The 113,392-nt window shown below is 39.7% G+C and overlaps 3 protein-coding genes and 1 long non-coding RNA gene across 9 annotated transcripts; 2 read left to right on the forward strand and 2 right to left on the reverse strand.

Annotated features, from left to right (window-relative positions):
* Positions 1–2,889: 2,889 nt before the first annotated feature.
* On the reverse strand, positions 2,890–22,409 carry EBAG9 (estrogen receptor binding site associated antigen 9). 2 transcript variants are annotated; one of them, XM_054190002.1, is made up of 8 exons: positions 22,268–22,409; positions 15,227–15,402; positions 14,387–14,484; positions 10,925–11,003; positions 10,561–10,719; positions 9,230–9,337; positions 8,422–8,513; positions 2,890–3,223 (listed from the first exon to the last, which is right to left on the reverse strand). In XM_054190002.1, the coding sequence occupies exons 3-8, from the start codon at positions 14,467–14,469 to the stop codon at positions 3,103–3,105; spliced, it is 642 nt and encodes a 213-aa protein (XP_054045977.1). In that variant the 5' UTR covers positions 14,470–14,484; positions 15,227–15,402; positions 22,268–22,409; the 3' UTR covers positions 2,890–3,102. The 2 variants fall into 2 exon arrangements, with proteins under 2 accessions (XP_054045977.1, XP_054045978.1); XM_054190003.1 differs by lacking the exon at positions 15,227–15,402.
* On the forward strand, positions 22,357–32,483 carry LOC128904934 (uncharacterized). The gene is made up of 4 exons (XR_008464680.1): positions 22,357–22,773; positions 24,420–24,538; positions 28,552–28,627; positions 30,102–32,483. It is a non-coding gene; the product is annotated as an uncharacterized LOC128904934 (long non-coding RNA).
* Positions 32,484–32,545: 62 nt separating this feature from the next.
* ENY2 (ENY2 transcription and export complex 2 subunit) lies at positions 32,546–38,213 on the reverse strand. Of its 2 annotated transcripts, none has more exons than XM_054190004.1 (5): positions 38,059–38,213; positions 37,564–37,657; positions 35,657–35,727; positions 33,722–33,796; positions 32,546–32,807 (listed from the first exon to the last, which is right to left on the reverse strand). In XM_054190004.1, exons 2-5 carry the CDS (start codon positions 37,629–37,631, stop codon positions 32,731–32,733), a joined length of 291 nt encoding a protein of 96 aa, XP_054045979.1. In that variant the 5' UTR covers positions 37,632–37,657; positions 38,059–38,213; the 3' UTR covers positions 32,546–32,730. The 2 variants fall into 2 exon arrangements, with proteins under 2 accessions (XP_054045979.1, XP_054045981.1); XM_054190006.1 differs by having other exon boundaries at positions 37,979–38,124.
* Positions 38,214–38,259: 46 nt separating this feature from the next.
* Positions 38,260–92,965, forward strand: NUDCD1 (NudC domain containing 1). 4 transcript variants are annotated; one of them, XM_054189998.1, is made up of 10 exons: positions 38,260–38,474; positions 48,975–49,129; positions 63,036–63,221; positions 65,741–65,924; positions 68,951–69,139; positions 71,162–71,369; positions 79,126–79,270; positions 81,480–81,605; positions 86,360–86,519; positions 89,917–92,965. In XM_054189998.1, the coding sequence occupies exons 1-10, from the start codon at positions 38,357–38,359 to the stop codon at positions 90,207–90,209; spliced, it is 1,764 nt and encodes a 587-aa protein (XP_054045973.1). In that variant the 5' UTR covers positions 38,260–38,356; the 3' UTR covers positions 90,210–92,965. The 4 variants fall into 4 exon arrangements, with proteins under 4 accessions (XP_054045973.1, XP_054045974.1, XP_054045975.1 ...); XM_054189999.1 differs by lacking the exon at positions 38,260–38,474 and adding an exon at positions 38,625–38,808; XM_054190000.1 differs by lacking the exon at positions 38,260–38,474 and adding an exon at positions 44,002–44,089.
* Positions 92,966–113,392: the final 20,427 nt, after the last annotated feature.

Genomic DNA, 113,392 nt, shown 5'->3' on the forward strand with positions numbered 1-113,392 from the left:
CCCCTTCCATGGTCTCCTGCCTTCTTGCAAGCCATCAGGTTTAATGTATGTTTTACACAACCATGGAATTTCATCACTCCTAGATATCTCCTCTTGGGACTGGAAGACATGACAGAAGAAAATGCTTTATTCCTACTTTGAAGTATGTCTGTTAAAGGCCTAGAAAGGAATTATTTTATACCAAATGTTACCAACTTCATTACAATTTTGGATTTCACTTTTACAGCCACTATTGTTTAAGTGATCTTCACATCCGTGGTGGTGAAATGGAGCACAGTTTAGAGGAAAAAGTCATCTTCAGTTCTAGGAGAGACATTCACCTGCAGCTACATGAGTTTCTTTTTCAGCAAGAGGCAACAAAGCAGCACAACCCTACTCTTATGTTTAAAATTTCCATTTAGCAGCAGTGTTTTTAAACGTGCTCCTTTAAGATACAAGGTGCTAACACCAGAATAATGTGAAAGTTGCTTTCTGCCCTTAAAAAAATCTTGTGGTCTGCTCAACTCTCACAAGGCATTTAACTATGTTCAGCAAGAGGTGACAGAATTCCCATCGCATTCCTGATAAAAGTCCTTGCTCTGATCTCTACCCAAAATTCAGCTCACTTCCAAGCCTCCGCCTTTCCTCCTCCACACTGCAAGGACATACACAGCTCAAGGTACACTTTGTAAGAAAAGGCCTGAAGTACCATGATAAATGCTTCAGTCCCAGACTTTAGGGGACTGGCCTTTTTTCCCTGATCCACAGAGGATACACCAGCTGTTGCTACAAACGTACCACCTTAATTTTTTTTCCCCTCTAATATTTTCCTTCAGCTTTAGCCATGTCTCACCTGGATCCTGCTGGTGCTGTATGGAGCAGCTACAGGAGGACCATCAGCCTCCAAACAGTTCAATAAAAACCCCTATCCTTTTTTTCCGAGTTCAGAAGATGCTCATGCCCGCACCCATAGCGCACAGGAAAGTCTTGTCTCAAAGCGTGCAGGCGGGGAGGACAAGCAGCTCATAGGCTAAGGGTAAAATAGCTGAACAAATGCTTGTTAGTAATCCCATTAGACATTTTTCTTTCTAACCCAGAAACAAAAAATATTGATATATTTAATACCTTAAGAGGTGCCTGACATGCCCCTAAGCTGCGGAGAAGGCTGAGGCACTGCTCACCTCCCCACCCGATTCACCCGCACCCTTCCTTATGTCCACCCTCCCACAAGGCTGTTCTTAACTTCTAACAACTTACTCATTTCTCCTTCCTTTCCCCCCAAATCAACCATCTCTCCTAAATCCCAACCTCTAGAAACATACTAAAAAATGAAAGTGCTGTTTTATACATGTCCTGCATGAGAAGGACGAGTGAGCGTTTTGCTCCAAAACCCTTCAGACAAATGAACACAGGACATTGCAAACGTGAACAACGACAGCACAGTTAAGGAAAGGATGGTTTTTCAGTCATACTGGCAGGTCAATCCTCCATAGTCCTGTGAAATCCTCCAGAAAATATGCACAAAAGCACCTATTGTTGCCTTCTAAAAAGTATTTTAAAATTTAACATTTCTCAAGGACTTCTTTCATTATCTGAAAATTGCTGTCAAATCAGTTGCCTTGTGCAAGATTTTAGGCAACATGACAAGCATACTAGACATTTTTAAAACCTTTTCTTCATGACTAGGGCCATTAAAGGTAATTCTTACCGTCTTGTTTTCTCAACAACTTATCTTTTAAGCAAAACTTGTGTCAGAACCTACTAGAACTTAGTTTAAAAATCTATTTTTCCAGGCAGGCATGACCTAGTCAGATAGTCCCTTCACCCCTTCCCATTCTTTTACAACTTCACTGTATGCACAGGGAACAAGTCCCAGGCACAAACTTTGCTGTCTTCGCTTACCTGTCACAAGATAAGAAATCCATACAGTCCATGAATTCAGGGATAACAGCATCCCCACAACAGAAGATGGAGAAGGCATTCACTGAAGCTCTGAGCTAGACGCAAGAACCTGATAAACTCCCTCCTCCTGTACACCTTTCCTTCCAGCAGACATTAAACTTTTCTTCCTTAAAGCACCGTTGGCTTCTACTCCATATTTACCATGCAAAGTTTACCAAAGGAATTACAATGTAAGTAAATACATAACTGTACCAAAAAAATTGACTTTGAGAAGTGCTGTTAGCTAAACTGAGAATTTTCACACTAGCTTTATTAACAGGACACAACTTTTTTTTCCAATTATACTACCTGTGCAACGAGTATAAGGTGTGAGGATTTTTTTTTCCCCCCTAACTGTAGGAAGTAAAAGAACTTCTGCTAGAAATACAGATTTACCAATACAAGTAAGTGATTAAATTGCTCCCCTACGTTCACAACATCAGCCTTTGTAAGAAAGGAGCAGCATGCACCACTGCTGGTAACCATTGCAGTGTCCTACGTAAACGGACACGATAGCACAGGAAGCTGCAAGGGACAAAGTGACAAGAAATCCACTTCAGTGTTCAGCTGTAACTTCTGCTCTACCATAGCATACTCTACCAGGAATACATTTAGGGTTGCAGGCCATCCATGAGAAGTTAATTTCTTCTGCACAGGTGAATGTGATCTCCCATAGAGAACTCTGAAGTTTTTATAAACGCTTTTATAAAAAGGCAAAAGCAAACATTCTATATCAGGCAGGAAGCAAAAGGTTCTTTAAAACTGTTTAATTACATGTTTCAGGTAAGCACAGACAATACAGTAGATTTCTCACCGCTGAATATTTACATTCTTTTCTCTAGGCTTGAGCTGTTCATTAAGAGTGTCTTTCAATCAACATCCTTGCTCAATCACTTTTGCTGCAAAGAAGGTGCTGGAATAGAACTATTGCAGGAAACATCATTCCATCAAGGCATGATTTTCTGGTGGTTTGTTTTTTTTTTTTTTCCTTCTCCTTTAAGAACCACGTACTAGTAGTTCAAGATATTTTGGGAGAATCCTGGCTTCCAAGATGACCTGAAGAATGCATTGAAACCAAGCAGTGTGTTGAAGTCCTAGAAATACTTAAATCAATACCAATATGCATGTTGTAGAGAAGAAATTCTCTTTTTCACTGGCACCACCACTGATGCCTGGTTTCTGTTAGGACAGTTTTACACCAATTTTGTTTTGTTCCTTTTTCATTAGCCTTTGGGCCTCTTTCTCCATTTTCTTCCGTTGTTGTTCTGCTGCTCTTTTTTCCCTTTCTGCTATCTTCTGTTGTCTACAATTAAAGAAAACATAAATTGCTAAATAAAAGGAATCCATTTTCAGCATGGTCATACCTTAAATTCCTGTCAATAAATAGGTTATCATAGCTAATAACAACAGAGCTTCAGTCTACTGTAGTTAGGCTCAGAACAGTTACTCTTTTGTTGTGCTAAGTCCTTTTTCCAGATTAATCTAGTCTTAGGCAGTATTATTTTTTTCAATTATTTTACAATCTAAAAGCCACTCAATTCTCAAAGATCTAAAGTAAATCAGTGAGAGTGTGTGACAGTTATAAGGCCTAGAGCTATTTAGGAAAAAAAACCAAAAAACAAAAAAACCTCTATCTAGTGGTCTGAGTCACAAGTTTACCTGTCTTTTCAAATTCAGACCAAAACAGTTCTACTTGCCTAGAACACTGACTTGTGTCCCCATTTTCACATCATCAGCAGTTATTCTCTTTGTAATGCAAGTACCACAGACATTTTTCCTTGTGATCAGATGAGATAACTTTTAATACTCCCTTTCACATATTCAGGATCTGTGCTGTACCCTACTGTTCAGTAAAAATATAAACAATAGCTTATAAAGAAATAAAAAAGTAATTTAAAAGTCTTCAGTTATGTATCCTTTTACCATTATTTCTTATCACTGCTATAAAACCCCAGACATCACTATCCGCTAGCTCAAAGAATCTGTCAACAGAAAGAGGTTTCCAATTTCAACAAATACATAGCTGACTAGAGCACAGGAAATAAACCGACACAAAACCCCACTCATTTTATTCCCCCAGTTCAGCTAGAACACATCACCACATGGCACAGGGGCAACAACTGGATCCATACTCCAAGTGGCACATTGCAGCTTTCCTGTATCACATCAGTAGTAATAGAATGGTATGAGGTGGTGACTCCTGCTTTGAATTCAGTGTATTAGATATGAAAAGTTTGCTAAGTTGCTTGCAAGAGGACTTCAAAAATAAAAATGAAGCTTCATTAACTTGAAAAGGTGAAATTTAACATGGATTCAGTAAGAATAAAAAATTGCTTATTAACTTTCAACGTATCTAAGTTATCTGTGCACATCCACTAAAGTGTGTGAAACATACAGAATTAAAAACTATCACCACCTGAAGCAACATTCTCTGGTAGATTCCAGCTGTGGGCAAACTGCACACACAAAACTTAGAAATACTGGAGATACAAAGACTACATATTATCTTTGTATTGGACAGAAGGACCGCACTTATTTAATACCTTCATTGTTTCCCCTGATTTATTATTAATGGCTAGAAGTTTTCTGATACTCTATTAAGCTGCTCTGCTGTCTGTCACGGAAGAATGAAATTAGTCATTCACATCAGGATCTACCTCCCAAATTAATAGAAGCCCAAACTTTTTTTTTTTTTTTTTTTTTTTTTTTGAGATCATGACCTGCTATTCTACATTCCAACAGAAAGCCGTATAGTTGACAGTGCTGTCAGTCTAGCATATGGAGTGTAATAATATTTACCACTTTACAGTAGCAGATTTTCTTATATTCCCCACACCTCTGACACAGAAGGGAGAAGCTATATGTACAGCAGACAACATGTAGAGCCAACGGAGTTCCAAAAAGCCACATGAGGTATTAAACAATGCTGCTATTCATTTGCAATTCTAAAGTGAGAAGTCACAGCAGATCATGTTTCTTTTCCCCCTGTAAACTGCACCACACAGAACTCCTCTGCAGAGAGAAGTGGTTTCCATGCCCTCTACCGGCTGAGTAATTTTACTGGACTTCAGTTATGCGAAGGTCTTCTCACTGGAGTATAACCTGATAGAGGAACTGAAGACACCAAAAAAATATAACCAAGTAGCTTACCACAAAGTGATACCTTTCCACTGCTATTTTATTTGATCATTATTCAAAACATTGTTCTCTATTCCAAACTTCCTCCATGTGTTCAACACAAAGTTACTACCTTTCAGGCTCAGAAAGGTTTCATTTCTCAATAAAGGAAAAGCCTATGATGAACTGCAGCCATATCTGACTCACTTTTTCTGGGTTCCAAAACAAGGAGTTCAGCCAAGTTTGGATAGAATGGTATCAGTTGTTTAAACCAGGAAAGTATTAATTCCTGATGTCAACCTTGCTTTGCAATCCTAACACAAGCTATGTCCAGAGAAACCAAAACTTCTCTCATTGGTTAACAGAACACAAATTATAGTCAGAACACTGCTGGCAGACATTCTTATTCCAGTGTGTTTTTATTTACTACATACCTTCTGAATAACTGTAATAAGAAAGATTTCATACCATTTGGTCTTTTACTTCAACACAGCTAAAATTGCACCAGCACTTAGCTTAACCGTTCCTACTGGTAAAAAAGCTTCATTCGTATTAGAAGTCTAAAGGTGCAGATAGGTATCTACAATGCACAGAAGAAACCAAGTTCTAACTAACTTCAATTAACTGAAAATCCAGTTCACTATCCACTACACCGGATCCATCACTGACTGGAAAATTTCAGCGCCTCCCAGCCCAGGACCTGCTGGGGAGCGGGGGGGGGGGGGAAACAAAAGACAAAACAAAAAACAGACTACAGAACTCCTCAGGCACTAGTAGCCTACCCCTCAGCAGCGTTTTTCAGCATGCTTTGATCCCAGGAAGCAGTTGGCTGCTTATACATGCTTATTTCTACTGTTCTGCATTAAGTCATCAGAGACACCACAGGATAACAGTCTTCTCTGTTGTTTGGCAGGCCACAGCCCATTTTTGCATGTTTGATCAGCACGCCATTACTACACAAAGATTATTCCAGTCTAACATACTTCTGAATACTACCTGAGCACCAACAGGTACCCAGACACAGCTAGCTAAGGGAGAGCCTTACTTTTTCTGCACACTCATTTCATTCTCAATAAACACTGCTGGAATACAGTCAGCATTAACACTCTGAAGGGTTAGGGGGACTTTGTCCCCCATTTCGCTGTCTGAAATCTTCAGATCATTCTGTAGACCAAGATGCAGTCTTCTAGCATTAAGAAGACGCTCCAGATCACCTCCTTATTACAGTCTGTTGAAAACAGACCAGGTCTGTCAAGTACTATACTTATGTTAAATGTCAGATGTTAATTACAATACTGATGTCTACTGTAAACCCAGAAGGTATTTTCTATCAATCTTGCTAAAAATCAGCCAGCACTTTCCAGCATTACAGAAAAACATTGTAATTCGATGCGTCATGAATAAAACAAAGATTTTACTTCACACAGCTGGGATACAGCTTACACAATCATCAGTTGTACTGAGGTGGCCCTTCATAGCTGGCCAAGTGATATTAATACAGTTACAGTTCTGATCATGTTCTTTCTATTTACTTGAAATATTTGGGTACATACACATCCCTTTTAAAACAAGTTTGATACTTTTTAGTGGGGCCAGGGAGGAATTCTATGAAGATTAACCACTTGAGGTAAAGCCTTTCAATAGTAAAGATGTCAGGTTGAAATCAGCTTCAATCAAATAAGATGACACTTCAAAAAACAGAGCTTGTGGGAAAACCACAGTGCTATCGCCACATAAGAGATCAAGCAATCTCTCTTACTAAGTATTCTAGAGCACGAACCTGACAATTGGCAGACAACATACCTTTGACCATCCTGGGAATATCTGCTACACAAATTTTACACTCCAGAAATAAACTGGCATATGCACACACCCGATTATTTTTAGTAGCTAATTTGTATAAAACAAGTCCCCGCTTCAGAAAGTTTAAGTACTTCTTTTCATAGTCCTAAAAACATCCATAATGGAACGTGGCAAGGGTTAAGTAAAGTATGATGCAGCCTCTGCAGTTCACAAAAATAGTCGTTTTGTTTCTCAGTTCAAAAAAAGCAGTGTTTTTCATTGCCTTTCATTTTCTTTGGTGTATCATAAATTAAGTCTCAGGAGACTGCACTTCAGAGATTAAAGATCTCACTGAGCCTATTGATATTCTTTATGGGAAAAGCTACTATCCTTGGAACAAAAACAGCCCAAAGGCATATCATTCGTATCACAAAGGTTGTACTTCTGTGATACATCAGTGAAAGACAAGACCTGAAACAGTTCAGTACTGAACTTAAAAAAAACCCCAAGATATTGACCAGAAGGTGCACATAGAGGTATCTGATTGAATTTACAAAAATATTTGCATTACAACCCTAATTTCACATGTTAAGCCACTACAGAGCAAGACTAACAGAATTAGAATTGGTTGAATTTATAATCTATCATTAATGCATCAAAGGTGTGCTGCTGACTTACCTCTTATCTTATTCCGCTGGTTGAAAAAAGTAAATTTTCCCAAATATTACAAACTGTTCACCAGAATCCTTTTTTTTTTTGCAAAAATACCTTATTTTCCTTTAAAGATTCACGCTTCCAGAATGGTTTTTGAATATATAATGTCCTTATTTCATATTATCACTATTGTCCCACTGAAGCCATGTATTTGTGATTTTGAGTAGAATGAGAGCAGTTTAAGAAGCTGGAGCCACCTGAGGCAGATTATTTGGTGATGTAGCAAGCAATTAAAGTTTGATAAAACCTTGAAGCAGGTTAACATAAGTCACTGCCAATCAAATCATTGCACATGATTAAGTTAAACTCAGTCTGCATCTCTTCACCCTTCATCCTCCTTCCACGTGTTATTAAGAGAGAAAAGTATTCACACTAACTTTTTGCAAGATGCTGATATTAACTAAACTAGCTGATAAGGCTTGAATGTAAGTTAGCTAGAAAAGCATAGCTCCTACAGGGATTCCAAGAACACCTTCTACCCTGAACTATTTTCACTTTACAGCACGCGGTTATGATCATTTTTTTAAGGACATCCTTACTTAAGCATTTTACTTAACCAAGTTGAAACATGTTATTTGTACATAATAAATTGCTGGGGTTGGGGGGGGCATTGTTGGGGTTTTTTTGGGGGTGTGGGAGATTAATGTGTTGTTCCAATGTTCCAGTGATTCTCGTGTTTACCCTAGTATCTCATCTACTAAACTGATTAGATTCAAAACATATTCTGCCAAGTACCAGCTACATACAGATTAGACCTTAAAAATCATTTGTCTTAAGAATTGTTAAACAATTCTTAGCACTTATCAGAAAGGTGTCACAACAAACAAATCTGTATTTGATTCTTTTACATGTAAAAGGTTTACATGGTGTTACATTATTTTCAGTTACCTAAGAACTTCTTCTGCCTGCCAGGCAGCATCTTCCTCTTCTTCCCAGGCATTAGTATTTTCTTGCCAAGTATCCAAGTCTCCCAGTTCAGGCTGAAACAAAAGAAGAGAAGCTCCAAGCACATGGAAAAATTGGATAAAACACATTTATTTTTAACCTTGATGCTTCAGACTTCCAGAAATATTTGAGATATGACAGTACTTCTCAGCTTATTGTCTATGTTTTCCTTTGCTCTAATACTGACTTTTTCCAGCTAATTGTTGGATGTTTTTTTGGATTCTATTGGTGGGTAACAAAGGAGGGAAGGAAGTACTGGAGTGCATTTTCAGGAAGGAGAAGACTGAGCAGATGAAATGAGTAGATAGTGTAAAACATTTCTGGAAGTTGCACGGATAAACCAACATGTACATCCACATCTTTGTGTGTCCAATAACAACAACAAAAAAAACCAAACAAAAACAAACGACAAAAAACAAACCTTCTATTCTTTTGTTAGGAGCTTACTGTGTGGAATCAAAAAAAAAAAAAGCATAGTCCATTGCTTTAGAAGATTTGCAAGTACACAACTATTTGGAAGCTTCTTACCTTTTTATCACTGATCTGTTAAGTTTCTCAGTAGAATAAATTCATTAAAATTAGATTAACTACTTCATTGCTTTGAACCAAATACTCAATTTTAAACAATTCACATTATTTCACAACTATTCCTCTTGCTCCCCACTATGCAGACCTTAGTCAGACTATTCCTTCTCCTACAGAACAGTCATTTAACTGTCAAATACAAGATCAATATTTAGAACATACTTACAGATTGGTGAATAAAAGGAATATCTTGTGTAGCTGCTAATCTGCTAGAGAATCCTGTGTTTCCCTCTGGAATCCCAAAATTTAAAGGCTCTCGTTTTTTAATAACTATCTGAAAATATTCAAAAAAAAGGAACAAGAAGTGGTAAGCCAAAGCAGTGCACAGATTCCTTGGCGATCATACAACTCTATGACTGTGAAGGTACAACTACACACCACCGCACCGTGTATTCAAACAGCACAGACTCTTCTCGAGTTTTGTTCTGAACCTGAAGCCCATTCTATTAGGCAAAATCCGTCATCAAATACAAAGAAATCTACGTCTCCCCAGTCCTCCCTCTGCCCCCTAGATTTTGAAAAATCAAAATCCTTAGAAGAATCTAGTCCAATGAATACTGCAGATCCTGAATGTACAGAAAACCGACCCCAGTATCATCTCCAGTTCATAACATCACAGCAAGATTCAGGTTGGAAGAGGCCTCAGGAGGTCTGTAATCCAATCTCCTCCTCAAAGTACTGTCAGCTCTGAGGCTGATGAAGGTACTTGGGGCTTATCCACTTGGGTCTTGAAAACTTCCAGAGATGGAGCCTGCACAACCTCTGTGGTAACCTGTTCCAGTACTTGACTGCCTTTGTTGTAAAAAGGGTTTTCCAATTGAGTGAAAGCCCTGTAAGTACCCAGCTGGAAGATTTCCACACAGAAGCAAAACTTGCAATTACCAGAAGTCTGAGCAGCATTTATTTATGGTGTTGATGCGCTTGTGGATATGCCCTACTGTCTTGTATCCATAATAAATAATAATAATAATAATGGATATTTGAAGTGCAAGCTATTATTTTAAAATATCAGCTCCCTAATTCCAGCCTCCCCAATGTAACTTAGTGAAACAAGTAACCATTGTTTTCTGAAACAGCAGTGCTGCTACCTCAGACTTCAGAAGATCAGGACAGGGAACGTCTCTGTTCAAATAACGGAAAGGTATGAGCACAAGTATCTTAGTGCAGTGGTTCCATTTTCAGAGTTAAAGTCACTTGAGGGTTCTTACATTATACTTCACGGAGCCTTCAGACTATGAAATTATTCCTAAATTTCCAATAACATTAAGCTTAAAGATGTAAACATGAACTAGCATCACATTCGTTAAGATCTCAAAGAGTCAGTAGTTTTAACTGAACATTTTAGACTACACATCAGCACCTATTTTCACTTCAATAGAACAGCATAATTTTACTATCAGCACCTTCTATTAGTTGCCAATTTACTTACAGCATATTTTAAAGCAAGGAAAATCCTCTGTAAGTATACTGTAAGTATAATGAAAGTGCAATACTTACTTTTTGAGTCTTTCTTATAGTTGGTGTCATATCTTTGAAATAATCAGGTTCCATTTGTTCCAGAGGATTTTGCTGAGCAGCCACATTGCCATTGCCACCTTCAATTTTCACACTGGTAGGTGCATCTTCATCCCATGAAGACCAGTCTTCTACTTCAGGCTGAAGAGAAGTATACGGCCCAAGTTAATACTATGTGCAAGAAGAACTCGTCTTTTTATATCTTGCTAAGATATATACTTAATATTATATAGCATATATGATAATATTATATCTTTCTAAAATATATACTAATCCTGTTGTAGCTCTGATATAATTACTCTCTTAAGTGATTATCTGTTAAGTCACCTACCACTTAATCAATTACCTGTTTAGGAACAGATGAATAATCCACTGTGGTTGGCAAAGTTATTTGGTCTCCACTTAATTTTCGCCCTCTTCCAGACCTGAAAGAAAAATGTAGGATTCCTCCAAGCTCTGAAAACATGAGCACTAAGTTTAAAAAAAACAAAAAGGAAGTCTGAGAACGGCACTACTGAAAATAGTCATGGATAAAACATTCAGGCCTTAACCTATCTTAGTATTAACTACCGTCACTAAAGGTCTCCTAAACAAAGGAATTTCATCATTAATTTAAAGCAGTGTTCATAAGAATTTCAAAGTGCAATTTACTTTTCAAACTGCAGGGGAAATAGAGGAGAAGCAATTCTAAGAAATATGAAAATGGACAAATTAACTCAGTTATTTGCATATAGTCAGAATTTTACATTGTCAGTGCTTATGAGGCAAACGCTGTCGATCTGCATTTGTTCAGCATTTCTACTGTAAACTGTGAAATCCTTCTACTTGACTTAGGTGTTAAGCTGTGTCTAACTAATTGCTTTCTGAGCTGCTTGATTTGAAAGCCACTCTAAAGCACTTTTTCCCCTCAAAGTCTAAACAGAGGTAGTATAAGACTTTGCAAGTCAACAGCTTCTGTTCAATACATGCTTCTACTTACTTCAGGAATGCTGTTTCAATGAAAGCATTTCAGCAACCACATCAAATAATTTTAACTGAAAGCAAGCGCTAATGCATTGCAAGTAAACCACCTAGATAGTTACTTAATGACAGCGTTCAAAGATCACAATAATAATTAAAATATTTTTAGCTGAAATTTACTATATTTTAACACTTTTCAACACAAGAGAATGAAATTCAGGCTCACATGCATGTTTTTCCCAAGGAGCGTAAGCTCCTACAGCAAGACAGTCATGTAATTGACCTTATGCAGCTTGGAAAAGTTAAGTTTCATTTATTACTACCGATGAGAATAAGAGCTGGGAAACTACAATTTGGAGTTTGTATCCCTTAGTTTTACTATTATAGAACATTCTACCATCAACTCAGAATAGGTCAATTGCTTGTAATACCACCTCTGCTGCATACTGGTGAGTGATTAGATATATTTTTCGTACTTTAAGCCCTATAGATTCTTCCTTAGGAATGATCAGGTGCTATCATCAAATTTTCAACCTTTATATAATTAACTCTAGCCCCTTTAGAAACTATTCCTTTAAGCTGAAAAGCAACATAGTTTAGGGGTAAAGTGAAAACACGGTTCCCTCAAACACATTAGACGCTTCTGATTCTTGGCTGACTGGATTTAGTTGATGTCTCTAAAGGAAACCCAAGCTTGGAAACATCCTCCTTCAGACCTGTACAACATACATATCTTTAATACTATTCTAAGCCATCACTTCTGCAATTAGATATATTTCCCTATTTATATGATCTAGAAGACTCCAGCAAGTTGCTTACAACAAACATTCATCTAGCCAAAATGGTTACGCTAACGAGGGGAAATGTGAAACAGCTTCTATCATACAACATGGGAAAGAATATGCTACACAGGGCAGCACTGAGGAAGGCTACATATCTGTGCTTCTTCTTCTACAAAGGGAACAAGATGCTTATAGGAATGATTGCTTCACAACCATCATTAGACAGATATTAATCACCGCTCTGAATGCCAAATGCCTCAAGAATTCTTGGGTTTGTTTCTCCTTAATAATTAGCAGCATCCAAATTTCTCAGATGGAGAACATAACTAAAGATTTTAAACATAATGAAATTTCATCTCTTTTTATACTTACACCTTATATTTCCTGGAAACAGTGGATTCAAGCAGGCTGTTGTTTATCAAAAAAAGTTTTAACTAAAGAGATGACTAGTATTAAATGCAGGCTTTACACTGACTAGAAAGATGCATGATCTCTACAGGTTGTTGTTTAAATGAAAAATTAATGTAAACTATATAATCCAAATAAGTACTAGCTCATATCTATTGAATTAAAATGCACATTTAATTAAATCACATTTGCTACTTATCAGGCATACTCATATGCAGGGATGCATTACAAAATTTATGCAAAACAAAATTTATCAAGCTATGCTTTGCAGCTGACATTAAACAAGGGAAACATCTGTAGTTAATGGATTGAACTAATTTGATCCACTGACTTGCTTTTGTGAAAGATTAAGTTTTTATTCTTTCAACTAATTGTTACTCACAGAAGAAGAGTTCTCTTACTTTTTGCTCCCAAGCAGTTCCTCAGCTGTTCAAGGATTTAGTTCATTCAAAAGTTGAAAAACGGAGGAAAATACTGTCATTACACCTACTAAACAATTACCTGCTTATAAAAGCTATCTTAACACTTGGAGAGATTAAGGGTCCACATAACATAGAAGCTATCATCAATTCAGTGTTTTGACTTCTTTTAGAACTTGAACAGCAGGTATTCCTAATTTTATTTGGGATTCAAATCACAGAACTGAGGTTGACATCTATATAGTTGTATGCAGCATTAAAATGTATCTTTTTAAAGCTTCCACTAGACGTGCAGTGAATTTACCAACCAGTTGAGAGCTTCCTCTTATTCTTGGAATAAGTAGATGAACGCAAAATAAACAGTTATGTCTACCACATATTCCGCATATGCTTTAACCTCACTGGCAAAGTAGCAGTCATCATACACAAAAGAGGAATATATTTTTCCAGACTGTTATTTGTTTACGTAGAACAACATTCTGCAAGAGTGGCAAGAAGCAACAGTAGTTCACATGACAGCACAGTGCTGAGATCTACCTCAGGTACTCTGCTACTGTACTATTGAACTTGACTGTTATACGGCCCTAACTCTTGAGGGTTTTTTTGAATGCTTCTAGGTACTACACCGCTGCATTCATGGGTCTACAACTCAGAAGAACACTGGCTATGACTTACAAGAGTAAGCAAAAAAAAAAGTCATGTTCATTAAAAAAAAAAAAAGAAAAAGCAGTTCCCTTGAACTTTAATCACTGTTCCCAAAACTTTTGAAAGACTCTTCAATAGGCAGAAGAATCTGAAGTCTCAGACAACTGTTTCTTTGACAAAGCAGGATAAGAGTAACTTACATTTATAATGAAAGCCTACTGAGCGATGACTGGGTGGATGCTGCTGTTAACTTCTTAAAAAACAAAATATCACTTGTCAAGTACTTCTAGAAAATGCGGAGAACAATTTCTCTTAAAGTTTGACACAAGATAGTTTTAAAAGTCAATTTTAAAAGTCTGTCATAGTTGTTTAGAAAACACTCCTTATTAGAGCTATCATATCACAATATACACTCACAACTTTTGAGCTCTGAAGGAATATACAGATCAAAGAATGAATTTGCCTTAGTTTTTATGTCTTGATTGTAAAATCAGAAATGGAAAAAGTGATGGGTGGGTGTTTCGAAAAGGAAAGAAGTGCAAGCATCTGTAATTAAAAAAGAAAAGGTAACCAAATTAAATAAGACATGTTTACCTGCATATTAACTTTTTAATGAAAGAAAGCACTGCTGCCAGGCAAGTACAGATTTTAAAGAGTCGAAACTGTGTTATGGCCATGGTGAGAAACCCTTCCTGCAAAAGAAAAGAGTTAGATGTAGAGGATTATACATCTTTACATAGTTCTTCAAGTCAATTCCTTAGCTGCTGATAAGCAAGGAGCATTCTGTGGAACTATATTAATGCAAGGAAAGAAAGGAGGTACCTGGCGCAAAGACACTACCTGCCTACTATCAGGACATTTCAATGATGTAAATAATACAAGTATCTAATGTATGCAGCCTTTAAAGAAACAGAACATAATCATAGGTACAGTTACTTTTAAAGGGGAAGTGTGGGCAATCAATTGCAGTGACTGTAGAGCTGATCTGGTTTAGACACTAGCAATGGCACTGCACACTAGCAATGCAAGAACAGAATAATCATCAGTAAGAAGCTTGCACTTGCTTGAGCAAGTCTTGCATATACAAATTATAAATTTAGTCATTAAGTCAAAACCCAAAATTGGCCATTTAAATTTAGTTTCCATTTTGATGGAAGCGTATGATGAGAACAAACATTGTTTATTTTAGAACCAATGTCACTGAAAAATCATCAACAAAGAAAGCCTCTGTGTCAACTGATAATCTAGAGAATTTATACTCAGTATACCATGTTATTCCAACAGATCCCCTCAAATAGACTGAGAATAATCCCTTTTCTCTTTTCTACAGGTGAAAATTCCAGAGTAAAGAATAAGAGGTTAGGCTTCACAAATAGGTTTTCATTATCTACATCTACACTTGTAACAACATTTTCTGTTGCAAGTTTAACATACCTCCTGTTGAGAAGAGAAGGCAGCCCTGTGACATTTTCCTCAGGCAATGAGTATTCCATGGAAGGACAGCTTGATTTCAAATATGCTATGGCATTTAAATCACTTTTTATATTCCAGGCTTTAAGTTAGGTAGAGTCAGGAAGGTGGATCATTAGGTAGGTTGCTCCAATACTGCCCTGAGGATTTTATTAAAAAGTACATAATGGGATTTGTGAGCTTCATGGAGCTTAGATTTATTTTTTTTATTGGTGCTCATTTGCTACATAATGTAACTAGTATTAAACACTGTAGTAATATAGTACTGGAAATACTGCTTCACATACAGTCCAGATCAGTAATTTCTGATACTGAGAAATCTTACAGGGTGGCTACTAAGCAAACAAGACCTTTGACTATAAAATGGAAGGGTTAAGTCAGTAAGTAACCCCCAAATTACAGACCACAGTACCAAGCTATAGCTCAGGAAAAAGGCCTCACAGGACACATTTCATCTCTACTTCAACACTAGACTTAATCTCATTTCATGGGTGACTTAAAAATGTAGAGAACCTTCTACAAGACTGGGTATTAAATGGGTTCTTCAACTAATGGGACTAGGAAACAATCAAACTTCCCCACAAAGAAGCAAGAATGGCAGACACCATCCATCACATTTAGCTTTTTGTTTTACAGCTAGAGCTATCCTCTTGTATTGTGCTCAAGCATTTCCTTACCTTCCGGAATAAGCAATTTTGACAATATCTAGGTGACAGGAGAATCCATCAGTCAAGAATTTGAATGATTCAGAAACAGTGGAAATTAGTGAAAAAACAGTGGACAGTAACTAGATACAGTTCTCTATTCTAAAGGTAGAAATTATTGCAAATTAACACTGAATTGGTGGAAGAAAGTGTTACTTTTAAAAGAGGCAGCTAGAAGCCATCTACCTGGGATTTGAGGTATGAAGAGCAGGTGACCTGCTGAAATGAGACTAAAGGTACACCTTTTCTGAAAGGAAGCTTGTATAAAAGCTCACTCCACTCTTCTCTATGAGAATTCACTCTTCTATCGGCTTGGAGGACAGGAGTAGCAAAGTACTCAATGTTAGAAAGAGTAAAGCCATTTTCCCCATTATTTAGCCCACCTAACTGCCACACTGGACAGTCCAGACATATGCTAAATTAAAAAAAACCCAAACTATTGATTGAACAGGTTGTTTTAGGAGGCAACCATTACTCAAAAACGTCTGCAGACTCAGTATTATTTGTGCCTAAGTTCAAAGGACTGGGAAGTTTACTACCTAAGTGCAAAACTAAAACCAAAACAACTTTCAAGTGTGTCAGTTACATATATATATGTGTGTGTGTGTACATATATATAACCTCATTTTTTCAACGCATCTCCATTTTTTTTAATATATCGAATTGTATACCGTATTGACTTCTCAATATAAAGTTAAACAGCTGAAAAAACAGATTCCACAAGAAGTCTGGCTTGCAAGCTTGTGAGGTCCACTGCTGACGAGTTAGCCACCAGAAGTTAATCCATTTTTCCCCAGGTCATTCTTATACATGAGTGACTACACTTCAAATATCACCAGTGTGCCTGGTTGGCAGGTTCAATAACTATCGTCATTCCCTATAACAATCAGATAACTTGTCCCTCTCCATTTTCTGTGTGTCATGCAAAGATTTCACAGTTATGACAACAGAGACACACACACACAATCACGTATTTGTGGTAGAGCTGCATTTCACTTCAACTATGGCAGCGCGAGGCCCTTCAAGACAGTAAGTACTGTTTTGCCTGGCCCTTCTCTGAGCTTTGACTGTAGTCTTCCCAATTAAGTTGAGCTCTGTACACTACAAATTGTCAGAGGCACAACCAGAGTTTTGGCAACAACACGCTATCAGCTAACCATAGTAATATTATCAATCACCCACCTTTAAAAAGTACTTTCATCAGTGTATCTAGTTTTTATACTGCTAATTGGGATATGAAACAGTATATATATGCATTAATTTTAGCAATATGCTAAAAGCTATTTAAAATAGAACCTTGAACCAATTATTGGCTAAAGATTAGGACAAGTCAAGCATTCTCCCTAGTGTCTCAAACAGCACTTGGAGCATTTGCATGGCTGCCCAAAGGACAGCACTATCAAAATGAAAAGTTAAAGGTAAGTTAAAGGTTTTGAGTTTTGTTTGGTGCCCTTTGGGAGAGGGGAGGTTATGTTTGTTTGGTTTTTTTTTCTAAGTTAACTGATTAATTTTCTCAAAGGGAAATAATTTTATATTCTGAAGCAGTTGTATGAATAAAAACGTACACGAAACTTTAATATTTCCTAAGTTCGCTGCAAACTTAATTTGCCTGATACCGTTACACTAAACTTGTTACATGAAACAAAGTGTTCTTTCTTTTCTTGTCCATCTTTCTCAAACACTGGAAAGAAGCCTAGCCATGTATCCTCCTTATCTCATGAACTGGAAAAAATACCGAACAGTGTAATGCTAAATGGCAGGGCCATAACCTTCTTTCTTCCTTTTATTCTCTTAAGCCGTTCCTTGATAATCAATCCCAAAAGCAACTGCAATTATATCAGCAGCCAACTATGATGCAGGACGGCACAGAGGCATAATACAAAGTGGTAGCGCTCCAGCAAGAATCCCAGAACATTTCTTAACGGAGGGAAAGGTGAAACACTGGACTAGAATTCAGAAAATCTGATAAAGTTGTCTGTCAGCCTAATACAGCCTTGTGCATATCACGCCTCATGCCTCAGCTGCCCATTTGTAAAATGGGATGGAGCTTTCCTTCTCCCATTATTGAAATTGCTTCTGATGCATTACATTTATCAGACTTACTGTCAACTGAACCTTTAAGTTACATAACAGATATAAATAAGCAAATAAATCAGGACATGAATCCTAATTAATTTAATTCTAGCAGTTGATACAACGATTTTGTAACAGATGCCAAATTTAGCTGGAGTTTAACTGGCATAGCTCGTACTGCCTTGTATTAGTATAAAGTCACAGCAGCTGCTCACATGGAAGATGAGCACAGAAAGGATTAAAGCACAGCAGCAGCAAGATGTTAAACACATTAGAGACAAGTCAGAAGAATGATGCTACTTATCCCTGAAAACATTTTATGGATCCATAAAGAAATACAGTGAAGGGAGGGAAAAATTGAGAAGTTTATTGAACTGAAACATTTTTACATTGTTTTCAGCTTGCAGCAGTGGTCTCCTTAGAACTCCTGGCATCTCTAACTTCACTGACACTAGCCAGCAAATCATTCACAGCACACACAGTCCAGACGAGTTAGTCAACTATAGTGCGATAAGCGAGACTCCCACTGGCCATCACTGTACAATGAACATGTCATCTGGAGGAGCACTTCCACTTTCATACCTAATCGCACACACAAGCAAAGTCACTTTGTGACTCTAAAAATGCTTTAGAGACTTGGTTTCTTCTGGTGAACTCATCTCCTACTGTCAGTGAAAAAGATGTCAAAACACTTAATATTATAGAGCACCTATCCTGCTCTCCTTTGTTCCTCTACAATACTGACTGATTTGTACTGTGTAGTTTTCTTTAGATGATATCATCTTCAAAATTGATTTTCTGCCTTGAATTACCAGTGCTTTGTGAATTGATTACTTTTTCTTTCACATCAGCTCATCCGTGACTCTGGAATGAATATATGAAGACATCTTGGAAACAGTGACTTTAACTTATACTAAAGACAGACAGCTAAATAGTCAAAGGATGGCATCAAAATCAAGACTATAAATAACTTGCCTGAAACTGAAAGGTTCCCCACCAAATACACATCTACATGAGCAGCCCCAAAAAAAGCCTCACCCAAAGCAAAATGAGGAGTCCATTCCCTAGTACAAAAGACTACCATAGCCTTGAGTGCTTACACGTGTGTGATGGTGTGCTCCTCCTCCCCAGGCACCAACCTGACCTTTATCTCCCATAACTCTGCCCAAGTGATACCCACCTGCAGTGGCCATAATGGGTGCATCTAGTCATGGTGGCACCATCTGGGTCTCAATGTGGCTTCAGGGAGACAGATAACAACACAATAGCCAAGGGGTAACTTGAGCAATTCTGGTACTGCGGTCAATATGCAAATATGACTATAAGTCAATCACCTTACCCCCATAGATAGTGAACTGCCCAAGAGCCCTTCTGCACAGCAGCAGGACACCTACTCAAAGTTACTTCTTGAGATTCAGAGATTCCTTGCCACAACAGATCCTGGTTAATTGACTAATAGCATGCTAAACTTTGAAATCTTAGTTAAGTGATATGAAGGATTGATTGCACATATATAATCCATTAGACAAACTGTTGACCAAGTCTGGGCCTAGGACGGGATCCAGCCGCACCTGGAGTCCTCTCTGTAGAGGAGTTTAGAAAGCAAGGGAGTCCTTTCTGAACCTTCACTCAACGGGACAGTCTCCCAGGCAGTTCTGTCTGAGCCTGTCCTCTATGCAGTAAATAGCCAAGTGTGCCTTGCCATCGAATCTTGTTAAAACACTGTCGGATTTACCATCAAACTTTGTTAAATCCCTGGTTTATATCAATAAATGTATCACTGCTTCTCTCTACAAGTGAAGTGCATCATTCCATCCGTGAAAATGTGTCAGCACCAAATCTCCACAAAAGCACCACCGAACCATTATGGCTTCACTAGAACAGCTGATAAAAACCTAGAAAGTCTATACAGTTAGTGCAAAGTTTCAGTGGCAAGGACAGGATTTTGTTAATTTTGTACAAAATTTTACAAAAGTAGAGTGGCCACATCAATCTGAAGATGCCCAAGTAGGTTTATAGGCAGATGGAATCTTACAAAGATTAGTAGATAGAACTAAAAACCCTGTTTATTTTCAAGCACAGAAACTCTCCTCCAACATTTATACAAGACGTACAAAGACATTCTGGTTTTTTTAAAAAGGCAATATAATGATTTAGCAAGAGCGTTCAGTTAGGTACTGAAAGACACAACCAGCATCTCATGCATTTCAAAGACAGCAACCATGGTTCTGCAGCCTAATGAGAAGGTTCCACTCCCCTCTTCCTGGTTGATTTCTGTGGGCTTTTTCAGTTGGTTGTTTTTTAAAATCACATTATATAGAAACATAATATTGGAAACACTGAGGGAGGAGGAAAAACTTACTGTTTGATAAATGGATAGATTAAATGGCAGCATGACTGAACCTCAAAGCCATGCTACCACAGAATTAGAGAGAGGAGCGGAATCCAAAGACTAGGAGGTATCTCCCCTATCTAACTATAGGCAGGTGGCTGGGGGATATCCATAAGAGGCAATGTAGTGTCACAACACTAACGCTCCAACTTCCAGTGCAAGCACGCTAACTAGGCAGTTGTGAGGTAGCTGGGAGAGAAGACTACTCTGCCTATGATTTATGGGAGTAAGCTAAGTCATACAAGGTGCTCAAATCCAGGAAAAGATTTCAAGAATATCAGGAGCTGCAGAAGACATCAAAATTCAAGAAGGAATATTTGTCTTTCTAACTAAAGGAAGTAAAAATTGGTGCACACTGGTGATTCCTAAGTTATTCCTAGACACCCAACACTCCGTTACACGACACATGGAGTTTCAAGTTTTTTTAAAATGTGCTACTCCTAGAGCCATAAAACTTCTATAGTAATACCACCTCACCTCTTACTCTCCAAGAAACTGAATATAGTTCCAATTTTGTCAATAATGTGAACTCTTGAAACTTTCTGTTCCAAATTAGAATAAGTTCTATTTTTCAAGGCAATGTTACTTAAAAATAGAAAGTGTACAGCCACTGACTAATCAGTCGTTCTTTGACAATTCCTTATCTATATATGCTACTGCCTTCCGAAAACAAGCATACAGAACTTAAAGACTGAAGTCATGCAATCCCACGATACTACACTACCATTTCATTCACATTTGCAAGAAGTCTTTGTCATAATGTATTAATTCATGTAACTGACTTGGCAACACTGGAGAAGTTCTCAAACACAGAACCAGAGTTTAAGAGACCTCAGTTCTGTTCCAGTCCTTATTAGTCATCCTGGACTTAAGTTAAGTTATCTGTACCTGCATGGAAAGCCAGAGACAACAAATTAACACACTCTCACTGTTACTACCACAAAACCATCTTGCAACATCTGCCGTCTCGACAAGCACCAGCTATTTAAAAATCAAGATACACTACAAGACATGCTGTGCAAGATGGCCCAAAGAAATCTCTACAGGGCACATCCGTATTTCTAGAGTATTCAGGACTATAATGCAGGAAGCTGTACTATTTTTCATTAGTTGTGCAGCTGAGGCAGTTATATTGTGAATTCATGACCATGAGACAGGGCCCCACCATCCTACATAACAACCCAGGCTCAAGCATTATTAGAGACAGCACTGAAGCCAGATGGTAGCACTTAAGTTTTCTGTGACTTGTTAAGAGATTCCTAAGTCTTTAAGGGTGTACTAAGCAACTTTAACTTTTATGCAATTTATCAGTCAGCATGAACAAAGAAAAATTTCAGACTAGGTAACCCCATGCAGTGTGGTCCCACAGAGCCCCTAGAAACATCAAAAAAAAGCTTAAACATCCCCCCCAGCTCTGACAGGACGTGCTCCCCCCACCCCTTCTTTTCCACAGGGTGCCAAACCTACCAGTCCCCAAACGCTATCTACTCGTCACTCACTTTGTTTTACCCAGCCCATGAGACTTCCAGCCCCCCACGCCCCCCGCCACAGAACGGGCCCGGACCAGCCGGGCAGGGACACGGGGCGAGGCCTCTCGCTCCCCGGGGACGGTCGTGCAGGCCCGCCGCTGGGCGAGAGCCAGCGGGGCGCAGGTACACAGGCGGCCACACCGCCCCGGGGCGTCTCGAGCACGGAGAGGAAGCAGGGCGGGGGCGTTACCAAGGGAGAGCCGCCAGGGCCTGCCCCGCGGCGGGAAGGCGCCGAGGCCGGGCCCCCTGCCTAGCCGAGGCGGAAGCGGACACCGGGCGGCGAAGGAAGCGGCCCCCCCTCGCTCACCTGCCCCGAGTGGGAGGGCTGTCAGGAGGGCGCCAGGGGCCGAGGCGGCCGCTCCCGCAGCCGCCGCCCGTCGCCGGCCGCCCCTCATTCAAAGCCGGGCGCGCATCGCCGCCGCCGCCACCTCCCGCGCCGCCATCTCGGCCTCCTGTCACCCGGGAGACGGGCCCGCCCCTTCCGGCCGCGCCTCTTCCCCTCGCGCTGCCAACCGCTGCTCCCGACGGCTGGGCCAACGGTCGCTGGGCCAACGGTGACTGAGGCGGCGGCCGGGCGGGACGCGGCGACGTGGCCTCCGTGCGGGGACAGTGCTCGGCAGGCAGCACCGGCTGCCCCGCCACTAGCCTCCGCTCTGGCCCGCCCTCCTTCCCTCCCGCAGCCCACACCCACCCTGGTGAAGGCCGCCTGGCCCGCGGCGGGGCTTTGAGCGAGGTCTTTGTCACTTTGGAGAACTGCGATAAAAAAGCGTTGGTCTTTAAAGCTACCAGGGTGCTGCGTATGTGGTTGTAAAGGTATTCCCGTGTGGTTGGCTAGATGCTGAGCTGTGAATTTGGAAGCTACTAAAAAAAAAAATTCGCTGAAGTAGCTTCTGACGGGGTGTAGCCGCTGCTGGCAGCGGGGCTTGCCAGTGTCTCATTTCGTTCGCACAGATGCTTCAAAAAGTGCTTGTGCATGTTAACTGGCAGGCTTCTGGGTACAGTGTATTCATTCACTGCTGATGTGCAGAATAAGGAAGGAGGAAGATGTTGGGTAGTCTAATGTCAGATTTTCCAGAGCTCTGTGTAGGCCTCCAGTTGCGTTACATTCGGCAGATGAGGTAAAGGGAAGCTTTGTCCCCTTCTCACTGGGAGGCCTAGTCAACTTCTAAGAAGGCATTGATAAAGTCCCTTCAACTCCAAATCATACCATCCAGTTCTTTCTGCTCCCTTGAAATACCTCCCTTTAAAGACTCCCTGCCCCTAGAGCTAACCTGCCAGCTGCTGTGTTCTGTACCGTAGGTTCAGGTAGTGAGGGGCTGGATGCTAGGCGGATGGTTCTTGTGTGGAGGCACTGGTGTCATGTAGTGTTCCTTCATTCCCTCTTCCCATGGCCTGACAGACACTGTAACTGTGTTTCCCCGACCCCTCATCAGAACGCAGGCCCCAAAGGGACAAGGTGCCAAGTATGATATGGCTGGCAGCAGGGCAGGGGCCTCGCCAGCCAGGACCTGAGCAGGGCAGGCTGGGGGCAGCTCAGAGTCCAGACTGTCAGGCGGGTTTCTGGTGATGAGGCAGACCCAAAGACAAGCCAGTGAGCCAGTCTAATGGTGCAGGATCAATACAGTCTGTAGCGAGTCAGGGCACAGCTGTGGCCAAGCTAAAGGGCAGCACTCCTGTGGTGTTGCTTAGGTGGGGACTGACACCCTTATGCCTGCAGAACCTGCATACAGTAGGAGAAACTCACTATATGTAATGGTGGTTTTAATTTTAAGCACCATTTCAAAAACATTTGTGTAGCAAAGTTATATCTTTCAATATAGCTTTCTGTCTAAAGCAGAAACTGGCAAATAATCTTCATTTGTGTTCACACATAAAAGCAAAACTGTGAGCGTGGCACACTGGGAGAGGTCAGGTTATGAAGATAGCCACTGACATTTCCTTTGAGAACACACATTCAGATTTGGCATTACAGTCTATATACTGAAGAGGGAATATGCTTCAGTTGGAATGAAATATTTTAAAATACGCATATAAACACCCACACTTAATATAAAAACTGCCAGAGTGGCTCACCCACACTCTCCCCGTAGATGCACAAGAGACCTTTGTGTGGCTGTTGCATTAATGGGAAAAAAATCCTGGAAACTGGCAGACTGCTAATGAAGAATAACTGTCTTCATAAAAACATAATTATGCAACTTCAAATTTAGGAATAAAATAAACATAATTTCTAAATGAAATGCTTGCAGGCATAAATACTTTTTCGTTCAAAAATGTCACTAACGCCTAGAGCTTAAGTTTTTAACTTGGATTCCTTTGGATCAGTTAGTTTTCCCAAAGAGATCTTAAATTTTAGATATTTCATTGCCACAGCAAATGTAGTAGTGCTACAGTAAACTAATAAAGTTTGTTAGGGAAGTACATTTTTTTTAAAGTAATGCTTTTCTTTTCTTTTACAGATATTAAGGATTAAACATATCAATCACATCACCTGACAATTTTCAAGTTTGCTAGTGTCACTTCTTTACATCTAAAGCAGTTTCCATCACTTCATGGTTGATTGTTCTGCAGCCACTGGGTAGATGCCATCCTGATACATTCATGTTTCTATTTAATAACTTCATTCTGTCTATAAAAGGGATACAGTCTCTCTTTCAATATGAATTCTCCTTTCTACAGTATATGTGATTCATTTACTTGTGTGCTCTCTCACTGTTCAGTCATTTGTTAAAGCTACGAATAGCTGTTTTTATCTAAGGGTACCTTTCCTCAGTTGCAGTCCTGTTGAATTGTGCAGTAACTCAAATTTTACATTTCCAGAAGAGATATTACCCTCGCCAAGTGTTTGATTCTTGTCAAAGTAGAGTTTTTATAGTTTCGACCACAGAAAAATTGCAGGTTTTTACTATAAAATTCAGAAGTAAATTTCTATACTGCTCCTACAAATTCACATTCTGTTCTTTGAAATTTCATTGTTAACTCTCTTGAAACTCTAGATGAAAAGGGCCAGTTCCATCATTAGATACATTTCTATTCCTTTGTAGTATGCCTGAGCACCTATTTTTGATAAAATCTAAATATTGTCCAAAGAGTTTGCCTAAGTTTAGGCAAATGTATATCCTAGCGTGTATGAAAATCTGACCCCTTTCCCAAGTAAGCAGTCAAGTAGCCATGAAAGCCTCTTTTCTCTCTAAAAGTTGAAGCTCCACTCTCCGCTGCCTCTGCCAGCATACCTTAAATTCCTTCCCTCATGCACATTAAGGCTTGATATGCCTTGTAGAGGAAATTTCCAGACTGGTGATCTTGGTGAGAGGCCTTTGGAGGAAAATTCAACAAACTGACTTTTTACAAGCATATAATATATAAAAAATCATATTCGAAACTGTGAAAAAGCACATACCCAAAGAGCAGCAGTGACTGCCCAGGTCTCCCTGAGCTCCGAGCAGACTGCAGAGGTTTGACCTTCTGCTGGACTGGGCAGTTCTCGTTGGTCTCCTGAGAATGATCCAGGGGTTCTGTCTCCTTTAGCATCTCTCTGCAAGGCACTGACCTTCACGCTGGAGCCTGGTCAGCTGAGGGGACCTTCTAGGGGCAGAGTCCCCAGTCAGCCTAGAGGAATACCCACCTCAGGTTCAACGAGGCTGGTTGGTTTGTTCAGTGCTGTAAAGAACTTAGAGGGAATAAAGAATGTGTGACTTCAGCCTGATGCTGAGAAATGTCCTGGGTACTTCTCCCTGTTGATGGCATCAGCTCCTTCTTCCTAGGATGTTTCTGTATTTAATGATGACGGGTTAATATACAGAATCGATGCTGGGAGTAGGTACCGGAACCCAGTTTTCTCTGTCCCTGCCAGGCGAGTGAGCTAACCAAGAGGCTACAGAGCCAGGCTTCCTTTTGCTCTCTCAATTAGTATTTTTTCATGGTAGCGCAAGTGAACAGAAGTATTGGAATTCTGCTGCCCCCCATGACTCATGATAGAAAAGACTGTAGCTTGTTAATAAGGCCATTCTCCCAGGAGGCAGGAGATTTAAAGTGAGGGATTACATTTTGGAAGGTCGGGAAGGAGGTGACCAACCCATATTTTCTCTTTCCCAAAGGTGGGAAAGGTGACAGCTGGATGCCTCTGCATATCTTTAGCTGCAGACAACAGGGCAGCTACAGCATATACAGAGACAAGACTGTGAATAGACTTAACTGTGCATCTACAGTTACAATACTTAAGAACTTCTGTAACTGCCATTTGGTTGCTGTTGAGCAGCTGTTAGACAGCAAATGGGGATATTGGTGCGTAAACTCCACTTAAAATGTATTATAGATGATTATGATCCTTATTGGCTCGCAGTCATTACTGATTTTAATAGATAAAACAGGTGCATAAACTAAACTAGAAAATAGTATTACAATTGCCAGGAAAAAAAATCCCTAGCTTTTTTATATGGGAAGCAAGCTTATGCTCTGTATTCCTTATATTCCTCATGTTCCTCAACTGCAAATTAGGGAGAGTATAATGGGACCTATTCTTTATACAACTAATTAATCACTTTATTACTAAATAGAAAATCTTCCTTTCCATCCTGTAGTATGTAGCCGTTAAGTAATTTTGCTTGACTTACATGTACAGCTTTTCTTGTGTTTCTTATTAAGGAAAAAAGAATTATATGCACTAAGTTCAAGTTATTAGAAGAGGGACCCTAGGCATAGTCTTAGGACTTGGATGCAAATCTTGTAAATACTTGAGTATCTAGAATATTGCTTTATAAAAGTAGTTATCTACATGGATATGCTTTCTGTGTGCATGTCTGCATTTGTATGATTAGCGTATAGGGAAATTGGAGAGAGACCGCATAGCAAGGAAAGAAAGTGTCATGAAGTTTTGTTGGGAAAAGTATTTAGCAAAGCAAAGGATTTTCTTTCTAGGTTTTTTTTTGGCCGGGGGGAGAATCATAAAACTGCTTTTTGTTTCTTTATACTTCGGCATTTGTTAGAAGAATTTCTACCTATTTGTAAAATGTGAGTTTCTTTTCTTTTTTTCATGCCCTTTGCCTGTTCTAATCATCTCATTCCAAGAAGACTTATTATAAAGTTGGGAAAATAATTTAATAGAAAAAAACCCCTTAAATTAATCATGAATCCTCCCTTTTCTCATTTTAAAATAAATCAATTGAAGATAAAAGACTTACGTTAAGGCTCAAAGACTTCAAAACTTAAGTTCTTACCTGAGCACCTGTGTGCTAAGCCCAAGAGGCTGTTGGAAGTGCTGAGCTCCCAAAATCTGACTGAAATCAATGCCTGCTTCAGACAAACTTTACTGTCGCATTAGAATTTGGATTGGAACATCTAGATACCAGTTTTGATAAGGGGAAAAAAACAATATCTGGTTTTGAAATAACTGCGTAACCTCATATATATAGTCTAGAGGATACCGCAACTAAAGGAGAGAAATGCGGAAGTGAAATAAATACATTTTTGCATTCTTTATCAGGTTTTCCTGTTTACCTCATGGTTGAGAGGAAGCATTTTAAGTCATCTTTATCATTGCAGGAGTCAGTAGGGCAGAAACCAGGCATAGATAATACTCTTCCTGATCTTTATTCAGCAGAGGAAGAACAGTCCTCTTCCATCCATTGACTATTTGATGAAACACCTCCTTGCAAAAAGTATGTCAACAGATACTTTGAAATGTAATTTGAACTACTCAAATATTAGCAAACTGATCCAGGATTTGGACAGAAATTTGTCTCATGCACAGAAATACGCCTGAAAAAGTTAGCAAACGGAATAGCTAGACAGCAGTATTTTTCAATACAAGTTATAAAAAAAGATTTTGTAATGCTTAACTGCTATTGCCACTTCCATTGTAGATTCCAAGGGCATTGCATTCCACCCAGTTACATCTGCGCTGGGGCTAACAATTTCTGCTTGTGTTCAACTAAAGCAGCTTTTCTCTTTGTGGAAACTTCATTAAAAGGTTCACCATGGAAAGTGTTAGAAAATAGCAGTTAAGGTGCCACTCAGCTTTTCCAGAACAGAGGAGTTAAAAGGAGGTCATTTATACAAATCAGTGAACTGCTCTGGACCTTACATTTTTGGGGATGCCTCTGTTTCTTTTGCAAGGGAGCAGAAATATAAACACGGAGTATATATTCTGGTTTTCCTTTCTCAGCTAGAAGAAACTGAGCTGCTGCTGCCAGCTCTGGGGAGCACTGGTAGGCGAGTACTGCATTTCCAGAAAGTTTGAGTAACTTTGAACTAAAGCAGCTCTTTCAGAAAGGCATTTTGTACTCAGGAAAGCACTGAAAAAATGGGGGATCCACCATATTTCTTCATGGTTTGTTTCAGTGGTTAAGCAGCTGTACTTTTACAAACGCCATCTTGTTTTAAATTTTAATTTTTCTGATTTCTATTTCCATCTGCTCTTTATGCCTTACTCTGTTAGATTAAAGTGCCTTTTGTTTCCTTTTTTCTCCCTGAGGAGGTTCTGACACATCACAACCATATTTTCTATCAGCTTCCTTTCCAGTAAACTAACTGGGATATTTTTAAAGCTTAACTAGCAGTGCTAGCCCTCAGTAATTCCCTTTTCTCTTTCAGTACTCCGTTTTTTCCTTCCTCCTTTCAAAACTGCGAGTTGTACATTGTGTCAGTCCCACCAATGCAGTATGCAAAGGTAAGATCAGTGTTACGCTCATCTCTGTCCACATGTATTCAAAGTTCCCATGGAAGCAGAGGATGAGTTTTTCACTATGATTTCCAGTGTCATTGCTTTCCAGGGAATTAAGCATTGCTCTTGCCCTCTGCACTAGATGTAAAAACTCAGCGCTCTGCTGACTTTGTACACAGGCAGTTGGTGGGAGCCAGCCAGCAGAAGAGGCCAGGTTGCTCTGCCCTTGTCAGTATTCACCCACAGGCTGCCAGCCACAGATTTTATCAGCAGCAACTTGATACTTTACCTCAGGGTCAATGACTGAAAGAATAGGTAACCTCTTTCCTAGTAACTCCAATAAACAAAAATCAGCGGGGATTTCTTAGAGGGTTATTTTTTATAACATACTACTAAATCACTTCACTAGTTTTAAGGTAAGCATAAAGATAATTTTTAAGAATAACACTGCTCAGATGGAAAGCACCATGGTAAATGTGAAATACGCTAATGCGGGATTAAGCCTTTTCTCATTCCAAGCAGAATGCTGATTAACCTATTCATTACACTGAAGTGGTGAAATATAAATCATTTATGAGGAAAGGAATTTATTTTTCCTCATTTTAGGCCCCAGCCATTACAAATTTGGCTCTGCAGCCACTGATGTTTCTTTTAGAAACTGAATAGCTGAGAAAAACTGTCCAAGTAGAACACAATTCTGATTGCAATTGCAAATATTTAGATATTTAAAGAAAGCCAGCAGGTAAAAGCATTGGATATTATTCATTGTTCCAGTGAAAACTTAATCGCTAAATAAGTTAAAGCCAAACTATCAAGGTGCCACAATCACTACAATTAAACATATTCCATTATGGGAAAGAAAAGATGAGGACATGTGCTCGGTAGTGCAGAGCTGTTACCCCAAAGGACCCTCTGCAGAGAACTGAGAAGCAACAATATTTTTTTATTAGCACTGATGGACTCTTACTGGATTTAAACAGACTTCAGACATACTTGTTCTCCAAGTGATAAAAGTCCGTACTGAAACATTATGGGAGTAAACAAGAATGAAGAAAAACAGCAAAAAAAGAATAGGAAAAAAAAATTGAAAAACCTGTGGTGGCAAAATGATAAGGCAGTATCTAAGATGTGAGTGCAAGTTTGACATCTCAAAATAATTTCTTGGTGATGTTACTATTTTATAACATTTTTTGACTGGACTACATCAACGTGGAGAAGTATTCATGGGGAAATAATTATCAAACAAATTAGAATCTATCCTTCAGTACATCGTGTATTTTAGACCCCTCAGGGCCTAACTAAGGGAGAGGCTAGGCTAACTTTTCTCTATTGGCCTTTCATTGACGGCAGTTAGGACTATTCAATTCACTGTCACATAGAATTTGGATTAGTGTGCATCCAGAGCTCTACCAATTTACTCTAGCTGTTATCCGACCCATTATTTCAATGTCAATTTACAAACTGATTTTATTTTTTACAGGCTTGTCTACAAAAAGACCAAGCTGAACCAGCTACTAGAGTGTGTACAAAGGGCTGCCATCTAAAAGATGTATATACCCACAGCTGAGGGAATACACATCAATCCTAAAATGTCACTTCTTGGCTATCTAGGGCTGGGTGCTGTCTGCCTTTGTAAGGAATGGATGCATTCCACAACATTGAAAATGCTGAAATTTTGAAGAAAAAGCAGTTAATGCATCTATCTCTCTGTATATACCATAGGTATGGAACCTTTAACAGCACAGATCATCTTGTTTTTCAGTGCGCAAAAAAAACCTCAACAGGACAATAATGTTCTGGCTGAATCCTGAATTTTACTGATTGCTTTCAATACTCAACCAAATTAGTAGAAACTGAGATTGTGCAGAGAATAGTTTGCAAAACAAAGCCACCCTGTGCATCTGAGAATAAAACCTGCAGTTAAAAATGGGAGGCCTCTATGGGGACCTATTTATTTCTCAAGAAACCATCTCTTATTGCTGTTATCACCCCAAATGTAACTTCAGTCTTCGAAGATCCATCAAGATACCTCTGATGAGTCCACTCCAGTGTGTTTTGGATCTGCCCATGTTGTCAAATGTGCTTTTTGCCTGGGTACTGATCAGAGGCTGCACTGATGTGATTAACAGAGCTTGGTGCAGGAACACACAGTGTTGGGGCTGTTTCCATCAGAAAGCATGCTCTTGCATTTTAAGCCAGTCTGGCCAGAACTTTACAACTTATTTTTGGAAGCATGCGCAAGAGCTATCTGTCAAACCTTTAACTTCAGATTGGTCAGCACAACTTTCTGAAAATTCATATGGCATTCAGTCTTTATTCTGTGCCAACTACACCGCACTTACAGCAACTGCACTTCAACTGTCATCTTCTAGGTGGAATCTCAAATCAGACAACAAGCCCTCCACAGTTCGGTGTATGAATACCTTAAGTCTGACCCTCTCCCACTGCAGTGAAGGAAATCAAGTGGAGGCTCTGAAGCAAATTATTGTGTGCCCATGACACACTGTAGCCATTCATCAAAGACTTCTAAAGTCACACGCAGAATGTCAAAGAACATCAGGAAAGACCTTTAAGGACAAAAGTGTAAGAATACAGAACTGCCGTATTTTAAACATACACACAGCCAGCATATACTATGCTAGATTGTGTGAAGAAACATTCTGTACGCCATCAGTTACTAGCATTGGGTAAATCAAGTCCAGAATGAAGAGCTCAGAATAAACATGCATATATGCAATTCAAACAGAACATACTAATTGCAAATGAAGTTGCAATCAAACATTGAATTAACATACTCAATGCAAATAAACTTTTTAAACAACAAGATGGAATTTTAAGTGGAAGAAAGAGTTTTCATCTTTCTGACATCCACCATTATTTAACAGTGTAGAGCTAATGACATACAGCAAATACGTTCGAACTGTCATTAAAGTAGATTTAAAGCACAGAAGGAGTATCTGTGTAACACGGCATATCCCTGATCCTGGGGGGGCCTCCGCACGCGTGGGGCGGGGGTGCCCCCGAGCGGCCAGGACGGCAATGACACGAGTCCGGTGGAGCAGGCACGACTTCCCATGCTCCACTCCAAGAGACAGTTTTTAGAGTATTCTTTTAATTAGGAGTACAAAGATTTGTTAGTCAACAGTAGCCGAGCCACAACAGTATCTAATTGCTCATTCAGTTTCTGCTTCTCCTCCACTTCATCATCTATTAGACACCTCAAATTGAAGCTGGCAAAAATGAAACGTTCTCACTTCAAAGCCCCATTCCTGATCCTCCCTATTCATCAACTTTATTTTTGCAACTCTTTATAGACCTGGCTGATGTTAAGAGTTCCAGATACAAGAATTTACAATGGATCATCTTAAGAAACTTCTGTTGGCAAGTTATTGTATCACACTTAAATTTCAAAAGGCCCCAAAGATCCACATAATTCAAAATTACCAGTAATGTGGGCAAAGCTAGAAAACAGTAGTTATCGAGGATCATAATAGTGACTCTCTTCAATTAAATGTGAAAAGAAAAGAGAATTATTAACAAAAGATACTACTGTCTTTTTTTTGTTTGAAGAATTCAACCTCTTCTGAATTGCTGAACGAATATTTACAACAAAAGTCAGAGACTTCAAACCACTCACTCCCTGGCAAAGAAGTACAGAGAGGAATGCCACCAACAGTGTCACGTAGTCTTAACTTCTTCATGCTGTCCAGCTACTTACTCAGGGAAAATTAGAAAGGATAGTAACACGTCATAACCCATTTTCCACAGACTTTTTCCCCCCTTCTACATCACTTGTTAATTATGCTTCTTTTTTGAAAATCTGAGCATTTGCACTACTATATAAAATTATGGATTACTAAAAACCGGTGGAGGTGACACCACATTACAGTGCGCTGATAGACAGAAGAGCCTTAGAACCACAAGTCCACAAAATTTTTTATTAAAATAACACCAAGTTTAAGAAATCAATGCTGTGCAAAGAAACTTCAACTCATCGTACAAAAACAAAAATAATGATTTTCCATTCTTAAGTGTGGAAACTGCATTCCAATCCCAACATGATTGACATAATACAGAAACAAACACTGTATCCCAGGTGAATGGCAAAGTTAAAGACTGGCATGCTGGGCAAGGAAGGTTCTTATTCTTTGCAAGAGTTCTTTCTTTACACTGTCTGGTACCAAAGCTGAAACACAAATAAGAAAGCAAGAAGTAAAAAAGACAAAATGGAAAATATGCTAATACCAACCTTTTACAACCGCTTCCTCTATTCTTTCTTTGTTATTGCAATTCTGTTAATACCTAAGTAACTGAAGCTACTTGATTTTCATATAGCGTGTCTATATTTTTCCCATTTAAAACAGGCTAAAAATGAAGTCTATTGAGAATATTGGTGTTATTGGTAGTTTCTTTGGCTAGCCATAGTCAAGAAAATTGGTAAGTTTGATGGAAAGGATTATTCAACAGCAAACAGGATACAATCACCAGAAACTAGTTTGATTATCCTACTTTTTTTCTTCACAAAGTTAAGACCCAAAAATATCTCAGCCATGACCTCAGAGTAAGGGTCTTCAGAAAGTTATTTTGAAGGCCTATTTTTATTTAAGACTTGATGACGTTTTGCACACTAACACCAAAGCCGATTAGAGAGTCCAAGAAGAACTATATAAAGAAGACTGCAGTATTTCCTTAAGAAATTACATTTTTTTATATCTGTATGCTATGTCCTTTCCTTTTCCCACTACCTATTACACTAGCACTGTTAGTTCAGATTTTCCATCTTAAAAAGAACTGGAATTTTAAAACATCTCTACCTCATACCCGAAGTTTTTTTGAGACCAGTAAGTGAATTACACAGATGAATACAGACTTAGGACTAAATAACATCACCTGCAGAAGTAGCCTACACACACAGCTCATTACACATTTTGAATGGCTGTTACACAACAAAAATTCACAGGTTTTATTTGCAGTTAAGCTATTAACATTTTTCCTTGAATCCAACACAGGCAAGTTCATAATGCTTCTTTCAAAATATTAATGAAATAGAGGTAGGTATGTTTGTTGATATACTACACATCTGTGTTTGCATTTTCTTACCTCTGCCTTTGGGAGTGATTTCTGCCACCAAATCATCAACAGTAACATGCTCTAATCCTTTTTCTTTAATGACATCTAGGGAAGACCAAGACAGGTATTTTAAGTCTTTTAATCCATTCATTAGAAGACAAAACCTGTGCCAATGAAGAAGAGACAAAACCTGCACACACAGGTCATGCGAGAAGATGAGGTAGCTTGTGACCTAGGCGTAGGTTGTTAACTCAGTACTTACACTGCATTGTACAGTGGATTTAGTCTCTCATTCATACCTTAGGCTTAAGGATGGGAACTTGTCGCTACTGATGCATGTTGGTCAGCTTGTATTTTAAAATCAAGTCTTACAAAGTTTAAGCTTATCTGAGCATCACCAGATGTGCATATTACCGGAGTGTTGTAACAGTTCACAAGTTGGTCCGCTTATCTCTTCAAACACATTATTTACGTAATAGCAAAAAAGAGATGCGATTGGAAAAAGACTTTGGAACATACAACAAGGGAGAGCAGCAAGACAGTGAATACTTACTACTCTTCCTAACTGGTTTAAACATCTCTCTATATACTTCAGCAAAGTAAAAAAGCATATCTGAAAGAAAGGTATACATCTACAGCAAAATAAAAGCTATGATTAAGATATGCTGTATGATCAATACATACCGATATTTAAACAAATTGTCTACTTATAGTGCCTTGAAGACTACTGACAAATGCAGAAGTCAATTCTGAGAAGAAACCTGAATTTAGTAGTATAAACCTAAAATACTTTGTCTAAATATTAATTTTTTTTAACTATACATCATTACACAGGATTGGTTGTCCCCAGAACACTACATGTTTTCGGAACTGACATCACATGAAGTATTTGTAAACTGTTTTTCTTGGCTGAACTCCCTGTAGAATCCTGGATTGCTCAATTATTGGCCCTAATCCACAATGGCAAGAGGCTCTAGAACAAGCTACCAAAAAAACCCACCCCACACCAACAAAAACACTCCACCTCCCCCCTGCCAATCCCTCTCTCTGTCCTTGCTATTGGAGGTTACTAGGCCCTTAACAGGGACAACTGAACTTCTATTTGCATTCTCAGCAGTTAAACTTCAAAGTAGTAACGTAAAACAAACAATTTTGAATTAGCAGATTATAAAGTGTATGGTTGAGAAGGCAGAAAAACATCCCTTTGACTATCTGCACTATTGAAATGGGTAATCAGTCTCTGGTGGTGGCATGCAAGCATGAATCATTTCAGCCTTCTCTGCAAATCCACGTATGAAAACTAACACACTCAGCCCTACAAAAACTTTTTCATGTCATGCCAGACACAACAGATCAAATCAGAATTAAAGCAAAAGCTCAAGGGATTTCTTATTTGCTGTAAGGAAATTTCATCATGCAGTAATAATCCTGGATTCTTAAATACCATTTATAACAGTTTCATACAATTTACAAATCTGTAAATTGTAATAATTCTAAATATTTAACTCAAAACTAAAAGATTTGCATATTTAGAGGTTCTAGGTTTGTTTTCTCCCACTTAAGCAGATGATCTTATTTTCAGGAATTGTATTCAGAAGGAGTAAAAATGCACTTCTTTCTCTCGAGTTTCTAAATTGCATACCACCGTATTTGCTCCGTTTTCTTAGTTTTTATTCTCCTGTGGTAAGGACATCTCTCTCAAAACAAAAAGTTGTATCATCACGAATATTTAGGGAACCAATTCCAATACTTAGAAGCTTAATAAGTTTCAGATCACAGAGGTTTTGAGATTTTTTTGACAAGATGGCAAGAGGCTTTCTTGCATGCCAAACCGATTGCCAGGGATACTTTCCTCTTGCACAACTCTTTTAAATTGATTGTTAGGCAGTAAAGCTTTCATCTGGGACTTTTATGGCCAGCACACCAGTAGATTACAAAGGATAATAGTTATTTGATCACCGTTACCTTTGCAGTGTGCCTTCAACTGATCCTTCCAGCCGCATTCAATTAATTTGGCTCTCAGCAACTCTTTAAGGCTGTTAAGACAATATACAAACTTGTTAAAAACGGCAAAAATTCCTCACAGCTTAAATAGGCTTCAATGTGAAAGTTAAGCTTACAATTACCGCTCATAGCAGAACTCCCACAGCAGCAGCAGAAATGGCTGAACAGCATGTGAATCCTAACCTGAATGAGTACCAATTTTTGTTTATCATGTTGGATTATGAGGAGTTGTCCACTCAGGAGCTAATTCACAGTATTTCTTCAAGCAGCATTGATGTTGCAGCCAGAGAAAAGAAGGAGAAGCCCTTGAATCACTTGAACTGCCTGCGTCTACTCTGGTAGCAAACATATGTTAACTTTCCAAGGTAGAATATTTCACCTGAAACCAGGCCTTCAAAAGAAATAAAACCTTCCCCCACTCCTTTCTGAAAGGAGAATTCTGTACTACCATCATCAACTGCAGGTTTCTCTCCCCAGTTACGCTTTACCTCGTGTTGGGTGAAGATGCCTCGTGAAGGGATTGTATATCTTACCTTCCTGAGCACTGTTAGCAATTATAAGTATTCAGGCATTAAAGAAAGAAACAAAACAATCTGCGACAATGATACATCTACTCCATATATCTGAAAGCTAGCTAAAAAAGTGAAAATTAGTACTGAAAAACAGAATGGAAAATGAAAGTAAGATATGATAACATACACTTTAATACCTTCATCCTTTATTCCATCAGCTAGGAAGCCTACTTACCTTGAACCATCCTAAATAACTCTATCAAAATTCTGTGTTTATGAATGAAAGGACTGCAGCAAAAGGCCGAATTATGTAGGTCTAATCCTTTTTGCTCAGTGAATCATATATAGGGCAGATGAACTGATGACAAAAAGGAGAGTAATGATACAGGTGAAATTCACCGCTTCTGGATATTTCTTAATTCAAGAAATCTGAGTGCTCTGTCTCTGATCATAGTACAGCTCTCATAAAGCTTGTTTGTAATACAGCATTGGACACCCAGTCAAAATTCTTCTTACTCTTAAATTAGAGTAAAATAGGTCCCAATACCATTTCAAGAAATTGCGTAGTCTGCTGAAGCTCTGAGCAATCTCCAGGGGGATGGTCACAACCAGGAAAGGAGCAGAGCCCAGACACCATATCAGTCTACAGAAGGTTACGCTAGGTACAGGACTATGTAATGACCTAGGAAGACCTTCTCATACTGGCCTTGAAAAATGAAGGAAATAGAGCTTTTGGTGCATGGTGTTACAAATATAGATGAGGCCGGAAACGTCATAAGCACACATGTAAATACAACACAAACAGAGGAGACAACAAAAGGCCGAAAATTAGCTGCCACGCTACATTGCGTAATTTATTGTTTGCCTTTATTGGGATCTCTACAATGACTTGCACAAGTGCTGTTTCACGTGTTCCACTGTGTATTTCTTTCCCTAATAAGAAAAGAGATAGGAACACAAGAAAAACTTAGAAGCAAAAAGGAAAGTTTTGTCTGATTCTCTTTGTCAGAAAATAAAAAGATTTAACTGAGAAAAATTGCATTTAATGGTGATTTTTATATGAACTGAGAGCTTTCCAACACAAACCAGTAGAATAAGAAAAAAGCCTTAGAGTTCATAAGGCAACCAGCCCATCCTTTATTTTCCCAGCTTCTCAAGAGTAAAACTAAACTAAAACTGTTCAAAAGGCAAAAATAAGTTTGTGGGGTTTTTTTAATATAGCATTATATAATACATATGACACTCACATGCAGACATTTGAAGAATTTAGAGTTAGGTTTACTTAATCTTTACTTCTAGGTCATGTTTGATAGTATTTACTGCCCGTTACTGGCACGGAGCAGGAAGCCTACTTACCGTTCTCGCTCTCCTGTTTCTATTAGCTTTTGGTTAATGGTTGCTCTCATCTGGGCATCTTTATTCATTTTGGAAATCTAGGTTTTTCACAGACCTAGGCAGGGCAGAAGAGAGCTGTGACAACCATCGGCGCCACTTAATACAGCAAAACGAGAGTCGCCCGCATAGAATTACACGCGGCACCGCCTCCATTTGCGCATCCCCGCCCTTGGCGGCCGGAGCGCTGGTACGTGACGGGCTCACGGGCCCAGCACCGAACGGCGCTCGCCCGCCTACCCTGGCGCCGGGCGGGGGGGGTGGGGCCGGTCAGTCACTGGGCCGCTTGCCCACCCTGGCCCGGCGCGGCCTTCGCACAGCCCGGCCCGCCCGCCTGCCACCTCACCCGCCCGGCCCGGCCCGGCCCGGCCCGGCCCACCTAGCGGCTCCCCTGCCGCGGCCGGAGGGAGGAAAAGGGGGCAAGGAAAGGCCCAGAGAAAGGCCCGAGCCCCATCTCACCCCTCCGCGGCACCGCCAGTCCCCAGCGGCAGGAGGCAGATCCACCTCCCGGACGCACAACACACCACCGCCTGCCCCGGGCGCCGCCGGGAAATGTAGTCTGCGCCGTCTCGGCGACTACAGCTCCCGGCGCGCTCCGCGGCAGACGGCGGCGCCGGGCCTGGACTACCGCTCCCAGCGTGCCCCGCTCCCGCCCGGCGCGGCCCTTCCCGTGGTGCCCCGCGGCGGCTCCCGCGCGCCTCCTGAGGGCTGCCGAGCCGCCTCCGCCGCTTCCCGAAGTTTTCCCCGCGGCCGCGGCATGGCGGGCGCCGCCCACTGCTCGCTGCAGGCCAAGCGCCTGCTCTTGGACCCCAAGTTCGAGGGCTACAAGCTGTCCCTGGAGCCGCTGGCCTGCTACCAGCTGGGGCTGGACGCGGGTGAGGAACAGGGCTGGGTCCGGCGGCGTGCGCGGCGCCGGGGAGGTGGGGGGGCGGTGGCCCGGCCGGCCCCTCGGGCAGCAGGGGGGGGCACCGGATCCGTCCGTGTTTCCCTCCGTCCTCTCGCGGTGCTCGGCGGCCCTCCGTGCGAGCGTGGCCTGAGATGGAGAAAGCCCAGCCCGCCACCCCCGGGCGCCTGCGCGCCTCTCCTCAGTCGGGAACGGCGGGTGGTTAAAAGACTCGGCGTTTCGTATCGATTTTTCCTGTTATAATTGTCTGCAATGTTGTCATTGGTCCCCCCCGCCAGCCTCAGGAGGCTTCATGGTGGACCAAGGTCTGTTACTGTTGTCGAATCACTGCCTTACAGCTTGTCCGCCCCTGTGAGTCTGAACCTAGTTTCAGACTGGGTAAGAAAACCTGTGTGACAAATCTGGGCTTGGCTTGTGCGCACTTGGTGGGGCCAGATGACCAGCTGAGGTAGTTCAAAGTGGTAGTGTACATGTGACTGTGGTAGAGTATATATGAAATTGGTATCTTCTACAAACGTCAGTAAATTAACTATTTTCCTTTCTTACTCTGCCCACAGTTCAGAGGTGGCTCTTCAGGCTATGCATTGCATGCTCTGCTTTTTCTGCTAAGCGTTATTAACATTTGAGGTCCTGGTCCATTAATGGGCTAATTCACTGACAAGAACATTGGCACAAAGTCACGTTGGGTATGTGCCTACAACCTTAGCCATGCTCCTTGAAATCTCTCAGCATTCTACCTTTATTGATTTCTGAAATTTAGATCCTTTGGAAGGTGCATGAATTAGTTTCATTTTTTTATAAAGTTGGGACACTAATACACAATTTGGGTGGACTGATCTCTTCCCCTATGTATTTATTGAACAATATACCTGTCTACAGAGTTAGCTGTTATGCGTTACTTTAGTTTTGTGTTGAATGCATTGCATTAGTAGTGAATCAGAAAGGTGCGTTTGCAGTGGTGAATTGACAGCAGTTGGATGGAAGTTGTATATGAATTGTGTATTGAAGGATGAGTGAGTGAGACTGAGGTGATACTGTATATGTATCTATGAGAGGACTGGAGAATTTAATGAGTAACATTTTTGTTATGTATTTTGACGTTTTTACTGTAAGACTGGTTTAGGTGTCACCTATCAGAAGTTAGTCCAAATTTAAGTGTGTGTATGTGTTTTAGAAGTGTACTACAGCTGTGTCAAAGATGGTAACAGATAGTGTAGCGTAAGCAGTCTCTTAGTTTATCCTTTATTTGATGTTCTGCCTATGGTCAAACTAGCTGTGTGGTTCTTGAATAGACACTTGTGCACCTGTCCTAAATAGATGAGGATTACAGATTTTCATTAACATATTTGAATGATGGAGTTGCTAATGGAGAGATGGATCTAGTCATTCTTGTCCGTTCAGATATTTTACGTAATAGTTACAGTAATTTGTGTGATAGAAGATTGATATGTGTGTCTGTGTTCTTTTCTTTCTCCACTTCCCACAGCACAAAGATCCTGGCTCACTGCAGTCTAACTTACTTGGCTGTCCTATTAAACCATTAATACAAAGTCACTTATTCTGTTCTCTGTGTGTGTTTTATGTAGATAGATATAGATATCAGTCCACTGAAGAGTGGAAAACTTTTGTTGTTGTTGCTTTTTAAAATCAGTAACATGAAATATAAAACAAACCAGGCCCTATATCTGTCTTCTAGATGTTTTGTTTGTCCATATTTCAGCCTGCTCTTAGGCCATACAGCTGTCTCTCGCCTTCCTAGTTTTCTCCTGCTTACTTCAAGACAGTTTCCTCACTCTACAGAGATATACCTGAACTTTGTATTTTCTAGTGTCAGTGGTCTACATATGCATTAAACTGAGGGCATCCTTCCATAACTTGAAGTTTATGTTGCGCAGGAATAATAGGTTGAGTTATAGAGACTGTGAGTGCTGTGTAGGCCATAGCTTTTTCAAATTACTGCATAAGAGAAGAAATTAATACTGTGTGAGAAGACCAAGGACTTCTGCTTTCCAGCACATTTGTGAGCAGATTAAAAGTCTCAGGAACTTGGTAGTTTGTGGATTATTGAATTAATATTTGTCACTGAGTGAAGAGTTTGATTTTATTTCCTCAAAGTGGGAGTGAGTAAAATACAACAGCTAAAAGAAAGGTAGAATGATTAGGAACACCATCAGCATGACTAATTTCCGATTTTATTCACAACTATGTGAAAAAATGTGGTAGTAGAATCTGGAAGATTAATGTGAAAAAGGCTGTTGAATCTTTTGTTTGTTTTCCAGGAAACTATTTCAGGAATGCTTGTCTCAAGTGACCTGAGGTTTGGACTTCTGCCTATGTGGCATCCCAGATTTCATGGCAGTAAGGTGAACGTGTGAGGTTTAGAGTACTTGGAATATGTGACAATAAGTGGAAATAGGTACTCATTCTTAAGTAGAACTGAGTTAACTCAGCTGTAGTTGAAGTATTTATGCAGTGTTATTACAAACATGAGTTTGATACATGAGTATTAATCTTTCTAAATTAATCTAAAAACATAGATATTTTCATCTATGTTTTTACATTTATCCATTTTTATTAATTTCACTGCTTGCTATAAAATCAAATTACCAAAAATATTGACACATGGAATTGATGCAGGCCTCTAGTACTGGAGCAAGTGGATGGCAGCACATGGTATTGAGAGGCAACTTATGGTGGCTGTCATGTTCATGTGGACTACAGTGAGCTTCATTTTCTGACCATTGTGTAAAACTTAGCATTCAGTTCTAATTTGCCTTTAACTGTCAAACTGTGCTTGCCAGGAAATTGCTGCAGTCAGATGTGCAGCTGAAGCAGAAAGAAATTTAAGACATTTATTTATTAGATCTGTGGTAGTGGAGAATTTTCTAGTGAATTTCTCAAATACATGGTCACAGTGAAGAAGAAGGGTGAAATTCTGATATCTTATGTTCCCTTTTAATTACTTTGATTGTATGTTCTTCTTTTATTTCTTCCTTACTTCTACCCGTTCTGTCCTAGCTAATCTAAAGTTTCACAGTCATTTTTCTTCTCTCATCCTGGTAACATGTTTTGACTAGTAACGAGTACCACACTATAATACCTTTAATTCTCAGCTCTTCATCCTAAATTTTGTCTGTTTTGCTCCTTATTTTCTTTAGTTTATTTCCGTAACTTATTTTCAAATGCCTCCTTTGCATTGAGCTTTGTAATGCCTTTCTTTTAGATCACTGAACCTTTGGGAGGGATGAAAGAGTGTCTCATTTACTGTCACCTCTTCTGCCCTGATCTGATCTCAGCAGAGCCCAAAGCAGTGGTTGTGGGGCAAATCCTTGTCTCCAACAAGAAGCATGTCTAAGATGCATGACATTTTTAAAGGAATGAGAGCCTTGCTCTTGACTTCCACTAGTCAGATGTAACTTGATTCCTTTTATTTTTTCCCAGAGGCCTGGAATTTATTCAGATGTGGGTGTCCCTCATGCCTTTCTCTCTCCCTTTCCTAGCTGGCAATAATAACCACCAGATATAATAACATCTGAAAGGCATAGTAAACATTCGCTCCAACATGGACCTCCTGTTGCAAGCCAGGAGAATATGCAGACAATGCATTAATTTGATCACACACATTTATGGGTTTTTATCACTTTTTTTGAAATATTGAGTTAATAAATGGCTGCCTTATTTGCAGTCTGTTTAGACTAGAAGGTGCGTGCTTCAGTGAAAAGTAGTTGCCCATTAGTGATGCTACATGGAAAACATGCGTTTATGTCTCTGTGGAGCCAAAGGCACTGATATATTTCAAACATTTATAGATTTTCCATTTCCATTTGAAAAATTAAATATAGAAAAAAAGCCTTTAAAGTAATGTGTGGGAAATACTAAGAAACTGTGAGCCACAGCTTTTTCAGATATTTATACCTGTAGTTCATAAATCTAGATTTATGGACTAGCTCAAGCACGTATGTATCTGTTCTTGTGTTGCGCTTTAATTTCTTGGGAAAGAAAAGGATAATGTAGAGGCAAGTTCTGCCTTGGAACTGTTGTTAAAGAAAATGGTTCTTGCAGCTGGCAGAAGTCAGCTTATAAATCAAGGCATTGCTATAGTGATACTTTCACAAATGCATTGCTAGTTTTTGGATCGTGTTCAATATAGTGCATGATAGATCCTATTTACTTCACACCTGTGTAAGTAATTTGATCAAGCAAAAATACTTCATTACATGGTATCTGTCAGCCTGTGCTTGTTTTCAGCAAGTTATGTGTTCATTAAACAGTAAATTTTTCTGTTTAGTCTATTAATGTACTTATGGCAGTAGAATAAACAAGCCTTGTACTTTTACTCAAAACCAGCAATGAGATGATGCTGCCATTAACAATAAAAACATATTTGTTAATGTTAAAAGAATTAAAGCAGGGTTAGAAGGATCTTTGAATGCTGATACTAGAAAATAAGTTAATGTAATCTCTTCCACTACTAGATAAGTGTATATGAAATACTAAATTGCTTCCACTGGGTGGCGTTGCGAAACAAAGTATGACATACAAGCATATAAACATTCGGTGCCCAAAAATGATACGTCAGTGTAATTATTTTACATATTATCTGGTGTTGTAAAGTTGTTTTGATGTATTCAGTAAAATATCTAAAAATGGGGGGAGTTCTCACCCTTTTTTCTCTACCTTTCCCCCCCCCCTCCAGTTCTTCTTCATACGTCTGATGGCAGATGTAAGACTTCACTATTCATTTAAGTAGAAGTCCCTTGATAGTGGTCTTTATTCAAAGGAGGTTTTTTTGCAGTGCAGTGTAAAAGTTATAATAAGATCCAGTTAGGTTAGGGACATCTTGCTGCTTCTGTTGATTCTTATGAGTTGCTTTGTATTTAGTGCTTTTGGTTTTAAGTAAAGGTGGTGAGAGTGAAAATCTTTGCTTAAATATCTTCGAACTGTTTTGAGTCAATTTACTTTTTTTAAATGCAGTTCTAGAAAAGTGGCATAATTTTCTTCATACTAGTCTGAAATATCTCACCTAACTAGGGTTTTTGAGAAATAATATTGAAAGCCGAGATTTGATTTATACATTCTACATACTTCCTGTCTTTTCTGGTGTGACAGTATTAATCAGTGTTCCTGGGTTTTAGAGGTGCAGATTTATTTATCAGAAACTTGAAGACAATGTATCATTCTGTTGAATAGCTGTCGTTAACTGTTGCTGGTTAATTGAACTCAAAAAGCTGAAAAAACCCCACCAAAACAACACAAAAAACCCCAAAACCAAACAATAACAAAAAATCATCAAAAAATCCTGACCAAACAACCAAAGAACCACAAAGCTATGTGACTGAATAAGGGGGTGATCTGATTGAAGTATTTCTTCGTTTCCCTTTATATTAACTTCTCTTTTTCTGAATTTACTTTATTAAAAGTCTTAATTTCTTGTCACATTTGTCCTTCATTTTTGCACTCAGCTCTCTTGGTCTTCTCCTCATTTTCCCAAGGACTATCAAGAAAACTTGAACCTGGAAGGCTGTAGAAAGGAAGGAATGAACTTCATCCTAGTGTAAAATCTCCTATAAGCTATCTGAGCACATGGTATGTAATAGCAGATGGCATTTGTGCACAGATTTCTCTTGATCACAGAATGGGTTTCAATTAATCAAGGTTGGAATAGTTTCTCTAATTACTTCTTGGCAGAGCTATATATGCAGCATACGTTCTGCAAGCAGTTGATAACCTTATTTGAAGTGTTTCATGACAGTACCCTACACATTTGTTTGATCTTCTGGTTTAAAATCACCTACAAATTGTATAGTTTCTGACTTCTGTTTATGAAGAATTAATTGCCTATGGCAATTATGCAAGGGATTTGGATCTCCTGTTCTGACCCGTTATTATTCAGGGCTTCTCAAGACTACAGCCTGAAAAACTAAAGGACAGAGAATTTATTCATGTTCTTCCAGCTTTTATAAATCTTATCACCTTAGAATCAGCTAATCAATAGTATATTGTTCCAAGAATTTTCTTGAAAGGTTATACGTTTGCTTTAGGAGGCATCTACTTTGGACTATTTTTACACTATTTGTATGTGTTTTAGTTACAATTCTGACAGTAGCAACATGTCTAGAGGTCAGGGAGGGAGAAGTGGAGAAAGGAAGATTTATAAAATAAATCAATTTAGGTTTTCTGTGCTAAAAAGGCTTTACATGCTTCTGCATGTGTATTGTAATTTCAGAAGATCAGTTAATGTAGCTACACAGGAAGTAGATGACATGTACTTGGTTTCACTGAAAATAATTATCTTGGATTATATTTGGTTTTGTCCTTAATTGTTTACAGAATATTCACAGCATCTCTTGTCGTGTTGGGAAAAATATCTCTCTAATAGAGCTTGATTCTACAAAGAGCTTTAAAATGCATTTTCGCAACGCATCCTTCTAATTTCTTTTACAGTGTAATTTACTGTAAAATATTCTAATTAGTTAAAGTAGAAATTGGAATGGGTAGCAGTCTTTCCCATTATGACAGGTGTATTTTCTTCTCACTCTTTTGTTGATACTCTAGCTTTATTTGAAGGGCTGTGGCCTGGGGAACAGTAATTTATTAATTACAGAGGTACAGAAATCCCTCCTGTGTGGTGAATATGAATAATGATTTGAGATGAGTGGCGTTAATACTGTTGATTTGCAAATATCAACAGTGATTATCAACAGATGGATGGTCACACTCAGAGTTGTGGTCAATGTCTTGATGTCCAAATGGCAACCAGTGATGAGTGGGGTCCTGAGGTGTCAGTACTGGGACCAGTGCTATTTAACATCTTTGTTGATGACAGGGACAGTGGGACTGAGTGTGCCCTCAGCAGGTTTACCAACGACACCAAGCTGTGCGGCGCAGGGTCAATGTGCTGGAGGGAACAGATGCCATCTAGAGGGACCTGTACAGGCTTGAGAGGTGGGCCTGTGTGAACCTCATGAAATTCAGCAAGGCCAAGTGCAGGGTCCTGCACATTGGGGCAATCCCAAGCACAAATACAGGCTGGGTGGAGGGTGGATTGAGGGCAACCATGTGGGGAAGGGTTTGGGGGTGTTGGTTGATGAGAAGCTCAACATGAGCCGGCAATGTGCACTTGCAGCCCAAAAAGCCAACTACATCCTAGGCTGCATCAAAAGAAGCGTGGCCACCAGGTCAAGGGAGGTGATTCTGCTCCTCTACTCTGCTCTGGTGAGACACCACATGGAGTACTGTGTCCAGCTCTAGAGTCCTCAGCACAGGAAAGACATGGACCTGTTGGAGTGAGTCCAGAGGAGGGCCATGAAGATGATCAGAGGGCTGGAGCACCTCTCCTTTGAAGACAGGCTGAGAGAGTTGGTGTTGTTCAGCTTGGGGAAGAGAAGGCTCTGGGGAGACCTTATAGCAGCCTTTCAGTACCTAAAGGGGGCCTACAGGAAAGATGGGGGAGGGACCCTTTATCAGGGAACATAGTGATAGGACAAGGGGTGACAATTTTAAACGGAAAAAGGATAGATTTAGATTAGATATTAGGAAGAAATTCTTTACTGTGAGGGTGGTGAGACACTGGAACAGGTTGCCCAGAGAAGCTGTGGATGCCCCATCCCTGGAAGTGTTCAAGGCCAGGCTGGATGGGGCTTTGAGTAACCTGGTTTAGTGGGAGGTGTCCCTGCCCATGACAGGGGAGTTAGAACTAGATGATCTTTAAGGTCCCTTCCAACTCTAACCATTCCATGATTAGGAGACTAATTGCTAATTTTTTAACATCATTTTACAAGTATTTTATATAGTAGGACCAGATTTTTTACTAGTCAGACAGTATAATCTTGCATAGTTTCCTATAGCCACTTGTATGTTAATAGCCAGTATATCTGCTGAGGTCGGTTCTGAGGTGTCTAGTGACTATGGGATTGATGATATTGTGATTGCTCTGCAGTGCCACTGATTGCACTGCCAAATGAAATAGTGTTTCCAGTAATTGGTGTTCTGACAGAGTGGAATAAACTACTGCTTCTTTAGTAGGTTTTAAGTAGATGCTAAAGAACAGTGTAAGAAATCTAAGGTGAGGACTGCTGGATAGAGTTGTGAATGGTCTATGTTACAGGGGTGGATGGAAGTGAAATACTGGTGTCATGGTTTAGGCCCAGCCAGCAACAAAGAACCATGTGGCAGCTTGCTCACTCCGGCCCCAGTGGGATGGGGAATAGAAGGCAAAACTCATGGTCTGGGATAAAGACAGTTTATCAGAACTGCAAAAGAAGAGAAAAACAACATCAGTAAGACTGATAAAAGAATATACAGTTTAATGCACAATTTAACTGCTCACCGACCAGAACCCGAAATGCCTAGCCCGCTCCATGACGTCACATGGTATCGAATACCTCTTTGGCTACCTTGGGTCAGTCATCCTGGCTGTGTCCTGTCCCAGCTTCTTGTGAAAATTAACCCTGTCCCCACTGGGATCAGGACAATTGGAAATAGCTTTGCTCTGTTTTTGAGCAGAAAAGAGAAGAAAGTGGAAGAAAAAGTAGGAACTACAATAACTGTTGCTATGAGAAGGCTTAGCCTTGACGTGCTTTCCCCATACTCTGGGTCTGAAGGCTGACGGAGTTTACTTGTAACTTTTGAAAGGGTTTTGCTTTTTGTGTGAAGTTCGAGATAAACTTCCTGCAGGGAAGCTGAAGTCCTAGGATGACTGTACTGGAGAGTGAACTGGAGTGACAGCCTGTCTGAGACTGTCTGGGGAAAAAGTTGCTGCACCAGAACAACAGCAGTGGAGAGAGAAGTGAGAATATGTGAGAGAAACAACTCTGCAGACACCAAGGTCAGTAAAGAAGGAGGGACATAAGGTGCTCCAGGCACCAGAGAAGAGATTCCCCTGCAGCCTGTGGTGAAGACCATGATGAGGCAGGCTGTCCCTCTGCAGCCCATGGAGGTTAACAGTGGAGCAGATAGCCACCTGCAGCCCATGGAGGACCCCATGCTGTAGTAGGTGGATGCCTGAAGGAGGCTGTGACCCCATGGGAAGCCCATACTGGAGCAGGTTGGCTGGCAGGACTTGTGACCCCGTAGGGGACCCACGCTGGAGCAGTCTGTTCCTGAAGGACTGCACCCCATGGAAAGGACCCGTGCTGGAGCAGTTCATGAAGAACTGTAGCCCATGGGAAGGACTCACATTAGAGAAGTTTGTGGAGGACTGTCTTCTGTGGGAGGGATCCCACGCTGGAGCAGGGGAAGAGTGTGAGGAGTCCTCCTGCTGAGGAGGAAGGAGCAGCAGAGACAACATGGGATAAACTGACTACAACCCCCATTCCCCATCCCCCTGTGCTGCTGTGGGGGAGGAGGCAGAGAAATTGTGACTGAAGGTGAACCCAGCAAGAACGAAGGGGTGGGTAAATGTATTTTAAGATTTGATTTTATTTCTCATTACCCTACTCTGATTTTGATTGTCAAAAAATTAAATTAATTTCCCCGAGTTGAATCTGTTTTGTCCATGATGGTGATTGGTGAATGATCCCTCCCTGTCCTTATTTCGACCCACGAGCCTTTCATTATTTTTTCTCTCCCCTGTCTATCTGAGGAGGGCAGTGATAGGTTGGCTTTGGTGGGTCAGGGCCAACCCACCACTGTAGGCCACCATAAAAGGTAATAGTTATTACATGATTGTCATGGTTTCAGCTGGGATGAAGTTAACTTTCTTGCTAGCAGCTAGTATAGCGCTATGGTTTGGATTTGGGATGAGAAACCGGGATGGTAGTGCACTAATGTTTTTGGTTGTTGCTAGGTAGTCAAGGCCTTTTCTGCTTCTGATGCCGCCCTGCCAATGAGCAGGCTGGAAGGGCACAAGAAGTTGGGAGGGGACACAGCCAGGGCAGCTGACCCCAACTGACCAAAGATATATTCCATACCATGTGACATCATGGTCAGTATGTAAAGCTGGGGGAAGAAGGAGGAAGAGAGGGATGTTCAGAGTCTTTCTTCCCAAGTAACCTTTATGTGTGATGGAGCCCTGCTTTTCTGCACATGGCTGAACACCTGCCTGCCGATGGGAAGTAGTGAATGAATTCCTTGTTTTGTTTTGCTTGCGTGTGCGGCTTTTGCTCTACCTATTAAACTGTCTTTATCTCAGCCCTCGAGTTTTTCCTCACTTACATTCTTCTGATTCTCTCCCCCATCTCAACTGGGGGCAGTGAGCGACTGTCTGCGTGGTTCTAGCTGCTGGCTGGGGTTAAACCATGACGGTGATCACAGTGAATGACTGCAGTGGCCTTCAGTGCGGATGACCAGCTTTCCAAGTTTATGGTGAAATTTTAAACTCTGTATGCATAACGTATTTTTCTTCAAATAAACAAGGCCTATGAACTAAGGATGGAAGAATTATTTTTAAATTTTTAGTTTGAACTTTAAATTATTACATTATAAATAAATAAATGTTAAAATAGTAATCTTTTTTTTTTTTTCTCCACAGCTGTAGCAGAAGTGAAACTTCGTGATGATCAATATACCCTTGACCACATGCGTGCTTTTGGCATGTATAATTATCTCCATCTTGATTCCTGGTACCAGGATAATGTCTACTATGTGGATCAATTTGGAAGGGTTATGAATGTGTCAGTGACTCTGGTAAGAAGAAACCTTTTAAAAAAATTACTGAATTTGAAAAGATGTGGGGTAGATAAGAAAATATCTACATAGAAAATATGGCAAGTAGGATCCAAATGCAAAAACTGGGGGGAGCTACTGCCAGGAAGACAGGTAAATTAACAAAAATGCAGGTCACCAGTAAGGATGCAAACATTTTAAGTGAGGTTTCCAACATATTTTCATTAATAGTATTGCATTAGCATTGCAGTAGTGTTGCATCTGCTTCCATTCTGGGGAAGATACACATGATGACAAGCTGAAGAAAAGAATAGACACTTCTTTTCTAATTGCTGGCTGTTTCTCCTCTACATTACTTGATGTTTGTCTGTTTGCTAATTTGAAAATCCAATCACTGTAGATATGAGGAAAGAAAGAAGCTGTACGCAGTAGAATTAGAAAGCCTTTATGGACTAATAGCTTAATCTAGGCATCACTCATTGGAGGCAAAAAGGTGCTGGTGACCCTGGGCATGAAATAGAGTGTAAGCAAGCTAGGCCGAGTCTGAAAAACATCACAGTTCTCTGCTTTTATACTGATAAGTAGTCAAACTTGCTATTTCTTTTGAGCCATTTTAATGCATGGATGCACTAGTTTCTGTGACAAAGCTATTCTTCATTCTTGGGGGGAAAGGACGCAGCTCTATGGGCACTAGGTTTCTGGTACATGCAATTGTAGCATGTGGTCATTAAGGAATAAAAGACTGTCAAAAGGAAAATAGCCATTGACATGTTACCAAGGAATCTGTCTTGTACTGTGTGGGACAAAAGAAATCAGGGTAATGCATGATTTTTTTGAGAAGCGTCACTTACTCTGTGCAAGGTTCCGGGGGTGGAAATTACTAGGCCAGGGCTAAGCTGAGAAAAATCCTGAAATGGTAGTTTTAGATTTTTCAGAAAATACAGGTATCCAGAGAATGGTACGCTGAGAACTGAAGCTGCAAAATAGTTCCTTTACTTTTCATAGAACATGGAAGCAGTTGGAGCCTTTGGCAGACTCTTGCTGAGACAGAATAATCTTCTGGGACTTCTTCCAAATCTTTTGAGATCATCTAGATTCCCAGTAGGAACGTCTTAAAGAAAGAAGCTTGTCAGGGAAGGCCTTCTGTGAACACTGGCTTGCCACAATCTTATTTTTTTTGTGTTTTTTCCTTGTGCTGGTTAGCCTTGGCTGGCTGACAGACACCTACCCAGACACTCTCTCACTCCCCCTCTTAACATGATGGGGAGAAAAGTAAGGCAGAAAAGCTTGTACATTGAGATAAAAACAGGACAATCACTTACCAATTCCCATCATGCGCAAAACAGACTTGACTTTGGGGAAATTAATTTAATTTATTGCTAATTAAAACTAGAGTAGGATGATGAGAAACAAAGTCACACAAAGCTCCTACCAGGAGCTTGCTCCAGCCTGGGCTTTCCATGGGCTGCAGCGTGGATATCTGCCCCACTGTAGTCCTCCATGGGCTGCAGAGGAACAACCTGCTTCCCCATGATCTGCTCCAGGGGCTGCATGCGAGCCTCTGCTCTGCACCCCGGTCTCGGCTGACAGGCTCAGCCGTGTCCTGTGGCGTGTCAATTGGAGGGGGTTGGAAGCGGCTGTGTGTGGCACGGGGCAGCCCTGGCCTCTCCCAGAGGCCACCGCTGCAGCTCCACTGACAGCACAACACAGACAGCCAGGACATTCCTTTATTAGGAGGGCACTAAAGTGTGTGAATTTATTTCTTAGCAGATAAACTAGACAAAGGATTTTACAACAGGCGGTAATTTGCATTTTTATGTGCAGTAAAATGAAATAAGAAATATTCTTCCCTAGGACTGATGGGTCCATCGGAATCTTCAAGAAAATAGTAGTTGGTTAATATCTTGTCACGAGTTTCAGTTCCACTGGACTGTGAAATAAACAGCCACCGTCTTGTGTCCTAATGCACAATACAGTGCTGTTTTTCAAAGGAAACATGTTTGCATATGTATCAAAAGGAATGTGTATTCAGAAACATCAACAAGGTGTCTCATTACAAATGTGCCTAGCCATATATTAGTCAAATGTATATTACAAATAATATTGTTTTCAGCCAAGTATAGCTTACAAGTTAGCAACGGCCACAATTAAAATTAATGTCAGTCTTCTTTAAAATAGAAGATGGAACAGGTTAACATGCTTATCCTAAATCCAAGGTGAAAGAACACATAGGCTTTTTAACACATAGCTATTTATAGTTCTGCTTCCTATTTCGGTTGCAACTTTGATTCTGATATGGCGGTGTGTTAGTTATCCATAAATCATGAATTATCCCTGCAACTTAGGTGTTTAAAAAGATGTCATCTGTGAAGGCAAAAGGTGTAGGTAATATCTTGCCACTTGCTCAAAATCAAATATAATTGAAAAAGAGGCGTGATCAACACAAGAAATTTCTGTAAGTCAATGGATGAGTATTCAGGTGGGTTTTTTATACCAGGTTGAGAAAGTTGTTACCCTAACTTGGCTGGAAATACTGTATAGAAGTGTTAATATTCTTCTATTACAGCTATGGGACTATAGGACTTCTTTCATTCAATAAGCCAGCATCGATACTTTCTTTTAAAGACCCAATGGGTAGTGTAGGGACAGGATTCCTGACTTGTGTTTCTTTGATTGTTGTGGGATTTTTTGCATCTGACTTGACTTTTTAAATTGCTTGATGTTTGTAATACTGGAATGTAGCTGGAAAATGAATATTGAAAGTTTTCATCTCCAGCAGTTAAATACTTGGACTTCATTTCCCTACTTTCAGCTCTTCTTGCAAAGATGACTTTCTTTCGTTTTCTATTCAAATAATGGAATTGAGGAATTGTGGCAACAGTAACTCTTCTGACACTTAAGGAAAACCCTTAATGGCATCTATATTTTCATATTTCTGAATGCCAGTGAGAATTAGCTGTAGAATGCTGTTTCTGTAACTTTCAGTTAACTTCAGTTCAGAACAACTGTTAGTGGCACCAGAAACAACGTGGTAATTCTGTGAAATGAGTCAGAATAACGAAGCAGTTAAAGTGAAGAACAACATCATCTTTTAGACGTCTGTATCAGCGTTTTAAATACTTGGCTCTTTGTTATTCAGAATGCTGGGTGTGGACGTTTTTTGGTTAGTTAGAGAGATGTGTCAGATGCCCAGGTATTTTGATTTTTCATAAAAACAAAGTTCTGTATTTGTTATGGCTACTTTGTGGAAATTGTCATATAACTTGGTGGTTGTGGTTTTTTTTCCTTTCTCCTTATGTTTTGTCTTTTCTCAGTCCCTGTCTTTTCATTGGAAAATTCATTCTTATTTTAAATCTCTTCTGAAATATTGCTTGTTTGTACAGTATGACAGACTGTGACTTTGGAACGATACAAATTAAAAATTTTAATCTTACAGGCATGCCAAAGAACCTAAGTAAAATTTCACTACTCTGTGTAAGCTAAGACACGCTTACTTAAATAGAGCCTGGCATGGGGCTCAGAACAGTAGAGGGAATTTTTAACCTTGCATTTTACATTATGTTTCTTGTACCTGTGCACTCCTTATCGTGAGCAACTAGAATACACTCTGCCTTGGTCTGTCTGACTTTGCCTGTGGAGGAACCATTTGCTCATAATTTCTATACACATTTGAAACTTGGGCTGCTTAAAAGGCTTAAAATCAGGGTTAGTGTCATAGGCAGGTGAGACGATGGAGCTGCTGAAAGGAAAGGGGTTGTTCTAATAGTGAAGGCACCCAGATGAAACGTGGACTAGATGAACAGAACGACAGGCCAAAAGGAAGCACAGTATGCTGTCAAGAAGCAAAAAAGTGAGCAGCGCTAGAATTAAAGGCCAGTGGAAAAGATAAGAGAGAGATCTGGGAGTGAAAAATAGTTAAACAAAGGAAGAATCTTTGTAGAGAAGTGAAGGGAGATGAAGAACTCAGTCTGACAAGAAACTGCATCTAGTTTTTTCTTAAAGGAACTGTGTCGCTGTCATTTAAACCTAATTACTGTGAATCAACCTGACTTCTGTTAAAATCACTATAGTTGTTTTAGCCAGCTCTTGTTGGTGTAATACATGGCTATGGTATCTCAACATCCCCTCATGCTTCTGAAGTAGGGAGTTACCGTTAACCACTGTTAATCAGCTGGTGAACAGTGAAAAACAGTACGTCTAAAAGCAGATCTGACACAGAAGGAGTTTGAGTGCAGGTTTTGTTTCAGCTTCAAGTAAGTCCATCCTTTTCATTATTGGACTGAAATTAGAGACTGTTCTCATCATAGAATCATAGAATGGTTTGGGTTGGAAGGGACCTTAAAGATCATCTCATTCCAAACCCCCTGCCATGGGCAGGGACACCTCCCACTAGACCAGGCTGCTCAAAGCCCCATCCAGCCTGGCCTTGAACACTTCCAGGGATGGGGCATCCACAGCTTCTCTGGGCAACCTGTTCCAGTGTCTCACCATCCCCACAGTAAAGAATTTCTTCCTAATATCTAATCTAAACCTCCCCTCTTTCAGTTTAAAACCGTTACCCCTCATCTTATCACTACACTCCCTCATAAAGAGTCACTCTCCATCATTCCTGTAGGTCCCCTTTAGGTACTTGAAGGCCGCTATACGGTCTCCCTGGAGCCTTCTCTTCTCCAGGCTGAACAACCCCAACGCTCTCAGCCTGTCTTCAAAGGAGAGGTGCTCCAGCCATCTTCTGATCATTTTTGTGGCCCTCCGCTGGACCCATTCCAGCAGGTCCATGTCCTTCTTGTGCTGAGAACTCCAGATCTGGACACAATACTCCAGGTGGGGTCTCACCGGAGCGGAGTAGAGGAGCAGAATCACCTCCCTGGAACTGCTGGCCATGCATCTTTTGATGCAGCCCAGGATGTGGTTGGCTTTCTGGGCTGCGAGTGCACATTGCCGGCTCATGTTGAGCTTCTCATCCACCAACACCCCCAAGTCCTCTGCCTTAGGGCTGCTCTCAATCCGTTCTCCGCCCAGCCTGCATTTATGCTTGGGATTGCTGTGACCCAGGCGCAGGATTTTGCAGTTGGCGTGGTTAAACTTCATGAGGTTTGCATGGGCCATCTCTCAAGCCTGCACAGGTCCCTCTGGATGGCATGCCTTCCCTCCAGCATGTCGACTGGTCCACATAGCTTGGTGTCGTCGGCAAACTTCCTGAGGGTGCTCTCAATCCCACTGTCTCTGTCATCAACAAAGATGTTAAACAGCACTGGTCCCAGTACAGACCCCTGAGGAACGCCACTTGTCACTGGTTTCCACTTGGACATTGAGTCGTTGACCGCAACCCTTTGAGTGCGGCCATCAAGCCAGTTCCTTATCCACCAAGTGGTCCATCCATCAAATCCATGTCTCTCCAATTTCTAGGCCAGGATGTCATGTGGGACAGTGTCAAACACTTGCATAAATCCAGGTAAATTATGTCTATTGCTCTTCCTTTATCTACCAATGCTGTAACACCATCGTAGAAGGCCACCAGATTTGTCAGGCATGATTTGCCCTTGGTGAAGCCATGTTGGCTGTCACCAATTGCAGTCTTATTTTCCATGTGCCTTAGCAGAGATTCCAGGAGGATCTGCTCCATGATCTTACGGAGCACAGAGGTGAGACTGACCAGCCTGTATTTCCTTGCGTCTTCCTTTTTTCCCTTTTTGAAAATGGGGGTTATATTTCCCCTTTTCCAGTCAGTAGGAACTTCACCAGACTGCCTAATAAATGCCTCAAGTTAAATTAGTGAACAGAAACGTTGCAAGTAAGAGCATTTCCTTTCTTGCCTATTGAGAGAAAGGCTTTGTAATGTATAATGAAGATTATTTTTCACTTTCTTCAGGAGATATATTGAGTCTTGATGTTCTTGCTGATAAATCTGATGTGAGCTTTAGAAGATTAAATGGTTGATAGTTGGTATTTTTTTAATTTTTATTTTTTAAATTACATCCAAAACTATTTGAAGCTTACTGATAATATTCACTTGACAACTGACAAAAGTGTGGTGTTCTGTAATATTACATAGTATAGCCTGGTAAATCACTGTTAACAGGGATGATGCTTCTTCTTTCTGTGATAAGATGCATGGGATTTTAATTATTTTTTTCCTAGGCACAGCAGTCATTGCTAGTTACAATGGAACACTTTTATTGTAGAAAACACTGCCTTTCAGTGAAACCCTACAATAAAGTAAAAGATGAGGAAGCCAAAATTCTTTGTATCTAGTGTTTGTGGGATTTTTGTTTGTTTTGTTTGGGTTTGGGGTTTTTTGGTTGGTTGGTTGTTTTTTAATTCTTTCATTCTCCCCTCCTGAATGTATTGTAAATTAGTGGAATAGTTCAAGGGGGCATAGTGATGCAACGAAATCTACAAAGTGACCCTGAATGCTTCCAATAATTAAAAATCAGATTTGCATCTTTTCCATTGCAGGTTTCATAATAACCCTTGTGCCTTTTTGTAGTACACAGTAAGCTCTCATATGAATTCAAGTAGGCCCAAAAGACAAGCAGGCTATCTGTTTGTCATCTGGTCTTTTTGCTGTTGCTTATTAAAATGGTACTTAACCAAATCCAATTTCTCTTCCTTACCTTCGTTTTAACCTTCTGATTTTAATAACATCTGGAAAATATGAAGGATTTTAAATCCCCCCAAATACAGACTTTTCAGCAAATGAGGCTGCGGCATGCTTTGCATGCACAAGTTTGTTCTTTCTGTATTGCATACATGTGCACAAGTGCAAAGAAATCTTTTAAAGATGGTGCTTTGTATATATATTTTTGATTGCCTTATTTCACAAACCAGAATGAGTGAGTTTCTATTACTAGAACTATATATAAATATCTATATATACACACATATCTATAGATATATATGATTTAACCCCCACCCCAAGGTATCCATTGCTTGGGTGAAAATAGAGGGGCAGGAGATACTTAGAAAATATAATAATGTGGCTGAAATTTCAAGGCCTGTAATGATATGCTGTTTTAATCTGATACTTTTTCACTGCTATTTCTTAATCTCATGCCCACCCTTACTATAGTGAGAGTGTATTTTGGGTGGCACAGAATAGATAAATACTTGTTTCCCCTCCAGGTTTTCAGTACAAAAATATAGAATCATAGAATTGCCTAGGTTGAAGGGACCTTGAAGATCATCTAGTCCAACTGTCAACCTAACTCTGACAAAAACTGTCATTAAACCATGTTGCTAAACACTATGTCTACCCATCTTTTAAATACCTACAGGGATGGTGACTCAACCACTTCCCTGGGCAGCCTGTTCCAATGATTGATAACCCTTTCAGTGTGAAAATTTTTCCTAATATCATAGAATCTTCATGGTTGGAAAGGACCCTTAAGATCATCGAGTCCAACCAAACAACCTGCAATCTCTGCCACTAGAGCATGCCCTGAAGTGTCAAATCTAGATGTTTCTTAAATACCTCTAGGGATGGTGACTCAACCACCTCCCTGGGCAGGCTGTTCCAGTGCCTGACCACTCTTTCAGTAAAGTAATTCTTACGAATATCTAATCTAAACCTCCCCTGCCGCAACTTCAGACCATTTCCTCTGGTCCTGTCATTATTCACTTGGGAGAAGAGGCCAACACCCACCTCTCTACAGCCTCCTTTCAGGTAGTTGTAGAGGGCAATGAGGTCTCCCCTCAGCCTCCTCTTCTCCAAGCTAAACACGCCCAGCTCCCTCAGCCTCTCCTCATGTGACCTGGTCTCCAGACCCCTCACCAGCCTGGTAGCTCTCCTCTGGACACGCTCCAGCACTTCAGTGTCCCTCTTGTACAGAGGGGCCCAGAGCTGAACACAGCACTCGAGGTGAGGCCTCACCAGTGCCGAGTACAGAGGCACGATCACTTCCCTGCTCCTGCTGGCCACGCTATTCCTGATACAAGCCAGAATGCTGTTGGCCTTCTTGGCCACCTGGGCACACTGCTGGCTCATGTTAAGCTGGCCGTCCACCAGCACCCCCAGGTCCTTTTCTGCTGGGCAGCTTTCCAGCCACTCTTCCCCAAGCCTGTAGCGTTGCTTGGGGTTGTTGTGACCAAAATGCAGGACCCGGCACTTGGCCTTATTAAACCTCATACAGTTGGCCTTGGCCCATCGATCCAGCCTGTCCAGGTCGCTCTGTAGAGCCTTCCTACTCTCAAGCAGATCAACACTCCCACCTAGTTTGGTGTCATCTGCAAACTTACTGAGGGTGCACTCAATCCCCTCATCCAGATCATTGATAAAGATATTAAACAGAACTGGCCACAAAACTGAGCCCTGAGGGACACCACTGGTGACCGGCCGCCAAGAGGATTTCACCCCATTAATCATAACTCTCTGGGCATGGCCATCCAGCCAATTTTTAACCCAGCGAAGAGTACACTTGTCTAGGCCGTGATTTGCCAGGTTCTCCAGGAGAATGCTGTGGGGGATGGTGTCAAAGGCCTTACCAAAGTCCAGATAGACAACGTCCACAGCCTTCCCTGCATCTAGAAGGTGGGTCACATAGTCATAGAAAGAGATCAGGTTGGTTAAGCAGGACCTCCCTTTCCTAAACCCATGCTGGCTGGCCCTGATCCCTTGGCTGCCCTGCACTTGCCTTGAGAGCTCACTCAGGATGATCCTCTCCATGATCTTTCCTGGTACCGAGGTCAGGCTGACAGGCCTGTAGTTTTCCGGATCCTCCTTCCGGCCCTTCTTGTAGATGGGCGTCACATTAGCCACCCTCCAGTCATCTGGTACCTCCCCTATTGACCAAGACTGTTGATAAATGATGGAGAGAGGCTTGGTGAGCTCTCCCGCCACCTCCCTGAGTACTCTTGGGTGAATCCTATCCGGTCCCATAGACTTATGTGCGTCCAGGTGCAGAAGCAGATCATTGACTACTTCCTCCTGGATTGTGGGTGGGTTGTTCTGCTCTCCATCCTTATCTTCCAGTTTAGGAGGCTGAGCACCCTGGGGATAGCTGGTCTGACTATCGAAGACGGAGGCAAAGAAGGCATTCAGTATCTCAGCCTTCTCCTCGTCCTTGGTTGCAACTTTCCCCCCAGCATCCAGTAAGGGATGGAGATTCTCCCTCGCTCTCTTTTTGTTGATGTATTTATAAAAACTTTTTTTGTTGTCCTTAATGTTAGTGGCCAAGTTGAGCTCCAGCTGGGCTTTTGCCTTCCTAATTTTCTCTCTGTATAACCTAACGAGATCTCTGTACTCCTCCTGAGTTGCCTGTCCCTTCTTCCAAAGGTGGTAAACCCTCCTTTTATTCCTAAGTCCCATCAGAAGTTCCTTATTCGTCCAGACTGGCCATTTTCCCCGCCCTTTAGACTTGCGACACTTGGGGACAGCCTGCTCCTGGGCCTTTAAGATTTCCTTCTTGAAGAGCGTCCAGCCTTCCTGGACCCCTTTGCCCTTCAGGACTATCTCCCAAGGGACTCTCTCAACCAGTGTCTTGAACAGGCCAAAGTCTGCCCTCCGGAAGTCCAAGGTGGAGGTTTTGCTAACCCCCCTCCTTACATTACTATGTATTGAAAACTTGACCATTTCATGATCACTAAACCCAAGAGGACCTCCGACCACCACATGTCCCACTAGTCCTTCTCTGTTTGTGAACAGTAGGTCTAGCAAGGCACCTCCCCTGGTAGGCTCACCTACCAGTTGTGTCAGGAAGTTATCCTCCATGCACTCGAGGAACCTCCTAGCCTGCCTGCTCTCTGCTGTGTTATATTTCCAGCAGATACCTGGCAGGTTGAAGTCCCCAACCAGAACAAGGTCTGGCAATTGCGAGACTTCAGCTAGCCGCTTATAGAATACTTCATCTGTCTCCTCATCCTGGTTGGGTGGTCTATAGCATACTCCCAGCACAAGATCTCCCTTATTTCCCTTCCCCTTCATCCTTACCCATAAACACTCGACTTTATCATTGGAATCTAGCTCTATACAATCAAAACATTCCCTAATGTACAGAGCCACACCCCCGCCTCTCCTTCCTTGCCTGTCCCTTCTGAAGAGCTTATAGCCATTCATCGCAGCATTCCAGTCGTGACAGTCATCCCACCACGTTTCCGTGGTGGCAACTACATCATAGCTGTCCTGCTGCACAATGGCTTCCAGCTCATCCTGTTTTTTGCCCATGCTACGTGCATTCGTGTAGATGCACTTGAGCTTGGCTACTGATTTCACCCCCATCCTTGGCCCTTTATCCCTAGGCTCATTACTAGTGGGCCTGTTTTATCCCCTTCCCCCTTCGTTTCTAGTTTAAAGCCCTGTCCATGAGCCTTTCTAACTCTTGGCCTAGTACCCTTTTCCCCTTTTGGGATAGGGTTTTCCCATTCTTAGCAGGCAGGCCCGGCGTCCTGTAGATCAAACTATGATCATTGAACCCAAAGCCCTAATGGTAGCACCAGTTTTGGAGCCAGGTGTTGATCTGTCCAATTTTCTTGTTCACCCATTCGTCAGTCCCCAAAACTGGAAGGGCAGAGGAGAACACAATTTGTGCTCCCGAACCCTTGACAAGCCGTCCCAAGGCCCTGAAATCTTTCTTCATTGCCCTCAGACTTCTACTCTCCAGCTCCTCACTGTCTGCCTGTAAGATCAAAAGCGGGTAATAATCTGAGGGCCTGGTTCTGTTTGTGCTTCCTTTTACATATTTGTAAATATCTTCAAAACTGTCTCTGTAATGTTTTTCTTTCAAATTCTGTTTTTCTAATTTAAAAAATATATTTCTACTTAAATATCTTTTCATTTTAGTGACACTAATGCTCATTTTTAGTAACAAGGGAAAAATTTCCTTAGTGTTAAGCAGAGTTTTCTGATTTGTGAAGCTCCCAAAACAATTGTAGATCAACTGACTGGAAATGAGCCTAGTAAAATAAAACTGAAAATAATTTAATTGCCTCTGTGATCATTATTTATGTTTTCAACAGAGTGTATTTGTTGTTGGATTAAGAAGATAGATTTGGTTTAAAAAGGGAAATGTTGATCTGTAAAGGCCAGTCAGGCACCCTTTTTTCCAGAGAGAGAGCTGTTTGTTTATTCAAATATACGTAGGTACACTAGCCTGCAAAATATCTATGAAACCTGTTGTGTCTAATTTTGTTTTATTTGTGATATATATAAAACTGTCTGCGAGATGAGGGGAAAGGACTATAGCTTCATGAGAAATGTTTCTTTAAGATACAGAACAGAAAAAACAGGAATTGTGTTTGTTTGTTATTACTGGAAGACCTTTTTGGAGACCTCGAATCAGATCCTGAAGTCTATAAATCATTATAAGGGGCAAGGTGGTGAATAATTTTTTTTTTTTTATTAATTTATATTGTTAGTGTCCACTGTTTGTTTTAGAATCATAGAACAACCAAGGTTGGAAGGGACCTCAGAAGATCATATGGTCCAACCTTTCATGAGAAGATGAGCCTAGCACCCTGTCCAGTTGCATCTTGAAAACCTCCAGTGATGGGGACTTTGCCATGTCCCTGGGGATGTTGTTCCAGTCATTGGTTGTTCTCACTGTAAAAAAATTCTCTTATGTCAAGATGAAACCTCTCCTGGTGCCTTTTATCTGTTGCCCCTTGTCTTCTCTATGTGACCTCTTGTGAAGAAAGAGCCTCCATCCTCTTTGTAGCGACTCTTCAAGTACTGGAATACTGTGATGAAGTCCCCCCTGGGTCTTCTCCAGGGAGACAAGACCTAATTCCTTCAGTATTCCCCCACTGGGCAGGCTCTCCAGCACTTTGATTGTCTTCATGGGCTTCCTTTGGACCCTTTCCAATCTGTCCATGTCTTTTTTCAGTTGTGGGGACTAGAACTGGACACAGTACTCCAGGTGTGGCCTGACAAGCGCTGAGTAGTGAGATGATCATGTCTCTGTCTCTGCTAGTAGTGCTTCTGCAGATGCAGCCCAAGATCTGATTTGCCTTTGTTGCTGAAGTGTCACACTGCTGATTCATGTTCAGCTTGTTGTCTACCGGGACCCCCAGGTCCCTTTCAGCAAGGCTGCTCCCCAGCCACACAGATCCTAGCCTGTACTGGGCTCTTTGGTTATTCTGTCCCAGGTGGAGGACCTTGCACTTGTCTGTGTTTCTCTTCACAATGTTCTTGCTACCCAGCTCTTCCAGGCTTATCTGGGTCTCTGTGCAAGGTGGCTCTCCCTTATGACGTGTCTACCTCATCACCTAGATTAGTGTCATCAACAAATGTGAGGGTGGTTTCAGTCCCATCATCCAGGTAATTTATGAAGACGTTGAACAGCATGGGGCCTGATACCAATCCCCAGGGGACCCCACTTGTGACAGACTGCCAGCCCATTTTATTTAGCAGCTACTTAGTTCAGTTGAAAAAATTCAAGCAATTAAGTTGCATTTCAGTTACTTGAAAGATTACAGAGATATGACTGTGATGTTGCTGAATCTCCAGTCTACATTTTATAGTCTGTAAGAATATTTTGTTTATGCCTCTTAATACCGCAGCCTGATCTACTTTTTAAGTAGCTGATCAAGCTGTATTGCTGATAAAGCATGCCCAGACTGTTTTTCAAACTATGATGCCAAGTTGTTTTCAAATCATGAAGGTTTGGTCAGGGTTTTTTTGGTGTTTTTTTTCCTAACAAGCATCTTGGATATTCGGAGATTACTTCAACTCACAAAAGGAAGGTAAATAATAGTCCTAAGCAGGCAGCCTTACAGGCATTCTGCAAGCCAAATAATGAGCAGAGAGTTGCAAAGCCTTATTCATCAAAGAAAGGGATGTATGTAAGAGTGAAGGCACAAGATAAAGAATAATCCCTAAAAGATATCCTGGAAGACATGCCTTTGTACTTAATGACAACAGTTGGAAATCCAATTTACAGCACAAAAGCAGTTTCTTCTGTTAGAATTAGCAGGAAATGAAGAAGGCAACACATAACTAAAGCAGGACTTCTGAGAACAATTACAAGAAATATAGATGAAATTGGTAATCTAACATTCATTTTGCACTGTTATTCAATCAGGCTGATTTGTGTAAAGCTTATACAGCAGGAAATACTGGATTTTTCTTTTTTTGTTTTGCTTGGGGCTTTTTTGTAAAATTTAGTGATATGTATCATTGTTTAAAAATCCATGTGCCTTTATTGTTCACTGGAGAATTGTATCATCTGTGCACTTTGTTCACTATAGAGTCTCTGTTTATTCATGCGCAGAAACTCCATGTGTGTAGTTTGGCTTAAAAAATAAGATTGCAGTGTGCCATTGATACAGTATGCTAAATAAATTTATCCTGATTGCATAGTAGAATCATAATGTGATGGAAAAGTTATTTGCAAATATGATATTAATTAGTACAGCTTTTCTTTGCTAGCTAATCACAGCTGTCATTTCTCTAAGTTACTTAATAAGATGACCACTCTAGGAAAGCTGAGAAATCATATATCGGCTTGAATATACTAGTGGTGAAAGAAAATAGGCTAAAATTCTTTTTAATTTAGAAGTGAGTTTTTTTATGAACTAGTTTTGAGTACAATTCTGTGTCTTTAATTTCTTTGAAAGTCTCCACGTTTTTACTGGGACTAGAGTTATTTGAGGTAAGTGATTAATTATACGGAAATACTAGGGGAAAAGAAGTAAAAAGCCTTTTTTAATCGAAAATGTAATTAGTGCTATAAAATGGAAGGAAAAAAATTGAGTGATGAAATAGCAATTATAGAACAGTCATGTTTTCAGAAAACAGAAACCAGCTCAACGATGACATTCTACCACCTTTTCCACATATATGGAATGATGCTTGGTACCACTTTTTTCTAAATATGCTCAACTGCACAAAGAAACTTGAATTGCTGTGGAAATTTGTTATTCTTCATTTGTCTGTAATACTGAAATTGATAAATACTTCATAAAGTCTTAGTGCGTGAGTGTTTGCTTATAGGACACTGCTCTACAAAAACCAAGGGAAGTTTTCAGGCTACCTACAGACTTGACAGCTTATGATAATCGCCTTTGTGCCTCTGTACACTTCTCATCTTCCACATGGGTTACCCTTTCTGATGGTACAGGAAGACTGTTTTTAATTAAATCGGGCAAACGTGGAAACACTGCATCTGAAAAGTGGGAGGTAAGTCTTGCAATAACGTATTTAAGAATTATACATCTACCGAATAATTCTTATTCTTGCATTTCTTATGAGAATTGCATGTATCTAATGTTGTGAAGAATTAAGCTTTAAATCCTAAGTCTGTATCACTGATACAGGGTTGTGTTCGAGTATAAAAATCATTGATTTTTATAATCATGTCATCACTAATGACTAAATTAATGATTTCTTTCTGCACAAAATATCTAAAATTCAAGTGTTTGAAAGGGAAGCCTTTTGACTGAAGAAGAATCTGTCTAGGTAAAAGTGAGTGTTTCTAAGTAGGTAGCTAAGTGTTTGTCTAGCTGAACTTTTTCTAAAAACTATATCCTCTTTCCCTTCCCTATTTATATGTGTCTGTCTAGGATTTTTTTCCCCCATCTTTTATTGTTTGCTATTTCAGCTGGCCTATGGAATAATACGTATTTTTTTGAAAAGTCTGAAATTACTGTGAACCAAGCTAAAAGCTACTTTCATTTTTAAGTTAGAAGATTTTTGGTTTGTGTGCAGATGTAATTGTGCTTGAAATATTCACGATTTAATTTGCCCCATCTTAAAAATACATGCACAGAGACTGGAATAAAACAAAACTGCTGATTAAAAAGGTTTGATAATTAACCCTGAGGGTTACCTGCAGAGCAGGCATAATATTTCCACCTCTCTGGTCAGGAAGATCTTCATATGTTGCACTTAGCTCTGGAAAATTATTGGTGCTTAATATTTTTACTTAAAATTGCTGGTTGTAACTGAAGTATGTTTTCATGTTTCTTGTGATTAAATTGTTTACATAATTAATTCTTTTAAAGAGTCTTGATTGGGGGCATTTTTTATATCAACATCAAAGTGATCTTAACTACACGAATAATGGTATTGGTTATCCTGCTTGGACACAACAAATATATGTGTGTTACGTTTCTACCTGAGCTACTATGAGTCTTGTGGTCTGTGGTTAGTTCCCCTTTATTCACGAAGGGTGAATCTGGTATAAAGCACCCGCATTTTGCATCTGTTTTCTTTATTAGAGGGCATTTTCCTAAGCAGTCAAGAAAGTTTTAGTATTGGCAGGAACTCAGGTGTATGTACTGAAGTGTAAGATTTCAGCATGATAGATTAGCTCCTTCCCCTACATCTTTTGAGAGTTCTGTAGCTAGGAAATTGGTCATCCTGTTCTTTAGGTTGTTGGTAATAAATACCAACTGATTTTTATTCTGGTCTGTGTGAGAGTGCCGATAGATAAATAAGTTGCCTTGGAGTTGTCACTGTAACAGAAACATGAGATTTGTATGTTGACATTCTGTCACCATTTAAATTAACTTTTTGAGTAATTAGAGCACCCAGTAGTTTACAGTGATGTTAACATCCCAACCCCATAAATCCTCAAACCTTACCAGGTTTCAGTAACAACAGCTGAATTGAGCCTGTACTCATTCAGCCACTGCAGCTTGAATTCCTTGTCATTTATTCTTTCGTTTTCATGTGTTAATGTTCTAGCAAATAAAGAATGTTTCATTTCTTCTTCTTCTCTGCTGTTTGGATTAATTTTGTTTTTATCTTGGGGTTTTTGCTGAATGAGTACTTTTTTGACAAAAGCTGAAATACATAGTTTCCAGAATTAAAACTTGAAGCTATAGGTACCAAATGCCAAATGTCTAAAGCTACAAGATGTGCAGTCCTTCTGTATGAAATTATTTCATGTTTACAGTGGTGCTTATTAGCCTTTCAACATGACAATAAAATTTATATATTCTGCCTACCTGGTCCCATCCAAATATTGCATGGACTTTTCCAAACCGTATGCATAAAAATTTAAAACCTTCTAACTGTAGCTCCTCCTAAACATGAATATTGTACTTCTTCATTTATTTCTAGATTGTTGTTTCTTATTCCCGTTCATAAAACTTTATAGAGAAGGAAAATTGAATCTCTCTGTAAAGATAGTAGACAAATAGAGACCCCCACCTCCCCTCAGTACTGACTGATGACTAAACACTGGCAGTCATACACTGGACCTTTTTGTTTTCTTGTTTGCACATGTCAAGGTTTACAAAGATTTTAAGGATGGTGGGCTGTCTAGAGCTGTAGTGAGGGCCGTGGTGAAATGCCTTACATTTTCATCTTGAGCATGAAGACTATTTCCCCCAGTTGATATGCTGTTTATGGATCCTGTTCTGTTCATCGGTTGTTGTACATCTGTTTATTGTAGTAGTAAACAGCCATAACGCAGACAGTTTTGTGGACCTTTGTGCTTTGTCTAGTAGGCCCTTATAATGATTTTGTAATATAAACAGTAATAATTAAAAGCAGTTCAGAACAGTGGCTTGATAGCCAAGGAAGGACAAACCAGAAATGTATGATATTCATGGATTCATATTGTCAGAGAGGTTTGTGGGAAGCAAACTTTAACTGATTTGACATTCACCAAAGCCTTTCACTGCTTTCTGAGAAAGAGCAAGACTTCAGTTTTTAACTGACTGACTTTTTACTACAATTTTGTTTTCTAGATTGTGTTTAATGAAGAACTAGGAAGTCCATTTATTATAGCACACAGTGTTTCATTTGTAAAATCTGATACGCATTCAGTAGCTGTGTTGCTGCTTAGGGTAGAAAAAGACGAATTGGACACAAAAGGAAGTGGATTTCATATTACCTTGGAATGGGTTACAATTGCAGAGATAAGCAAAGAGGGTAAGTGTTTTATGTTTATATTACTGGTGAATAATGTTGTTTTTTTTTTTTAAATAATCATGTTTTTATTCTTTGTCTTAGAAGTTGATTGTTCCTCAGGTTCTGATAATTCCCCAAAATTTCAGCTTGGCTTTGTCATAGGTAATTTTTTCTTAGATTTTGAGATCAAGTTATTGGCTGTAGACCTAAATTCTGACAAACATTTGGAAGCCAGGAAGAAGTAAAGTTTTACGTGTGTATAGTTAAGGTAATTAGAAAACAAAATAGAACTTTACTTTGTGACATTATGAAATGCAGTTCCTCTTTCTTGATCTTGTAAAATCGAGGTTATACAGTACTATTTCTAAACAATGTCTGTTGTAGTTTCAAAATGTTGTACAGCTGAATATGGGTTTTTGTTTGGTTATGTTTCGAGGTTTTTGTTGGTTTTTTTAGCCTTCAGTTAGCAGCGTTGTGGGACAGGGAGCTCTAGAGAGCAATGAGGTCGCCCTTCAGTGTCCTTTTCTCCAAACTAGACAAGCCCAAAGTCCTTAGCCACTCCTCGTAGGACATTGCTTGCAGCCCTTTCACCAGCTTTGATGCCCTGAGTGGCTTTATTCACGTTGTCTGCTGTTGAAACTTTGGGTGATGTGAATATTTCTAAGAGAGCCAGAAAGCCACCTGACATTGCCTTATGCTTTTGTGGTCAGCTCAACAAGAGGAAGAAAGAAGACGACCATTCCTTAAAAGAGCACTAACACAAACTTTTATTGTATTTCATAATACTTTTTTACAGTGTGTTTTTTATAACTTACAACAAATGATCATGGAATGAAACTTTGTCCATAAAAGTGTATTTAAAAATCTTTACAAAAATCTTGCCAGTTCTCCAGTATTTCCAAGGAACAGTCAAAATTTTTGTAATTACAGTCATCAGAGATGTAAATAACAGGATCCAAAGCAAACTTTAATTATGAAGAGAGACATAAGTTTTGATTTCTTTTAAATAACCATCTCGCAAATCAGAGTGATGTATGAAGCAGTCTCAAAGATAAAAGCTGTTTTGAGGAATTACAATACTTTACATACTCCTTCATCAGTAGGCAATTGCTATGCTTAACTTTCCTTGAAACTCTGCCTGTGGATGCAGTTTGTCAAATCAGATTGTGGTAAAAATAAGTAGTTAATCAGCAAGCCATTTCTCAAATCACCAAAATCTATGCTTACATCAAAGCAAAGCTTTACAACATAATTATGTCTCTTGACACCAACAACTGTGAGAGTCTCTGCCATGTCTGGCTGGCTATGCAAAGTGATCACACTTACCACTATTGTATTACCAAAGAACAGAAATGGAAGCATGAAAATAAATCTGTATGGAAGCAGTAGTTAGATCTGTTCCCATCTTGTGTGGTACTTCAGAGGATTGTGACAAAGGTATACTTTCGAAGTTTGTTGTCGTCTTTGGTTAACTAATGTTTTAGGAATCCTCACTGTAAAAGCTTGAAATGAAGAAGCACCATGCTGCTTTATTAGACTCAGAAAATGCTACATGCTTAGCTTTCTTCAGACCTTCTTTACAAGAAAAATCATGTAGTATAAATTTACTGAAAGATCATAAAGGTTTACTTAAAAAATTTAAAAGTGTTGGTGATTGATTCAAAATACTCTACAAAAGGTTTGGTCATGCAATCACAAGTCGTGAGGTTGTAGAGGCTTTTAACAAGTGAGCAAATGCTGTAAGAAAGATGTGCAAACAAATTTGATATGTTTCAGTGCACAGTTAAATTCAGTCAGTTAAATAACAGCTTGTTCAATGAGTGGCTAACTTCCCACTACAATAATGACATGCTCTTTTTGGTCATGTATTTAAGCCAAGGTCTATTGTTAATCTTTTAAAGCAGGTTACCCTGCTGCTTGGAGTCTTTCTGATTGTATAGATCTCTTACTCTGTCTCTAATTAGAATGGTTGAATCTCTTCAATTAATACAGCCCGCCCAGCCCCGACCAAGCTTTTTAGGGAAAAGAGAGGGGCTTTAATTAACACCACTAAGTACCAGAATTATATTATAGTCTGTTTATTACTCTTTACTCTGCTTCTTCCTTAGCAAACAAGATAATAATTTGAGAGGACTTAAATTATACCTGGCTTATCCATTATTATCTATATTCTCCTATGACTTCAATGTTTCACTAAGCTTAACATAGAACTCAAACAGGCACACATTTTAGAGTACTAGAGTGGCATAGATGATTTTTACCATCATGAACTTGTCCACTGTCTCTGATAATGAGTCTATGGATTCTTTCAACTAAAGTTGTAGTTACAGTGATTTCTTTTAATGATGAGATGAAGCATAAATGTGAAAAAACTAAATTCCTGGGGATAATTTTATCACCTGTAAGAATTTTATCAAGTTGTTTATTTTTTGCCATTCATTTGTACAATCCGTTACTGTTCAGAAGTTGATAAATTACTGAGGACTCTGTGGGCAGTAAGATTCTAATGGGAAAAGAACAAACGTTGTGCTAGAACCTGTCACCTTACTGGTGTTTTAAGTCATCAGTACTCATGTGTTTGGGAGCACAGTAGAGAATGGCATAGTCCTTGATGCCAGCAGTTAACATTAGGGACCTCCCCTTTAAAGGGCAGTGTTTTACAGAAGCTGAGGAAGATGGGCATTTTCCATTATGAATAAAGTGTTACCACTAGCTATTTCATTGCTTCTCAAGTTTTTACAGCAGCTCAGCAAGTGTTTCGAAAACTTGTTAGTACAGAGGCTGTGAGTGGTTTCATGAATCGCTGGGCTAGCTGTGATCAACAAAGTAATCATAAGAAAAAACAGCAATGTTAGATTAATTTTAGGGTCCACATATTTAACAAACTCATTGGAAAACAGACGATAAATTTCTTAAACTATGGTACTGTGATTTAACTGGTAGGATTGCATAGTATTTTCAAGTCTAATGAGATTCTTGTATAATAACTTGTCTTCTAGGAAAATATACTACAGGTAAGATTTTAATTTATTTTTTTAATTTTACAGGTGATCGTAGATATGAAATCTTTAAAAGGAGAGTTTTACAAGGAAAATCAGTCCCCCATTATGCAGCAATAGAGCCGAGTGGGGATGGTCTAATGATTGTTTCCTACAAACCATTCAAATTTGTGCAAGATGAAGATAACAAATTAGAAGAAGAAAATGATGATGCAAAAGCAGCAAATGAGAAGAAAGGTAAGATTTATCTGGCAGATTACAATAGGCTGCTCTCTTGGTTTAGAAAATAGCTTGTCAGTTTGGCATCTGTTTGGAACCTCTAGCAATAAATGTTTGTCTTTAAGAACAGATTGGCTTTTTGTTTGTTCGTTTTCACCGTGGGAAGTTATACTGTGCATAAACCTATATGGGAAACTTTTTTGGATAGGAAAACTTAAAGAATTTTGTTGCCCTAAGGAAAAGGATATTTTGCAAGTAGAAATATGCTAAGTATTTGCTAGCAGTTGGATTGCTAAGGTAGCACCTAAATTTAGGTATCTGGTTGAAGTACTCAAATTAAGAAGCCAGTCTTCCTAGATAACACTGTGACACCCATTGACTCCTCCAAATTGTTGTTCATCAGAAAGCTGTCTGATATGTAATTTACTCCTGTGTGCCTAAATTAGAAAAAAAAAACAAACAAAAAACCAATAAACCCAATACCACAACTTTTTAAATAATGAGATAATTTTTATTCTGTCGGAAAACCAGTTCAGAAAAAGTAATAAACTTCAACAAAAGGCATCCATACTTGATCAAAACAAGATTAAGTATGTAAAAACCTATTAATAAAGTTGTTCTATCTTAAATATCACTAAGCTCTGTAATATATATGTTTATGTAGTTATATTGTATTATTACAGTTGTGATTTTGCTTCTGAATATGAGGCATTCATTAATGAACCGATCCTAACTGAATGATACTAGCACAATGTTTGTCATTGATTTGGGAAGCAATACAAAAAGATCGGTTTTCTGGAATGTATGTATGTTACACACAGTGATAACTGTGACGTTGTACATGTAATTATATTAAGAATAGTCTGCGCATATTAATCTTGAGGCAAAGGAGTTCTTCAGTGCACTAAGCACCGCGGTGCAATGTCTATGCAGTCGTCATCTGAATTATCTAGTTCAATGTTTTAAGGATTTTAACAGCTTCTTGCGTTGTGTGCTAGGTATGATTAGAGAAACACAGTAAAGAGCACTGTATGTCTCTTAGCGTAGCTTGTTTCATGCATATATGTGCCCATATGGTGTTGCCAAAGCCCGGAAAACTGTAATTTACTGTTTGCAGCAATACCTTTAGTAAACTTCTCATGGCAGAAGAATCTAATCATAGAGAAAGCACTGAAACCTGAACAAGTTTAGAGGGATGTCTAATACCTCTTTAAGAAAGAATTTGTCTTTTGCTAAACCTAATCTAGGCTATAATTTTAGTGGCATGGTTATATAAAATTGCAGGCATAATAGATATCAGATGAAGAAATAAGATGTGCCATTAATAGAACTCTAATTTTTGTTGGAGTTTGTGTTCTGTGACCAAACATGCACTACCCAGTCATGCCTTCCTATTGTATAAACACTTCTCTTAAAAAGCCACTTCTTGTAGCAGCTTAATAATCTATATAGACATCAGGCAGATTCTAGGTCCAGGAGCAAAAGTCAAGCATTACCTCTGGGCGGGCAGTTTTATTTCATCTCCCATCAGCCGAGGCAGCTGAAGACTACTTGGGCTTCTAAAATAATTTCTGTGGAATAGTCAGTGTAGCTTCTGGCAAAATAGGTAAGAAAAAAATGTTCACGTCTGTGAACAACATATACTTTTGAGCATGCAGGAGCTTGTCAGTACCACTGCACTCAAGATCTCTTCAACCAAGTTATTAATCATTAATATTTCAGTGTATTTAAGTACGTTCTGGTTATCAGTTTTGTAATGCCACAATAAACAGTTAATGCCCATTATATAACTATCAGCATATTTGAGTACAGACATGAATATAAATTGCCTTCCAGACAAGGGCACAAATAAACTTGATTGCTATAAAAATGTTTCTCCTTTTTATAATCAGAATATATTTAATGTAAATTGTTCAGGGTAAAAGTTAATTCCCACTATTTCACAAACTTCTATTCCGTATCTCCCAGGATTGCATGCTGTGGAATTGAGGACAGCATTTGTAATTTAGTTTGTATTTTTCTGCATGTTTCCAATTGTAGACCCTCTCTATTACTGGCAGCAATCTGAAGATGATGTGACAATAACAGTTCACATTCCTCAAGACATCACTAAGGATGACATAAAAGTACGCTTTTCCCCTGATAACATATGTGTTACACTGAAAGAGCAGCCTCCTTTGATGGAAGGGAAACTCTATTCATCTGTGGACCACGAAAGCTGCACATGGATAATTAAAGACAACAAAAGGTGTTGTATATGGTTTTTAGTTTTCCTATTGATAGAAATTGATTTCAAAGTGTGTACTGTGTCTCTGACTGGGACCCCTCTGGGAACGGACTAATTTAATGCTACACCCTGCATCCTTTCTTACAAGAACTTACCTCCTCTGATGAAAATAGTTCCCTGGCTTTTGCAATGCTGTCTCACAATGCTGTTTCTTTAGCTAATCGTGAAAGTTATCCCCTCCTCTTACGGTTACTTGCTTATAACCTACATGACCAGCGGTTTTCTACAACAACATAGAATAGTCTTTCCAAAATAATAAAGTCTTTTATTTAAAAATAAGAAGGCATTATGTATAATGGTCTGTACTGACAGCTAAATCTGTATCAGACTGGGAAATTAAGAGCTGCTGCTACTGAGCTGGGAAAGCACAGTTCGTTGCAACATATGTATGTATACATATACATTGGTTCTCATAATGTTAACCTACTCACACTATTTTCCAACGCTTTGCCTGTGTTTATTGGCAGCCAGAGGTAGTGTCCTATTCTGATGTTGCCAGTTGCCTTTCTAAAACAATATTTGGTGATATGAGCTACTGGAGATTAACCATTACGTGTCTGTATTACTGCCTGTCTGTATGACTAACTGGTTATTTTTATTCTTTTGGAGAATAAGCTTGTCCATTCTCTTCTAGTTGATCACAGTGGAAAAGTGAATAGGTAAACTGTTAAATGATTTTCATGAAGACAGTGTATCATATAGTTATGAAACTGTGGTGATAAATTCAATAAGTAAATTCAGTAATATTTTGAAGTACTAAAGAAAAACTATTTTTTACAAATAGCCAGAAAAAAAACAACAGGTTTGAAAATGTTAAACATAGCTTTGTAAGCAGAGTAAACTTAATTGGTTCAACAATTTTTTTTTAAATTATTTTATGATTGATTAGCCTGAATTTACTCTGTTGTTGCTGTTAATAATATGTCTACTTCTGGTTTCCACAAACGAAGCTTTTTTTGGTAATAACATAACAGAAATTCATCAGGTTTGGCTTACAAATTCTTTATTATTATTTTCCTAAGACACTGTAGATTATGTATGCGATATAAAATTAATCTGTGTGAGTTTAACATGCTGTAGACCTCTGAGAAGTAAATTTTAGTTGTCTCTCTGAAATAAAAACACGAAAGAATGGAGAGGGGAAAAAAATAGATCTAGACCATAGTCAAAGTTACTTTTTTGTTTGTTTGTTTCAAAACCTGTTAGTTCTAGAATTTTAGTTTTCTAATAGAGAATTGCAAGCTAATTTTGGACATCTAAGTTTGATTTCTACTTAAACTCTGTATCGTTAGTAGAGGCTTGGGAGGCCCTGTAGAGGCCTAAACTGATCTCAGTGACAAGACATGTTCAAGGTTTAGGGGTTTTTGTGAGTGCAAATTGTCTACAACATTTGCATCAATAAAAATGCTTTGTATATGGAAGGTGACATAAGTATTCAGATTTACTTCCAGATGTGTTTCTGCACATGTCAAAGGGAGTGTGAAATCCCTATATATTTGGAAATGTACCCTTCTGAGTTTTGTGTTTGAGACTTGAAGCTAAAATCTTGTGTTATAAGCCACTTTCTTTGTAGCAGTTAACAGGTGCAGTGAACACTTACATGCGTTGTTTTGACCTACCTTGTAGGACTTGAACTGAGAGAGCTCTTGAATGCTTAAATACTGCTTAACATACTCCTCTTGATCCTTCCACTTACAAGAGGGATTGAAAGTCTTTGCTCATCTTCTGCTGTTGTACTTCTTGTACTCCCTGGTCAGAACAGCTAGAACTGAAGCTCCATCTAAATGGTTCAAAATAAGACTCAAGTGGAGTTGAATGAAATGCAGTATGTGCATTACAAAAAACAAGTAGTTGATTCACACTTTAATGATCTTGTTCTTCTTTGTACCCTAAGCCCATGTTACCTGTAAAAGTACCTTGGAATTTTTGTAGCTTCTCTTGTCCATTGCACTGGTGGGTTTCTGTTTGTCTGCCTGAGGCAAGTGGGTTTGAAAGTCTGTAACAGACTAAACATTTTCTGCTCTAAGAGCTTTACAGTCATACTTCTGAACTCTGAAAAGTTCATACATTTTACAGTCTGCAACTCATCATATTGTTTATTTAACCTAGCTGTATGTTTCATTATTTAGAAGTCTCATATTAGTCTCAAGTGTTCAAGTAGGGATTTGTGCATAAGTCCACAGCTGTCAGATACTGATATGTAAAGTCTTATTGCAAGATAGAGTTGTGCACGTTCTTCTTTTAATATCTGTGAATCGAGGCACTGAAATATTTCTTCACTACAGGTAAAGTATTCTAACCGGTGCTGGCCATCTATACATTTGGTAGTTATTGTAGCTTTAGTTAGTATCACAGCTATTACAATTAATGCGTAAACACAAAAGAAATTCAGAGTAGTTGGAGTGTCCGTACTTCAATAAGAGCGAACTTAAAACAGTTGGTTTTCAGTGTCTGTTTCAGCATTAATCATTCTGTGATTCTGTGATTAAATTTGTGGCATTTCATATTTTTTTTCTTAAACTCGTTAGAAGCTGTATTTGCAAGTAGTGGGCTATGGGATGAAAAGTTAATCTTGTTTTAACTGGCTACCTCTGGTACTCCTTTTAACATACAGAAGATATTTGGATATAGAAGGTATTTGTGCTGATTTGTTCACTTCAACTGAAATAAGACTGTGAGCTGCAGCTGTTAATGTGTTGCTCTGTCAGTCCAGTATTGTCTGACCAGGTTCTTTTAGATATTCTGCGCATGGAGGGTGTAATGATCAAATTTACTTATTTGAAGACGGTGTTACACAGGATTTCTGATTTAGCAGAGTTATACAAAATAAACTGAAAACTCGATACAAATGTAAGTCACACTTAGCAAAATACAGCCATGGCAATACACATTTTAGTCACAATACCAACACGATTCCCATTACTAGTCTCTATAATATGCTTACCGTCACAACGCTGAGCATCCCCGCTTGCTGGGAAGGAATACGTGGGTTGAAGCCATCTCCAGCCCGTTGCTGTCTTCCAAATTATTTTGTTAGTTGTCTATTTTTTATACTCTGCCTCGGCTGAGCCACGTATTCACTCCTGTGCTGGTTTGGCTAACAGGAAGAAACATTTACCCCACCAGTTGATCCACTCAACTGTTGATAGCTGTTTATTTAAAAGAAAGACCAGCCTTTGTGTTCAGATAAGGTCAGCTTCTTTGCATTATTCCCTGATCTTCATGGGCACATCCCCCTTCCCATCTCTACCATCTCTCTCCAATGTTCCATTGCAGGGGTTTGTTCCTCAAATGTTCCGCAGTGGGTCACATTTCATCCCGTCGGGTTTAATCTGTCACAAGCTCTGTGATGTGTAACTGCTGGTTGCACATTGGAAGCACCTTGTATTGATCATTCTGTAAATGCAGAACCATAGGCTAAGTCCTGAACCAAAGAATTATTTAAACATAAGATAAAGGATGGGGGAAAAGGCTGATTTGTTCATGATGGAATTTGTCTTGGTTCTTCCGACAAGTGTAAGAAAAGCAGCAAGGTCTGTCAGTATGCAATACATATTTGGACACTTCCTGTTTTTACTCTCTCCTAGGATAAAGTAATGAGCCATTATTTCTTGAACAAGCTGGTTTGGTTAAATGGTTGCTTAAAGAGTAATTTCCATATATGGTGGCATCATGTGAAAAAATGTAAGAAGAAAAGAGTTGTTTCTGTGGAAATAGAAGTATTCCCTGTGATAAAAAATAACTTTTATCTTATTTAAAGGAAGGTTTTGCAAATACTCTGTGATAAAGGACATAAATTAGCAAAGTATAAAATTGCCTATATCACTAACCCCATTTGTCTTTTATCCAAATCAAAACCAAATCCAACACATAACACCGCACCAGCTACTGTGAAGAAAAGTAACTCTGTCCCAGCCAAAGCCAGTACATGAGTGCAGAAAAAATACTTAAATCTATTTACTAGATTTAAGGATCAAGAATTTCTTTGGTTAAGAAAAACTCTGCCTTAAAGTTCCTAATGTATTAATGGCAACAATATACCTCCTGGACAAGGAACAGGGAAGGGGGGAATGCATTAGTTTTGTCTGTTTCCAAGGCATTTTGAAATGTCTTCTGTTGTTCTGTCCTTGGCCTCTTGTTTTCTAATACCAATCATTAATATCCAATATAGTTTTACTTAGAAGAGATAAATGCCAGATAACAGTATTTGTTACTTGCATTACAGCCCTTTTTCATTTCATAACCTAAACTTACTAATGGAAAATTCTAACTTACTGACTTTTTTACTTTTTGAGCTTTCTTTGATTAACAGTCACCAAATACTTGATATGAGCAAAAATGTACAGATGGTTAAAGAAATTCCCAATACACCAGTACTGTAGAAGTGTTCTTGCTGTGCATCTGGCTGTCGTGGTTTGGCCTCAGACGGCAACAAAGAACCACGTGCCGCTCGCTCCGGCCTTCCCGATAGAGGAAGAATCAGAAGAAAAGGCAAAACTCTTGGGTTGAGACAAAGGCAGTTTAACAGAACAGCAAAGGGAACAGGCAAACAACAACAATAACACGGATAGAGGAATATACAAACACGATTACGGAACCGCGCTCCCCGCCGCTCACCGACCGGACCCGCGATGCCCCAGTCCGCTCCAAACGGCGACTTCCTGCCCCCTCCCCCGGCAGCTCAGGGTAGGCATGGCTCACATGGCATGGAATACCAGGAAAAATTAACCCTATCCCCGCCGGAACCAGGACACTGGCAATAAAATATGATTGTGATGTAGTTAGTGATTTCTTCTGAAGAAAACAGTACAGGTCAGGGGCTGACCTGCTGGAGAGAAGCTCAGTGGAAAGAGGCCCAGGAGTCCTGGTGGACAACAAGATGATCATGAGCCAGCAATGTGCCCTTGTGGCCAAAAAGGCCAATGGCATCCTGGGCTGCATCAAGAAGAGTGTGGCCAGCAGGTGGAGGGATGTCATCCTCCCCCTCTACTCTGCCTTGGTGAGGCCGCACCTGGAGTACCGTGTCCAGTTCTGGGCTCCCCGGTTCAAGAAGGACAAGGAACTGCTGGAGAAGGTGCAGCAGAGAGCTACCAAGATGATTAGGGCATTGGAACCCCTCTCTTATGAAGAAAGACTGAGGGATTTGGGTCTCTTCAGTCTGGAAAAAAGACGACTGAGGGGGGATCTTATCAATGCTTATAAATGCTTAAAGGGTGGGTGTCAAGAGGATGGGGCCAGGCTCTTTTCAGTGGTGCCCGGCAACAGGACAAGAGGTAATGGGCACAAACTTGAGCATAGGAAGTTCCATCTCAACATGAGGAGGAACTTCTTTCCTTTGAGGGTGGCAGAGTACTGGAACAGGCTGCCCACCTGGACGCATTCCTGTGGAGCCTGCCCTAGGTGACCCTGCTCTGGCAGGAGGGTTGGACTAGATGATCTCCAGAGGTCCCTTCCAACCCCTATCATGCTGTGATCCTGTGAAAAATTATCCCTTTGACCATGCATATTTCTTGGAAACCTTGTTTTTGACTCCAGTGATTCAAGAGAGCGTATGTGCTTCAGTTTTCTGTCTTAGAGTCCCAGTTCAAGAAGTTATTTCACATAAACGAAGCTTACTGATATGAAGAAGAAAAGAAAAAAAAAAAAAAAAACCCTGTAACTTCTTGAGTAGTTTGGATCTGTCCTTGGGTCTCCATTAGACATTTTTGCTTCACAGAGTTTCCTGCAGAGTTTTTCCTGTAGAGTTTCCTCTGAGAGGTTTTGAGTTGCACAAACTTTAATCTTGTAAACCTGAACCAGCATACAATAAGTGCGGAGAATACAGATCTATTTCAATGTCACAGTAGAGCGGAATACACAGTATCCCACAGTAGGGGAGGGATTTTGAGAATACTTACTGAAGAATAGACTTTATACTAACCGTAGCTTTCTGACACCATGAAGTCTGAGTTTCAAGTAGAAAAAAAGGAAAAAAAAAGTTACTACAATTTCAAATTGCAACTTTTAAATACCTACATTTTCATTACTGTTCTCCAAGTGTGGAAATTGGACAGCAGAGTGTTACACGTTTTGAGATATTGTATGTTATGATAGTTTTGCCTATTTCTTTCTATGTAATACTATGGCAGTAGTTATTCTTGACATTATAATAGTTTAAAATACAAAATGAAAAAAGATACAGTAGAGATAATATTGACTTCTGGGGTGCTAGGACAAGCTTGATGTCAATATTTTTCATTAATGCATTATTTGAACTTGTATGTGAAGTATATAGGTGTATGTACCTTGTGAGATTTGTTTATAATAAGAAAACTAGCATGACATTTTCTACAAGACATTCCCAGTTACAGTTTTTGTCAATTTCTTTTGATAGTTGTATGGTTTATTTTTAGGTAGTCCTGTGAGGAGCAGGGAGTTGGACTTGATGATCCTTATGTATCCCTTCCAACTTGAGATATTCTGTGATTCTGTGATTTTCCTTTGGTTCCCCTCATCAAAAATCTGGGCTTTATACCAGAAGGTTAGCTGTAAATGATAGTTATTCTCCAAAATAATTAAATAAAGGAACTAATATTTGTATATAATTATACTAATACTATATACTAAAATGTGACTTTTCAGTTCTTGATTATTAGCAATTTTTTTTATTAATCAAGTGAGCAATATTGCATGAATCTCAGGCTTCTATTTTAATGGGAAATAGTAATTACACATTTCAGTGTAATAAGTTGCACTCAGTTCTTAATGTTGGTACTGCAGTACCACTTTAAATCTGTTGAATAAAAGTTTAAAACTTTCTCCAAAGATCTTCTGTAAAAGTATGCTATTTCTAATACTAACGCAATTGCTTCAGAAACTGATTCAGAGTTCACCTATTAGTTATTGTTATAATGCTAATAACTTAGATGTTATGATGTTAGCAATTTAGAAGGTTTTCTTGTTCAGCCAGGTGAAAGACTGTCACTGTAGACTCTGTAAGTATATCTAAAAAGTGAATTTAATAAAACTAACTCTCGTTTTATTGTGTTGGTCATCCATGTGTTGGTCTAATGCAGTAATTAAATGGAATTGCTGTGTTGGTGCATTGGGCTGTCTCTTGTTTCCTATTTATTTAGTTATACCTAATGGCTATACGAGGTTCTCTTAAGTTTGGGTTTTATTTTTTTATTTTATTTTATTTTTTATTGTGTCTCTTCTGAGATACGATTTTTGGTATGCGATGTAGATAATTAACTGTTGTAGTATTTCTAAGGTCTATAAAATACAATATTTTTTTGTCCTGGATGTTATATAAAAGTAGTGCACAGTTAAGCATACTGTTAAGTACTTCTTAGGTTTCAAATAAATCTCTGTAGTAAAATTCTGTCACTCTGAATATTTTTCTTTACAGGTGATTTCCTATGGTATTTAAAATATTTTAATAAGATTGCTTCAGGGGAAACTGCATTTACATTGAAAATTCTGAGGACACTTACATGGATACATTCTCTTTGTTCTTAGGCTTTTGAAATCACACGTCCTTAGTCTGTTTTTCTTTAGAATATTTTCCATTAGAATATTTTATAAAATTAATGCTAATGGTTTCTGTTATGTGATTTCATTATTAATTCAATTTGGAAAGGAGAAGTGCTCAAATCTACATTTAGAACTTTTTGACTAATCTGAGAAATGGATGCAGTGTTTTCATGTACTACTCTGTCTTCTATTTGCATTTTAGCTTGGAAATTTCTCTAATTAAGAAAAGTGAGGGACCCCGGTGGCCAGAGCTAATAATTGGTGACACAAGAGGGGAATTCATTATGGACTCTTCCCAATGCTCTGAAATAGCTGAAAGCCTGATGCATCTTACCTCTGAAGTAATGGTAAGGAGTTGAAGATAAAACATTTAAAATTCTTGTACATTCACATATTGTCTTTTCGTGACATCCTGATTCGCATTTCATTGACATAGCTCATCAGTTCATTTTCTGTTCCATATCCTAACTCTACATTTATTTTTAACTGAAATGTTAACAAACTAATGGCACTAGGGTTGTGAATATACTTTGAACAGTATCATCACCGTCATGGGGGAGTGAATTTAGCTTACGTGATAGCATCTGTGCACCAAAACAGAAGTCTGATTTAACATTGAAAATAAATTTTTCTTCCCACCGCTTACCATGTGGCAGTCTGTTTTAAAGCAGTTGATTTAAGTCATTTTGAAGGATGTCTGGTTTTTGTTTATCAATAGGTTAGCAACACTGTTATATGGTCTTCCTGGGGATACTGTACTTGGCTTATATTGACCGTGAGTGTAAATGGCATTTTTAAAAAGAAAATTTAGGAAAGCATAAGCATGACTCATGAACTGTCTGGCATTATTGTTATACAGGGAGCCTACTTAAAACAAAATGTAATTTTTAACTGCTGTTTGCATGATACTTCCCTTTTCAGTTTAATTAGAAAGTGGTGTCTCATCTAAAACTCATGAAGTGTGACTCCCTATGGGTCTTGATATATTAGTTTTGGATTATTACTTTTTTTTCATATAAGGCTGAAAAGTTTTAAAAAAATTCTGTTTAGTGCTTAAATTGATTTTCTTCCTCTCTTCCCCTCCTCTTCTATTTGTGGGCAAGATATTGTAGTACATCTTTTGACCATAGTTTTGTTGGGAACTTCAAATTTCTTTTATTTTGTAACTCATACTGAGCTTAAAATGATGATTTTTTTTTTCTTTTTTGTCACAGCTTTTCAGCTTATGTGCAATAGTGATAATGTAAAGGAAAAATCATTCCCTAGGTAACTGTTCATTTAAATAGATGTTAAGTATTTTGTTATACTCTAACTTTAGCTACATATGTATAATAAAGGCTTGGATTCTTTTTGGTCATCTCAATTGCTTATGGTAATGATGCTTACCTGGAAGGTTTTTCTAAAAGCCACCCAATGAAACAGTAAACAAGAGGCCATCAAGAATGCTTGATAGATAGAGGAGAGGTGAACCCCAAAGTCTACCCTCTAGAGACAGATACCCTGTTTTCAGTCTTTAAGTCTTCATTTAAGGACATCTTTGTTATCTCTTAAAAAAAATGGTGCTGATCTCCTTCACTTTGTGGACTGAACCAAACTGAAAGTTCTTAATAATCAGCTGAAATGGATGAAGAAATGCACACAGGAGCTCAAGAACTCCCTGTCGGATGAATTGAGTCTTAGCGCCCTGTCTAATCTTACCGTACACGTTCTGTTTGGCCTCAACTTTCACATTATATTAGTTGTCAAGATGGTGTCTTTTTTAGTGCAAGAAGCAACATTAATTCGTATTTAGTGCAAGAAGCAACATTAATTCATACTTAATGAGGAAGTGCATATATTGCCTTCTGTTTAATAAAGGTCCCTTTCTGTTATGGTGGTTAGTTCTTTAAATGTATCACAAAGGTAACTTAGCTAGGTTGTTTTGAAAATTATCCAAGGAAGAGGTCACTAGCAGAAGTAAGCTGTTTCTGTATGTGGTAGTGTTATTTCTTGCTCTTGAATTACTAGTAAAAGTATTGTTTTTTCCTTTCTTTGACTTGTGGGACATCAAAAAATACAGATGCTTTTTTCTTGCTTTGGCCGCGTTGAAAAATATGCGTAACATTATTAATTTTAAATAATTATTAGCAAAGCTAAAAGGAGGCATGTATTTAAAGCTACTTACAAAATGAATTAATCCATTTTTAATAGCATTTCTGATGGCAATCTGGGAGACTCTTACACTGATGTAGATTTAGTAAACCTGCATAGGTTTTCAGGGTTGTATACTTTTGCTACTTACAGAAGGGAATTTATTGTTTACACTTCAGTGGCTTATGTACTTTTCCTTAAACTGAAATGGGTTTTGTTGTACCTACCACTCATGCTATCCTCCACAACAGAAATTATTCTGTTCTCTTTGAGTAAGTGCATAATAGCTTGATACTTGATATTATGTAAGGAGGTGCAAATGCTTCTTCCTCTTCATTGAACTTTTTTCGTTATGAAATGGGATTTATATATGTACATATTCAGTAGCTCGGATTTTCAGTGTAGTTCACTGTCTTTTTATTTCAGAATCCAAACCCTGAAAAGGAAAACCCACCTTGTAATGCACAAGAATTAGAAGAATGTGATGCTTTTCTTGAAGACAGCGCAAGCTTGTGCAGATTTGATGGTGATACCTTGAAAGTCACTCATGTAGTAAGTGCTGCAAATTATTACAGAAATATTTTTAGACATTTTTTTATGATATCCTAGTTGAATTCTGTTATCAGAACCAAAATCTGCTCCAACTCTTGAAACCACATAAATTTCTTCCATAATGTAAAATCAGAGTAGCACAATATGTGTTCTTCGATGTCATTTTAGCATAAAAAGAAGGTTCCTTTTATTCTGATTTAAAAAATATATACACTTTCGCAACTTAGCCATTTGAAAAAACATTATGTCAGAATAATGATGATAAGAAAGAGGTCTTTTTCAGTGGCATAAAATTCTTCTAGATTCCTTCGCTTGTGTTTTTCTTGGTAGCTTTTTGTATAGCCTGGTAGAAAGTTGACTGTTTTTCCTAAGGAGCTGGAGCGTAGTTCACTTGATGATACTTGTTTGTCAATCACACTGGAAATAACAGGTTGTAAGCAAAATGCTTCAATAGGAGGCTCGATCTGGGTTGTAAGCAGCGTTGACTAACAGCAAGTTAGGACTTGATCTGGTCCATTAGCCAAAGCAGGGAACAAAATAGTCGTCTGAAAGTGTCACAGATTAAGTTGTCATCTTGGGGTGTTTTGGGGTTTGGTTTTTTTTCAAGATTTCTCTACTAAGCTTGTAATAAACATTGGTGTTGCACTTCGTCACTACCTTGTGTCATGCAAGTACATGGAGGATAACTTGTTTCATACAGAAAATGTCATAGTTACAGAATAAGATTTTGAATCAGTTCGTAATTTCCTGTTTCCTCAGAAAAGCTCTAGAATAAGTCATAAGTCTACATCTTACAGACCTTGGTCTATTGGGGTTTTTTTGAAAAAAAAAAACCCAAAAAACCTACATTTTTTTTTCCTCTGGCAGTACAGCTGCATATGTATATGTCTGTGTGTTTGTATATGTGTATGTGTATATATATATGCTTGTACATGTATATATACGTGCATGTGTGCTGCCAAAGAAGAAAAAAAAAAAAGATTATTTTTAAAGAGACTAGCATGCTCCACCAAGGAAGTTGTCTGTTTTGTGGATACAGTATGATAGGTAACATTTGTCAGACAATAAAGTCTGTAATGAGTAGGAGGACGTTTTATAGCAAAGTCAGTTCAAATGGATTTTAGCTGTTCAGCGATGCATGGTAAGAGAACAAGAGACAGCAGGCGTAAGTAGAAAAAAGAGGTTCCAACTGGAGGGAAGAAAAAACTTTTACACCATGATTGTAGCATGGATCAGGTTGCTTAGTAAGGCTGTACAGCCTCTGTCCTTGAGGTTTTGAGACCGGATTGGATAAAGTTCTGAATAACTTAGCCTAAACTACTGCTTCTTGCCCTGAAGGATAAGCAGTTTTTGCCCCAGAGACATTTCACACACCAGGAGGAATATGATATTACAGGATCAGGAAAGGCAGATATGATGCATACTGCTTTCTAGCAGGCAGCAAGACTTTGTGGAGCAAGTTTAAACTTCACAGTAAAGAGCTCTTAAAAATAGGTAGCATAAAAGTAATCCAAAGCCAGATGTATTTAAAGCATTAAGGTCAAAGGACAATTACTGTAGGTAGGAAAATTTCATGCATGTATAACCTGCTCTAGCTGACACTGCTTTGAGTAGAGAGGATGTTTAACACCTTTGTCGGTGACATGGTCAGTGGGATTGAGTGCACCCTCAGCAAGTTGCCAACGACACCAAGTTGTGTGGCGCATTTGACACGCTGGAGGGAAGGGATGCCATCCAGAGTAACCTTGACAGGCTTGAGAGGTGGGCCCGTGTGAACCTCATGAAGTTCAGCAAGGCCAAGTGCAAGGTCCTGCACCTGGGTCACAGCAATCCCAGGCACAAATACAGGTTGGGCGGAGAATGGCTTGAGAGCAGCCCTGAGGAGAAGGACTTGGGTGTGCTGGTAGACGAGAAGCTCAACATGAGCAGGCAATGCGCACTCGCAGCCCAGAAAGCCAACCACATCCTGGGGTGCATCAAAAGAAGCATGGCCAGCAGGTCGAGGGAGGCGATTCTGCCCCTCTACTCTGCTCTCATGACACTCCACCTGGAGTACTGCATCCAGCTCTGGAGCCCCCAACATAAGAAGGACATGGACCTGTTAGAACGGGCCTAGAGGAGGGTCACAAAGATAAGAGAGCTGGTTTCTCTTCAGATCGTATAAATCTTTAGTCTGTTCAGAACTGTTTGTGATATGAAACTTAACAATAGCTAAATAACATGACACTTGTATTTATTGTATATGTAATAACGCTATTGTTAGGACACATGTAGATTCAAATTGCACGTTGGGTATTCTGGATTTTCTTTTACTTAACTACAGATATTTATTTTTATTGAAACCAAAATCTTGATGTTTGTAAAACTGTCACATTTCTGACATGGTACTTCTCAAATAATGTATTTTTTAAATGTTGATGTGTGCTTTACTAGATAAGGGATTTACAAAATAGTAAGTGCTTGACCCTTAAAAATATGTATAGCTGCTGTTGAAAGACATCTACAAATTACTCAGTGCTGTGTGCCGTAAGGCTTACTTCTTGTCATGTGTAAATAATCTAATTTATATACTGATGTACCTTTGGCTGAAAATGGTGATTGCTGGTGACTTCAAAGTTACTTTTGTGCTAATGTTGGGGTTTTACTGTGGTGTTGTAAACACTTGTGCAGCTTTTTGATTCTCTGTGAAACTACTTCCTCAGTTGGTTACTCAGAGTCCAGCCCTCTCCCTTAGCTAAAGGACTGATACATAATGAAATGAGCTATGGATGGGAAGAGTGCTCTGTCTGTTATCCAGCTGAAAGATGCTTAATTTCTGTCACTTTGAGATACAGCAATAACAAAGAAGAGCCACCTATACCTAGTGCCTCAGCTTGTAGAGCTGTCTTGGGTGTCCATGCCCAGGTGCTGGTAGCGGCGGGGGGCTGCAGGGGCGCCTCTGCAAGAAGAGGCAGGGGCTGCCCTGTACCAGACACTGCTGGTTCCAAACAGCTCCAGTGGACCCACTGTAGGACACAGCTGAGCCCATCGGGGTGCTGGTGTTCCCTCAGGGAAAAATCTGTAAGAAAGGGTAAAAAATGCAGCAACAGTGAGAGCAGTGAGAAAAGCGTGAGAAACAGCCCTGCAAACACCAAGGTCGGAGAAGAAGGAGGAGGTGATCCAGGTGCCAGAGCAGAGATTCCCCTGCAGCCTGTGAAGACCATGGTAAGGCAGGTTATCCCCCTGCAGCCCATGGAGGACCACGGTGGAGCAGATGTCCATGCTGCATGCTGTGGAGGACCCCACACCACAGCAGATGGATGTGCCTTGAAGGAAGCTGCAGCTGCAGGGGTTGGACTAGGTGATCCCCAAAGGTCCCTTCCAACCCATACAATTCTGTGATTTTTTTGTTGCTTAGAAAATTAGTAATCCTCATTTCATGATTGCAGATGCCTCTAATGGAGACTGAGGATTGCATCACTTCTGTAGTTTTAATATAACTGAAGAATTTGTATGCCCGTTGAATGGCATAGTAATAGAAGGCTGTTTTGAAGTTGAGGCATTAGACTTGAACTTAATCAGCTGAAATAATTATATTAGTTCTGCCATAGACTGTATAATCTTGAGTAAACAAATTTCTGGGTCTCAATAATGGTTATTTCTCTCCACTGGATCTCATGTTAAGATTAAATTAAGGTCTTCAAGACAAGAGACCCCATCCTGTGACATTTGTACAGCAATAGCATAACAGGCTTGCAGTTCATAGTTATTGACACAATACACGTAATACAACGTGTTAACAACTATTTGAGAATGATTAGTCAACAAATGTCAGCCTCTGAAATGCTCACAGAGGAGTAATATGTCATACCATGTATTAGGGTGTAATGCTGTGTGTTGCCATTGCAGACAGCTTCTGGATATAAAAAATAGGTCAAATGTATTTGTTCATCTGGTAACATAAACAATGTAGATCAACTCTGAGTACAAACAGGAATTCTGGAGTGTTCTTTCTTGATAGACCTTAAGGGAACAGATTGTTCTTTCCTCTTTGAGCACTTGTTAGTCAATGCTACATTAAAAGCATTTCTATTAACATCCTTTAGAAGGCTTCACATAGCAAACTCAAATATATGTTTTTTTAGTGTTTTCTTACTGTTGTTTATTCAGGTAGCAGGATATGCCTGTCTTGTCTTTCTTATGTAATTGATCATTCCTGGTGAACAGAAGTGGTTATTGAATGTTTTTTGGTGATGTAGACATATCTGATGAAGAGTCTGCTAATCTGAAATTTAGTAATTATAGTGAGTAAATGAAAAATTGTTGACATTTCATAATTTTAGTATTCTAACTAATCCTTGTTCCAGTGCTTACCAACTTTTACTGCAGAGGGACAGTATTTCCTTTCCTGTTGGCACTGCAGAAGACCAGATGTGATTACCTAAAGAGAATCTTTTCCTATTATCTGAAGTTATAGGTTAGGATTCTCTGTCCTAGAAAATTATTTCTACACAAAACACATATTCCCATTTGCTTGTTTAGTGGACATAATGTTTCCCTAAATATTATCCCAACAAACTTAATTGCATCTGCTTGAAATGTGTTAGCTACCTGTAGAGTATTGAACTGTTGATCAGTGGGATGCAGCATGATGTATTCAAACATTTTGTCAACTAACAAATGTTAAGCTGTTGATCATTTAACTTCGTCAGTATGTGTGACAGAATTTGCTATTTATGTTTTAAATCAGTATTTTGTATTTGTTTTGTTTTCAGATTAATCTTGGAAGCAACCAGTACCTTTTCTCAGTTGTTGTGGATCCCAGGGAAATGCCGTGCTTTTGCTTGAGGCATGATGTTGACGCTCTTCTCTGGCAGCCCCACTCTGACCAACCAGAGAACATGTGGGAACATATCGCAACTTTTAATGCTTTAGGTAGGAAATTAACTTTTGTGTTGGACTCCTCTATCTGAGCCTTTTCTACCTGAATACTTTTAGTATGGCTTCTATTGATATTTCACTTAATTATATTTCAGTTGAAAGGTACAATTTTAGAAATATTAGAATGCAAGAAATAAAATGTTTATGCCTTCGTCGGAAAATAAACCTTTTCAGACCATATACAGGATGCAAACACAGTACTGCACGGTAAAAAGGAGAGTGCCTTGGATAAGTGAACTAGAGTTAAAGGCTTAAAAGCACAATCAGCATCTTAACACTCACACAGAAATCATCAGGGAAGCAGCTGCAGGTCACTGATGACGTCTAGATGTATATACGCTTACGGTAAGATATTTTAAATAAGTGACCTTTAGAATTTTCCTATCTCATTGTCACACAAATGTGGTTCTTCTGTTATAAGAGCTAGGAGCTCCTATACATAAGAGCTAGGAGCATCAAATGATGCTGGTACGTAGTAGGTTCAAAAGAAGCTAAAAGAAATACTTCGCATATGTGCATTTAAGCTACGGAACTCTGTGCCTTAAAACTTTGTGGACATGGAAAGTTTTCATGAATTTGAAAAAAAATAAAATAAAAAAATCATTGCCACACAAAAAATCAAATCAAGAGCCTAACTGCACCAGCTCTGGCTCAGGAACCCCCAGACCCTTCTGAAATGATAGGCTGACAGAAAAGTAGAAAATGTGATTGTGAAGAATCGTTAGTTATTGCTGCATTCATGTACTTTGGACTAAGAAATTGGTTTTAGTCACTGTTGGAAGCAGAATCCTAAAGCTCAGAATCAGAAAGTACTTTGAAAAATATGGATACAAGCGTAAGAATTGCTGTATCAGATCAAATAGGCTGATCCACGTAGCCTGGTATTGTACCTATCAAGTAAGAAACAGATGAATCAATTTTCATTAAAATTAATCTGTTCCAGAATTTACTTCTGCTGTGACAACTATACTCTTCATGTTCTGTAGGTGTTCCCTAGACCCACTCCTTCAATAATGCCAGGAGTGTGACAGCTCCCAAATACAGTTGTCTGACCACACCACTCTGGGTCCAAAATGAGAGGGAAGATGTTAGCTGTTTTATAGAGCTCACATAGGTTACCATAACACATAATTGTTTTTGTTCTGAGTTTTTGCAATTTATTTAGTTTTTTAATATGAATGATTTTTTTAATAGCCTGTTATTTTAATTTAAGATCAAATTAAGCTGTAAGCGTCTTAACAAAGTCCTCTAACAAAAGATATTAATTTCACAATTTGTTCTTTGTTTAGTCATCTCAAATTTCATTATGCTGGGGAAAAAAGCAGATGACAAGGATTAAGATGTTTTTTTAAATTACTATTGGTTTCAAGTTTCTATGCTGACTTTGTAGTACTGTTTTAAGAATGTGTTTCTATTGTTTTGAAAATAACAGGAAGGAAATTATGATATCTGAGCTTTTTGTACCTATGGTGATAAAAAACAACATTGTTACTCTACTTTATTGTACTATCATTTCACCATATTATATTGAAGTTTACACTTCTTTACTGATCTAGTTCACCTTTTATGTGCCAGAGATGATGTAAGTTATTGGCTTGTTTATCTACAACCAAATTTAGAAGTACTTTGCAAGAGCTAGTGGTAAAAATCATTATTTTCTAGATCAAAAGGCTAGTTTTCCAAAACCTACAGTATTCATTACATTGACCAAAGCAACGGTAGTAGCCCTATTTTCTTCTTCCTCTGCTTCAATTTTTGGAATTAGTTTTTAAGAAGCTATACAAAGATTATGATTGAAAAACTAATGTTTTTTAAGTTCAGGTCTTGAACTGAAACTTAGGAAAGAACCAAAGGGAAACTGAAGGGACCAAATTTTTTGTTCCATATATCTGTCCTAACAACTTTCAGTTGAACAAAAGGCAGTTGGTCTTGAATAGACCTTTGGCTGCTGACTTCTAATGATGTGCTGCTGGTTGAGGGAGCAGTGTGTGATCTTGCCCATTCTTACCACAGTTTACTGAAGAAGCCTCTATTTTTCACTGACTATTCGTTAGTCTGGGTATGTTTTGCTATATAAATCCCCTGCTCCTTACAGTGTTGTACCTATAAGCCAGAAAGGTAGAGGACAGTAACATTTTTTTAGTTGTGGTTTTGTTTGTTTTGTTTTGTTTTTAAATATATAGCCTACGATTTTTCTTTCTGGGAAAACCTATTTAAGTACAAGTCCCCTGGCTCAAAGGCATCTTTTACGTGCAAGCCTATGCATAAATCTTGCTTTTATTGTTAGTGTCAGTGTTTAAATATATTAAATTAATGGATTTACACTTGGAAAGTTTTTCTGGCTATCCTAATATTTCCCAGAAGAACAATCATGTCAGTTGATAGCCTATCTATATATTTATTAATTGTTTTGTGGTGAAAATTGTCAAGCTGGCTTTGAACGGAGACCATGTTTTGAGGACAGTAGCAAGCATTTGTAAATTTAGAAGTCTTGGGGCTAACCAAAACACCCTCAAGGCATGAAGACGCACTGTTAAAGTGCGATGCTACTGTTTTGAGTTAGCCCTGGTGGGCACCTAAGCACTACACAGCTGCTTCCTCTTCCCATTCCCATTCTCCCAGTGGGACAGGGGAGAGAACAGGAAGAGCAAAAGCAAGAAAGCTCATGGGTTGAGATTAAGGTAATTTAATAAAAGGAGCAAGGAGGAAGAAAAAAGGAATGAAAAAACACAAAGAAACAAGTGATGCAAAGACAGTCATTCACCACCTCCCGCAGGTAGACCAACCAGTCTCTGAGCAATGGCTACCTTCCCCAGCCACCCGCTCTGCTCTTTTTATTTCTCAGCATGACATTATATGGCATGGACCATCTCTTTAGTCAGTTTGGGTCAGCTGTCCCAACTTTTTGTGCACCCCCAGTCTGCTGCGGGGGGTGGGAGGAGTGTGTGTGTGAAGCTGGAAAAAGAGAAAGCCATGACAGTGTGCAAGGACTGCTCAGCCACAGCCAGAACACTTGTGTGGTATCAACACTGTTTTAGTCACAAATTCAAAACACAGAACTTTATGGTCTGCTGTGAAGAAAATTAACTCCATCCCAGCCAGACCTTTGGACTTTGACCTCTACCCTATGATAATAAGCTATACCTACATGTGCATCAAAAACACCAGTTAGGAAGATGCACAGAAGAATTGTATATTGATATTAAGTTGGTTAATGCACACCTCCAAAAACTATTGGCTTATTTAATAAAAACATGTATCTCCTTTGTTCTTTTTTTGTTACTAATTGCATATTATTTTTTAAGCTAAGCTTCATTTTGTCTAAGCCAGTTGAAGTGCTGTTGAAACCAATATATAACTTCTGCCTTCTGCATGTTTTCGGGTTATGCAGGTTATGTCCAAGCGTCAAAGCAAGACAAGAAGTTCATGGCTTGTGCTCCAGATTACTCCTACGCTGCTCTTTGTGAGTGCTTGCGACGAGTTTTCATCTATCGTCAGCCGACTCCTCTGTCCACAGTTCTCTACAACAGGAAGGAAGGAAGACAAGTGGGACAGGTTGCTAAGCAGCTGGTAGCAACCCTGGAAGCCAATGATCCTATCTTAGGCTTTCAAGCTACAAGTGAGAGATTATTTGTTCTCACAACAAAAACCTTGTTTTTAATAAAGGTGAACCCTGGAAATTAATTATCGAGTATATTCTGCTGTAGCTTGTGTTAACAATTTGTTAAAGAACTGGCTAGGTAAATGATCTGAGAAGTTCAGTACAATTTGCTGAAATTTAAAAAGGAGATATTTTAAAGGGGAATTAAAATTTTTCATTAGAATTTGTAAGAAAATATTTCAACTTTGCTGTCACTGAAGTAGGCTTTTTCAGAGCTATAGGAAAATGTCTTTAACAGCTTTCTGAAAGCAATTGTCAGAGGCTGGTATTGCATAGGTGAATAGATTTATGCATATTTTTTTCCAAATGACTGTGTTTGCCATACTTCCGAGTTTTGAGAATTCGCTTCCGTTTTTAAATGCTACTTTACCTATGAAAGTAGTCAGATAAAGAACATAAAGCCTTGAGTTACAAGCAAAGTAGTGTGTATCATAAGGAAAAAAATAATCCCAAATTCAAATACTGTTAACCCAAAAAATGATATAATATTTCAATATTCAGTAGTTTGAGTGAAATGTGAATGGAAGGAATGAAGTGTTATGTTTCTTATACAGGTAATTAATTCAAGTGGGATAATTTCATTGTGTATGCAGATTTTAGAGGATTGATTTGTGACTTACTCATGCCTGCAGTGAAATCTGTTCACATTTTAGGAGACGCTAGGATAGCTTTTAGTAGCTTTTTCTTGAAGCAAAGTAAGGGTACAGCTGGTGATTACATATTGAATGGTATTAGTCAAGATCTAGTTATACTCTCAGTTGTGTCATTTTCACTTGACATTTGTGCTTCATCTCAAGTGACTAATTTACAATTAGAAAATGGCAAACAGAAAAGCACCTGTATTGTAAGCTGAGATGGGGGGCTCAGAAGTGCTGCTTCTGCCTCAGATACCGCTGTAAATACTGTGTCACTGGTTAACCATTCTGTCCATTCAAGTCCAAATGCGGTATATGCAATGTAACTGTACGCAGGCCCCAAGGATGCTTCTGTTTAACAAACTGGCATGGTTAATTTTGTTGAAAAGTATCTGAAGATTTTTGTTTCTTATTATAAGTTGACATTGTCAATACAGTTAAACCACAAGAGGGTCAGTGTGACAGCTCCACTCTGGGTTGGGTTTTTTCTCATAGTTTTCTCAGAACTCCATAGCAAAGAATGCCTAATCAATGTATTGCGTACTGGCAGGAAAGCTGCTGTGATTTGTGGTACCAAAGTACTGAGAGAGACGCAAATTACCAAGACGGGCACAAATACAAGTGGCCTAATAGTTTGCATCTCTTCCAATATTATTTCAGACCTCTGTAAGGATGTATTGAGAGAAAAATAAGTGTTCCTTTCTTATGGACTAAGAGTTTCTCAGTTGTGATTGTTTTAACCCCACTGTAAATTCTCCAGACTTCTATTGGTGAAATGATTAAATAATATATGAGAATTTAAGAGGGAGACAAGCAGTTGCGACTTGCAGAAAACCCTTCAAGTTCAGTAGCCTTTCAAGGAACCTGATTTTCCTCATCCTTACAGCAGTATTATATTGTATATCCAATATTGAAAAGTTTTTCCTCATACCTGGGTAAGTTAAAACAGACTTGATTTGCAAACCTTCCTTTCTTATTCTATTTTTTTAAAAACTGTTTTCAAAATGTTTTAAAAAAAGGCTGAGTGAGTTTATTACTGTTTCATGACTGGTTTGTATCTAAATGGTCATTGCTGGGCAATAATGTCAAACAAGGTGGTAGAATTCGTGGAGAGGTCCTTTAGAAAAGATTTTATGTAGTTGATTACTTTGCAGCATAAAGTGCGTGCTTTGAAACTTATATGAGTATTACTTAGTAACCTGAGATATAACCACTGGGAACACAGAGTTCAGAACACGGGATGTTTGGGGAATGGAGGAATGGAGAGGGAGTGAAGGATTCATGGGCAACATGCTTTTGTCACCTCAGGTCAGTTGCAGGATGCTTCGGTACGGATGAGAATTTCGGCTGTTCTTTGTCAAATTCTCCTTGCTGTGGGTTAGATATCTGGGAATGTACTTCTGCTGTCTCCTACAACAGAGGAAAAAAAGTCATGTAAAACGGTTACCTTTTCAGAGCCTGTGTTATGATATGTAACGCCTAAAACTCACATTTCTGCCCAAATGTCTGTTTCAAGAGTTCTTGTGTTTGCTCCTGGGGACAACTCAACACGGGGAAGAGGTTCATCCCTTTTTCTGTGTTACTCTATTTGCAGTCATGGTGTTCTCAGAAAGGATATGTCAGATGATAGTCTCTCTCTTATTTTGCTTTCTATGAGAGTTAAGGACATTGTATTATTTAAAAAATTTGTTGCCTTGAGGAACGTTACATGCTGTTGCACAGCAACCTCCTATAATTAAATGGCTGCAAGCCACAGGGAGGCACTTACTGTTAGCATTTCCATTTCTGTGTTCACTTAATTTTAAGGCTTTTTTTGTTTAGCGTATTAATGTAGCCTTATACAAGGTATAGAATGTGGATATTTAAGAGAGGTGGTTTTCTGAGAACCATACTTCAGTTTTTCTAGGATTTTAATTCTCAAAATCTTAGATTTTAAGACACAGTACTTCCTGAGAGGTCTCAATCGCAACCTGTTTACAGAATTCCTGAGAAAATACTTGGCTATTACAAGCTGCCGTTATTTATTTCTAATATTTTTTCAATGTTTTCCTTGGCTGCATATTTGGAATGTATCATGTATTATTCTACAAGTTTAAATAAATGGAAAAAATGTTAAATTTATAAATAAAGGGGTTTTAAAATTATTTTAAAGGATTTATGTTCATTTCAAACCTGCATCCTTCCTATGGTACTGAAACAAAATAGAAAAATAGAAACAAGAAATTCCTTAAAATAAAACTTATTGTGTTAAGGAGCTTTCTGTTAGGGAGCAGTGCTGGTGGGTGTCTGCACTGCAAGGTTACGTCTGTTGCCAAGTCATGCGCTATTGCAGTTCTTGTTCATTTCTGTGAAAACCCCTGTAGAGGTTTTTTTTTCATGTCCCATATCTGCCAACATTCAAATGTGCAGAGGGGGTTGATATGTATTCAGGTGTGTTCTTGTCTAAAAGTGCACACTGGGCCCATGTGAACCTCATAAGGTTCAACAAGGCCAAGTGCAGGGTCCTGTATCTGACGTGGGGCAACCCCTGGTATCAATACAGGCTGGGGGATGAAGGGATTGAGAGCAGCCCTGAGGAGAAGGACTTGGGGGTACGGGTGGATGAAAAGCTGGACATGAGACAATAATGTGTGCTCACAGCCCAGAAGACCAACCATATCCTGGGCTGCATCAAACGAATTGTGGCCAGCAGGTGGAGGGAGGTGATTCTGCCCCTCTACTCTGCCCTCCTGAGACCCCACCTGGAGTAGTGCGTCCAGCTGTGGGGCCCTCAGCACAGGAAAGACGTGGATACAGAGGAGTGGCCACGAAGATGATGAGAGGGCTGGAGCACCTCTCCTGTGAAGACAGGTGGAGAGAGTTGGGGTTGTTTCAGCCTGGAGAAGAGAAGGCTCTTGGGACACCTTCTAGCAGCCTTCCAGTACTTAAAGGGGGCCTACAGGAAAGATGAGGACAGACTTTTTATCAGGGCCTGTTGCGATAGGACAAGGGGTAACAGTTTTAAACTGAAAGAGAGTAGACTTAGACTACATAAAAGGTATAGATATAGATAACAGGTTCGCCAGAGAAGTGGTAGATGCACCATCCCTGGAAACGTTCCAGGTCAGGTTGGATGAGGCTCTGAGCAACCTGATATAGCTGACAATGTCCCTGGTTGAATGGATGGTTGAACTAAATGACCTTTAAGTCCCTTCCAACCCAAACTACTCTATGATCCTATGACATTGCATCCTGTCATCCTGTGTCTTTGTTGTGTACAAGGCCCATATGATCTAGGCAAACCCTTCTAGGTGGAGAAATCTGCGCATCCTTCCTCTGCCCCTACCTCAGCCCAGGGCTGCTTCTCTGCAGGAGAGCGAAGGAGAGAGAAAGGATTTGGTCTGTATGTGTGTCCTGTGTCAAAGAGTGGTTCTTCATTAGGGGAGCAGACCCTGTCAGAGTAACAGATAATATCGAAGCTTATATTTTATTTCAGTGTGAGGTACTTTGTTTTAATAATGCATGTTATTACCGCTATAACTTTGGAATTTCCTTGCCTTCTGTCAATTTGTATTTTCTATTCTCACTATGCAGATTAGATGAATATGAAGCCTGCAGTCAATCACACATTAGCATGTAATAACGATTTTTATTGCTGTCTGATTCTGCCACATAAAATACTTTAGGTAGGTTTGGGTTTTTTGAGTTAAACTGTTAATACTCCAAACTTACATGTCACCACTTGCTAATGAATCAAATTGTTATAATCACAGTGGCAACCGCCAAGTTCTGATTCTTATTTCAAGATTTTCCTTGTTCTGTGGGAGAGTAAGATGTGCATGGTCACCTCCCCGATAATGGAGTCAGTGGTCCTAGATTTTTCATGTTATTCCATCTTCTTGCTGGGTAAGGCAGACACATAACTGAGTTGAAGTCACAAAAGGACTGTGGTCTCGTATACACAAATAGGATTCAGGTACTAACGACTGCACTTTGACTGCTAGGATTGATTTTACAAACTGCTGCAGCAGTTTGGGTTAGAGTTACGTGCAGCCATTCCTACATGTCATTCATAACTGCTTTCTGAAAATCTGGGGAGATTTGTGTCCCCTCCTCCCCAGGCAAGACATCTGCGTTTGTGCTATGGATAAAGATCAGCAAGGTCAAAAGATAACTTGGGTGCAGGTTTTGAGGTAGAAAAACTATCAACCAAGTCTTTTGGTCAAGACTATTGCAATAACTTCAAGGTTTAGTACTATTTTGCTTGGAGGCTATCTGCTGAGGTATTTTTGTTTTCTTTAGAAAAGGTTTAAGCTACTTCTGATTTTTTTTTCCTTTTAAAAAAGATGCCTACCATGATGTAGTAGCTGGGTATCGATTAAAATCTGGTGATAGATAGAATTAACAAGTTCAGATGTAGACCTGGAACATACTTGTCATAATCTTTACTGATCTAATGCTGTAGGCATCGCATCCTATATAAAACATTCCAGTGTGGTTTTGCAATCTAGTTAAATTGCACAAGGAATTGTCAAGGACAATGCGAGAAACTCAAATTTAAAAAATGAATCATTTTAGAGTGTCACTTTCATTACGCTATAATGAAAATACATTATCCACTAGCTTTTGTTAATGCATTACTTGCATTCTGAATGTGCAACAGCTGTGTTTTTATACGTTTTTATTTTCCGCTACATCTATATTTGCACACACGCGTATGTATTCGTACTGCCTTAAAGCGTTGGGGAACATGGGGTGGGTTCAGGAGAGGAGAATCTCTTGATGTTGCCAACAGCAGAGGATACTGACAGTGTGTTCCTCATTAACCTGAAGCTTTTCCAAAAACGCATTGGCTGTTCATGAGTTTGCCTGTTGGGAAGCCAGCAGTCTGACCTTAACTAGAAATATTTTGCTGTATGCTAAAACATGGATTTACACTTGGGAATAATTTCTTGAATGGGAAGAAATCTTGATTATTAATTGAGAGTCTCCTTGGAACGTGTATTAGATTTTTGGTTCGCCTTTTCTGCTGATTTTTGCGACAAGTTTTCCTGTGCATGTTGTCCCACATCAAAGTGCAAACACCTGTAAGTCTGACATAAATGTGTTGTAATGTCATGATAACTGCTTTGTGTGAAAACATCAGTTATGAATCCTGGGGAGATTTTCCTCTGCTGAGGATTAAATATATGGTGCCTCAGTATTGCATTATACCCAAACTTAAAGAGCTCGGAGGCCAAGTATTGAGCAGATGCCTCATTGGAAGAAATGATGCAGGAGTAATAAGCATTTATTTTTATCAAAACAAGTGAGGTTTAGTGGGAAAAGAAACAAGATCCACTGAATACTAATTCAGTCACTTTATCACTGAAATTGCTCCTGATTGGCTTTTAATGATTTTTCTCTTTGAAGCTCTTCATTCTGCCTGTTCCATGTGTCCCCTCTAATAAATATAGAGTACCTCATCCTAATTTAAGGTTAAACAATTTATTGGAATTTCCTGAATAACTGAATTAGACTTGCACATGGAGTATCTAAAATATGAGCGTGAGGTACAAGATGGATACATCTAATCTTCAAGAGACCGGGAAGACTGGCTCTTGATTTGATGAAGAGCTGATGACCATCTAAACAGAAATAAAAACTGGTGCTGTCAAGACTTTTTCTTGAGTTGCAATGTTAGATTCTAAAAAGAGTAAAAAGCATAGGAACCTCCACAGAATAAGCTTGCTTAGGCGAGATAAAATATACACAGGTTACCTTTTAAAATCTCCTAGAAATAGATGCAATACTCCATTCGAAGCAGTTGGATCGATTAGAAAGAGAACACGCGTGTGATCACGACTTCCTCTCTTCCCATTTCATACACATTTGGCAAAGGTAAGTCACCAGCGGGATGGGCTGGATGCTGGTGTGGTCGGCGTTAATCCTTTTGTGCTGTTTCTTGCTTGGTGTAGCTCCAGGTGTTTGCTGCTGTCTGAAAAATTCACAAGCATAATGGCTAACAAGATATTTAAATAAAAAAGTATTGGCTGCTCTTTGCAGTACAGTTCTGAACCTCTTTGGATCCAATGTGACGTGATAAAATCTGCCTTTTCATATGAAAGTAAAAAAACCCTAAAATCCAGGCTGCTTTATTGTTTTACTGTTTTTTCTGGGAAGTACATCAATAACCTTTTTCTCTCTGTTCTTAGAAATCTTTGTCCTGTGCTTTAAAAAACGGGTGCAATATCCTCAAAGTTTGAACCTGGTGTGTCTTAGTGCCGTGGGGACATCAGTGTACCTGTCACCGGCTCAGTCTGTGTTTCAGAGAAAAATTAGCCTGCAGGTTGCTTGAACTGCTCGCTATTCCATTGGGAAGTGCAAAAAAAGTCAAGCCAGCTTATTTTTAATAGGTTCACAGAATCACAGAATGGTAGGGGTTGGAAGGGACCTGTGGAGATCATCTAGTCCAACCCCCTGCCAGAGCAGGGTCACCCAGAGCAGGTGGCACAGGAACGCGTCCAGGCGGGTTTTGAATGTCTCCAGAGTTGGAGACTCCACCACCTCTCTGGGCAGCCTGTTCCAGTGCTCTGCTACCCTCAAAGGAAAGAAGTTCCTCCTCATGTTTAGGTGGAACTTCCTATGCTCAAGTTTGTGCCTGTTACCTCTTGTCCTGACACTGGGCACCACTGAAAAGAGCCTGGCCCCATCCTCCTGACACCCCCCCTTTAAGCATTTATAAGCATTGATAAGATCCCCCCTCATGTCTGTTTACATAGCTACAGTCTTTGAGCTCCATGACGTACTGGAAGGTCGCAGGTGCCCAGACAAAGGGAGCTGTGGGGTGGGTACCACAGCATTTCACTGTGTGAACAATCTCGTGTGTCTACACAGATTTCAGTGCTCTTACTCAGTTGTCTAACGCCACAAATCTCTGTCTTCTATGAGAGCAGAAATAAGTTAACTTGCTATCTGACTGCAGTATGTACCTTACAAGGAAAGAGCACGAAGTAGGCCCTTGGAGATACGTTTCTATACCAAATGCGATTTTTACTGTGACAAATTGTTTATGTGCTTTTGACTTTGAGTTGATTAATGTTTACAATTAATGAATTCCCATAACTCAGGTTTTCTAGTGGAATTATTCACAGGCCTGTAGGTAAACGTAAGAGAGCATTAATTCAGATCTGGAGATAATTAGCACTTCTCATTAGTATTTCATTTTCAGTTGGTTACTCAGGCTTTATTATATGAACTAAATTTCTTGAAACCTATAAAAACCAGTTCACTTTGCAACTCTGGAGCGCTACCGACTAAGAAAGTGGAGCTTTGCCTCCTAAGTAGCAGCAGTGGTCGAAGTCAGCCAGGCCAGAGAGGAGCAGCGAGTACTTCATGGTGCTTTAAAAGCATGCTGTTAAAAGCAGCCTGCCAGTGCAAAGGGAGCGCAGCTGCTTAAATCCTGCCACTGCTGGATGCTTCTTGAGCTTGGCAGCCCTTGTCACTCCTGAGCAAGATTAAAGCCTACGAAGAAGCAATTTGCAGAACGCAGCCCACGCTGCTTTACAGCTCTGCAGAGATTCTGACCGTGTGAAGCTGAAACAATAATGTGTTTGTACCAGTGACGGCCAGCTGTGCCCATACGCACAGGATGCTCCTCTGCAATGCAGAAGGGTTTGAAATATAAAATACACAATAAAGCGGGCAGGCCAAAGCGCATTCTTTCCATCTCTCATGTCCCCTAAGCAACTACTCTGGGGTACGTGGTTCCTCATACTTTGCTATTAGCAAAGCGGCAGCGGTGCCTTCCTGTCTGCAGCCCCGGCCCCTCCGCTGTGGGGTGCTGGCTTTGGGATGGCACTGGTACAGGATGGCACTGGTACGGGATGGCATGGCCCCAGTTTTCCTTCTCATCTGCCAGGTCACGCTCAGCCCTTGGTGCCCCTGCCGCTCGGTTAGAGGAAACTCTCGTGTGCTGGGTTAAAACCACGCTCCTCAACCACCACTATGCTGTGGTCCTCTGCCTTGTGTGGTTTATGGCAAAGCTGAGCCCTCCTGGCCTTCATGAAGGCGTCTCTTTCTGAGCCTGAACAGCCCATAGGAGGTTGTGGAATTGCCCGTTGGAGGATTTCCCCATCTACGTACACAGGTAAACTCTAAACGTGTTTCCATTGGCAGAGGGGGCAGGCTAAATTATGTTGAGGATGGGTTTGAGGAGTTGTTAGAAGATGAGTTTAAGGGTAGCATGATAGGTCTGGTCCTAACATGGTTTAGCTGAACCATGGCTGAAGCACGTTGCTTTCATGTCCTTTCCGGGCCAGCTCTCCCTTGCTTCTCTATTTTAATGAAGGAAACTTCTGTGCCTTTAGCTGTGGCGTGGGTTAGAGTTCCTGCGACCACAGCACAGAGCCCAAATTCAGAGAAACTCCTCAAAAGCCAGGTCAAGGAAGGTGCTTTGCTTTTTAAGCTCTTTTGGATTTTTCCCATTCAAATACTTGAGAGGAAGCAGGTTATGAGGTTGCTGCCAACTGAGAAAAACGTTCAGAGAAAGCCGAGGGTGTGTTTTAAATAAATTGAGTATCATATGTGTTTTTGTGTATGAAAATGTGCACAGAAGATGAGGAGAGAAGCGAGCCATATGGCAGCGGGTTACAAATGGCTGTACTGCCTGGGGAAATTAATAACTCTAAGCGTTGGTATCTATGAGCCTGCTGGGGCTCAGATGTTCACGTGCTGGTGCTTCAAGAAACTAGCTGAATCAATAAGCAAACATTTGAAAGATCAAAAACAAGCCAGCATCCAGCTTAAAAATTCAGAGAAGCAGCCCTTAAAAAGCACTTAAAAAAAGAAAAGTCTGGACTTCTACTAAGACTGAAATACAAAGATTAAAAGGATCTTGTTTATTTTTATGTATTTGTGCTGCCCTGTAGCTAGTTAGAAAACATGTTTCCTGATGTTTACAGGTTTTTTCTTAGACTCTAAAAATATTCTATTAACATCGATATTAGCTTCTTTAATTACTGAAGCAGAGTAATTATAAAATCCCTTTAGAGCCATCACTCTTACTGATGGATTCAAAATACATGCTTTCTCCCTTTATTAAAGAGAGAAAGGCTTTTATACCAGATTCCTTCCTTTCCTCTGTGTCTTTTCTTTGGCAGAAATAACAAACTTTTGGCAGAAAAGAAACGCACTGGAAGCAGCGCGCAAAGGTAAGTTCAAAGCGAAGATGTTTGGAGCTGCCTCTTCAGGACACCTGTCCATAGCAACAGGGGCACGTCAAAAGATCTCTGAGGTGGGATCTGGGCGTTCTTCTAGCAACATTTTTGTTTTCTCTTTGAGCCAGAAAAAAAAATATATTGAAAACTTGATTCTTCCTTCTGCCTGATGCACGCTGTGGTGGCCGCTTTCCCTGGAATCCCATGACCACTTGGCATCTCCAAACGTCTTGGGAGGGATGTGGCTGACTGGTGTTGGGGCTAATGTTCTCCCTGTGGGATAATGTTGAGATTGTTTGTTGCAGCACCAGGATGGGAGCTGTATGGGGAGTATTCCAGCTATGTGGAATTTTAATCTTTTTTGTCACTCTCTTGAGGAGGGGATACAGGGTGCATTTATCTGCAGAGGAAATAGCTGTCCATATCCATTATGACTTCCCTTTCTATCTGTATTCTTTTACATCAAGTTCTTAGTTGTCCTGTCTGCAAAAGCGTACTCTGTGGTCACCCTGTCTGGATGCCATCTCCTGGTTAAGGGCTAGCCAGAAGGTGACTGCTTTTTGGAGGTGTTTTTTGTTTTGGTTTTCTTTTTTTCTCTCTCTTTTTTTTTTTTTTTTTTTTGTCATTCCAGCTCCTTGGTGACATGCATGGCCTGCTGAGGAGTTACTAGTCAGGCTGAGTGTCACAGCATGGTTCTATACTGAGTTCTGAATTTTACTGTAATCAAGAGAGAGGGACGTGTCTGGCTCCACCTCAAAGGCAGCCACTTCTTGTAAATCATCAAACAGGGCCTGCAGGCAGTCAGGGGAAAAAAAGACACAATTAAGAGGTGATGCCCTCAAAATTCAAGGAGCTTTGGTCAGTCGGTAAAAATTTAAATGGAAATAAGGATGCTGGAAGAGGTTCTTTGTTGATGCAACCTTAATTTTTCTGCCCATGACATTACTAGCCAGCTTAATTTTTTTAACCGCTTTGTTGACCCTGGAGCCCAGGAACTTAATAACCCAGTGATCTCTACAACAAACTGTAAAGACTCAAAATCCATTAGAAATCTTCAGGTTAGCAGTGTGAAAACACAGGTCAAGATCCAATATGGGTAGAAAGCTGTTTCTCCTAAGGGTATGACATAAATCATCAAGTACTTGGTTCAATTCATACTCTCCATATGGATCTTTCTTCTTTTTGCTGCTAGGGCTTTTCTCTGATTTTCACTTGCATGCCAGAAAGTAAATATTGGCAAGTTCAGGCCTTCACATCATCAGCTGTTTGGGATCCATGTCTCTGTAAACTACTCTGTATACTTAGCTCGATATGCAAATAGAAATGACTTAGCTACCACCTATTGAGGATTACTATGTAGGATGAATTACAGCTTCACACTACTTTCTAGTTTTGCCAATTGGTTTTTTAAACTAGAGGGTTTATTCGTTCCTATTTATGCAGAGACATTTATTTATGGTGCTTGCTGATAAATAAGAAATGGGTGTCTTGCTTGGCAGACCTTGTTTTTTACTTCTCTTGCTTTTAGGTTTTAAACACGGGTATGTGGAACCATAATGAATTTTCTCTGGTGTCAAGGGTGGTAAGAAGGGCGAAAAGGGGCCACACACCTGTTTGACCGTCTCTCATGCTAAACTGTATTGGGCTGGATGTTCTCTTGGGCTCAAAGGCTGTTGAAACAGGATTACAAAGTGATCCCAAGGGGAAGTGTTAAAGTTTGCTGTTTTTCAGGCCTCTCTGGCATTTACTGAGATGAGCAATGCCTAGGTGGCAGTGAGTCAGCTGGAGAAATGGAGGTATGAGTTGCCTTTTCCCTGACATACGCTGCCTCAGACACACCTGGCACGGGGTTTTGTGCCAGATTATGGCACTTTGCAGCTGCTAAGATTTCTCCTTCCTGGAAAGGATTCAGACTTATCATTTACAGTCAGACTTAGTTTTTCTACGATGAGGCAAAGGAGAGCTGATGAACTGGCTGTAGGCCAGCGTCATTAACAGATGAGCTCTGGAGTTCATCACTGCTGCCATATATGAAAGAAAGAGGAAGGGCTGTTTGACAAATGCCATGAGAAATAAGTTAGTGGTTTGCTTTGACAAATAAGTTAGTGGTTTGCTTTCTCAGTAAATTACATTTTAAAAGGCATTTGATTTACAGTATTAAACATGTCTTTGTGAAACAGCTGTTCTTGTGGAGAATGCCCAATTCCACCATAACTGAAGATGTACTAAAATTTATGCCGTGAATTGGGGCTGGACACCCTCTGTCCCACCTTGGTCTCCTTTGGGGGTTTAGCTTTAGGTGTTTCTTTATGATCGCTCCTCAGCTGAGTAGCTGAAAAAGATGTTGGTGTTCTCCTAGAAAGCCCTGGAAGCTCACAGCTAAGGTCTGCTGTGAGATGCGTCGAACAGCGCTTTTAAAACTTTTTTCCATTCAGTTTGAAAGCTGAAAGTGCATTTCTGGAAAGCTCTCTTTTTCAGTGTGCTGGGTTCCACGCATGGATCTGACCCATCCCTGCTGCTGTTTGCTGTGGAGCCAGAGATGTCCCTCCCAGCTCCATCCTGCCCTCCGAGACCCTCACCCAGAGACCGGCAGGTGTGGATTCACTCAAAGGGCAATTCTCTGGTAGGAGAGAATTTTTCTTTTCTGCCACCAGAGAACAAAATACGGAAGGTAGTCAAAACTGAGACATAATTGTTGTGGCTTTCATGTGCCTTTACTGGCAGCAAAGCTCATGAGAGTTCGCTGTCAGCTCAGTATTGATGCGAACAGCTTTGCCTGGGGAGGTTTGCACCTGCGGCGGGGTACTAGAAACACCTGACGGGAGAAGAAATAAAAGATCAGTCTGAACTAGAGAAGAAGGACAAAAGAGAGAAGATCTTTTATGTCCTAGAAGTACCACATCTGTAGGAATAAAACCTATTACCCCTCTTTCTGTGACTCCTGGAAAGGCTCAAGTTGACAGTTTTTTTCTCTTGCTACATCAAAAAAGATGGATCTCAGCAACCCGGTTTATTCTCTCTCTCCTTTTTTCATCTTTTTATTCCAAAAAGAAAATTGATGTGTTTTCTGTGGTATGCTCAGTGACAAAAATACTATACCTAGTGTGTTGCACACTGGCCATTCTCTCCGTGAGAGAAATCTTTGATCCTTTGATGTGACATGGCTTCCAAGTACCATTTGCAATGGTTGCCTATCGAATTTTTGGGAGACAGATATTTTTCAAGAAGTGGAAAGTATGCTCTCAGCTTGATTATGCTCTCAGCTAAATTTAAAAATGTACGTTCTTACTGAATTAAAAATTAGTTTACTTTTTGCCTTGTTTTCTATGTTGACTGACTTCTACCCAGTACAACAGAAACAAGAAGAACTCCACAAAATAAGATTTCTATAGATTTCATTGAAATAAGCTGCTGGGAAGAGGGAAGAAACCCTAGAAATACCACAGCTGAGGCAAAGGCATCAGTCAGAGCTACTTTTCTTTCACACCAGGCTCACTTTCAGCAGTGTTGACAGGAAGACATCACAAATTACACTCTAAATTATCACGGCTAAAAATCTAGCTAATTATCTAGGTCTGAAATTAATTAAACCTCTGCCTTTTTAGTCCCTGACCCAGTTGCATGTTGGTGGTTTGTTGTTTGTTTTTTTTAATTCCCTGCTGCTCGTATCTGTTTTCTGTCGCTTCAGTTCTGGATGTTGTCTGCTTTCCCCTACAGGTCTCGGGTGATGCATCAGGCTGCCTTGAATCTGGTCTTTCCTGGAGATCCCCTTCCCCATGCACCTGCCCTGCCTGGCGAGCCTGCTTTGAGTCTGCAGTGCCAATTGCAAATCACAAAGCTGCCTGAACACCTCCAGAGACGACTGGAAATTTTTCAGGACTATTTCCTCAGCGCCCAGTACAAGGTTGTTCACCATGACGGACAGAACCTGCGCTGTGGCTGGAAATGCTAACCTCGCGTCACTCCTCTGCGTTTGTTCTCAGACGTGAAGGAACACAGCGATGAAATGGGCACAGACATGGTGTCAGTGCTGCTGTCTGTCAGTCTGCTCTCAGGGGTAGGTCTCAGCCCTCAGGAGAAACTCGGGGAGCCCAGGGTGGCCACCCCAGCCCTCTACCTCCGGAGCCAGCAGAACCTGGGGAGCCAGTGCCTGGCTGCTACCCGGGGATGCACACCAGGCATGAGGATCCTGACAGCTACCCAAAAAGTAGATCCCAGCACCTTGGGGACCGTTGTGAGCATCAGTTTCATACTGAAATAGTGGTGACACAGATCGTGGGATCAAGATCCATTGATCAGAGGTTGCTACTGTCAGAGAGTGACGCTGCACAGCCCCAGACTCCTGCCACAGCCACCACCAAGGGACCTACACTTCAGTGGTGGGTGAAGCGACTGATATCCAACATAACATATGTACCCTGTTCGTAGAGCACCTGAGAGACAGAGTAGTTTAAGGGATTTAAGGTTGAAGAGTAGTTCTGCAATGTCAGCTCTAAAGCCAGGCTTCCTGCCTTTATTAGATGTTCTCATCCTTACTAGAAAGAGAAGAAAGACAGCTCTTAATTTTTATTTTCTGGCTGTTGTTTTTGCTTTGTTTGTGTAATGTGAAGGAAAGGATGAGAAATCCCTTTGAGGAGAAAACAGACAACATTTGAAAACAAAAATTCCAGATTGAAAGCAAGCTACCAGGGAAGCAATTGTCCCAAACAATAATACCACACAAAAGAAGATATTTTAAACTAAGTTATTAAAAATGTGTGGTGTTCTCTTCCAAAGCTAAGATGTGATGCTGCCTGTCTCAGAAAATATAAGATTGCTAGGTGATAAATGCAAGTTTTAGAAAGATATGTGTCCGTAGAGGCACAGCTACACAGTGGAAGCAACTGCTAATACCTTCCAGAGCTGCAAGACAGGGAAGCGTGCCAAATATCCAACTGTCATGCACAAATTTAAGGCAGATGGATAGCAAAATCCACCTTCTGAGAAGCAAATGGCAATTGGGTGAGGAAATCCAATGAGCTATCACACATCTGCTTTGAAATGTTTGTACTGTTTTTTAATTGTAAGTCTTTCAAAGAGGAAATACTCCTGTTTTCTTAATACAAGATTGGTTGTCAAGCCTTAGACATGCAAAAGTTTCTAAAATTTTAGGCAGATAAGTTTCTCCGTACACGTTCTCCCTGGGTAACATCCTCGAGTAATCCTGGCTCAATGTGCACCTGTCCTAGGTAAGATGAAATTTCTGATTTCTGTTGAAATAAATTTGGCGCCTACTGCTCAGGCAACTGGAGTACTCCGTTATAAACTATACAATGCTTCTTAAAAAATAAAGCAACAAAAGTATTTTGAAATAATGTCCGTTGTTCAGAGTCCTGTCCAACCTGATCTTAAATGTTTCCAGGGATGGAGCATCTACCACCTCTCTGGGCAACCTGGGCCAGCATGTCACCACCCTCATTGTAAAGAATTTCTTCCTTATATCTAGTCTAAATCGTCCCTCTTTCAGTTTAAAAGCATTACCACTCATCCTGTCTCTACACTCCCTCCCTCCCCATCCTTTCTGTAGGCCCCCTTCAGGTACTGGAAGGCTGCTAGAAGGTCTCCCAAGAGCCTTCTCTTCTCCAAGCTGAACAATCCCAACTCTCTCAGCCTGTCTTCATAGGAGAGGTGCTCCAGCCCTCTCATCATCTTTGTGGCCCTCCGCTGGACCTGCTCTAACAGGTCCATGTCCTTCATACATTGGGGGCCCCGGAGCTGGACACAATACTCCAGGTGTGGTCTCACCAGAGCGGAGTAGAGGAGCAGAATCACCTCCCTTGACCTGCTGGCCATGCTTCTTTTGATGCAGCCCAGGATATGAGTGGCTTTCTGGGCTGTGAGCACACATTGTTGCCTCATGTCCAGCTTTTCATCCACCAGTACCCCCAACTCCTTCTCCTCAGGGCTGCTCTCAATTCCTTTAACCCCCAGCCTGTATTGATACCAGGGGTTGCCCTGACCCAGGTGCAGGACCTTGCCTTGTTGAACCTCATGAAAGTCACGTGGGCCCACTTCTTGAGCTTGTACAGGTCCCTCTGGATGGCATCCTGTTGCTCAGGTGTGTCAACAAATCAAAGTTGCCTTTAGAGTCACCATGTAAATGATCTATGCACAATGTAAGCATAATATGCAATGTATGTATAAAATGTAAAATAATCTATAAGTGTAGTATAAAATCAAATTCTCAATCTTCCTTGGCTTCTATCCCTTTTTGTGGCTTATTATGCAAGATGATACAGCACAAAATCATGCTCATAAAGGTTTTGTGTTAATTAATACATGAGAACCGCTTCCAAATTAACATCTGGTTTCTACTTTGCTAAAACCACACAAGACTACATTTCCTTTAAAGCATTTCTTTGCCATGAATTTTTAAACTTTTGGAGATTTTCCTTGCAGTGCTATGTGGGATACCTAGCAGAAAATAGCTGGAAATTGTTGACTTCCTTTTCCAGGCATTTAATTTGGAATCCATTGGACTTCTAATCTTACTCTTTATGAACTACTAACTGTTTGGGTAGCTGTTGCTACCTTCACGTTGCCACCACAGCATTCTGGTGTCAGAAATGCACAGAAATGCATTTGCGTGCATTTGTGTTTGCATGCATTTGATGTCACCACAGCATACAAATCCATAAAGAGAAGATGTGAACGTAGATAAAGGCAAGAAGAGTATTTAGATTCAGGAACACCTTAAGATGGACTTTCCTCTTAATAGTTTCATGGTGGGGTGCTCTCTTTGGTCTTTCAAAGTAACTGTTAAAAGTGAGAAAGGACTATGTTGCAGATCTGGGATGACTGAACCCAACTTTGGGGTGTCAAGGGACATTCCCCTGGAAACCGTCGAAGAGTTTCACTCAGATACTCATCGTTGTTCAAGATTTGACAGTCCTTGGGAGTTTGTTGGTGGCTTCAATGCACAGCACTACCTAAAGAATCCCTACCCCATCTGCTCTATAGAGCTCTGCTGATTGACTGTTCTGTTGTGTTTATCACAGTGTCTGGAAAAGCGCACGCTGCTGTGATTTTCAGGAAATCAGACCTATTTTTTTTCCTATGAGTAAGAAGGTGGTTCTCCAGTGGCCTACTGGGATGGCCTGGAGAAATAAAAGCTTATGATCTACTACCTTGAGTAATTCTGCTTTTTTTTAGAAATATTGGTCATAGCAGTTGACAACCCACGTATAACAAATTTAGATAATTGTACTGCTTACAGTTCAGTGGTCTGTATGACGAAAGTGCAATTTCCACGACCATAGAAATCCATGAAGGACACAAAACAAACTCCACCGTGATCAATATAGAGTCGACCCAGTTATCATTGTTCTAGATGAAGCATGAAAATACGATTCTAAGTTAGAATGAAGAGCTGTTGATGGATACCAACTGTGAATTTTGAGTTTGATTGATACCTGCTTAAATGAAGCCTGCAGGCTGTGTTGTGGAGATTGTCAGTGACAGCAAGAGAGGGAGAATCACTGAGAAGGGTTAAAGTTCAGAAACTTTCCGAATTCTTAAAAACCCTTGATGGTTTCTAACTGTTTGACCACAGTTGACAAGAGCATGCTATCACGGATCCCTTGCCTTCTGCTTTGAGGAAAAGCCTATGGTTTTGGACATGTGCTTTCTCACATTCTTATAAATCACTTACTGTGTCTTATGGGGCACAGAAGTACAGTAAAAGCATTGTTGTTGGAAAAATGGTAGTTTTTTTATTGCTGTAAGTTAAATTTGCAGTATATTCTATATACTATATTAATTTTTAATACAATGGAGAGTGGTCCACTGGCAGAGAAATGGCAGTACTTAATAAATGCGCTGTAGTTGCTTTCACTATTTTTAGTGATTTCTTAGTATTTTAGTGATGTAGATGATTTCTCTTTGTGGGAAATGTCAGGGATAGCACAGGACTTTTCTTGCAGGCGGCTGAGGAAGGGCATGTGGGTGTATGGAAGATCATGTACAATCACTACAAGAATTGTTACATGGTTTTGGTGTGCCTCCAGGAATTTCTGTATTTATAAAATGTGTGACAGAGAATTTGTCTGCAGGCCAGAGGAAGAGAAAAACTTCATTACCTAAATGTGGGGTTTATTTGAGAAAAAATCATAGATATTTATGATTTTTAAAAATTGCAGAGAAGGGAGCTTCCCTGAATATATATACATAGGTGAAAATGGGAAAAAAAAATTGTATAAAACCCACATACATATAATAGAAAAAGCCAACAGCAAACTTCAATTTCTAAATAGTGAAAACATTTTGATACACTTGGAGCTTTTGGCTTACAATAAAACAACTGTGACCTGTCTTTCCTTTGAGAGCCTTGAGAAGAACTCTAAGGTATTACTGAAATTGCTGGAAGACCAGACGTGATAATTCTCGCTTCCATGTTGGAAAGATTTTTTTCCAGCATTGGAAAGCAAGGGATCTCCTTGCAGCAGTCTAATATTTTCACAGTGATAGAAGTTTTTTAGATAATGTAAAAATAGAAGACAGAGAGAAAGCAAGGAATTCACAGGAGGGCACGGTAGGTGGAATGAAATGAAACAATGGATGGAGAATGCTGTCCAACACTACCCGTCCCTATCCATCTTTGCCCTATTCTGGTATGGGCTTCTTGTTTCAACATGGACTTCTTCTCTCACACGCATTCCCTAGCGTGTCCCCTTACAACCTTTTCACCAGCCCATACTTGAAGCTTGTCTATACTTTTGCCTACCTCTTGGATAAATGACCTCAAATTCCAGTTATGTTACCAAACTTCCTGACGTTACCAAATATTTTTTTTTTCCTTTTTCCTTCTTTTTCCTTTCCCCCAAGCATTCATTGTGGTCGTTAAGTAGAGAACACCTCATGTGGAGACTTGAAGACAAAATTGCAAGCATCTCTGATTTATTGTTCAATTAACAGACAAATAGGCAGAGAAGTACCAGCAGCTAATATTGTTTAATTTCCTGTTGTGCATGACTGTTGAGGGTGAGAAAAACATTGTTTACAATAAAGATACTGTTATAAACTACATTACAAGGTCATAATATATTTGCAATAATGAATTTCATGTTAATGCTATATTACACTAGACATATACACTATATTGCACTAGATGTATACACTATATTGCACTGATCCAGCAGTGTCATCCAACATCATCCCAACATTTTGCTTATGTAGTGTGGTAAGATTTGAGCCCCAGACTCTCAACGTTGCAAATATAACTGGCATCATTTTTTTGACGGGTTCCTGTTGTGCTGTGCTTCAAAGATGCTTTGATCTAGATGCAGCTGCTCAGTTAACAGGACACCAGCTGTGTTTTTCTGCTTCTGCATCTTCTATCAGCAACACATGGGCCCCCCAGCATGCAGAACACTTGGATGTGATGTACCAAGCAGATGAATGTGGCTCAGGTAATAAAGGACTTCATAGAGTGCACTTCCTGTTATGACACTAACTGAAATGGTAAAACTCTGTGCAGATTAGAGAGATCTAAATTAGATCTTCAGAAGTGCTATTTTAGGATTCTTTCTGCTATATGTGAGGTTCTTTTGGTACTGAAAGGAAAAAAGGCCCATTTGGACCTGAATAAACAAGCAAACAAACAAATGAAAGCCTATTCATTCATTTATTATTTTGTTTTGGACTGGCATTCTTGGCAGCTGTGGGTCAGCCCCGTTAGTGGTTGCAGTTAATTAGGATTGATACTGGAGAACAGTTTCCAGGTGAGTTTTATCCAAAAGGAATCTAGATTGCATGGTCCAAACCCCTCAGGATGCAAACCATTGTGAAGGCAATTGGAAGACTTATCTCTAAGGGAACTTCTGATCCAAACTAAAACTCTTTTAGTGACTCCCTTTGTTTTTTGAAGTGCCTGAGTTAACACCTATAGTTGAGTGAAGTACCTGTGGTTTTGTCTTTTTAGAGTGTAACTGAAATGTAACTGAAAATTCATTTGTATTTGCTTTAATTTATATTTACTTTCTGTCTAATGAGATCAAATACTTGTTTACCGATGGCATTTTGAACCCAAAGGAATAAGTCTGATCTTGCCAGATTTATTAGCAGTTTAATTTTTTTTTCTGTCTTTCCGATACTTCGTCTTCTTTGAAAACAATGTTACCAACTGAGGGAAAATATAAGGGCACTCCTCCATGGTTGTAGTTGGCAAATGTTGGTGTCCAGCCAAGTAAAAATGACTTCTACTTTTAGCTGAGCTATTGCGGTCATACTTACGGTCATAGTATTAATGGAACTGACTTGAGGAATAATCTTCTGTCAAAAATGTGCATGTCAAATATGTGCATCAGTCCAACATGGAGCAGTTTCAAAGCCTGCAGATCTCAGGAATCTTTACTGGTGTCTATACAGTATAGATATTCATAGACTAGAGTCAGCCTGAACTAACAAATGTGCAACACATTAATATGTTGGGTCTTCTGAAGTGAATCTCTTGGTTATCCCCGTCTACTGCAGTCTGGTTCGCACCATGGGGTGACCTCAGAAGGGGCAAAATTGGTTTCTTTTGGATCTGTATCACATCTGTGCTACAGGAGCTCACGTGATACGCTTGAACTGCTATGGGGCATTCAGTCCATGGGGCCAGACTAGAGCTAGTCCAAAGGAATCTCTCATGCAGTATAAACATCGGGTCCTCAGGAGCTGCTGTTGTGTCATAGCGCTTAATAATGTAGACACAAAGTCAGCTCAGTGCATTACAGCTAGAGTGATTCCCAAGCCAAATAAGGCTTCTTGGCGCCGCATGTGAAGGAACAAAAATGTTTGCAAAGAAATGTAAATGCAAACAGCCTTCCCTCACAGTTACTTAGCCTATTTTAATAAATCCTCTAGGTCTCACACTGCAGGATATCAGATTAAACCTACAGATGGAAATCCTATAAGACTGAGTATAGTAACTCCAGAGTATATATACAGTCTCCTGCAGGTGCATATTTAATCTCTGGTGTGTAAAATTTAAAATCCTCCTTGCTGATCTGTTCCAGTGTTTTGTTAACTTGAAAATTATGCTCCGAAATAGCTCACTTAGAGCACCTTTAATGCAAATGAGGATAATTTTTGTCATGTTCAGCACCCTTTGATGCCAGGCCACCATAGACTGGGATCAGATCCCTATAGATAGGAAGATAATTATCCTGTCGTCTTTCAATCTAGCTTAATCTCAAATCCTTCAATCTCTCTTTATAGGTCCCTGGTTTTTAAACTCTTGTCATTGCTAACAACCTACTTCAGGTTCTTAGTTTGCCTACATCTTTCTTAAAGTTCAGCATCCAAAAGCAGACACAGTGTTTTAGCTGAGGCAGCCCTAATGTCACTGAGAGGCTGAAGATTACTCACTAGGGAAAATGTTTTTCAATTATTTCTGCATTGTATTATGTTGTTTCTCCTAGAATGTAATTCCTCGGTGTGTCATCCATGTTAGCGCACATGCAATTTTGCAAAAAGTACCAACCTGAAACCCCTGTATCTGAATGACATTTGCCACTAGTTTGGGTACTTTAGCACTGTATCCTAATATGACTTGACTCCACTCAGAGTATGAAGTTGCTTAGATTAAACGGAAACGTTAAATGGTAGCTGGATAAATTTTCCTGTGCAGCCTTGGGAGTCAGACATTTTGGGTATCTACCTCTGAGTTTAAATTTCACTTGACTTTTGGGTCTGACCATGTCACTCAAAATTCCTGTGACATTCTTGTGACAAGCTGGAGAATCAGAGAGAGGTCTCTCTGAAGTCATATATGCTCAGACTTTAAAAGGAAGCCACTTTTAAAGCCCTGCCTATGGCATAACTTTACTGCCTGCCTCCCAAGAGCATGCTGATGATAAATTAATAGCTGCAAAAGACTCAGAATTGAAAAGCACTTCACAAGTACCAGGCACTTATGATAAAAATTACCACGTCCTCCATTACTCTGCAATTTTTTTTGAGTGAAACAAGTGCACCTGATCATATGGAATTATTTTTAATCTTTCCTGGCTGAAACAGATGAAACCTCTGTGGAGCACCATCACTGTCCCCCAACTATGACTACTTTGAAAAGCTAAACTTCTGAAGGGGGAACCTGAAACCTAATTCAAAGCCTAGTTACTTATGGGGCTATTTAGTTCTTCCTCTCTAGCTAGACAGAGTCTTCAAGCTGCTAATATTTCAATATTTTGCAAATTAGGTCCTGAGTATCTCATTTTCCACAGGAAAACATCCAATTTTAATTATTCAGCCGAACATGAAAGCGTGTCTAGCTCTAAGCAACCAGACAGTCTGCAGCTCTGATTAGCCATCCAAGCATAAGCATTTTGCAGCTTTGATTACTGATCGAGTTAGGAAGAGTTTCTAGTTCTACCACAGAAAGATGATATTTTGCAGTAAAATTATGGCAAAACTTTGATTTGAAAATGACAGAAATGAAGGTTTATTTTCTCTTCTCAAGAGACCTGATGGGCTCCGGCACATTTGATGCTACGTCATGGAGAATTAAATATATTTGTTATATTGTAGAGAAAGCTACAGTAGTTTTTGCTGTAGAAGATTCATCTGTTGAGTTTGAATTTGTTATAGTCAACCTCACCACAAATCTAAAAGTTCTAGAAATGACACCAGAAATTCTAGTTGGCATTCAGTGCTACTGAGACCTGCCCCTATTAAGGGTTTCAGATTTAATTAAAGAGATTTTTGTTTCGAACACAGATTTGGACCCTGACCATTGAACCCAGGCTTCTGCTTTTCTGTGGGAGGATCTGGGATCTGATCTCTTGAGCTCCATGACTGGTCAGAGGTGGTTTGGGATCCCTTACATCACCTTGTGTTTCCTTGGCAAACACGGTGAATGAGGCAGGTACCTTGCCTGCTTAGTACCAGTCACCCGTCTACAGTACCTTTCTCTTCTACCTACAGCAAAATACAACGTGCCTTCTTGCTCAGGGAGTTCAGCGTCTCCCCTTAGGATCAGTGAGGCTGTCTTTTTTGAATCTGCACTTTCATCCAAGGTGAGCCTATTTAAGGGGATGACAAATAGACAATGCTGCAGGTTGTAATTATAGTGAATTAAATACCATAATAATATATGACTAAAAAGCATTTTATTTCAGGATAAAAAGGGGATAAAGTACAAGATAAAGAAAATTGTGATCATGAAAAAAGGAAAGGACAGGAAAGTAAACAAGTAACCGACGAACAGCTAGACATTGGGGACGAAATCTTGGCTGTTGACTTTAATTGTCAGAATACTACTTTAAACACTGCCTTTATTAAGAAAATGGTTGTTATGCCTCTCTAGTTACCATCACTCCCAGACAGCACTCTTACAAGTAGGATAGTTCTGTCTGTTAGATCTTAAGATTTGGG

This window comes from Rissa tridactyla, chromosome 2, assembly GCF_028500815.1.
Source record: "Rissa tridactyla isolate bRisTri1 chromosome 2, bRisTri1.patW.cur.20221130, whole genome shotgun sequence".
Lineage (NCBI taxonomy): Eukaryota > Metazoa > Chordata > Aves > Charadriiformes > Laridae > Rissa > Rissa tridactyla.

Excerpts from the sequence above, each read along its gene's own strand:
- EBAG9 (XM_054190003.1), bottom strand. The coding sequence starts at position 14,469 with ATGGCCATAACACAGTTTCGACTCTTTAAAATCTGTACTTGCCTGGCA. Across the intron at positions 11,004-14,386 it reads ATTAAAAAGTTAATATGCAG|GTCTGGAAGAGGGCGAAAAT; the intron begins GTAAACATGTCT and ends TTTTTCTTTCAG. Across the intron at positions 9,338-10,560 it reads CTATAAGAAAGACTCAAAAA|ATAGTTATTAAAAAACGAGA; the intron begins GTAAGTATTGCA and ends GAATATTTTCAG.
- ENY2 (XM_054190004.1), bottom strand. The coding sequence starts at position 37,631 with ATGAATAAAGATGCCCAGATGAGAGCAACCATTAACCAAAAGCTAATA. Across the intron at positions 35,728-37,563 it reads GAAACAGGAGAGCGAGAACG|CCTTAAAGAGTTGCTGAGAG; the intron begins GTAAGTAGGCTT and ends TTGTCTTAACAG. Across the intron at positions 32,808-33,721 it reads AATCACTCCCAAAGGCAGAG|CTTTGGTACCAGACAGTGTA; the intron begins GTAAGAAAATGC and ends TTTGTGTTTCAG.
- NUDCD1 (XM_054189998.1), top strand. The coding sequence starts at position 38,357 with ATGGCGGGCGCCGCCCACTGCTCGCTGCAGGCCAAGCGCCTGCTCTTG. Across the intron at positions 49,130-63,035 it reads TGAATGTGTCAGTGACTCTG|GACACTGCTCTACAAAAACC; the intron begins GTAAGAAGAAAC and ends GTTTGCTTATAG. Across the intron at positions 86,520-89,916 it reads CGCAACTTTTAATGCTTTAG|GTTATGTCCAAGCGTCAAAG; the intron begins GTAGGAAATTAA and ends CGGGTTATGCAG.